This window comes from Equus przewalskii, chromosome 19, assembly GCF_037783145.1.
Source record: "Equus przewalskii isolate Varuska chromosome 19, EquPr2, whole genome shotgun sequence".
In the NCBI taxonomy this organism is placed as follows: Eukaryota; Metazoa; Chordata; class Mammalia; order Perissodactyla; family Equidae; genus Equus; species Equus przewalskii.
Window position 1 is genome coordinate 25,420,168 of NC_091849.1, and position 143,747 is coordinate 25,563,914.

The 143,747-nt window shown below is 40.2% G+C and overlaps 3 protein-coding genes, 3 long non-coding RNA genes and 15 other non-coding genes across 25 annotated transcripts; 16 read left to right on the forward strand and 5 right to left on the reverse strand.

Moving 5' to 3' along the window:
- The first annotated feature begins 7,350 nt into the window (after nt 1-7,350).
- On the forward strand, nt 7,351-7,433 carry TRNAL-CAG (transfer RNA leucine (anticodon CAG)). The gene has a single exon. It is a non-coding gene; the product is annotated as a tRNA-Leu (tRNA).
- Nucleotides 7,434-11,371: 3,938 nt separating this feature from the next.
- TRNAT-AGU (transfer RNA threonine (anticodon AGU)) lies at nt 11,372-11,445 on the reverse strand. The gene has a single exon. It is a non-coding gene; the product is annotated as a tRNA-Thr (tRNA).
- Nucleotides 11,446-12,764: 1,319 nt separating this feature from the next.
- On the forward strand, nt 12,765-20,873 carry LOC139077289 (uncharacterized). The gene is made up of 2 exons (XR_011529672.1): nt 12,765-13,164; nt 19,691-20,873. It is a non-coding gene; the product is annotated as an uncharacterized lncRNA (long non-coding RNA).
- A 2,445-nt stretch (nt 20,874-23,318) lies between these two features.
- TRNAR-ACG (transfer RNA arginine (anticodon ACG)) lies at nt 23,319-23,391 on the forward strand. The gene has a single exon. It is a non-coding gene; the product is annotated as a tRNA-Arg (tRNA).
- A 492-nt stretch (nt 23,392-23,883) lies between these two features.
- Nucleotides 23,884-32,709, forward strand: HMGN4 (high mobility group nucleosomal binding domain 4). Of its 5 annotated transcripts, XR_011529671.1 has the most exons (4): nt 23,884-24,437; nt 24,969-25,128; nt 27,975-28,020; nt 30,964-32,709. XR_011529671.1 is itself a non-coding variant. In XM_008510820.2 (3 exons), the coding sequence occupies exon 3, from the start codon at nt 31,044-31,046 to the stop codon at nt 31,314-31,316; it is 273 nt and encodes a 90-aa protein (XP_008509042.1). In that variant the 5' UTR covers nt 24,300-24,437; nt 27,975-28,020; nt 30,964-31,043; the 3' UTR covers nt 31,317-32,709. The 5 variants fall into 5 exon arrangements, 4 of the variants coding, with proteins under 4 accessions (XP_070440375.1, XP_008509042.1, XP_008509040.1 ...); XM_008510820.2 differs by lacking the exon at nt 24,969-25,128 and having other exon boundaries at nt 24,300-24,437; XM_008510818.2 differs by lacking the exon at nt 23,884-24,437 and having other exon boundaries at nt 24,991-25,128.
- On the forward strand, nt 23,940-24,012 carry TRNAV-CAC (transfer RNA valine (anticodon CAC)). The gene has a single exon. It is a non-coding gene; the product is annotated as a tRNA-Val (tRNA).
- Nucleotides 32,710-39,877: 7,168 nt separating the features above from the next.
- On the reverse strand, nt 39,878-39,950 carry TRNAK-UUU (transfer RNA lysine (anticodon UUU)). Its single transcript has one exon. It is a non-coding gene; the product is annotated as a tRNA-Lys (tRNA).
- Nucleotides 39,951-40,790: 840 nt separating this feature from the next.
- Nucleotides 40,791-40,862, forward strand: TRNAA-CGC (transfer RNA alanine (anticodon CGC)). The gene has a single exon. It is a non-coding gene; the product is annotated as a tRNA-Ala (tRNA).
- A 585-nt stretch (nt 40,863-41,447) lies between these two features.
- On the forward strand, nt 41,448-41,521 carry TRNAI-AAU (transfer RNA isoleucine (anticodon AAU)). Its single transcript has one exon. It is a non-coding gene; the product is annotated as a tRNA-Ile (tRNA).
- Nucleotides 41,522-42,728: 1,207 nt separating this feature from the next.
- On the forward strand, nt 42,729-42,800 carry TRNAP-AGG (transfer RNA proline (anticodon AGG)). The gene has a single exon. It is a non-coding gene; the product is annotated as a tRNA-Pro (tRNA).
- Nucleotides 42,801-44,021: 1,221 nt separating this feature from the next.
- TRNAK-CUU (transfer RNA lysine (anticodon CUU)) lies at nt 44,022-44,094 on the forward strand. The gene has a single exon. It is a non-coding gene; the product is annotated as a tRNA-Lys (tRNA).
- A 10,896-nt stretch (nt 44,095-54,990) lies between these two features.
- On the reverse strand, nt 54,991-55,497 carry LOC139077160 (uncharacterized). Its single transcript, XR_011529498.1, has 2 exons — nt 55,382-55,497; nt 54,991-55,273 (listed from the first exon to the last, which is right to left on the reverse strand). It is a non-coding gene; the product is annotated as an uncharacterized lncRNA (long non-coding RNA).
- Nucleotides 55,498-58,736: 3,239 nt separating this feature from the next.
- On the forward strand, nt 58,737-58,825 carry TRNAY-GUA (transfer RNA tyrosine (anticodon GUA)). The gene is given in 2 exon segments: nt 58,737-58,773; nt 58,790-58,825. It is a non-coding gene; the product is annotated as a tRNA-Tyr (tRNA).
- Nucleotides 58,826-60,658: 1,833 nt separating this feature from the next.
- Nucleotides 60,659-60,731, reverse strand: TRNAA-AGC (transfer RNA alanine (anticodon AGC)). Its single transcript has one exon. It is a non-coding gene; the product is annotated as a tRNA-Ala (tRNA).
- Nucleotides 60,732-64,162: 3,431 nt separating this feature from the next.
- Nucleotides 64,163-64,249, forward strand: TRNAY-GUA (transfer RNA tyrosine (anticodon GUA)). The gene is given in 2 exon segments: nt 64,163-64,199; nt 64,214-64,249. It is a non-coding gene; the product is annotated as a tRNA-Tyr (tRNA).
- A 4,833-nt stretch (nt 64,250-69,082) lies between these two features.
- On the forward strand, nt 69,083-69,172 carry TRNAY-GUA (transfer RNA tyrosine (anticodon GUA)). The gene is given in 2 exon segments: nt 69,083-69,119; nt 69,137-69,172. It is a non-coding gene; the product is annotated as a tRNA-Tyr (tRNA).
- Nucleotides 69,173-71,225: 2,053 nt separating this feature from the next.
- On the forward strand, nt 71,226-73,718 carry ABT1 (activator of basal transcription 1). Its single transcript, XM_070584276.1, has 3 exons — nt 71,226-71,543; nt 72,226-72,431; nt 72,586-73,718. Exons 1-3 carry the CDS (start codon nt 71,303-71,305, stop codon nt 72,964-72,966), a joined length of 828 nt encoding a protein of 275 aa, XP_070440377.1. The 5' UTR covers nt 71,226-71,302; the 3' UTR covers nt 72,967-73,718.
- Nucleotides 73,719-75,481: 1,763 nt separating this feature from the next.
- LOC139077290 (uncharacterized) lies at nt 75,482-79,656 on the forward strand. Its single transcript, XR_011529673.1, has 2 exons — nt 75,482-76,031; nt 79,252-79,656. It is a non-coding gene; the product is annotated as an uncharacterized lncRNA (long non-coding RNA).
- A 626-nt stretch (nt 79,657-80,282) lies between these two features.
- Nucleotides 80,283-80,356, reverse strand: TRNAN-GUU (transfer RNA asparagine (anticodon GUU)). The gene has a single exon. It is a non-coding gene; the product is annotated as a tRNA-Asn (tRNA).
- A 23,411-nt stretch (nt 80,357-103,767) lies between these two features.
- LOC139077546 (U6 spliceosomal RNA) lies at nt 103,768-103,877 on the forward strand. Its single transcript, XR_011530169.1, has one exon. It is a non-coding gene; the product is annotated as a U6 spliceosomal RNA (small nuclear RNA).
- Nucleotides 103,878-104,823: 946 nt separating this feature from the next.
- LOC103541464 (olfactory receptor 2M3-like) lies at nt 104,824-105,777 on the forward strand. Its single transcript, XM_008508293.2, has one exon. It carries the CDS (start codon nt 104,824-104,826, stop codon nt 105,775-105,777), a length of 954 nt encoding a protein of 317 aa, XP_008506515.2.
- The last annotated feature ends 37,970 nt before the right edge of the window (nt 105,778-143,747 follow it).

Below are 143,747 nucleotides of genomic sequence, written 5' to 3' on the forward strand. Positions count from 1 at the left end.
ACAATGTCTACATAATCACATTTCCATGGTGTGTTACTAGATTATTTAAAAATAAATCTGCATACAGGTTTATAAATCAGGAGATTACAGAGGTTTTCATTTGGGAAGGGGTAGGGAAGAAAACGTAATGAGTGAGAAGCGACTGTCAACATTGACTCCAGCTGCCTCCTTTCAGAGATGAGGAAACTGAAACCAAGAGAAGTGAAGTGATTTGATTAAAGGTACATAGTATGTGCCAGGACCTGAAAGCAAGTGTTCTTGCTATCTGTCCAAGACGCCTTCTACTGAGCAAACCGCAGTTGAGTAGGAGGACAGATTAAGTCCATCTGGGGACTGGAGCTTCAGAAAACTGTTTAGAGAAATTACCAAGGTGGAACCCATCGGTTCAGGAGATTCTTAGGCATAAAGAGGGTCAGGAGAAGAAAAAAGAAACTAACCATGCCACCTTCTACTTGGACCAAAGGCCTGCACCCAGAGAACCAGACAGAAAGGGCTCCTTCCTCCATCATTTCATGGATTCCCAGCACCCAATGTCCTCCTTTCCTTCTCCCTTCCTCAAACACTGCTTACCCCACACTGCCCACCCCATGCCTCTTACTCTACACTGTACACCTGGGAGAAGAACATCATTTATTCCTGCTTTAAAAGTATTTATTTGCATTCAATTACACTTTTACAAAGTCAAAAAAAAATAAAGTCCAAATTTCTTTAAAAATACTTGAGAACTTCAGGAAGTTGCTTTGTTAGTTCTATGTATAATGTGTATCCTGAAATGCGTATGTGAAATCTCACCCAGAATAGATGGGGCTGCCACAGGAACTCCTCTCTGAGAGTAGAAAGAAAAACAGTCGCGTGTTTTAATCAGCTCTGTGACTCCCCTCCCCATCCCTTTTCCGCATGATCTTCAAGGAAAATGGTCACCAGGTGCAGTACTGAGCTCGTGGTAGATTCTCAGGAAACATCTGTGTCCTTCCTTTTCTCCCCAGCTCTAGCCTCTTTTCATGAGGCACCCCTGAGGAAGAACTTATCTGATGAGACTTGAGGCTCTCTTTCCAGTTGGTACCAACTACCATTGTCTGGAGGAAATTATCAGTCTTGGCAGTTCTAGCTTTATTTCTGAATCTTCTAAAAGAGAAGAAATGTCACCTTGCTAATGCTGTGCCAAAGTCTGAATCGCCTGAGGCAGAATCAGTCACACTGTGATTTTAGAAGCACCCGGAAAGGCCTCTCTTCCACTACCACAAATAACTAACTGAAGTGCTTCCAAGGCCTGATTTTCCTTTTAAGCCAGAAACAAAAACCTTTCACCCCACAACTAAAGATCAGACTAAAAACGCAAATGCTACTGAAATAATAATAGCAGATTTCATTTCACCTCTCAAATGCTACCTCTGGTCATCACGTGTCTGGAAGTGCCTGCCTCTGTTTAACAGAGGTTCGGTGAGACAATTGAGCCAAGACATTCAGATTAAGAGAAAAATAACCGTACACCTTCTCTCTTCCCCAATCAATTGCAGCTCTCCCATGCCGTCTCTCTGTACATCTCAATTCATCTGTCCCTTCTGCCTCTAGACAGCACTACGTCTCCTCAAATCTCCCTCTTGGAATAGCCTCTGACAGACCAACTACATACACATTTGCTCCCACCTTTCATCTTACTATTGTAAAATGGAAATAACCTATTTTCCTGAATATACATGAAAATTTTTTTAAAAAAGTAAAAATGATCAAAAATCTTATCACTCACAACCAACACCAACATTTGGGTCTATCCTCACCTTTAAAAACAGAATTTATATCTGTATTTGTTTATTTCAATGGACTTAAACTAGTTCCTCTTTGGGGAGTGTTTCACACCAGTTAGAAACTCTTTGTGGTACAGATGTGGTAGCTGTGCTGAACATAACAAGAGATTCGAAAAGACTGTCTGAATTAATGGAAGAAAGAGTGATACATTTGTAGAAAATGAAAGGCAGAACTGGTCTCAGTTTGATGCCTCTTTTTGAGAGTAGGGTCCTTATTTTGATCCCATGTGGCAGAGACTGGTAGTTTTCACTCAAATCTGTTTTTTACCTTTTCCCATAACGTTAGCACTCAAATTTTAGCTGGACGTGTGGCCATCCAGAATGAAAACATTTCTCAACCTCCCTTGCATCTACATGACTACATTCTAGCAAGTGGAATGTGAAAGCAAGTGATCCGTGCAACTTCTGGGTTGCATCTTTAAAGGCAGACACTGGGCCTCCCTCCATGCATCCTGTTGCTTGGACTGTGGATGAGAGGGCCATCTTAGACAGGAGAATGGGGGCAACAACCTAGGATGGATGGTGGAACAGTGCGATGGAAGGAGCCTGGGTCCTGATGATTTCACAGAACACAGCCTCCTTACCAGCTTGATTTTCCATAAGAGAAAAATAAGTTTATTTCTTAATTCTTTATTTAATTCTTTATCTTTTTAAATAATTCTTTATTTATTTCTTGTTCAAGCCACAGTTAGTTTGAAACTTTTTTACACAAAACTGAAGGTATATCCTAGCTAGTACATGCCCTAAATGGCTCTTGGTGCCTTTGTATGAGGCTGAGGATTCCAAGGCTAGACCATTTGAATGATTTTGTTTAAACTGGTATTTCTCATCAACTGATATTCTTACAATGATTTGCCAAGTTTTCCTGTGTTCATAAAAGTGCTTGACTTGGGACCAAGAGCCTCCCAAGGGAAGGTCAGACTTGAGAACTGAGCAACTCTAATTCATCCCAGAGAACTGGCTGACCACTGCAGAGAGCACTGAATATAGATGCCACACACACTTTCGAGCATTGCTACTCATGCTTGTCCTTGGCCAGCTTGTTAGAACCACAAATCTTGAGGCCCATCTAAGACCTCCTGAATCAGAAACTATGTTTTAACAACATCCCCAGGTGATTCATGTGCAGTTTGAAGTTTGACAACAGACTAGATGTCTGCTTCAAAATATTATGTATCTACTTGGGGCAGAAGATCTCAGCTACGGTGCCAAGAATCCTTCAAGAGATGTGCCCTCAAATTTCAATCAATGTGCAAAATGCATTTTTGGGACAACTGAGTATGCATAATTACAGTAGCTAACAGTAACAAAGCATTTATATGCGAGTCCTGTTCCATGTGCTTTACATTTGGTAACTCATGTCATTTTTCATGCCTCTAGGAGCTAGGTAGAGTCCAATCCTGATGTTATAGACAAAGAGACTGAGGTGCAGAGAGATGTGATGGCTTCCAATACCTGTTGGTGAGCAGTAAAGCTGGCTGCCTGGCTCCAGGGTCCATGCTATTGATCACTACACTACAAAGATGTTGTCTAGGTAATGACCTTCAAACAATCCTCTGGGCTGGACAGATCCTTTGTTGGCTTACAGAGCAAGTATAACTTGGAACAAGTAAGAGAATTAACATAACGTCAAGCTAATGCCAAAGGTCTTGTACTGGACTGTACAAGAATTTGGCCTCAAGATCTTCTAAGAGAGTGAGGTCAGGGCAGCTGTGAGTTCCATTCAAATAGCCAAACAGCACTGGAAGATGACGAAGTTCCGGGACAATGGCTCTGGACACTTCAATAACCACTGAGAGACATTGTTATATTATTGTAGCTGTTGAGTTGAAGTTCTAGAGGATTAGTTTATTGTTATTTAGAGACTTTTAATGCTTTGGAGAACCTGACAAAGACTGCATTCTTTCCTCTGTCTACCATGATATTAACTCCCATCTATCTGCTCATGACTCCAGAAGCCATGTCTGTGGCCCCAACATGGCCTCTGCACTGGTCTTACATATCCCACCAACTCTTAAATGTCTCAACTTGGACCATTAATAAGCACCTCACATTTACCAGGCCTAAAGTACAACTTTGGATTCTCTTTGGTGAATTTACTTCTCACTTCATCTTCCCCATCTTGGTTAATGGGTCTAGTATTCACCCATTTTCTCAAGCCATAAAGCATAGATGTAAACCCATCAGCTCTGCCTTTAAACTACATCTTGGATGGGATCATGTCCCTCGTCCTTCACCACTAGCTCCCTGGTCTAAGTCATCAGCATTTCTTACCTGGATTTTTGAAATAGCATCTGCTTCTACTCTTGCCCCTGTGGCCAGCTATCCATACAATGATCAGAGTATTGTTTTTAAAGACAAACCAGATTATATCACTAAAATCCTCCAATGGCTTCCCGGTGCAGTTAGGATAAAACTCAGGCCCTATGTATACCACTTGGCCTTTGTCCGCTTCTGCATCTAAGCTCTTTCCACTCCCTACTTACTCTCCTACAGACACAGAGGGCTTTTGTTGCTCCTTCATTCTCACCTCAAGTCCTTTGCCCTCGCTGTGTCTTCTGCCTGTCCCCTGGATATCCGTATGTCTCATCCCTCATTTTATTTGAGTTTCTACTCAAATGCCTTCCCTCACTACCCTCTGTAAAATAGCACTGCACTCACCCCTGCTCCACTACTTTCTGATCCTTCACTGCTCTATTTTTCTTCAAAGCACTTACCACTACTTGAAACTACAAGCTTATTTGTCTTCTTTATTGTCTGTCTTCTTCATAGAGGCAGGCGCCCGTGAGAGCAGGGATTTTGTTTTGTTGCAAACAAAGACAAGTCCTTGCTACCTAATGGTTGTTCAGTTAATATCAGTTGAGAGATTAAGTTATAAGTATGCTCCAAGCTCAAGAAAGTTTGGGACTGACTTGGAGGTCAGGACAGCTATGGTCAACCTACCACAGAGATATGGGTGTGAGTGTTTTCTAGACACACGTGGGGATAGACCAAACCACACCTAGAAGTTGGGCCTTTACTGTCTCAGCTTCTTTGAAAGTAGGTCAGATCGCCAGATTTAGCAAATAAAATATGTCCATATGGGACATACTTTTTTTTTTTTTGAGGAAGATTAGTCCTGAGCTAACATCTGCTGCCAATCCTCCTCTTTTTGCTGAGGAAGACTGGCCCTGAGCTAACATCCGTGCCAATCTTCCTCTACTTTATATGTGGGACGCCTGCCACAGCATGGCTTGCCAAGCAGTGCCATGTCCGCAGCTGGGATCTGAGCTGGCGAACCCCAGGCCACCAAAGCAGAACGTGCGCACTTAACTGCTGCACCACCAGGCCAGACCCTGGGACATACTTTATAATAATAAATCATTCATTCTTTGTCTGAAATTCTAATTTAACTGGGGGTCCTGTATTTTACCTGGCCTGGGTCCTTTCATCCTCTGGCCAAGGTAAATACCATATGTTCACCAGAAAAGAGCCCATCTTATGAACATTCACTCCCTTTCTCTTATAAACCAAACTCATGTTTTAACCACAATATGTCCTTATTCAAATAAATATGTCCATTTTCATGTAGCTCGAACTCCTCATGATCTCTCTCTCTCATTACTGTTTGGTACATTCATTCATGGACCATCAACTTCATGAATGAAGAGATGAAATAAAAGTACTGTACTTTTTTGTCAATGACCTTATGAAGCTTTCATTTCTTCTTCCTCTGGGGATTTTCACTTTCTCTGTCCTTTAAATTATCTAGATTCATTTTTTGTTTCATCCCATGATGACAGTGGCTGTTGCTAGACTTCTGAAACCCAGAAATGTTACTTGAATCCTTGAGATGATACATATTTGTCTTCACAAAATGCTTACATACAACCTCCTCCCATACCACTCCAATAATCAGATTTTAATATTCTATATATTCTATTTCCACTTTATATCCCAGAAAGGCTGGGTTCCAGCATTTCAGGCACCTGGGAACACCTCCTTTGGTTAGAGTCATCTCTGGCTATCTCCAAAGATTCCCATTCAGACATCCCAGTGCAGGTGGGCACACACACACTCGGCATGCATACGCTTAAAACATCCAGTGCAAACTGTGCTTTGGACAGCTTCTTTCCATGTTTTACAAATATTTTGGTACATAGGCCTGAGCACTTTTTTGAATGTGGCTACACCTCATCCTTAAAAGGAAGATTCAGCCTTTCTCTAAAGCTAAACCCTAAAACAAGGATCTCAAACCCGGGTACACATTAGAACCACCTCGGGGTAGAGGGGAACTGTTAACAAATACAATTCCCAGGTGGAACTCTCCGATATTCTAATTCAATTGGTCTGGGGTAAGGAAGATGTTGGTATATTTAAAAACCTCCGTAGGGAAGAACCACTGCCCTAGTAGAGTATGAGAGGCATTATCTATATGCTTTCACATTTCACCTCCCACTAATGTCAGAGCAGTTTCTCTGTTAAGAATTACAGGGTTATTGCACTTTAAGCCAGTGGTTCTCAAACTTGAGCATGTCTCAATCACACGGAGCACTTGTTAAACACAGATTGCTGGACTCTATCCTCAGGATGTCTGATTCAATAGGTCTGAGCGGGCCTGAGGATTTCCATCTAACTGGTTCCCTGGGGACGGGGATTTGCCGCTTAATTTAAGAGATTAAGCATTTTATTTCATCAAGCGAACTCAGACGAAACTGGAAAGTGCCTAAACTAGCAGTTTCTGAGGTCAACAGAGGCAAAATAACTTGTCTAAAATCCTCCAGGCAGTTAATTAACTAGTTCTAGTTCCGTTTGAAACTTGAACGGTCCGGTTCCCTGGCTTCCAGTCAGTGACATTGCACCACAGACTCCCGACGGCTAATGCTTGCTAACAAAACCGGAAGTAGGTGACGTCTGACCTTCAAGAATGTTTAGAAAAGTAGGTGCAGCAGAGGGCGGGTATCAAGAGCCCTCTCTACCGGGTTTAGTAGATACAGAAACTACTCACCCTTTTTCGCTTTTTAAACTATTTATTGCAGTATAACACCCATACAGAAAAGTCCACAAATCCCCAGTGTACAGCTAGATAAACTCAGAACAAGAAGCAAGACACCCCCCCAGCCCCATTACACCTGTCCCAAGGGGTAACCACGAGTGGGGAGATTTACAAGAGAAAGGAAAGGAGGGGAGGAGTTAGCCAGCACTAAGCTGGAATAGCCTAAAACCTCCTGAGCTAAACTGTAAATTCAAGCAAGGCAAATCTAGCAGCAGGGGTGCCATTACTTTAGAGCGGACAAAAAGTGCCCTGAGATGGCCCGCGCGTGCCCCGCCGCCCGCCAGCAGTCCTTCGGAGCAGCCTGGAATCGAATCCCAGTTCACGCAGAAGACGCTCCTCTGCGGCCCCGGCAACCCCAGCGTTATTCCGCTCTTCCACCCAGGGTCGGCGTTCGGGGAGGTTACTTAAGTGAGGGTTTCGCTTTTTAACTGAAGAATTCCCGCATCTTGAAAGGTGGCTAGTGTTAGCTAGACACAGAAACCAATTCTGAGCAGGCTTAGCTGACAGAGAGTCAGGATGGCCGAGCGGTCTAAGGCGCTGCGTTCAGGTCGCAGTCTCCCCTGGAGGCGTGGGTTCGAATCCCACTCCTGACAGTAATGCTTTTAACAATTAACGATCGTACCACCTACCTTTTCCCATATTCCCACCCTGGAGTGATGAATTTTTTTAAATAAATTATCCGAGCTCTAGAATGAAAGCACTCTGTACCCAAAAGACAGTTTAAGATCTAGTCATTTTAATCTCATCTCCTTTCTCAGTCTCTATGTAGTTTGTCCCTCTCCTTCATATTCAAGGAGTTGAACGAAAGTTACTCGTCAATTATCACACTGATACTGTGTGATAACCTGATGTCCGCAGGGTCCCTCTTTTATTTATTTGTAGATTCCTTTTTAATTCCTTTTCCTCAATCTCATTTCCCATCTCCAATCCCCATAAGATGAAATCACTGAAAAGCTCATTCTTTACTTTCTATACGTTTTTGTAGAACATGTATTTTTTATTTCAGTGCATGAGTTTTAATTTAGATAAATGACACCGTGTCATATATCTTATCCTATTTTTACTTTAGTCTTTTCGAACCACATTTTTGAGATTTATCTGTGTTGCTGTGTGCATATCTAGACCAACTGCTTTTGTCTGCAGTGTGTCCACCTACTCACCCAGAGATGACTCCCAGATTGAGTCCAACACTTTGCCATCACAATGAACATCTTCCTACATATTCCGTTATGAATCTGTGTAAGATTTTCCTTGAGATACAGCAGGAGCGAATTGCAGGTCATGAGAGTCTGACAGTTTTGTGGTTCAGAACAGAATCCAGGACCGAGGGAGGGTGATTTAGACACACGGAAGTTCATCTTTAGTGACATTTCCAGAAATATTCCTCAAATTCAAGTTTCCTGATGTCCAGCCTGCTTATCTTGATCATTAATAGCTAGAGTTACAAATATTAACATACATTTCTATTTTGAACTCAAAACTTGGATAGTGAGTATTATTCTTACATAATTTATTGCAAAGCCCCAATTAAACAAAACCTCAGGTGACTGGAATTTTCTCCTCACCATTCCTTTTTAAAAAAGAAATCCAATCTAATTCCAGGTCACAAAGGCAGAAAATAGGGTAAATCTGTTTTATGATCATCGATATTTAGAATTGTTCTTCCTTCACTCTCTTGCCCAAATTCCTCAAAACTCACAGAAAGATTCATACATACTGAAACAAAAGCGAATTGGTATGTATTAGAAAGACTGTCATCAACAAGGTTAAAAAAGAACAAACAAGTGGAAATTCCCCTATTGCCTAGATGGTCACACATTCAGTCCATTTCTGCCCATTTAGAGTCCCCACTTGGGCTCTGGCAACAGCTGAGAAAAGAAGAAATGGCAAATAGTACATCCCCTAGGATAATAGGGAGAAGCACTTAAAGGTGTCTGGAGGGCCAATAGTTGGTCCAATGGTATTCAGGCTGCCTAGGCTCTGCCACTTATGAGCTGTATGACCTTCTAGGCAAGTGACTTTGTATCCCTGTGCTTTGGTGCTCTCTTTAAAATGGAGGAAATAATTGAACCTTACCTCTTAAGTATGCTGTGAGGAATGCATGACTTGGTATATGTAAAGTGCTTGGCAAATAATAAACTCCTGATAAATGCCTGGCAAAAATAAATGCCTCATAAATTGTATTTTTTGTTAAATTGAGCACCCACTGTTTGCAGGGCCTGTGCTGGACTCTGGAGATCCAGCAGTGAACAGGACTGGTACAGCCCCTCTCCTGAGGAGTAGACAGGCTGGAGCAGAAAAAGATATGAAGCAAGTAGATGAGTGCTGCTATCCAGGATGAAATGGGAAATACAGTCCCTTTTGCTCCATGTCCTCATAGGAAAATAGCAGCAGCCTAGCTACAGGCCCTATTTAATCCACAACCTGTAAATTCAAATGCCATCCACACTGCTTTGGTAATACACTATCTTTTTAAAAGAAAGCATGAGACACTTGATAGTTATTAATTGTCAAGTCAAGTCCATCTGTGGTCTTCATGAGGCCACAAATGATGAGGATGCCTAAGGGCCTATGGGTCATCTCTAGACTAAGAAAAGTTTCAAGATCTGCATACCCCCTCCCCTAATTGCTTCCATTTACCTAAACTGGGTATCCTCTTTCTCACCTCTAGGCACACACCATTCCCTTTGCCTGGAGTACCTCTTCCTCTCCTTCTCCCTGGCCCACTCTCCTGCCTCGATAAGTTCTACATCTCCTTCATGCTCGTTTTAGGTGTTACTTCTTTCATAAAGTCTCTCCCCACCTCCTTCTACCTCTACCCAGTCTGGGTTAATTATTGAAGTGTGGCCAGCAGTACCCTCCACTACCAGTGGATTACATCCCACTGTACTGAGATTGCCGTTGAATTGTTTGCCTCACCCTCCCACCAGCCTCTTTAGGGCAGAACTCACCAGCCATGTGTGATTAGCATGGTACCTGCCACATAATAGGCCTTGGGCAAATAGGCACTGAGTGGTTAAACAAACATTTGATTGCAAACCATTTCCACCTGTACACATAAATCACTTTGATGATTGACGTATAGAGAGTTAGGAAGAATTTTTAGCTTTGGGGAGAGATGGTTAGATTCCTCACTTGGAGTATTCCATAGCTTCAGTAGCCAGTATCACTACCTCGGTGTTACAGCTCATGCAATCTATTGAGTGCCACTTGGCTAAAAGCATCCTTGTAAAGGTGTTCCTAGAGCCTGATTGAGCAGAAAGGTGAAAGTTAAGGCAGATCTCATTACAGGATGAATAGTGGTCTAGCGTTGACCCAGCTGGCCTACCATTTGAGGAAGGTCTGTACTCTGGGACTGGAAAAAAGGCTTTCGTGAAAAGAAGATAAGAGAATGTAGTGAAAGAGTGGATCTGCCTTTCCATTGCTGTTGTTGAACAGACATTCCATCAGCAATGTCTGATGCCCAGAGAGAAAGGTAGGGAATTAAGATGCAGAGTGAGTAGAGAAAGTCTCCATAAAAGTAGAGTTGTTTCCTGAACGAGGCCTCAAAGTATTGGGACATTGTGTTTCCACAAATAGGAGAGGAGATCATATTTCAAGCCTTGACCATCTACCTAAAGTAATGTGCTCTGAAGGCGAGAGCCAGGCTGGTGGAACTTTCTGCGCCATGTGATGGGGTGCTTGGTATTGGGAGATGAGTAAGAGGGCCAGTAACAGTTACAGCAAATTTCTGTTTCTTTGGTCGTGAGTTTCTATGTAAAGAAGCCCAGCTATGAATAAAACTCCGGACTTTTTTCATACTTCCCAGTTTTGCCTCCTCCCTGTTGGAGAATTTGGGAGAATGCACCTCAGCCCTTCCTGCACTTCTTCAAGTCAGCCTGGATGCTGCCTGCTTCAAGTCTGCGCGATCTAGTGGGCTATCCACTTTGATACACAATAAAATGAACACTTCCCCCACACTTTCTTTTCTGAAATCACAGTTACAAATATTTGTTTTCTTTTTGATTTTCCTCCAAAAACCTCTGAGCACAAGGCCACCCTTTTAAATAGATAATTACAACTTGTGTTATACGGTTAGATTTTAGTGGCTGCTATGAACTGAGATGCTGCAGCCTTCTGAACAACACATTTATCAATCATTACAGAGGTTGACTTTTCTGAAAATATAGGCTGCAGATAGAGAGGGCATCGGTTTGGGATTTCCCCAGGTAAGAGAATAGAGTGACCAGAGATTATGATGTTGCTTGGAGTTTAAATTTGGTGACTTTCCCTTCTGTTTTCCCTGGTTCCTGTCATACTTGCTGAGAAAATATTATCTGTGGAATAAAAATCTAAGAACACCAAGAAAGGTAGAAATTCTTTCTTCCAAAAGAAAACGAAATTCGTCTTTGTCTGTTTTTTCGTAAACAAGAAGAGTGTCCACCCACACACCAACATAAAAGACTTCCGTGAAAATCCATAGGGAAAATTAACCATTAAGGCTACATTTCGATCAACCATGACCTTTATCAATGGCAGGAAAACCACAAAAAGGCCCCGCTGGGATTCGAACCCAGGATCTCCTGTTTACTAGACAGGCGCTTTAACCAGCTAAGCCACGGAGCCAACACGTCTGCTACTGCCGAGATCAACAAGGAAAAGGAATGGTGTTTGCTTTTGTTCTGTGCATTTATCTTCCGGCCTTTGCGTGGCAGGAGTACCTCAGATGCTTTCCCAGAGCCCAAAGATGAACCTCCGCTTCGCCCCACAAACACCTAAGGAACGGCGCAGCTATAGGAAAACTGAGTTCCCTTCGCGCGGGGTTGGGGCGAGGAAAACGCAGGCACGAGCCTGAACCCTCGGCGCTCTCCGGGGGAGCCTTCTCCGAGGAACCGCCCGGAAGGGCAAGAGTTCAGCAGCTCCTGCTTCCCAGGGTGAAGCATGACCTAGAGCGCCCGGAGGAGAGGAGCAGGGGAAGCGGAACCGGCCGCATTTACAGGAGAACACTCCTCCGGGTCGTGTAACATATTTACGTCAGAACACTCCCAGCACCAAGAACTGGTCCCTGCAGGAAGCAAGCTATATGTTTCTCATCTCATAAATAAAATTCCAGTCATTCCTTATCCCATTTCTTTCCGTAAAATTAGGTTCCATCTGCCTGCTTCTTGCTTATAATGTTAAACTATTGGAATTCCAGAGTCGCACCTTAAAAATACAAGACTTCATAATTAAAACCTAGTCTTGGAAAGAAAGAAAGGAGCCGTCCCTTCTCCTCTGCAGCTACAGAGGAGAGGAGCTTTCTTGTCCTAAAACTTGTCCAAAGGATCTCTGTTTGTTACAGGCTCTTAACATCAGCCCTGATATCAGTTCCCTCACATTGAACCCAGCGTATACGGGGTTAAAACTAAAACCCACCACCCCCTTTCCTGCTTCTCTAGCTCCACTCATATGTAAATACCTGTTTCTTTAAACTTGGACTCCTTGAGCTTTACAACTAAATGGGAGTTACAAATTGTTAAAAGCCCAGGTGGCCTGGAGTTGGAGGCACTCTGAAGTTTGGCTAATCATGTGTCCTTGAGTTTGCCAGGAAAGCTGCTGTGTCAAGAACATCAAGGAGCGGAGGCTTCCCAGACCTCAACTCCTCACTCCTGGGGCTCGAACCCGCCTCAAACAGGAAGACGAGACAAGAGACAACCGCGAAGGACGCCCACCTGCCATCCTCCTATCTCACCCTCCCCGCGGCCTTGCTGCAGGCAGCCTCTCAAGGCCAAACCAGGCTGGTGGGAAAATGCCAGCCTGCACAGCTACATGCGCCCCCTCCCCTACCCAAAACCCCCAATAAAAATCCCTACCCATTCCTCATCGGGGAGCTAGCAATTTTTGAGGCATGAGCCCTTGCTTTGCTCCCTGTGCCTGGCATAGTAAAAACCTTTCCTCTTCCACTCAAGACTCTGTTCTCGTTATTTGGATTGGCGACGGGTTCAGAGACCGAACTTTCGGTTACAAATTTGGCGACCCAGATGGGACCCGTGGGTGGTCCCCACTGAGACCCCCTTGGCTTGATCGGATGCTCCAGAGTCGTACTCCGAGCCTGCCCCAACAGGGGAAGTGGAGGGTTGGAGGAAGACTCAGGGAGGCCAGATCGCCGAGGGCCGGTGCTTAGGAGCGCCAGGGACAGCTGGAGGGGCCGCTCCAGCAGCTGCCAAAACCCATTTTGCTTTGGGAGTCTTCCCTCCTGCCTCCTCCCAGGGCGACTGTTCGGACCTCTGGTTACCAGGGAAACTATCTTGAGGAAAAGGAAAGTGCATTTGTTTGAAGTCGCCGCGACGCCCCGGCCAAATTTTGGTAAGTCCCCAGGGTGTGCGCAACCAGGTCCCTTGTCCTAGCTCATTTGGGAAGCTCTGCACAGCCGATCTTCATTTGTTGGGCGCCCCCGAGTGTAGGACACGGACTAAGCTGGGACTGGAAGCACTTTGGCTTTGGTTTTGGTTTTTGGCTTCCGTTTGTGGCCGTGGGTTTTTGGGAAAGCACGCTTGTTTGGTATTTTTTGTCTGTCTGTCTATCTGTTCTTTCAAAGTGTCAACATGGGAGGCGCCATATCTGTTCCACCTAAGAGCCCCTTGGGGAAAATATTCGCTGATTGGTCGACCCATAGTTATAAGCCAATGAGGAAAAATCAAATGGTATTCTATTGTAACACTGCCTGGCTGATGTATGTCTTGGAAAGTGAGGAAAGATGGCCATTGAATGGAACTTTAAATTATTACACTATATTGCAGTTGGAGTGGTTTTGTGAAAGGTCTGGGAAGTGGGATGAGATTCCGTACGTGCAGGCTTTTATGCGGTTCCATAATCAGGAAGGTGAACGGCCAGGGACCAAGCTGATGGTCCAAAGAAAAGCTGCCGGGGTCCAGCCTCGGCAGAGTCCAGGTTCCCGCAGGAGAGACAGCGTCGGCGAACTGAGGGAGGGGAAAATAAAGAGGACGTGAGACTTGAGTAGGTGTTAGCAAGTCCACCTTTACTGTGCACAAGTGTCGTTTTTATATTTTTCAGGATTAGTACAGAAATAGCTTTACAAATATTCTCAGAGAGATAAGGAAGTAAAAAACGAGCACAAGAATATTTATTAGCATTCCATTCTATATAGCATAAGGTTAATGATCGTCTTCTCCGCAATTACCTAGTGTTTGTTGTCTCTAAGCTAAAAGAGATAGGTACCTAGACATCTGTTGTAATTCATGGTAAAGTTAAATCAAAGAGAGAAGGTCCAGGCCTCCGGACAGGACAGCATTCCGTCTGGTTACATCCTGGGGGAGCCATCCCTGCCTCCCTCAATCATTTACGCCATTAGTGTAGATGGTTAATGGGAACAAAAGGCAACTCCAGGGTGTCTTATCCCCAGGGCTATCTGCATTCTCAGCCAGCAGTTAAATATCTTTACATTTTCGCACCCTTTAGGGGGTGAAAGCATTCCTTTGTCTTTTAGAGTGTGGAGCTAACAGTCCCTTAAGCACACTGCCAGAGAAAGTATCATTTTGTTAGTAAAGTAAAGGGCTAAAAAGCAAAGCTAAACTATATATCTTCAACAATAAAAAATAGAAATAAGTATAGACATAACCTTGATAGAAAGCATGCATATAATTCAGAAAATATCAGGGGTCTCGGCCGGCCATACTTCACCGAGGGGCATCCCTGCACCCCTCGGCCCTTCTACTCATCAATTATTTATTGCTTTTAGGAGAAGACGTCTATAACATTTTAACAGAAAGCAGAAGGTCAAGAATAATATATATAGATACTTCTTGATCATCCAATTAACCAGCAAACTTAGAAGGACGATGCATGTATATATTTAGACAAAGAACTGGAGGGAGAAGGAAACATTAACCAGATGGAGACCATAAACCTAATTCGACATCTTATCTGGGCAGGATCCCTTTCTGCTTGTCTCAAATGGGACTGTGTGCTCCTCCATTAATTAACTGAAAAATATCTTGAAAGTTACCTGCAGGTGGTCACATTCTCTTACTATATCTAATTTTCCCGGGAGGTAGTGCCTCCCAAGCAGCCACCCAAAGGAGTGAAAACTAGAGGTTAAGAAAGGAAAAGGAATGAAGGGCAATTAGAAGCAGCACAGGTTTCAGAACTATGTGAGGGTCCGGCTGGTTATTCTTCAGCAAGGGGCGACCCTGCACCCCTAGGCATTAATCGGCTGGACCCTGTCAAACAGCCCATCAAATGATGTAGCCACGGCTCCCGGCAAAAAGCCAAGCCTCCGGTAGTCAAAGATGTTCGGACACCAGAAGAAAAACTTAATGAGGACATAACTGCCTTAAGTGTGTTAAATCCTTTTAATGCTAATTTCAATGTGACACAACCACCAATGGCAGGTGCCTTCCGCTCCCCACCGCAACCCCAGGCGGCGGAAAGTGGGAGGGAACCCCCACAGCAACCGCCCCCTTTGTGTCTGCCCATATCAGATGAAGAGGTGGTAGTGGGGGCCGAGTCCCCAACAGATCAGCCTAGGAACGAACCAGGAGCAGGAACTGTCTCCCCCTCGAGAACCCGACAGGGTACTCCTTTTGGCCAGGGGTCTTCTGGAATGGGGGCAGGGCAATTCCCTCTGCGCCAGTTGCCTGTAGGGACAAACGGTCAGGGGCAACTGGCTGCCTACTATTGGACTTATACCCCTTTCTCAACCTCTGATTTGCTAAACTGGAAAAACCAGAACCCGTCCTACTGGGAAGACCCACAAAAGATGACAGATTTGTTTACAACTATTTTTTCTATCCATCGCCTACTTGGGCAGACATTCAATCTTTGTTAAGTATAATGCTTACAGGCGATGAGCGACGCCTTGTAGTAGTAAAAATAAGGGAAGAGGCTCAGCATTTGCATGATGAGGATCCCAATCAAACTCCCACTCCCGACGTGGCCATTCCCCAAGCAGAGCCCAGTTGGGACCCAAACACGGATGCAGGGAATGCGCTATTAAGCCATTACCAAAGGTGTGTCTTGGCTGGACTTCAGAAAGGAGTCCCCAAACAAAGGAGCCTAAACAAAATTCAGGAACTCCAGCAAGAAACAGGAGAAAACCCTGCAGCGTTTTTAGAACGCATAGATCAGGCCTACAGAAAATATACTGATTCAGACCCAGAAGCCCCTGAAAACCTTCGGATGGTCAACATGACCTTTATTGGACAGAGTGCCCCAGACATTAGGAGGAAGCTTAATAAGGTCGAAGGGGCCATAGCCATGAGCCCTGGTCAATTAGTGGAAATTGTCTTTAAGGTTTATAATGCTCGGGAGGAGCATAAAGCCAGGCCAGTCAAAGTGCTCTATGCAGCTTCCCTAAAATGGAGAAATGGGAAGGGGATCCAAGACTGAGGAGGAAAAGACGCCGAAAGTTAGAGAGAAGGCAGTGAGCCTGTGCAGGGAGAAAGGGCACTGGAAAAACGAATGCCCTAAGCTAGAAATAGACACCAAAGGGGAAAGATGTCTTCCCCCAAGAAGGCCCATGGCCCCTCGAGTCCGGAACTTAGAGGAGGAAGATGATGATTGACGGGGTCCGGGGTTCCTTGCCATGCTGGCAGCTCCCATTCCAATAGTCGCCCACGAGCCCCGGGTACAAATGACAGTGGGGGCCCAACTGGTTGATTTTCTAGTGGATACTGGTGCCACTTATTCAGTGTTAAACAGCAAATTGACATCATTAAGTAATTCCTCAATTGCCATTGTTGGAGTCACAGGCGAAACTCAGCACAGACCCATGCTACAACCACTGGAATGCAGCTTGGGAGAACAAAAGTTAAAACATAGCTTTTTATATATACCAGATTGTCCCATTCCTCTCCTTGGACGAGATTTGCTCTGTAAACTGAATGCTCAGATAACTTTTTCACCCAAGAAGCAGCAGCTTCACCTACAGGTGCCACCGGAAAATGCACTCAGACTACAAGCCCTCCTGGAAAGAACAGAAGAAGGAGAGCACCCAATACCACCCGAGATCCACGAACGCGTGAGCACAGCCGTCTGGGCTGACGGAGTGCTCGGACGAGCTCGATCTGCCACCCCAATAAAAATTGAACTTAAAAAAGGAGCCTCTTGTTCAAGAAAGAAATAATATCCCCTGAAGAAAGAGGCCTTAAAAGGTATTCAACCGGTTTTGCAAAGATTTTTGCAGCATGGGCTGATAAGGCCCTGCCAATCACCATACAATACGCCTATTTTACCTGTCAAGAAACCACACTCAGATGAGTACCGGTTTGTGCAGGATTTAAGAGCCATTAATGACATTATACAGGATATACATCCAACAGTACCAAACCCCTGTACACTATTAACTACTGTACCAGGGGAATATGGCTAGTTTTCAGTGTTGGACCTTAAGGATGCTTTCTTTTGCATTCCATTGGAAAGGAAATCTCAACTATTGTTTGCCTTCAAGTGGCAAGACCCAGATACACGGGCCACCAACCAATATTGTTGGACTGTGTTGCCTCAGGGGTTTAAGAACTCCCCTACCCTGTTTAATGAAACTTTGGCAAAAGACTTGAGCAGACTCCAACTCAATCAGGGAACATTACTACAATATGTTGATGATTTGCTGATAGCAAGTCCTAGTTACCAGCACTGCTTGAACAACACCATCATAGTACTAAATCACCTTGCCTGGTGTGGCTACAAGGTATCCCCCACAAAGGCCCAGAACTGTAAACAACAAGTGGCCTATTTGGGTTTTCAAATAAGCCAAGGCACCTGCAACTTAATGTCTGACTGACAACAGGGGATTTTGCAGGTGAGAGCTCCTCAAAATAGAAGACAGTTAAGGGGATTCCTAGGTATGGCAGAGTTTTGCCAGATCTGGATTCCCAATTTTGGATTGATAGCCAAACCATTATATGATGCTTTGAAGGGAAAAGAAACAGATCCCCTCGTATGGTCAGGAGAATGCCAGCAGGCATTTGAGGCTTTAAAGCAAAAGTTGTTGACTGCACCGGCCTTGGTCCTTCCACATCTAAAAAAGGAATTCAAGCTATATGTACATGAGAGACAGGGAATAGCTCTGGGAGTATTGATACAATGTCTGGGAGAGGTGCCCAGACCAGTGGCTTCTTTATCTAAACAATTGGATCACACTGCCAAAGGATGGCCCCCATGTCTGCGGGTTATAGCTGCCATCTGTGATTTACTCCAGGAAGCAGAGAAATTTACCCTGGGACAGCCTATCATGGTATATGTGCCCCACGAAGTGCTTGTCCTCCTTGAACAAAAAGGGGGATATTGGCTAACTGCCGGGAGGATGGGCAGGTACCAAGATATTTTGTTAGATGACCCCAATGTCACTTTAAGGACTGTAACAACCTTAAATCCTGCCACCTTATTACCAACCTCTGAAAATAATATTAACTCTCATAATTGCCTAGAAGTCTTAGAGACTGTGTGTTCCAGCCGATTAGACTTGTTGGATCAGCCCTTGACAAATCCTGATTGGGACCTGTTTACTGATGGCAGCAGCTTCATGGAGGATGGGCAAAAATGAGCAGGCTATGCAGTGGTAACAGAAGGCGAGGTTATCGAGGCACAAGCCTTCTCCCCAGGAACATCGGCACAAAAAGCAGAGTTAATTGCTCTTACGAGGGCTTTGCAACTATCTGTGTATTAGAATATACACAGATTCTAAATATGCATTCATGATAGTCCATGCACACAGGGCCATATGGAAGGAAAGAGGGCTGCTGACTGCGGGGCAATAGGAAATAAAATATGCCCCAGAAATATGAGCTCTACTACAAGCAGTAACCGAACCAAAGGCAGTAGCCATTATGCACTGCCCAGGCCATCAGAAGACTGACTCATATGTGGCTGTTGGAAATCGAATGGCAGACAAGGCTGCCAAGAAAGCTGCCAGAGGGCCTAAATTTTGGGGGGCCCTCATCCCACAATTGGGCTTAAGTCAATGTGACCCCTCCTAGCTGGAGGAGGATTTGAAAAGGGCACAAGAATGGGAGTTTAATAATTGGGATCCTTCTCATAAATGGAAAATAAATCCTCACGGTCTCAATCTACTCCCTGAGGCCCTGGTGTGGCCCTTAATAAAATACTTGCATGAATGCGCTCATTATGGAAGAGATGCCTTAGTGGACCTCTTACGACCTCACCTCAGGGGGCCTAAGCTACATCAACTGGCTCGGAAGGCCTCCTACTCTTGCCCAATCTGTGCCAGACACCACCCAAACACAGAAAGGCAACCCTTGAAAAAGGGAACTCAATATTCTGGGGAGTAACCTTGTGAGGATTGGCAAGTGGACTTTACACAAATGCCTAAGACAACCGGGAATTTCAAATACTTGTTAGTATTTGTAGACACTTTTTCAGAATGGAGAGAAGCATTCACCACCAGAACTGAGAAAGCCACCGAGGTAGCCAAATGTTTGCTGAAAGAGATTGTCCCTAGGTTCGGATTGCCATCTAGCAACCAGAGTGATAACGGACCTGCCTTTGTGGCTGAAGCAACACAACAAGTAAGTAAGGTTCTTGGGATCAAATGGAAGCTGCATGCCTCGTGGAGACCACAATCCATGGGAAAAACGGAAAAGATGAATCATACTCTAAAGAAGACAAGTGCCAAACTCTGTCAAGAAACCCATCTAAAGTGGGACAAAGTGCTACCAATTGCCCTCCTCCGTATCAGAGTGGCCCCTAGAAGTGGACTTGGATTAAGCCCCTATGAAATAATATATGGGAGACCCTTCCTAGCTCCATGGGGAAAAGGGGAGGACCCCCATGCAATTACGGAAATTAGATTAAAGCAATATGTACAGCATCTGGGTCAAATATTAACTACTATGCGTGAGCTTATCTCCTCCAGGTCTCCTCCCTGTCTTGAAACTTCACTACATCCATTCCAGCCGGGAGACAAAGTACTTCTGAAGGCGTGGAAGGAACAAGGGCCAGAACAACAACTTGAAGAAAAATGGAGAGGGCCCTATGATGTGTTGTTAACCACCCATACATCCCTTAAATTGGCAGGTGTAAAACCGTGGGTCCACCACACTCGAGTAAAGAAATGTCCAGATAATTTCCAGCCACAAACGTCTTCTCCTGCTAATTGGGAAAGTAAACCGCTGGAGGGTCTTAAGTTGCTCTTTAGAAAACAATCATGAGATGCTTCATGTTGCTAATTCATTTCTATTCCTTGCATTTTCTAGTTGCAGCCTGGCTGGGATATACATTATGTTTAAATTCCTTTTCTGTTATATTTCCCATATTTGCAGGACTGCAACTGGAACACTAACCACCCACAGAAAAAACTGGCAAAAGCATGTCCAAGCTTTCCATCGCAAGGACCCCCTAGCGTCGCCCCAATACAGCAGGAAGCAGCTAGACGACCACAACGCCCCTTTTCCATAGAAATGGAAAGCAAGAAATGACAGTGGGGAATATGTTACAGGCTCTTAGCATCAACCCTGATATCAGCTCCCCCACATTGAACCCTGCGTATACGGGGTTAAAACTAAAACCCACCACCCCCTTTCCTGCTTCTCTAGCTCCACTCATATGTAAATACCTGTTTCTTTAAACTTGGACTCCTTGAGCTTTACAACTAAATGGGAGTTACAAATTGTTAAAAGCCCAGGTGGCCTGGAGTTGGAGGCACTCTGAAGTCTGGCTAATCATGTGTCCTTGAGTTTGCCAGGAAAGCTGCTGTGTCAAGAACATCAAGGAGCGGAGGCTTCCCAGACCTCAACTCCTCACTCCTGGGGCTCGAACCCGCCTCAAACAGGAAGACGAGACAAGAGACAACCGCAAAGGACGCCCACCTGCCATCCTCCTATCTCACCCTCCCCGCGGCCTTGCTGCAAGCAGCCTCTCAAGGCCAAACCAGGCTGGTGGGAAAATGCCAGCCTGCACAGCTACATGCGCCCCCTCCCCTACCCAAAACCCCCAATAAAAATCCCTACCCATTCCTCATCGGGGAGCTAGCAATTTTTGAGGCATGAGCCCTTGCTTTGCTTCCTGTGCCTGGCATAGTAAAAACCTTTCCTCTTCCACTCATGACTCTGTTCTCGTTATTTGGATTGGCGACGGGTTCAGAGACCGAACTTTCGGTTACATGTTGATAAAATGTCAAATTGAGAGCATTCACAAGAATTTCTATATTGTGGTGGGGGCTTGTGTGAGTATTGTAACTGTTTCCAATTTATTCTATTCTCTGTGAAATGAATTTGTCCTTGGGAATATAATTTGAAGGCTTTAGTGAAACTCTGAAGAATTTATATATTGTTGCCATAGCTGTGAAAGTAATTTCCCAAATGAAATCTGTAATTATGATTGGCTGTCTGGCTTGAAATCTGTTGTCATGGTGATAATGCTGAAATCAACATTTCAGTATTTCTAAATTGCATCAATATTTGAAAGATTTCTCTATCACACAATAAGACAGCCATTGGTACTTCCCTCTGCCCCCATACATGACGGGGGCAGGAGGGGGCAGTAAAAACCCATGACTTTGCTAGATTTCCTATTTTCAGAAAAGGATTGAAAATCCACGAATTCAACATATAGTTTGATTGAGACTCCATGAAATAAGCATCTATTTCTTTAATATTATAAGATTAGCCATCATATTGTTAGTGTGCTTGGAGCCAATATAATCATAAACAGCACTGTCACACCTGATATAGCTTTGACCAAAATGTGGCAGACATTCAGAAAGACAGCAAAGCAAACAGTATTTGGTTTGGGTTTTTCTTTTGACTGGCAGCTGTCAAAATTTGCACAGAAATTCTGGGAAGTCAAAGGAGTTAAAAAGCTAGAAACAAATCTTGGGAGAAAAATGACACTTAGAGCAATCATTCCAGAAATCTGGGTGTGAATCGCATCTTCTACTCAATATCCACTGTCACCAGCAAGGACCATGGAAAGGCCCCTCACACTGGTTCTGTTTCACACATCTGAAATTGGAGAATGCACAGATCACTCTGTCATAGACTGCTGACAATAATGTGAAGAAATGTGGGAGTGGCAGACAGGGCCATTTTCCCTATGCTTAGGAGAGAAACTGGAAGAATAGTGCACTGAGACAGAGGAGGAGGAGTCCACCACTGTGATGGTTAGTTTTATGTGTCAACTTAGCTAGGCTGTAGTACCCAGTTATTTAATTAAACACTAATCTAGATGTTGCTGTGAAGGTATTGAAATCTCAGGCCCTCCAGGACGGCTTCAATTGACCCCATCTCTTATCAGCAGAGTGATTAAGAATTGTCTTTCAGAAAAAACTCAAAGTCACATAGCCAGAGCATGCATAAAAGAAGAAATCGTGACCTGAAATGACCTCTGAACTAAAGATTCTCCTCCCCCGGGAACCCAAAGACCAGGACATGACCAGAACTTGAAAATCGGACTCATATCAGAAGCAAGGGGTCTCTCATTCAGGAAAATCCGGTGTTAAAATTCCTTCCCCACCCTGTCATAAATGTTTAAAACCTTACCATAACTGCTTGAAGCCCACCAATCAAAACCTGTCCCACCAGCATTTTGATGTGCCAGCCTGTTCTCCCTAACCCCTTAAATTTTGCCCTAAATCCTGAATCAGGGAGACAGATCTGCGGGCACATGCCCCTTGTCTCCCTGCAGATGGATCTCGCAGAATAAAAGCTGATTTCTCTCTCAAAGGCTGATGCCATAATTAATTGGCTTGTTTATGTGCATCGGGCAGAGAATCCCAATTTTGTGAGGTATCAGTATTTTGTAAATGTGGTTAACATCTACAATTACAAATTTTTAACGACCCAAGGAGAACAAGAAAGAATATCAGATCATCCTACCCTACAGCGGCTTCCAATTTCCTACAGAGTAACAGCCAAAGTCCTTACAAGGGCCTGCAAGCCCAGAGGTCAACTCCCCAGGTCTCCTGGCCATCTCTGCTCAGCACTGGCCTCCTCGACATTACTGGAACATCCCAGGCGCACTCCCACCTTCAGGCCTTTGCCCTGGAGATTTCCTCTGTTCCAGATCGCTCTTCTTCCTGATATCCGCATTTCTCTGTCGTTCATCACCTTCCCTGCTGGGCTTTCCTATTCTCTTTCTCCTGTTTTTTTTTTCTTCCATGTGCTTATCACCATTTTACTTACTAAGTGTTTTATTATCGTCTCCCCTACGGCGATGTAAGCTTCCTGAGGGCAGGGATCACATCTGTTTTCTTCAAGGTTGTATTTCCAGTGCCTTAAACAGTAATATTGGTTGAATGAATGGAGAGATAATATTGTTGCACCAGAGATGCCGGGCTCGCCTCCCACCGCCACTTTTCGGTCGGCAGAGGCAGACCGAGAAAGGAGGACAGACATGGGGACGCCTGCAGAAGTGGCTGCCGGGGAGTCCACACGCTGCGAGCCAGGACAACGCAGCTTTCAGGCCCAAGCACAGACCCCACAGGGTGGACCGGTGCTGTCTGGTTTCTACTGAACACAGGTCGGCCAGCAGCCCACCTACGTGCGGGGCCAGTGGCGCAATGGATAACGCGTCTGACTACGGATCAGAAGATTCCAGGTTCGACTCCTGGCTGGCTCGGTATGCACAGCCCTATTTTACTCCTTTTCTCTGCCGACCACTGAAGAATTCAGTGCACTCAGTAAATTTGCAAAGTTTGCCTAGAAGTCTCAGGAGCCAGAGAGCGCCGCTTTTGACCACAGCCGACGTCATCACTCCTTCGTGAAGCAAATTCCGCATCCGGCCATGCGGTGGCGCTAACCAAAGCTTTGCGAGAGAAATATGCCTCGCCCAGTGCACTCCGGCTGAAGGAACAGTTTGAAGTAACCTATTAAACAAAAGGGAAGAAATTAAAAACGGGAGATTCAGAATGAGAAATAATAGTGAAAGGTCATTCCTAATGACTAAGTCTCTCTTTTGTTCTCCCCCATCCGCTCATTTCCAGAAGAAATTATTAATAATTTGGCTTTACATGTATATGCTGCAGGGGCTTGGTCTACGCTTCTGTGGTTTGAGGCAGCAGTACACAGACGCATGCACACATTAAAGATGCATATTTGCACCCACGAAACAGGAGAGGCATGTTTTGTAGGGCGAACAGCTGACCCGGGTAAGCTAGTTCTCGTCCTGTTTCCGTAGTGTAGTGGTTATCACGTTCGCCTCACACGCGAAAGGTCCCCGGTTCGAAACCGGGCGGAAACATGAGTTTTTTTTCCCCCCATTATGTCCCTTAAAATTTTATTTTTAAAAATTTTCACGCCTTCATAAATACATTCTTCTCTTTTCCTTATGTTGCTCGCCCAGGGCCGTGGTGCTGAGGCGACGCTGCTCAAGGTGGATCCGGAGCCCCGCGGCTTCGGAAGCTGAGACACCTATCGCGAGGGGAGAACCTGGCGCTCCCCCGCTCCGACGCAAGGCGACCCGCCGCCGCAGCCCCGGAAGCGCATCCTCGGCTTCGCTGGCCTTCCTGTTCCCAGCAGCGCCCGGCTCCGGGCGTTTCTTCGCTCTCCCACGGTCCGCGCCCGCCCTGCCCCAGCCGAGGGCACCCGCGCGGCCAGGGCCGCAGCTGGGAGCCCCGCGCCTCTCGGACGGCCGCGCGACTCGGTGACCACCTCGGAGGCCTCAGTGTGAGTCTCCGGAAAATGCGGGTAGTCCCGCCGCCCTCCGTGTACTTGGGACCCTCGTGCAGTCCGGCCTTGGCCGTGATTAGGGACCTCGGCCCCCGACAGCCCCGCCTTGCCTTCCCGTCTCCAGAGTCACTGCAGTCTCTGTCTCTGGGCTCCGAGTGGGAACCTCTGAGAAAGGCGGAATCCGGGAGGTGGGGTCACAGATCGCAGGCCCTTCTAGGATGAGAAGCCCCCAGTGGGAATCCAGGGCTGCAAAAAGGGAGGCGAGGAGGGGATCTGAAAGGATTGGACCAGCAGGGCTGTGGCCTGGAAGAGGTCGTGGCGGGCGGGTGGGGCTGGCCTGGCTTGGGCTCTTTCTTCCTCCCTTCCTCCCCAGTTTACGAGGCCTCACCTTCGGGAAACTCCCATTAAGGGGACGTCGAAGGGCTGAGTCTTCCAACACTTTGGCCTTTTGTTCTACCTGTCAAAAGGAAAAAAAGACCCCGAAGTTAAGAAATGGACCAACTGTGGATTCTGCCTATTGCCTTGTAGCTCGAGAAAAGTCACTGGAAGCACCAGTTTAAAATCAAGCCTTGCGCCCTGGTGTGTGGCCTATAACCTCCATCTGACATATAACCTGCTTCCATGTTAAGTGGATCAATCACACGCTTTTCTGGGAAAGCAGTCTCGATATTCCACCTAACATCCTCAGGTAGATCCTTAGGATTTCCTTCTTAGGTGTATTATTATTATTACTATTTTTAAGGGTTAGCCCAGCCTAGTCTCTCAGATCACATTGCTCCAGGTTCCTTCAAATGACTGATATGAATGTGATGTTTTTATGGCCTTAAGAAAAGAAAGAGCAACCCTTACCTAATGAACTGTTTTCTTTTCTTTCTTGTTTTTTTTTTTTTTAAAACAGGCCACTTGTATAGGCATTTGCTTTCCCAGCCCTGTTACTCCTCCATTTTCATACCTTCGCTAGAAGAACCATGGTTTTATCATCTTGTAGGTTCCCTTGTTAGCAAGATAATAAGCTTGGGCATGTGCTCAATAGAAATTTGTCTGAGACATTTTTATTTATAGTCCCCTCTATACCACTCAGAAATACAAGTGAGTTAGTGTGGTGCCCTGAAAGGAGACAGGAGTCTTGGGGCCCAGGAGATGACAGGGATTTGTCCTCTCCATCTTTCTCTAATGCCAATGGGCAGGAGTACTCTAGCTGGGAAGCTGAATGTGCCCCAAGCCAACTGCTTGCAGATGAGTGACAGTGTTTGGAAGCCTATGGCTCTCGCCTTCTCTTCAAACCAGGTGCATTCTGCAAGATGCAGCAGCTGCCTACCCTTTTAGACACTCTGCCCTTTCTCACCGTCCTCCACTACCCCTCCCTCACTTAACCCCAAATGGAAGCTCAGGCTGTCTGCCTTGTCTGATATTTCCTTTGGAAGATGGAGAACAAATACGCCCTGGGCAGTGACTGGCACTGTGTGACGTCTTGCTCCTGTAGCACACTGCACCTTGCATATGATCTTTTATTTTATTTTTTTACTATAGCCTTTATTCTCTCTTTCCTAAGCTTGATGTTAGTAACCTTCCAGGTCTTCCCTCCAACCCTGAGGCACTATCTCACCATAAGTAAGCAGAGGGTGGCCTTCTGACTTTGGGGTGGGATTGAGACTAGAACCAAGTTAGAACTATCTGCCAGAAACCCAGTTCAGTAACAGTCAAAGGAGCGAAAGGATGCTGCTAAAATGTGCCTTAGAGGGTGGGGGTGTATTGGATGAGTTTGGATTTGGTTCATGGACACTGGAGATAGACTCACAATGAAAGAGAAAGAAACATGGGAAAAAGATTATGAGAGCTGGGGAAAACCTCAAAATTAATTTAATCCACGGTGTGTCGTAGGTCACTAAGATTTTTACACTCTTCCCTCCTGTATGAGTCTGCTAGGGCTGCCATAACAGAATACCACAGACTGCATATCTTAAACGACAGAAATTTATTTTCTCACAGTTCTGGAGGCTAGAAGTTCAAGATCAAGGTGTCGGCAGGTTTGCTTTCTTCCGAGGCCTTTCTCCTTGGCTTTCAGGTGGCCACCTTCCTGCTGTGTCCTCACATGATTCTCCCTCAGTTTGTGTTGTCTGTGTCCTAATCTCCTCTTCTTCTAAGGACACAAGAAATATTGAATTAGGATCCACCCATATGACTTCATTTTACTTTAATTATCTCTTTAAAGGCCCTACCTCCAAATACAGTCACAGACTGAGGTACTGGGCATTAGGACTTCAACCTGTGAATCCAGCAGGGGGACTAAAATTCAGCTTATTTCTGAGGACAGAGATCAATGTATTATGTACATTATTGACACAGTTTGGGGAATTCCCAGAAGTTAACCCCACAGAATATTTTGGCACATCTCCCCATCTACTCAGTATTTGCATATTTCTATTGCAGAAGAGACATTTGGTTTTTATTTCACTGTTTTTTGTAAACTATTTCTGCCAGTTAATTTAACTTCATAGGTCTTTTTCAAATGAAAAATATGCAAGTCTTCATTAGCTGACAACAGCATTTTAAGAAAAGGATGGAGCAGGTATTTCCTCTCCCCTGAGGCTGCTGAAGGAGAGATACCTTTCCACATTCTAAAACAAGCAGTCTGGTTAAATGAAGAGTTAAACTGAGAACTTTCACAAGAATTTCAGTCCAGTTCTTTGCAATAAGAAGATGAGTGATTCAGAACTTTCGCTAACTTGTTCTCTTCTCTGTTTAATATAATTTTGTCCTTGGAAGTGTTATTTTTAACAAAGGGGAATTGTTAGATTCCTAAAAGCTTTAAAAATTGTTGCCGTGTCTTGGCAGTATCTGTATCTGTACCTCAGTATCTGTCTTGATAATTTCTTGTCCTGGTGATACCATGGAAAGTCCTATCTCTGTATTCCCAAAAGTTATAAAATTACTTAGAAGATTTATCTGCCAGTTAATAATTTTCTTTCACATGCATGATTTAATATGTGTGATCCTATGACTTCTATATTTTATTAGCTAACAAATTCTTTCTTTTTTTATTCTTAAAATATCTTTTTTTACATTAATAGACTTTACTTTTTAGAGCACTTTTAAATTTATAGAAGAGTTGAGTGGAAAGTACAGAGAGTTCCTGTATGCTTCTTCTTCCTCTACTTCCATTTCTTCTATTATTAACAACTTGCATTGTTATGGTACATTTGTTAGAATTGCTCAGCCAATATTTACACATTATTATTAACTAAAGTCCGTAGTTTGCATTAGGGTTCACTCTGTATACAGTTCTGTGAGTTTTGCTAAATGCATAATGTCATGTAACCACATATGTATTGCATACATAGAGCATACAGAATAGTTTCATTGCCCTAAGCAATCCCCTATACTCAACCTCAAATAATTTCTTTTACATTAACACCACTGTGTGGTAAGAGCCCCTCCCTCGCCAACCCTCCTTGAGCTTGATGGAAACAAAATGACCTTTTATCCCAACAGCCCTTTTTCATTATTTGTGTATGTGTCTCCTACATTTGTAAGGTCTCTGGAGAGTCAGCCACCTGGTGTCCTGATAAACTTCCTAAAGGTGAGTCTCAAGGAACTAACCCATATTCATAGACTCAGATACAGCATCCAGCTAGTGGCCTATTTTCCTTGAATTTATCTTTATTGTCACCTGCTGTGTTTTGGCCTTTGACATGTGGCACTCATGGCTCCCTGCTTGGGATGGACTGCAAGGGATCTAACAGGAAGAACGACTGAGTCTAGGAAACAGACTGTGAGCCTTCCCATACTGGGACGTGGGCTAAGAAACACAGTTTTGGAGTGGAATGGAAGGAGAGTGGTATGAAGTATCCATTCTTTAGGGAAGTGTGTCCTAGAGCAAAGGCTCACCTTTCGGTTTCCTTTTTCACTCTCTGGTAACAAAAAGCCCTCTGAGAATATATGCAGAATATTTAGGATGACCTTATCATTTATTGTCCAAATCGGCATACTTTGAGAGGGAAAGGGAGCATTATTACTAATTATACTGGGGCGACAGGTGCCAACCAAGTCATGCTAATGCTAGGCCAAGTGATTTTCATGCCATAACATCTCTCTCAACATTTCTTCCTTCATTGTAAGAACAGCTGTCTTTGCCTCCCTCTTCCTTTCTGGGCACACCATTACCATACCCCAAATTGACCTGTGTGATCTCTGGCATCCTTCTCCTTCATTTTATTTAAAAATTATTTTTCTTTATTATGTCCAACTTTGGATTTTTTTTTTAATTTTGTTGTCTAAGAATTGTTCAAGCATTTCTTTAGTGGTGCATTGGGGAGGGAGGAAAAGGGGACTGCAGTTAGGCCTAAATGCATGTGATGTCCAGGGAAAGATGTCTTCAGGAGCGAGCGGGTCGGGTCTAGCTGGATCAGTAGAACTGCAGTGTGTCTCCCTGACAACAGGGACTTTTTGGCCCATCACTGATTTAGAATACGGTATTTAGAGGCAAGGGGAGAGCACAGTAAGGGAAGAGAAGTGTCCAGCTAATTTCACATTAGCTTTTCAGTGAATCGCTGTTCAACATGAGAATGGAACGGTTTGTTCTCAGTTTAATCCCTGGTCCCAAAGTTGCTTATAAGGTACCAAGGGACATAATGACTGATTCAAGGCACACTCCCACTTTGATTCTTCCTTCTTCTTTTCATTTCTCCCTCTCTTCCACAAGAATGAAGGAAAAGTACAAAATTTCCAGAAATTCTAGTCATAGTGAAAAAATAGGGAGAAAAATGGATAATTTGGTGTTTTAGCACCATTTATAGGTGGTCACTTTTGTTAGCCAAGGAACATAAAAATCAAATCTAAGTTTGCTCAAAGATCATGTTTGTCCACTATATCTAGATGGTGAGGTCTAGCAAAAAAACAACTCTGGAGCAATTTAGAGACAAGATAATAATTTTTTTTTCTTAAAATAAAACATTATGGAGTAGGGCAGGGCATAGGGTTACATAAATCCCCAGGAAATGTTTTCAAAGGTGGAACAGAGTAGCTAGTCTTGGTCTAAAGCTTTAAAAAAGTCATACAGTGCTTGTGAATGCTGGCCATTAGGTCCGGGACCTAATTACCCAAACTCAAAATAAATAACTTTCTCTTCTATGTGGCCCTGAATCTGTGCTTTGTGCTACCCACTTTTTAAAAATAGTTTTTGTTAATTCTTGAGTAGACACATAAAATTTCTCTGTGTAAAATATAGAGAATAATGGTACGCCAGCCATGTGCCTCTCCCTCTGCACCCCCTCTATCCTCAGTTTAAGGAAGAAAATGCCACCCCCACTCCCTTGTCTCTGGACTAACCCTCATGTCCTCTCCAACCTCCGTCCCCCTCTCAACCTCCTCTGGGGTGACTGCTGTCCTGATTTTTATATTTAGGCTTTTTTTAGTTTTACTACATGCTTGTGGCCTAAGCATGTCATTTAGTTTTACACTTATAAATGGATCTATACATATTTTGCAACTTGCTTTTTTTGCTCAACATTATGTTCTTGAGATTCATCCATGTTTTTGCCTGTACGTAGCTGTAATCTGTTTATTTCTGCTATTGAATAGTATCCCTTTGCATAGATTTCACCAAAATGTATTTATCTATTTTATTACTGAAGGACACTGGGTGGTTTCCAGTTTCAGTTTTTTGAAATTACAGAGTTTTTCTATAAACATTTTTGTAGGGGGTCTCCTGTGTACACCTCTAAGAATTCCTCTAGCTAAACACCTACAAGTGAAATTGGTTTAGATAATGCCACATTGTTTTCCAAAGTGAACACACTAATTTACACACATAAACACACACCCCAGCAGTGTATAAACGTTTTAATTGTTTCACATCTGCTTAGCCCTTGATATTGTCAGACAATTTAGTTTTCACCAATTTGATGGGTGTGAAATGTTATATTCTGTGACTTTAATATGGATTTCCCATATTACTAATGAGGTTGAGCATATTTTTATGTGCCTATTCACCATTCATGCTTCTTCTAAGAAGTACTTGTTAATGCTTTTGTCCATTGTTTTTGAATTTTTATTTTGTAGGAATTCTTTACATATTCTAGATTCTAATCGTTTGTCAGTTATATGCATTATGAAAATCTTTGCTTAGCTTATGACTTTTTACTTTTTTATGCTATCTTCTTGTTTTTTTTAAAGATGGGCACCTGACCTAACAACTGTTGCCAATCTTCTTTTTTTTTTCTCCCCAAATCCTCCCAGTACATACTTGTATATTTTAGTCGTGGGTCCTTCTAGTTGTGGCATGTGGGATGCTGCCTCAGTGTGGCCTCAGCAGTGCCATGTCCACACCCAGGATCCGAACCAGTGAAACCCTGGGCTGCCGAACCAGAGTGCGCAAACTTAACCACTCGGCCATGGGGCTGGACCCTATGCTGTCTTTTTGATATACACAAATTATTGATTTTAATATAGTTAAATTTGAATTTTAATGTAGTTAAATTTGTCATTTCCCTTTATGGTTTATACTTTTTGTGTCTTGTTAAAGAAATCTTTCTAGGAGCAGTGTGAGGAGGACAGACGAGCCCTCTGGACTGGCAAGGCCACCGGCCAAGTACTGCTGCCACCATGCCCAAGAGAAAGGCAAAAGGAGATGCTAAAGGTGACAAAGCAAAGGTGAAGGATGAGCCACAGAGGAGATCAGCACGGTTGTCCGCTAAACCTGCCCCCCCAAAACCAGAGCCCAGGCCTAAAAAGGCCCCTGCAAAGAAGGGAGAGAAGCTACCCAAAGGGAGAAAGGGGAAAGCAGATAGTGGCAAGGATGGGAACAACCCTGCGAAAAACCGAGATGCCACCACAGTCCAGTCACAGAAAGCGGAAGGCAGCGGGGATGCCAAGTGAAGTGTGCTATTTTGATAGCTCTGTACTTGTAGTGACTCTGCTGTTTGAAATACTGTTTTTTTTTAAATCAACTTTTATAAAAATGTAGAATTTTGTTTTTCTTTTTAAGTTATATTGTTAGCACACAGGACACTTTGTTGTCTTTTGTGGAAAGGGCAAATACCACTAACAGAGTGTTTCAGAAGCTGGATTAAAATGGAGGAAAATAGTATTTTCTGTCCTCATTTTTGAAGATTATTCTTGGTCCCTGGGAGAGATTCTCTGACATTCACACACGAGTCAGTCACTTTGGCTCAGACGCCTTACAGTGTGTGGAAGCAAAACTTCATGTCTTTGCCTTTCCTGATACCATCAGCATATATTTGACTTTCTGAACCCAAGAGTTATGGTTTCAGAAAACCAGCATCCCTAAAATCAGCTGTGTTGGGTAATAATCCTCAGGCCTTCTGATGAAGACATCGACATGGTGTTGCTCAAAAGAGCCAAGATTCCTGTTTGCAATTTGTGGATCATCCCATTGATAATCCTGGAGTTTGTAGTTTTCTCCAAGTCAGAAATGACCTGTGAAAAGCTCTTACATGCCTCATGTGAAATATCCACCCCTTCTGACAACTTTGCCTGTTCAAAGCAGGAACAGAAGACTTTGTTGACTTTTTGGGGAGGGGTGTTTGGAAGTTGTAAAATGTTATGGATTGTCACCTATGTCCTGCTGGAAATAACTGTTTTTGAAAAGTATCTTATGGAGCTGTATACAAGTTGGCTTGGTGGTAGGGGGGTATCATTTCCTACCCAAAGTCATAAAGATATTCTTTACTGCCTTGTAAAAGTTTTACAGTTTTGCTTTTCATACGTCTTTAGTCTTTAGAACTGGTTTTTGTGAAAAGTATGAGATAGAAGTTCAATATAATATATTTTCCATATAGATAAGTGGTTGTTGCAGCACCATTTTCTGAAAAGTTCATCCTTTCCTCACTGACCTGTAACACTGTCTCTTTCATAAATCAAGTTTGTGTGTTTGTGTGGGTCTCTTGATGGTTTCTGTTCTGACTCACTGGTCAATTTGTCTAACCTGTGGCAGTACTATACAATCGTGAGTATGACAACTTTAGAAAAAGGTCTTGATATCTCAGGACAAATCCCACCTCCACCTCCAACATCATCACCAAATTTTTCTTCCTTGAGAGTATCTTGGCTATTTTTAGCCATTTGCTTTTCCATACAATTTCTAGAATTAGATTGAGAAGTTCTAAATCAAACAAAAAAAAATGTTGGAATTTTTATTAGATTTATGGATTAATTACAGTGTTGAATCTTCCAATCCATGAACATGGTATAGCATTTATTTAGGCTTTTTAAATGTCTTTCAATAAAGTTTTATAATTTTCTCCATAAATGTCTTCTTTTGTTAATATTTCCTGGGGACTTTATACCTTTTGATGCTCTTTTATGTGGTATATTTTAGTTACTACATTTTCTGGTTTTAGCTAAAGTTGATTTTTGTATCCAGCAACCTTGCTAAATTCTCAATTCTTATATGTCTGTATACTTCTTTGGGTTTTCTGCCTAGATAACCATATATTCTGTGTATGCAAACAATTTTTTTTCCTCACAGTCCTTATGTGTCCTTTTCCTTTTTCTAAAGTGAGGCATTGTCCAAGTGCTGAGGGTACAGCAGTGAACAAAACAGTCTCTGTTTTCACAAAGCTTATCTTCTAGTTGGGGGAGGGTAGAAAACACACAAGTTTATGTGACAAGGGGCCTTAAGTAAACAAGTGTAAGTGAGTGCTATTTAAATAGGGTAGTTAAGAAAGTCCTCTCTGATGAGATTTGAGCAGAACACTTAATGAAGTAAAAGAAAAAGAGATGTGAATATGAGAGGAAAGCATTCCAGCAAAGGGAATAGCAAATGCAAAGAGATGAGGTGAAAATGTGTTTGGCACTCAGAGGAAGAATGAGCAGATGTGGCTGAATTGGAGTGATGGTAAGTAAGAGTGATAGCTGATAGCTCCAGGCTGTAATTTTTCTCTGAAAGTGATGGGATACCATTAGAGTTTTGAACAGAGAAATGATGCAATCTAAGTTAGTGTATGTGTTTGGCTGATGAAATGAGCAACACGCTGAAAGTGGAGAAGAATTGAAGGAGGAAGACCAGTCAGATGGCTGTCACAACTGAATGCTGGAAATTCTTACTTTATCAAGCTGTATGATAATCCTTCCTGTGCTCAACTATTCCTACCTCATTTTATTCAGTAAACAACAAACATTTATTTGTGCTTTCTGTTTACTAAACAGATCAGGGTCAAAGATAAACATTCCCTGTTCTCAGAGTCCAAAGTCAAATGCAATAAAGTCAGCACGTAGTAGTGTGCTCAGTGTTGCGATGCTGCAGGAGACTAACCCTGATGCCAGAGCATGCAGGGGTATTAGAGAGGACCGCCTGGGCCATTTAACACCTAAGCAGCAATATGAAAACATAGGGATTGGTCAAGCAACAAGTGGGGAAAAAGCTTCTAGTAAGAGTAATAACATTTGCAAAGATATTAAGAGAATATGGTACATAGTAGATGTTCAGTAAATTGTTGATTCAAAAAAGTAAATGCATAACCAAATACTAGGTTTTTTACAATAAGATATTTCTTAAGTGCTTATTGTTTGCCACACACTGTGTATGCCCATTGATTTACGTGCATAATTTTATTTCCATGACTATGAGTTGAATCATATATCCTCATTTTAATTTACATTTAATGAAACTGAGGCAAAATAATGTGCCCTGAGGTCATACAGTGAGTAGTAAAATCCAGATTAAGACCCACGTTATAACTCCAGGGTTTAGAAGCCTCCTTATTGTTGAAAAGATCACTGGTATAAATCTCAAATGTAATCCACCCAAAAAAGTAATTTGGTGTTTCTGAAAAAGTTAAGGAATTTCCGAAGATACCATTAGGAAACAATGAAATGCAAGTAATAATATTCTACAAGCTAAAGAGCTGTAATTGCCAATGAACAATGGCAGTAATGAAAGGACAATAAATTCCAGGGGGAAAGTGGTCATATAGAATTCAGAATTTTAGTGCATTTCTGGCAACATAAAGCTAGAAGGGATATTGTTTCTGCACAACGATGCTAACTTTTTAGACAAATATTCTTGAAGTGGGGAAGAGCAAAATAAGAAATCATAAACTAGCCTTTAAATCTCCTTGCCCACTTTTCGGATCCATTTGGCACTTACATTGCTATATTTAAATTATAAATTAACATCCTGCTTTACAAATATTTTGAGAATTTGGGTGTCTGACATGAAACAGCCAGAGTGATCCAGAGTTTTCAGTAATCAAAGTTGTGACCCTCAAAACGAAGGCACTGCTCCTGGAAGAGCTGGAAAGAAGAGGGAGGGAAACCTTTTCCCATAACCGCCCGTGCCCCTCTTCGTTCTACTCTCAACAGTAGTCACAATGACCCTTGTGAAACGTACGCCATTCCTCTCCAAAACGCTCCAATGGCTTCCACCCTGGGTCAGAAAAGATGACCTACAAACGCCCTAGTTGAACCGCCCGAGGACGCGGCCAGGCGGGCGCCCTGATGTCCCGCCCCTGCGGCCACCCGCGCTCGGCGGCGCTTCCCGCCCCTCTGGGCCGCCCCGAGCTCCGCGCTGCTGCCTGTGCCCTCGCGCAGCCGGCCCTGGACTGTGTCATTACGCAGGCGGGTACGGCGGCTGGGACCGTGAAGCTGCTTCTCTGTATTGCTCTTCAGACCCTTCGCAGACCCTGCTCGGGCTCCGCGTCCCGGGCTCTAAGCCCAAGTGCCCTCTAGTGAAGTCCCGGCCGAAGGGGATGGCCAGCGCCCGGAGGTCATCTCGGGACAGGTGGCTTTTAGGTGCCTGGGAGCCCTGTGGCCGCGTGAGGAAGCCCATGGGGCCCTTCTCAAACTATTTTAAAAATCATTAAAAAATACACAGAATAACAAAGAAAATCAATTATACTACAGTTAGCAAACAAAATAATTTATGATATATTAATACGTCTGTTTCTTCGTTAATATGTGAAATATTAGGCACGAAGACTCGTCTTATGACTACTATAATTTCGAAATAGTTAAGTGTGAGATATTTGTAACATACTTCATATCTCAAGTATGAGATGTGAGAATTTCTGTGATTTTTCTTGGCGACAAAGCCATAGGTACTTCTCTTCTGACTGTAGTTTGTTGCCTACATTTACATGTGAAGGATATGCTAATTTTCTGTTAGAGATTTTAAAGATGTAAAAAAATTTTTTCCCATTAAGTTCCCCAGTTCCCAAGTTAAGAAACCCTGCAGAAGTACTTAAGTGCCTGGCACACTGCCGGTCCCTCCATAAATGTAGATATTAGTAATTTTATTATTACTTTTCTTGCACTTGTTCAAATTCCTTTTTGGTGACCATGATGAAGTTAATCACATGAAGTCTTGAGGGAGCACAAAGATGAATCAGAGTTCAGCTTATTAATTCAGTCACTTATTTTTTTTATTGAGGTATGATTGACATATTACTTTCAGGTGTAGAATGTAATGATTCAACTTTTTGTATACATTGCTGAAAGATCACTAAAATAAGTCTAGTTAACATCCATCACCGTAAATAGCTACAAAAAAATTTTGTTTCTTGTGATGAGAACTTCTAAGATTTATTCTCCTAGCAACTTTGAAATATGCAATACAGTGTTATTAACCATATTAATTTTAGCTAAGAATATATATAAATATATAACTAATACATATATTTAATTACAATATGTATATGTAAATTCAGTCATTTAGATATAAGTGATAAAAGAGTGCTGTCCACACACTCGAGCTGTGGTATAAAGGAAGGGAAAATTTGGTGGGTGTAGGGTGTGGGGGTGGCAAAGTGAGGAGAAGGGGGAGGCTTCAGGGAGGATGACATGCTTTTAAGGATTAATTCTTTGATTTATTCAGCAAACATTTATACAGCTTTGATTGAGTGCCAAGGCTACAAGGCAGGCCCAAGGGCCTTGTCCTCACCAGAGAGCACAGGCATCCATTTCCCAGAGATGGAGAAAAAGTTCCCCTATCTGAGGAAAGTGTAGAAAAAAGCAAAAGTGAAAAGCTCCAAGGTTTGACTCCATGGTTTCTAAGCAGTCCATCCTTGCAATGAAAGACTCGAAGGCAACTTTGCAGAAAGGCTTTAGCCATGAACAAAGCATGAACTTTGATGTGAAGAATTTCCAGACAGTGCTCATCTCTCTCCACAGCTCTGGCAGCCACAGATTAAGTTGAGCTTAGATGAAGCATAAGAACAAAGAAAGGGGATAAGGGGAGAAATACATCAGAGGCAAGGCAGTTCAGAAAGGATCTTTCTCTTGCAAAGGATTTTAGTTTTTTTTCCTCTATGTCTTGAAAGTTTAACTCTGGGGAAAAGCCTGATCAGATTTGCATTTCACAAAAAACTGTGTCAGTTGGCCTTTGTATGGTTGAATTAGAAGGAGGATATTGGAAGTGGAGGTTTCCTGACTTTAAAGTATACTGCTTTGTTCAGGCCTCGTAATGAGGACTTTCAAGAGGATGTAACAGAACAGTTGTACACTTTGCTGAAAAAGATAGTTATAATTGCCATAGTCCCCGCAAGAGATGGCAAGAGCCTAAATTTGGATGGTAGGATGGGAGCAGAAAAGGAAATGAGATTTTCACAAAATTCCCTGCACCTTTCCCTCTTAAGTATTTAAAAGGTGGACTTGGTGATGGATTGGATATGGAGGAGTACGGTGAGGAAAAGGAAGGAGTCTGAGAAGGCACTTAAATTTCTAGCTTTGGAATTTATGTGGATGGCTGTGTAACTAATCAACATAAGGAATACAGGAGAAGGAAGAAGAGATGAGGTCTGCTGAGTGTCAAGAAATGTGAAGAGTCTGAGATTTTACCCAACTCGCAAGCTAAACTTCTTATGTTAGCCTGTCACACACAGTTTCATGAATACTGGTACGATTCAGAAGACTCCTGGGTCAGAGACAGTGAACAGTTTATTATTCCACCAATAACGATAGCCAATTCTCTGGTTGTCTGGCTCAAATTCCCAGAGGGCAACACCATGACATTTGTACATGCAGTAGGTTGTGATATAAGAGAGAAACCCTAACCCTAGGGATCCTTTATAATGGGCAGGAAGCATGCCTGCCGGTTGCTCTGGAGAGAAACGTTATCTCTATTTTCCAAGGGTGTTTGCTATGCTGTATAAGCATCCTTGAAAAGAATCCAGAACAAAGGGCAGTTAGTGCCTTCCAAGCAATACATGCAAAAATGTGAGAGATCCTTGAAGAATTATCTCCCAACAATGAGTTGTTTTCACTAGTTGAGTTTCTTTCTTTCTTTTTTAATCAAGTCTTCAGAGACTGGATGAGTTAGGTGGAAGGCACATGAGATTTCAAAAGTGGAGAAGAGGGGGGCCAGTTCGACTTGACAGACCAGAAGATTCAAAGAACCTCTGCAGAGCTATTGAGGTCTGCATTAGTCCTTTGTATACTTTTTCTGTGTTTTATATTTTAATAAATGGTAGAAAAGAAGTGTAGCTTGGGAAATTTACATCTGAAGGTTTGTCTAAACTCAGCCTGCCCAGTAGAAGGGTAAATGAGCCATGGAAACTTTTACTAGCTTTTTCCTCTACACCAACCTTGAAGTAGCTGGGTTTCTTGAATGGAGAGTGCCAGCCACACATTTGGTTTTGACTGGAAGAGCAAATGATTAGAACTAGTTGACTTTTAGGTGTTTGAAGATATCCAGGCTAATGGAGACAGGTTTAGAGATTGGGGAATAGTGTGGAGTGGTAATATAATTTTCTGTTAACTTGATCCAGTGCCATTTTATAACTATCTAATATACGAATTACGTGGCTCCTGGAATTGGAGTAACACTTTTGGCAACTCTGTTAGTCCACCAATTGCAGCCAGCTGGATCCTTGTTGAAGCATAGATAACAATCAACATAATGAGGCTGATGTTTCAGTCCACTAAGATCCAAGAGGCAAAATGTAAAAGTTCAAGTGATTGTCTTCTCTTTCTATCCCCCAAAGACTATGAAAAGAAAGGGAGTTTTTTGACCCTCTTCTAAACATAAATACTGATGTATCGGTAAGTCCTTCATCTTCTCAAGCAGTGTGACAGCTTAACATTTATTATTTTACCGCTTGGCACACTCTCTGAGGCCAAGCCAGAATCATTTTGGAACTAATATTCAATTTTGTGACCCTCTCCCACCGCTTATTTTAACAAGGTTGCAAGAGACAGTTGCCTTGTTGTGTTTAATTAAAGTTAATGCAAGTTCCTTTTCTTTTGAAAAAGCTCTGAGCATTGTAAAGAAACTGTGGGGTCACAACCCAAATGGACTTGCTTACAGACAGGAAAAACTGTCATCTATAGCTGTGTGGCCTCACCAAAGTATGAAGATATTTTTTGTGTGACTGTAATGGCAATAATAATGAGCGCCCTGGGTTGCTTCTTCGGCCGTGTTTTTCTTGCTACAAAATGCTACAGTTTTCTGAGGACTGAGCTCAAGGCCCTCACATTATGAGGTTGACATGCTGCCTACTCTACCAACAAGGCAGCTGAGAAGAAGCATTGTTATTTTTCTCTAGAGGTTTTGTAGCTCATTTGATGATTTTTAATAGTAAGGTAAAATCTAATTTCTCTGCTATCTTCTGGATCCATTAGGATGAAATTTCTGCTTTGGCAGTTACCACACGAAGTCTGAGGCAGGGGCTGCTAAGTTCTTTCTTCACTGGTTTCTCGCAGGGCAGAAATGGTGTTGGTGCCCGTTTGCTCAGGCGACTTGAGGCTTTGGGTCACTGTAGGAGAGGGGACTTGGGTTTACGGGGAGGGGCGGATCAGGCAGGTTACTCAGCACAGCACCCATTGCCTTGTATTATATGTTATGTGTCATCTTTATGATTATCCTACAACCCAGTGTTTCTCAATGAAGTGGATGTGAAATCAATTTGATGGCGGGTAGCCTCCAGCATTGTCAAGAATAAAATAGAATCTGAAATATCAGAATGTAGTGCATGTGGTAAGAATAAGTGGTAATTCAGGCAACTTTTGTTCCTATTACATGTATGTGTGTGTGTTCAGATGTACACTAAACTTTAGTCATGGCCAAGAACGTTTGGAAAGCGCTCCCACTAGGCCCTGGGTTCTGAGCGCCAGCACCACCACCTGTGTACCTGGGCATCCCCAGCGCTGAGCAAAGCAGAGGATCAAAAGGAGCACACCAGTGTAGGAAAGAGGGAGCAGTTCTGTGCTTTTGTTGCCTTTAAGAGCGAGCTTGACCTTTGATAACCTACGACCACTGTTAATGAAACTTTTGCTGCACTCTAGATGAAATGCTTTGTGTGGCGCTGTGGCTTCCAGCCGCTTTGCTAAAACGCCCTTCTATCATCCGGACAGGTCCTAGATTATGATGTCTATGCCATGGTCAGGATTTCCTCTCATCTTTTAGCGATATCAGCCTGTTAGTTGCGTTTTTGTTTCTATTTATTAGGATAAAAATGCAGACCTGAGAAAGAAAAGGTGAACGCCCGAACAGGGACTTGAACCCTGGACCCTCAGATTAAAAGTCTGATGCTCTACCGACTGAGCTATCCGGGCTCACGTGCAAGTCGTTTCCCATATCAACTGTAGTCACTTTAACTATGTACTTGAAAGTGATTTTAGAAGCGGCACCTGTGATTCCAGTTCAGAGCCAGCCATTCAGGAATTGCTTGTGAACGCCATAATTAGCGTAGAAACTCAGCCACAACGAGGGTCTTCTTTAAGACCGAGATATAACCATGTTACGTTAATTATAAGATCCCTCAAATTCTTTCTATTTATACAGTATAGATATACATTATATTATTTGTATAGATAAATACTGTAAATCTACACAGTATATGTACTATATAGAACTCAGTGCAGTCACAAGAACTACAGAATGCTGGCCTTCAGTTCCTAGGCGTCCCACAGAAATATCTCAAATATTCTACGTTTGGACCCAAACAGAACGCTTTCAAAAGGAAGCCGACCCGGTGCTGATGCTTTTAAGGAGTAATTGAATCACCTTTTTGGCGGCACTTTGGGGTCGAGGGACAGAAGGGTGGTTTGATTTTGCGCTGAGTCTCAGCTGTCTTTGGAGAAAAAGAAAAAAGGAAAGAAAGAAGTTTTTAAAGGAGAGTTCCACTCTCCTTTTTCTCCTCAGATTTCGAGGTGGTTAGTTCCACCCTTCCGTCTCTAGGTTAAGCGCTTGACAAGGGTCCGATGGCTGGAAGGTTTCCTCCACTTGGAATGTGGATGAATGCTGCCCCGTTAACCGTTTCAAGATCTTGCGGAATACATAAAGACGAATTTAGTTCAGCCTTCAGAAAATCTTAGAACTGCGGGGCAGGGGGCGGGGGGAGAAATCAGATTCAAAGAGTTGGGGAGAGATATAAACGCCCGCGTGGCAAGGGCGGGGATGTAGCTCAGTGGTAGAGCGCATGCTTCGCATGTATGAGGCCCCGGGTTCGATCCCCGGCATCTCCAGGCCTTTAGAATATTTTCCTCTTTTTCTGAGGAATATCGCCCTGAGTTAACATCTGTGCCAATCTTCCTCTATAGAAATTATATTTTTAAAATAACGAATCATTATACTTTGTATCCTCCTCTTCATTAATTCCTTACAGTGTTCTTTTAACCACTGCATATAGAACTGTATATGTCGAGAAGGAAATAGGATAACTTTAAGGTATTTGGGGATATCTTTATCTGTAATGAATGAAATTTGAAACGTAGAAAAACACACCCAATGAAAAGATGGCTGAAGAGGAGCAACCTGGAAATTTGCCCAGAACCAATGAATGAACGGCTATCTGTGGTATCTGGCTGCTGCAAAAGGCAGAAATCATCTTGGCCTGAAAACACAGAAAGGGGAGGAGGAGGTATTGTTAGTCCCTCGTTGCTACGTCATGGCACGAAAAAATAGGACAAATATTGGAAAAAGGACGAAGCCTAGCTTAGTGTAGGAGAATTCAACAGCTCGGGCGCACCGTACTCTTTGCCATTAAAAACACACTATCAAGAACGAGAATAACTACTGATTAAGGCTTTCCAAGCCGCTTCACAGCAGGTGGCCGGTTAGCTCAGTTGGTTAGAGCGTGGTGCTAATAACGCCAAGGTCGCGGGTTCGATCCCCGTACGGGCCAAAGCCTACTTTTCTGGAATTTACACTGCCTTTATGTGATAAGATAGTGTTGGCTGCTCCCCTAGAGGGAGGGGAAAAAACACGTTCCGCGAATGCAGAACAGGCACACCCTGGGGCTTACTCCAGAAGCGACGTTTCGCCACAAGCCCTAACCATCTTAGGGAAGTCCAGATCACCCACCTTTGCAATTCAGGGTGCCCCAAAAGTTTGCCCTAGAGAAACAAGAAAGCCGCAGGACAACTTAGACTCCTATTAAATTCCTTAGAAGGAGAAACGGCGTCACCTGTGTGTTTAGTTGCCAAATACTGCCCTCGAAAGAGTCTGAAAACATGGATGTTTTCAAATAAATGAAATGCGGGGCCAGTGTGAGAAGGCAGTGCTCATTATCTCCGATGGCTCAGTTGCGGATTCCCAGTCTAGTAGATCCTTACTCACACATCAACGGAGGAATTTCATCCTGAGAGTATTCTCTTGTTACTTTGATTTCTTACGTAAGAAAAGACTAAGCCTTTTTCCTGAATCTACCTTGCCCTCTGTCATAAATCTGTTGGTTCAGGTTGGACAACGCCAGCAGTCCCTCAGTTCTGTCTGTATCTTGATGGTAAGTCCCTTGAATCAGCCTCGTTTCCCACCAAAACCCACTTTCAGCAACTAAGTTATGTATCCCCTTGTTCTTTGTACAGCTAATTTCCTTTATTCACGATCTCACAGCTTTGTATGCTGTTGAGCGAATTTACTCCAGTTTTCACTATTGTCCGTGGAAAATACTGAGATCAAGCCAAAAGCTCCACATGGGTTTTGGGAACGCCCAAGGGGACCTCTGGCAGCCTCACGCTTACAGCTGTAGATGAGTTAGGGAGCTTGTCAAAAATGCGGCTTATTGGGCCTCTCTCCAGAGACTTTGACTCAATAAATTTGAGAAAGAGCACAGGTTTCTGCGTTTTTAACAAACGCCATGGTTGTTTCTTAGAAAGGATGAGCCAGAGACCTTTGAGAAACAACGTTTTAAAACAGTCCTCAAAAAGATTGGGTTGCGGGAAAATCCGGGGAAGTTCTAAGAGCCATGTAGAGCTGCTTTCAAAAATAGGGGTGAAAGGGGGAAAGAGAGAGAGAGAAAGAAAACGTCGGTTATTATAGCGTCTTACATGAAAGGAAGCAGAGAAACTTACTAAACATTTAACATATTCAGAAAAAGGGGAAAGACGTGTGGCTCGTTGGTCTAGGGGTATGATTCTCGCTTAGGGTGCGAGAGGTCCCGGGTTCAAATCCCGGACGAGCCCAGTTTTTGTCTCCCGGCTGCTGAACTTTTTCTAATTCGACGTGACATTTCTCACACAACAGAAATTGGTACAGCTGCCATTAAATTAAACTGCTATACCTTCATGTAGAAATGTGTAGGCTGGATATGCTTGATCCCAATAAGTAACTTGATAATTCTAATTAAAAGAGAGACAAGTACTTTTCAATTTTGGCTTTTCTTCAGTTTTCCACCAGTGACTCTTGCAAAGGCAAATGTTTCTGGTTCTTTTATGAGTTCCGACTACACAGTTGTGATCATATGAAAAGTATAACAAGACTCTGGTCACATATCAATTATGTGTCATCCATCATTCATTCATCACCTCACACAGATTTAAATGGAAGCATCAAACACGGAACTAGAGTTGGGGTGTTGGAAACCTTTGTACAAGTTATTTCGGCTTTCCTCTTCAGTATATAGTTGAGTATTCCCCCCTAATTCAGGAGTTCGGCACTTTTCTCTCTCCTCCTGGAGAATATCGTTGGTACGCTCATTAAGCAGATATTTGCTTAGCATCTATTATATTCAATGAACTTTTGCGGTTAGTGGTAAACAAAACATACAAAAATCGCTAGATCCTATATTCCAGTGGTTGTCAAATATTTTATATTAAAATAAAATTGCAACACCCCTCCCCACCTTTTCTGTGTGTGTAAACCTTGACTGTGAAGAAGGACAACAAATGAACAAGAATAAAGGGCCTGAAATTATCTTCAGGGCCACAGATTATCTTCAGGGCCACATCCACATAGTGTGACAAGAAGAGCGAGAGTTGACAGGTGAGGCAAACAGGAGAGGAATGCCTCAACGGGTTACAGGGAAGGCCCAGTACATACAGAGTCTGGGCTTGACGATCTGGGCCCTTTGGGGCTGTGCTTGGAGGCACGCTGGTAACCAGGTCAGGAGCTCTGGAAGTGCCAGAATTGAGGTCACTCATGCAGCATGCGGAGATTCTGACTCCTGGATCCCAGAAACCTTTTGTGGTCTATCAATACAGGTTGGTGAGAATGGGGCGAAGAGGGAAGATAGAGGCAAAGTGGGTGGAACGCACGCTAATAGTTTCAGATAATGCTTACATTGAGTTTCCTGTGATTTTACTTACAAAACAAAAACAAATAAAATCTAGAATCTTGTATTGCATGCCAGGCCAAGAAGAATTTGTATATTCTCATATTGCATTGGGGAAGGCTGGGTCACACGTGCCCGGCTAGCTCAGTCGGTAGAGCATGAGACTCTTAATCTCAGGGTCGTGGGTTCGAGCCCCACGTTGGGCGGGGAAATATTTTGCCAATGCTTACCTCTCGATTTGATCTGTGTATACTCGTGTAATCTCCAAAACGAGGTCCCTCACCACGATCAAACAGAGTTTTAGAGCCTAACACAAGTATGGCATATATGGGATACCGGTGAGCGGCTGGCTATGTTTTACTGGGTCTATGGAGCTACTCCCGCCCGCTGTATAAATCTCGCCCCCTAGCGGGAATACATTTTTCTGATATATTAGAGATTGTATTTGTATACTAGAAATACATGGTCTGTGGTAAGGCACGGGCTTTGTATATTTAAGGTCCTCAAATGATTTTGAAGCACTACCTCCACCAAAAAAGGTTTAGGATGCAGGGAAAAGGATGGCACAGATGTTGGAAAGGGTAAAGTGTGAAGGTGGAGAAAACAATCCAAACAAAGGTAACAGTTTGATGGGCAGACGCTCAGAGGCAGCAGTGACCGTGGAGAGTTTTGAGGATGGTGACTTCATTTTCTAGTCTAAGCAAGTGTCGTTATGGTCAAATGGGAGAAGAATTTTCTATTATCACTACCTCACAAACACTTTCAGTTCCTGACTACCCACATCTGGATAGCACATGGATCACCTAACTGATAATGCTATTTTCAACCTGTTCCCCGTTCATATGGCAAGTAAAAGAAACAACCAACCCACAACAGGTTGCAGTTGTCTACAAAATAAAATCTAAAGAGTTAAGTCTGTTTTTCAAAGTCCAAACTGCGTTTCTACTTCCTACTCCTCTGAACTTTCTACCCTCTAGAAAAAATCTGTCCTGTCCAGCCACTCATGTTTATTCGCTTCGTTCCTACAAATCATACAAATCGATGCTGGTTGTGGAGTAGGTCTATTAAGCCCTGTGCTTCAGAAATATTATCCCAGATAGGAGTGGATTTTGCTATTATTTGGATGACTTGAAAATCAGTCCCTTGGTCAAATTGATCAAGATTTTTTATAAGAGATTTCCCTGTCTCTGTGTGAAAATTCCACCAGGCATGTCATCCTTTATCAATCCTTTGAAGCTTTCACAGGTTCATTGGTATGTGTTCATCACCAAAACAACCATGACTGTGAGTAGAGAAAGCTCACACATATCCCTCTTCATTGATTCTAAAAGCCACATACCTATGTCTCACTTCACTAACATTGTTCCAATGTTCTCTTCAGGCCTCAGGAATGCTCTAGCTTGGGCATCCAAGTCTGTCTGTACATGTGAGTCACCTGGGGAGCTTCTAAAATTTCAGATTCCTAGGCCCCATCTCAGACCTAGTGAATCTGAATCTCTGATGGTTCAGAAACCATTGCTTTTGAGGATGTTCTTTTCTATTTTAACCTGATGCATATAGCAAGTTGGCTGCCTATTCAGGCTAGAACGCCATGGAGAGTCAACACCTTATGTGAAACATTATGTTTCTAGGTGTAAATCATTAGCCTTTTGGTTTAGAAACCTGTTGTTATGTATTTTTCTGCCAATCTCTCTTCCTCTTCTCAGTTCAGGGAGACTCTGGAGGGTTGAGGTTCTGATTCACCTGAAAAGAAATTTTTATCTATCAAGGTATATGGGGAAACCATTCTGGTTTATACCTGATTTGGCCTGAACTTTATGTGAACTAAAGAAGCCTGACTTACGGCCTGTTAGACATAAACTGTACATCTGCTTTAACCATTAAAGTAAAGGTTGCATTTGATCACTACCCTACAGCCAAAGAATGTGTTCTTTGAAGATAAAAATTGATGCCTCCCTTCTTGTGATGCCAGATGAACTCCCCTCCCACGGCACCAGGGTCATGTTGACCCACTGTGTACATGCTACTCTTTAAACAAAATACCTCCTGAAACCTTGAGGAAAAAAAAGTAGTACCCCTGTTATGTGTGATGTATGTTTTTTGTTCTGACATGGTGTAAACTGTGCTGAAAACCACACTTCTCCAGAGTGCTTTCTTCCTTGGTGAAGACTGCACTTCTGGGCTAGTCCTTAGCTTGGCTCCAACAACTGCATTGACACACCAAATGAAACATATTCATCCATTCATTCATTCCACACATTTATTGAGCACTATTATGTGTCAGGCATTGTTTTGGGCGTTTGGGATTTATCAGTGAACAAAACAAAGATCCCTGCTCCTTAGATTCTATGGAAGGAGGCAGATAATAAGTAATAAATATAAAAACAAACTATAGAGGATGTTAGAATGTGATCAGAAGTGCTAAGAATAGGTGTGAGGCATGTTGCAGTATTAAATCGAGTTGTCACGTTAGGCCTCATGAAGGTGACATTTGAGCAAAGACAAGCCACAAAGATACTTTCGAGAAGAGTTTCTAAATAGAGCAATCAGGTAGAGCCTAAGGCAGGAGCATGTCTGGTGTGTTGTAGGAACAACAGGGGTCAGTGTGGCTGGAGCAGAATGTTTGAGGGGAGATGAGTAAGGGGAGGAGGTCAAAAAGGTGTGAGGCCTTACAGGCTTTGTAAGGACTTGGGACTTACCTCTGAGTGAGGTGGGAAGTCTCTGGTTTCTGTACAGAAAAGTCACAGGATCTAACTTACCTTTTAAAAGGATCTCTAGCTTTTGTGTTGAGAATAAATCTTAAGGCGACAATGGTACAAACAAGGAAACCAGTTAGGAGGCTCCTGGCGACAAAGTGGCAGCAGGGGAGGAAGGGAGAAGTGACACAATGTCTGGGTATATCTGGAAGGCTGTCAAAGGGATTTCCTGGTGGATTCGAATGGGGGTGTGAATGATAGTCAAGAATAACTTTAAAGTCAGAATGCCAGCTTTATAAATTTATACCAAGAAACAAAACTGTCAAGTGACCCAGTGTTTTCTCTTTTTGATTGCCCTCAAATTTTGGAAGGCAAAATTGATATGAAAGGTTGCCTAGTATATACTCAGAGGTAAAGGAGTTAGATGATAACAATATTTATGTCACTGTGAAAACCTGATACTGCTGTCTGCACCCCACTGAGACTGCCAAGAGCCCTGGAATATGGATATTGCATTGAAAGAATGTCCACTTCTGAGCATGCTGGAGACACGAAAATTACCACTCTCCATCCTCCCCCATCCAAACCTTCCTTTTTTCTTTACCCAGGAACCTGAATATTGTCATTAATACATCAACTCGCTACAGGTGATGTTATATTCAGATCTAAAACTATTCTATATTTTGCCTATCTAGATCAACAACATCTATAGTTGGGCACAGGGAATCACATGTTTTAAACTAGGTGGACTCCCTAGAATTCAGAGGTGCTGTCAGAACACACACAATGAAACCGAGAATCATGAGTCAACGGAAAATGCATGAACAAGAAGTAACTTTCCTAGAAGAGTACACTGAGCCTTGACACTTTTCCAACTCTCTTTTAAACAAGGCAAGGAGTCTTTCAAATCAATTGATGAAGACATCTTTATTAAGCATCTTTTTTGTGTTGGATACTTAAAATGAAAACATGCAGACAATATGGTCCGTGCCTTCAAGAAGGCTGTTGTCTTCCTACTGGGTGAATGTAATTGACTCAACGAAAATTAAATCCTCAGCTGTATTTTAATGTCTCACATTAGGAAATGAAGGCACTGGGAGTGACTGATTTAAAAAATAGGTGATGGTGATGGAATTGGATAGTTAAGAAATTACCAGTGCTTATCCAGTGAAATCAAAGGAACAAAGATTCTTTTTCTGATTCATACGAATATTCTACTTACTAGAGAGACTAATCATTGAGGATTTACACACCAGATGGTGTGGATACTAACAAGCTGTAAGTCTTATTGTAAAGCCTGAACTCCCTTTACTCACCCAGAAGCCTCTGCTTAATGTTTTGGTTTCCTGGGTCCTATGAGAACTATAAAGGGATATCCTCGATAGGAAAACAAGCATTGCTAATAATACACAACATATCCTATCATCAATGAACTTACTGGGTCTCTGGATTCTAAACATCTTCTGAGTTGCTTGGAACAGACTGCTTTTTCCTATTCTTATAGCCCCTTAGTTATATTGTTCAAACTGAGTTTATATTCTTAAAAATTTAATTTCTGAACCCAAGACCTGTGGCATCATCTCCAAGGCCAAGGTTATCCCTGAGCTTGGTCCTGAGCACCAGCTAACCTAACTGCTTTGATAGAACACTTGAACTGCAAAGGAGTCCTTGATTAAAGGAGGTTAAAAAGGGCAAGGGGGGGTGTCTTCATCTTCTAGGGGTGCCGGAACAAAATACCACAGACTGGGTGGCTTAAACAGCAGAAATTTATTTTCTCACAGTTCTGGAGATTGAGATGTCCAAGATGAAGGTGCCAGCCGTTTCAGTTTCTGGTGAGGGCTCTCTTCCTGGCTTGTTTTCAGAGGGCTGCCTTCGTGCTGTGTCCTCACATGGCAGAGAGATGGAGTGAGCCCTTTGGCATCTCTTCTGGTAAGGACACTAATCCTATTGGATCAGGGCTCCACCCTTATGACCTCATTTAACCTTAATGACTTCCTACTGTAAGTACAGCCACACTGGGTGTTCAGTGTAGACTACAGTAAAGCTTCAACATATGAATTTTGGGGGGGATGCAATTCAGTCCACAGCAGGTGGATAAAAAAAAAAAAAACAACCAAAACATACTTTGACATTTTGTAATTCAGAAACTTGTCTGGCACATGGTAGGCACTCAAATATTTGTTGAATGAATGATTTAGCTGCATTGCTTTTATGACAATGCAATCTTTTATACATATGAATTGTTTAGTAAATGCTATTGAATTAATGAAAACATATCCTACAGTGGCTTTTCCTCAGGACAGATAATCTGAAAGCAGAATCCACGGACTCTCTGTTCCTAACCGGAGCTTGATTGATACTGGATTGAACCAGATATGGAAAAAAAAGCCTAAAGTCAGTAATTTGAGGGGCTGCATAAGGAACACGTAAGCCTAGAGATAGGTATGACCTTGAGAGGTCAGTCTCTGGAAAAAAAGCCAAGGTAGACACAACCAAAATTTTGTGAATATAAGGTTCTAGTTTAGCCCATTCTGGGAAGGTGATCAACAGTAATCTGTGCAGTTAAGTTGCTTCAGGAAGCCTTGGTAGTTGAGAGGAGTAAACAGGAATTGGAATTCTGGGGCTTAATCCTGTTTCCAGGGCCGACTTGGAAAACTGTAGAAGCCAGGCCATAAGTAAAGGAAAAAGGGAATATGCTACTCAAGAGCGGTGATCTGCTCCAGCAGCCCAAGAGGACAACAGCCTAGGCATTCCAGAAACAAAAGACAGTATTATTTTTCTGAACATGAAATAAAAAGGAAAATGTAATGACATGACCTCAGCCATTTTCAGAGATTATAGCTCAAGAGATCTTTTGTACACACGACTGGATTTGAGTCATGCCATGTCAAACACCTGTGCTTAATTAAGAATCAAATCAAAATTCTTTTTTCAAGTCATGTGTGTCATGTTTTTTTCAAACAACAGTTGTTAGGACAAATTCTTATTAACTTGTCTGAACCTAACTACTTAATGAACTGAATTAAGTATTTCTCTTGGCCGAAGGGCACTGTAAAAAAATGACAAGACGTTAAAGGTGCCATGAACTGAGAAATTCTGGGAACGTTGTACTAATCTCTTCACTCAAATGTCACTTCTTACAAGCAGTGCCCTGGGGTTCCCCAGAACCTTGTGGATTCCATATTCCCTTACAATGAAGGAAAGAAGGAATTCTAGATGTCAAGGCTTTGTAACTCTTTAAATATTCATTTAAAAAAATCTGTAAAAAGATTTAATAGTTAAATTAGCTTTGTGAATAAATACTGCATGCATACTGGAACATGCTCCTTAAAATATTCTTTTAATCTCTCTTTTCCAAAGCATGGTGTTTTTCAAACAAAATAAAACAGTAACTTCTCTTAAAAGAATTTTTAGTTTATGGCATATAAATACAATTCTAAGCAATTACAAATGATCAAAGGGAATATGCAGATGACTACTGAATATTGCATTTTAATAATTAAAACATTTGATCAATGCAATTCATGTTCATAAAAATTGCTTGCGCGGCTGGCTCCGTGGCCGAGTGGTTAAGTTCACGCGCTCCGCTGCGGCGGCCCAGGGTTCGGATCCTGGGCTTGGACGTGGCGCCGCTCGTCAGCCCACATTGAGGCAGCGTCCCACATCCCACAACTAGAAGGACCTGCAACTAAGATATACAACTATGTACAGGGGGGTTTGGTGAGATAAAGCAGAAAAAAAAAGAAAAAGAAGATTGGCAACAGTTGTTAGCTCAGGTGCCAATCTTTAAAAAAGAAAAAATTGCTTGCTCCTTCTCTTAAAAATTCAGTTTATTTAATTCTTTATGTAAGTAACAGTCACAATGCTTATATATAAAAAAGTATAAACTGAAAAACCCTGTTTCCAATCAATTTAGTTCCTGCTTCTTCAAAAACAAAAACAAAACAAACAAAACCCCAAAACCTAACTCTCATTGCTATTAATTTTGTGTGTATCTCTCCAGGATTTCTTTATGTATACACAAGTCAATACAAATAGGTGTTTTTATTTTCTCCCTTTTTATAGAAAGATAACACACACTGTTCTGCACAGTGTGCACAATAATAGATTTTTCCCTATCAGTACATAGAACCTCTTCCTCCATTTTCAGAACTCTATAGTATTCCATTATATGGATATGCCATAATTTATTTCCTTAACCTTGCACTGGTGGTCATCACGGTGTCCATGCTATGAAAACACCACGGCAACGATTAACCTCCTGCAGTTATTTTGTGCATGTGCAAGCCATTGGTTAGTGAAAAATACTTAGATGTACAGGATCAAAGGTAATGCACTTTTGTAATTTTGATAGATATTGTCAAACCGTGCTCCATAAAAATGATATCAACTTATTTTCCATAAGCAATATTTGAAAATGACTGTTTCTTCCCACTTTCACCAACAGTGTTTTGTGAAACATTATTTGGTCAATCTGACAGGTGAACAGTAGTATCTCAGTATAGGTTTATCTTTTTCTTACTAGGAGTGAGGTTGAACATTTTTCACATTTTGTAAGTCATCTCTATATCCTTTGATTGAACATGTTAACAATATGTTCTTCATAAGTAAGCTCAGAAAGTACAAAGCACACACCTCAGGAGCTTACCTCTGTTTCCATGTCTATTACAGCTCTGTGTGTGTCTCATATTGTATTTTTTATATTTTTTATTTTCTGTATACGTATTACCTTTTGACATCTTAAAAACCTTTCTGTCTGGGGAGAGAATGCCCCTCCTGGGGCTGGCCAATTCTTAGAGATAGCTAAGGGCTAAGAGATGATGCCCTGGAACATGCCAGAAGCATGCTTTTGATATACAAACTAACCAATCCAGATCCCTCCTCTATCTGTCTCTTAACACCACAGGAAGCAAGATTCCTCAACCTCAGTCATCCCAGAGCATCCCAGATACAGGTAACTAGGGACCACCCTCCAGTCTGGTCCAGCCTTTCCCTACTCCCGCTTTCTGCCTCCTGACCACTCTGAGGCTTCCCCATGTGACCCTTCGTTGTGTGTGCTGTGCCTCGTGTCTCTAGGACCTGTTAGTATAATAAATTTTTGTTTTCCTGAGCCTCTCCTGTGTCTTTTCTTGTGTCCATACCTGACAGACCATCACATAAAAGAACACAGAACACATGTCCTATTGTAACTGGATTCCAATTAGACTTTCTCAAGGTGCTCACACATGGATCAATGACAGCCACGCCCTAGTACTTTTCCATAAGCTGTACCCAATTTAGTGTTGCTGCCACTGTCAGGGTACCCACTGATCTTAGCCACTAGACCATAAAACTCACTTTGATTTTCTATTGCGGAAAAGTAAAAATAGTGATGAACTTGATTAGCAGTGTAAACCTATTATACAAAAAAGAATGGCACACCATACCTTATAATCTTGTTTCTGTGCTGGTTGGTATAAAAGCAGATATGAGTGGGGAGAGAGCATGAAAAAAACACTGAGCTAAGAGTGAAGATTATAGGTTTTAGACACAGCTTTTGTCACTTTAAACGTTTTTTGGTGTTAGACAAATCAATTAAATTATCAGAATCTCAGTCTCCTAGTAAAGGGGTGTAATGCTTGTTCTGTGTACTTATAGGGCTTTTATGAGAATCAGGATAATATGAGTGAGTACTTTCAACGCACACAAATCACCTTTTGGACATAATACCTGAATCCCATCAATATGCACCTTTCTAGGGACGTATATTATCATTTGAAATATATCAATGTTAAATGCACAAATAGTGGACACCAGACAGGCTTCAGAAAGGGAAAACAGTAAAATAAAAAGAGGTCAGAAAAAGGACAGCTCTCCTTAACACCTATAAGAATCCAAGTATGGGACTGGAAATTGCCTTCCCCAGATCTTGGCTAATAACTAAGTAGGTGTAAAAAAAAAGAGAAATGTCAGGGCTGGCTTGGTGGCGCGGTAGTTATGTTCACACATTCTGCTTTGCTGGCCTGGGGTTCACCAGACCGGATCCTGGGTGCAGACCTATGCACCACTTGTCAAGCCATGCTGTGTCAGACATCCCACATATAAAGTAAAGGAAGATGGGCACAGATGTTAGCTCAGGGTCAGTCTTCCTCAGCAAAAAGAGGAGGATTGGCAGCAGATATTAGCTTAGGGCTAAGATTCCTCAAAAAAAAAAAAAAAAAAAAAAGAAGAAAACTAAAACAAAACAAAAAAAGGAACATTCCAGCCAGCAATCTTACCCAGTCTCAAAAGGCTACACCCTGAAGAAGGACCAGGAGTCAGGATAGGCCTGGAACAGCCATGTTGTAATAAGGTCTCTCCAGGGAAAAGTCCCCACATTATTTTGGAGGACTGTATGAAAGACAATGCAGCCAAGAGGATTGGAGATAATCAGAAAATGGGCTCTCTCATTCAAGTTTGATGCACGTTATCTTTCACCAAATTCTTCTGCAACTCAAATTCCTCTAACAGTTCTCTACATTGTACCCTTTCTCCAGAAGAGCCAACCAAGCTACCTGACTCTCTTCACTGCATGCATTTGCTGTGTTCAGCATCAGCAGGTGAAGGCATCAGACGGCTGCCTCTGAAGTCTGAACAGATTGTGATGCTGCCTCTTAGTAGTAATAAAATCTTGGACAAGTTACCTCTCTGACAATATTAATTCCCACCTCACATAGTGTCAAGAGAACTACATATGATCATTCTTTTATTCACTAAAATTTCTTTATTATGCATTAATAACAACAGTTATCATTTATTAAGACCTTACCACACACAAGGCACTATGCTATCTGCTTGAGAGCTAACTACGAACACAACAGAACAGAAGGCTCCTGACCTCAGTCAGTAAAGTGTATGTAATGCTCAGTACATTTCAGGTACTTGGAAATGTTAGATATTTTTTCCTGATGGTTATCTAATGTCTAGCTAAGTTTTATGGACTTAACCTGTCTTACATTCCTAGCTTCTTTGGCTTTTTCTTTTCTTATCTTACACTTCTAGTATAGAATATCTTTTCAAAAGTCATAGAGGAATGAGAAGCCACAAATCAATTAAAAAAAAAAAACACAAGGAAAAACATGCTAAATTTTACTTTGAAAAACTCCTGGAAATCCCATGTCTGTTGGTATGCACAATGTGCATTTTAACCGTCTTATGATAGTCTTCGTCTTAGATATTTGCAATCAATCTAAAGATCATATCAGAGAAGGAATGAAGGAATGACCTACCTTACGGCAGGGCATTTGTTGGCAAGTATGATTAATTTAGCTTTGCCTTGTCTAGTCATTTTCACCATCTGTGTTCCAGCACATATTTTTATAATCAGCTGAAGTCTGGAGTTCAAATAATCCCAGGACTTTTTATAAAAAAACAAATGTTTACATTAGCAGCATACACTTTTCTTAAAGTATGGACTAAATTACCAACTAGAGAGGTTTCATTAACTTAAATACCAAGAATTCTGAGCCAAAACTTCCAAGCTGAAAACCATTACTCCATGACCGACTCAAACTTATTCTTTGAGCTTTTAAATTCTGACAGCTTTTAGGGAGACTGTATTGTTTCTGTACATTCCCACACTTAGCATAGTGCCTGGAATAGTGCTCAGAACGCGTTTTTTAATATGAAGGTCACTGTTGTGTACATATTACTTCTTTTCATTAATTTTCGTTACAAAACTCGAACAGTTGAAGTTTTCATTCAATTATGACTATTGAGCCCAATGTAAAAAAAAATATATCAAGTAACCTTTTGACCTTGCTCACATATACATGATCCTGGAATCAATTAAAAATATCTCTATTTTGTCTAATTTGATTGTGATCAATCACTTCCTTCAAAATTCCTCTCTAAAAATTTTCACGAGATCTAGGAGGCCCTCCTTAATGAATCTCACCCAAATCTGATCACTCAGGTAGTCTAAATTCCATCTACTTAACTGTGGCATTGTTTGCTATCTGTTGTTTTAAGGATTAAATTGTTACTCTTATGCTTCATATGGTGTATTCTCGAAATTTCCACTCTAACTTACCCAAAGATGGGGTCCAGATGAAAGCCTTTCAAAACACTGTGTGGGTTCTCCTGTTTGAGCCTGTAGGGATGACCCGTGCACCGTGCTTTACAAATGCTATTTCATTTGATATTCTCAATAATACCCCATAGGATCTTTATTATCTTTATTATCATCATCCCCATTTGGCACAAGGAAGTTAGAGAGATCACACAACTAGTAAGAGACAGTATTCAAAAGTGGCCTAAGTGGCTCCACAGCCTGGTTCTTTTCATTACATCATATACACTACTACTAAGTAACCTGTCGTGGTCCTGTATAATCTACCACGGAAATTCATTACTCACTTCTAAATTGTATTCAACGGGGTCTGTGTATACGAGTCGTTCAATACATATTTATTCTTTTTTTGAAGTATCACAATACAGTAACTATTCAAATACAATTCACAGAAAATTGTTCTGCACTCACTCCCGCACTACACAAGCAGTCTCCACTTGGGGTTCTTCTGGCCTCATCCCGCGCTGCTGCAATAATTACCAAGTCCTGCCGGACACGTGGAGGTCAGTACTCCGATTTCCTCACCCTCAGGAACCACCAGATCACAAAGAACGCAGAGCTTCCGCCCCCAGCCCGCAGCAAGCGCAAAGTAAACCTTTGCTGAATGAACAGATCAGTGAATGAATGGAAGTCAGTGAATAAACGATCTGTTGCTTTGCACCCTGGGCCGCGTTTAAAACAAAAGGACACTTATTGACTGATAATTACTCGGATGCACAGAGCGTGTTACTAAATCCTCTCTTCGCGCCATCAACGGGGTTTCAGTCCCGCCAGGCTGAGTTCAGCAGCGGCCCGACCCCTCCGCGGCACCGCAAACAGGCCCCGCCCCCTCCGCCACGTGACCGCCCTCCGCCACGTGACCCGCCGGCCCGGCCGTGGGGCACGCTCGGCGTGGGCTTCCTGGACGCCAGCTTCCTCTCCACCCTTCGGGAAAGCAACTGCGCTGCCCGACGCAGGGGAAAAGAAAGCGGGGCGGGGCGGGCGAAGAAGCTGAGGAAAAGCGGAAGAGAGGGAGAGTGCCTCCGGGTCCGGAGCCCAAAACGGGGCGCGGCGATACGGAGGCTCTTCCCGCCGAGGTGCACGGGGGACCTGGCGAAGCTTTTCTTGTGTGTGTCTAAACCGCACCTGCGTCTCTAAAGTTCTTGTCGTCTGCCGAAGTATTAAATCAGGGAGCTCCGAGCGCCCACACTCACCTGCGGCCTCGGCTTCCGGCACCGCCGCTGTGTTCAGAACCCGCAAGGCTGATTCTCTTTTCTCTCGCCGGGTTGGGAGAGGGGTAGGGAGGAGGACTCGAAATTCATCTCCTACCTGCATCTGGGAATGCTTTTGAAGCAGATAAAGATAGGGACATAAAAACTTCCTTGCTTCTTCCCGTTTTCACAGAGTTATAATTTATTTTGAAAATACATAGAATTCTAGCTATATGTGGAAGAATCAGATATGATTCCTGACCTACAAGGATACAGGTGATTCACAAACACCCTCAGAATCCCTGCAATCTACCGCCTGTCCCCACTCCTCCCCTTCTCAAGGCTCCCTAGGCATGTCTGTCTGTCTCTATCTGAATCTTTCATACTGTGGAGCCAGAGAAAATGAAGGAAGTCATGGATCTTGTCTCTTAAGGCGGGTGTAGGATTACACATAAAGTCATGTACGTATGAACCCCAATCCACTATCACAAAGACTTGTGCTTGCCAGACTTCATGAAATCAAATTCGTCGTAAACTGGATGGTTCTGGTGGTAGATCAGACTTTTGATAAGAGGGTTCAAATTCCTTCCTGTGAATGAATTTTCATTTCGGAGGGGACCCAATTATTTTCTTTCACACTAAAGGGCCTGTAGGGAGAGTGGCAGGAAGCAAGGACTTCTTTTAGTGGTGGTAATCTCGTGGGCCTCACACTCCTCTCAGTAAGACCTTTCGACGCTTGTGTGGAGAACAGAACAGAAAGGACAAATCTGGACAAGGGGATCCGTTACAAGGTGATTGCAGCAGTGCAGTCAGAAGATGGGGAGGGTCCAAATGAGGTGGTAGCTGTAGAAACTGAGAAGAGAGATTAAGAAAATGTTAAGGGAAAGAACTCGGAACTTTAGAAAAGTGACTATGCATGATTAGGGAAAGGTACAGATTGAGTGACGGGGTATGTATCACTAATATTAAAAAAAACCCCAAAAATAAATGAATGGAATTAATTTTTCAAAAAAACTTCATACTGACTTCAAAATATACATTTATTGTATTTTCCAGGCCTTCTCCAGCCTTTAGATTAAAAAAACACACAAAAACTTGGAAATAGGCAATAAAATAGAAAAATAAACAGAAGGCTGCATAACTTTTCAATATCATCTTAGATCTAGAGCATTTTCTAATAGGTCTGCCTAAGAATTATTTTCATTCTCTAGGGCATGGTTTCTCAGCCTCAACACTAGTGCCATTTTGACTGGATAATTCTTCGTTGTAGGGGCTGTCCTGTGCCTTGTAGGATCCTTGATAGCATTCTTGGCCTTTACCCACTATATGCCAGGAGCTCCTCCTGAATCATGACAATCAAACATGTCTCCTCACATTGCCAAATGTCCCCTGGTGCGGGGCAAAATTGCCCCCCTGGAGAAGTGCTGCTCTGTCAGCAAGTAACTTTGTTTTGACAAGGTGGGAGGGGACCCAATGATTTTCTTTCACAAGAAAGGGCCTCTGGGGAGAGTGGCAGGCCCTTTTGATTAGACTATTTTCACCTCTGTAAGGGTAAATGTTAGTTTGTAGATAACTGATAGTGGTGCAAATGAACTTTGGTAAAGATGTAGTTGTTTTCTGCCCTGTAGAAAAAGTAACAGTTTTAGCCCTGTAGGGCATTTTCCATTTCTGTATCTAATTTAGAATGTTAACCATAGCATTGTTTCTTTCATTGAATGTAAATAATTTCTTTGAACGTTTTACCATCTTGATGGTTCTCTCATTAATTAATGAAATAAATCTTTTGACAAGCTTTTTTTTTACATTTGTATGAGCCATGCATTTTTTTTGAAAAGTGTTTACTTTGACAAAATGGATAATACTGAATATATCTATAAAATGGGATAACTTAGTCAATTGGAGCTGAGGAGGAGGTAAAATTTTATATTTAATTCATTTAGGCTGGCCCCTCCCAAAAACGGTTTCGGGAAGATTTGAGGAAGTTAATGGCCAAATTAAGTAATTAGCAACTTGCTTTTACTTCTTATTCAGAAAAAACAAAATCTTTCTTTGTGCCATAGAGGAGTGAAGATTGGTCTTAATGTTCTACTTAAGGGAGATCATTGGCCCTTTGTGTATGGCTCTATTGTATGACAATGTAACGATATTTAATGGAACGTGAAGAACAAAACAGATCCTGATGTGGGAGGCCACCTCAAGTAGATTTGATTAACAGGAGACTGTAATAGCCATTTTGAGCTATTCAAACATTCAACAAAACTAGACTAGAAACTTACACTTTGCAAAATTAACTAGCATTTGACTATTACTTTCTATAGTGTGTTACGATAGAAAATTTACAAATATATTGTTTTAGCTCCTCATCGACAGATTTTTGCTGAGTTTAGAATTAGTGTGATAGTCTGATTTATCTGTAGGGACTAATGTCCATTAAAGAACATTTTAGTATGGTTTCGAAGAGTCTAACCCTATGCTTGCTTTCTTCTTCCTCCTCCTTCTCCTTTGTTAATTATCCTCTTAAAATTGCAGATTAAAGTTCTTCAAAGCCTGTTTATAAGTCCAGTCAAAATTGGTTATTTAAATTCACTCATCACAATAAAAGACATTCATCGCCAAGTCGTTATCACTTCTTGTGTCTCCTTATCATTTTATTTTCCGTTTTTGCAAATCAGTGCGTGCTCCCGTTTTCTTCTTGGTCCAGGGCAGGGGACCTTTGAGTGTTAGTTCCAAAGGGGTGCTGGCTTACAACAAAAACACGGAAGCGGCTAGAGCAAACTCGTCAGCAACGCTAGCAAATGAAGCAGCAAACGCCTACGGTCTCCCAACCTTATGCAGAGATGGCATCCTCGGCGGGTAAGCAAAAGAGTGTGATTCCTTCGATAGCTCAGTTGGTAGAGCGGAGGACTGTAGTGTGAAGCTCCCAGGCATCCTTAGGTCGCTGGTTCGAGTCCGGCTCGAAGGAGTTCACTTTTTGTGTTGTTTTTCATGCCCACCCTCAAAAAGTCATCTCAGTTATACATTTCCTCGGTGTGCATCTATTTAACATTATTCTTGTTGCGCAGCAAGTCTAATTTTTCAAATTATTATTCTCCGCAACAATTATTAATACACGCGATCAGACTTCAGCCCCATAGTTCACATACAGCTGTGGCCGCAGAGAAGTCCTGAGCCCAGAAGAGGCGGATCAGAGGCGGGCCCCCTGGGCTAGGGGTCCAGAGATGAGTCTTCGCCCCACCACTAGGGAATCCGGACCCAGGGAGAGGGGCGGGCTGGTAGGAATGAAGCGGACCTGGGGGTAATTGGTGGGGCACGCGCGCCCCCTGGTGGGCTTAGTCTCCTTATCTTTGGGAAGGTTCTTTTTCAAGGGATGCAGCTGCCCACCACCTGGGGGGCGAGATAAAATTCAGCGGCACTGCTCGTGATTCTCCGTTTAATTAATTAACAGTGGCTCTCAACCCTGGCTGAGAAAAGTTGGTGGTTATCCGAATCACCTGGAAAGATTTTACAAGGCAGTTACGTTTGGGCCACTTTGGATGGGACCCAGGCATTGGTAGATTTAAAAGCTCCCAGGTGATTTTAACGTGCTGCAAGTTTTGAGAATCACCGCTAGAAGAGAAACAAAAATTTGAGGAGAAAACATAAAACAAAGGAAAAAGTGGATAGGATTTTCTATTCATGTTGGGAATTAGCTCAAAAGGTAGAGCTCTCTTAACAATAGAAAACATTTGCTAATTTTGTGCCACTCTCATTGAAATATATTAATCCCACTTGTACCGTGTCTCAAAAATGTGATCCCGAATACCTAAGGAAGAGTCCTCGACTCGAAGATATTAAATCAAAGTAGGGAAGAATTGTCTGTGGACTTTGTGCCCGGCAATTTCTTGTGTCTTCCTTCCCGTGATTCAGAACTGTTATTCTTTAAGTAAATAATTCCGAAATTTTGGTATGTATCAGAACCACCTGGAGAGCTAATACAGAACACAGAAACCCAGGTTTGTTGAATTAGTGTAGTGTTTTTAGAAGCCCGGCCTAACAAACATTGGAAAATACCCATATTGAGGGGTAGAGACTGGTCTAAACTGGTAGCTCCCCATTAACTCCTTGCTTTTTGAAAGCGAATTGGGGGCAAAATGGCCCAATTTTCTTTTCAACGATGACTTTTGGGCCTTGGATGCCAAGTTTATTAGATAGTCGTGGTTCTTGCCGCGGCACCATAGATTCCGATCCAGATAGGTTTTGCGGCGCAATTTCCCTCCCATATTTGGGCCATATTCTGCCATATTCCAGTATTAATAGCAGCAACAACACCACCACCTCCGAATATACAGCCAAATGACTCCTGAAGAGGAAGAGTGAATGTTAAACCTCAAACATACCTACATATTCTTTGGCTCTTCACTATCTCTTGAAGAAATGGAAATTATTCCAGTTGTAAGAACTTGAGGTGGCCCCCAATAGGTCGGACATGTGGGAAATAGATTCCGAAAATTGAAAATGTAATATTAACGCATAAATAGTTGAAACGTAAATTTGTAAATCTACCTGGCGAGACCAATATTCAAATCTGCAAAACGTGAGAAAAATCCCAAAGAGTTCAATCTTGCCTATCCTAGTACGGTCACAAGCCGAAGTATCTTCACAGTACGTGGGTCCTCAAGGAAGGTGAGGTAACCTTGAGTAGGTGGCTCTTGAAGGAAAGGTCTTCTGTGTAATGATTTGCCATTAACTGGTAATGCTAACTGGCAAGGTATTTATAGGAGCACGAGAATAAAGACCAAAGGGGGAAACATAAAACTGGAGAATGCGGGCATCGATCCCGCTACCTCTCGCATGCTAAGCGAGCGCTCTACCATTTGAGCTAATTCCCCACCTCGACGTAGCCCCATTACTCCCTTGCACACTTTAATATCTGGAAGTAATTCAAAATTGGCTGCCACCTGTTTGTAGTCCGCGTTAGCCAAGGAGATGAAGTGCGAGACTGCGAATCAATGGTGATCAAACAGCCCCATGACGAATGCCGCCCCTCGGGGCCACCTATAACCTGTTCTATGGTGCTGCATCCTGTCGGGAGAAGATTGAAGAGTGCAGGTGGACCAGGGCGTGGAGTCCACAGAAACGCCTGTCTTTGAAATTAGGCAAGACGTGGCCACTGGAATCTTATCTACGGAAACAGGAAACCGGCAGGAAATTGCAGAAACATCCAGGAGGGAAAATCAAGTTTCTCAAGCAATGAGGCTCAGCTTTGGCCTTCCTAATAGTTCCTGCCAATCCGTGCACCCCTAAATTTTCCATCAATTGACTCCGCCTGCGCAGGGAACAGATTCTCCAGAGTCCCTATGAATGTCCCCTAAGATCCGCTTTTTTTTTTGGCTTTTTTTCTTAAATTACTGTCCATGGACACATGGCCTCCAGGAGGCTTGCGCCCCAGTTAATTTCTTCCTTCATTCTGGCTGCTGTAGTCCCAATTTTGATCAAGTGGTGTACAAGTTATTTTTCTAAGGTAAGCATTAATGGGAAAAGCGAATATAATTATGGCTGCAGGCTTAGACCCAGAGTCCTTGCAAAAAGACAAAGGCAGCAGTTGCTTCTTTTTCTTCTGGGCCTATGGCGGACTAGGTACCAGGTACTGTGCTGGGTGCTGGGTACTGTTCAGAGCTAGTTCTGAAAAGGAGGATTCTCAGGCATTGCCAGAGTCCCATCACTTGCGGGAAAGACATACGAAGGCCCTCACCTGACAGCTACACCTTCAATTGCTTCTTTGCCTGAAATTCCATCGTTAGAGACTTCTCTCTCTCTTTTTTTTTGGTTTAACGTTATTTTCTAGTTTCAATCATATTGCGGTAAGGTGATCAAAACTGAAATGGAGAAGGTGGAACATCTTATTTAAGAAAGTGACTCTATGCCACCATGCTATGCAGGGCATGCCAAGCAGGCCTTTCCAAGGCCCTTATGATGCCTTTAGTGCTTGTTCTTCTCTTTTGCTTTTGCATTGCAATCAAGGCTGACAAAAAAGTGGATAACTTTCTGTGGGAGGAAACCCTCCACCTTCCTGTCCCACCTCCCATCTTAGATAAGAGAGTTCAAAACTCAGGTGTTCCAAGAGAGTGTAGAAAACTACCATTCACTTCAAAGCTTGACTCAAGGTCAGCCTTACCTTGTTTCTCACCATAGGCTGAGTGCTTTCTCCTTACTCTTCTCTGGACACAATTTACGCAGCTACAGAAGTCAATTTGGCCTCCACTCACTCTTCTCTCTATTTATTTTCCATGATTCTATTAAGGGTGCGGGTGTGGAACTGGAGTGAAAGAAAGTAGCCCAATTCCATAGCTCTGATCTCTGAACTGAGCTTTAGGATGACTGGCTGTGAACTGGAAGTGATTGTTTCGTCTGGGGGCTTTTAACCATGAGCTGGGAGTTCTAGTTTCCAATAATATTGAATTAGGTGTTAAATTCTCTAACCACTTAGTTTCCACAGAGGTAAAATGAAGATCAAGAATATTATCTTAAAATTCACATGGAAGGTTTACTAGTTGTTAAACTATTGACTCAACTCTAAGCTCACTGCTCTGGACTGAATTGTATTCCTCCAAAATTCATACCTTGAAGCTCTAACCCCAGTGTAACTGTATTTGGAATGCGGAAGTAATTGAGATTAATGAGGTCGTAAGGATGGGGTCTGGATCCCATAGGATTAGTGTCCTTATAAGGTGGGACACCAGACAGCTCGCTTTCTCCTTCTCTCTTTGCTGTGTGAGAGTCAGATGTGGATGTCTGCAAGCCAGGAAGAGAGCTCTCACGAGGAACAGGATGGCTGTCATCTTGATCTTGGACTTCCCAGCCTCCAGAACTATGAGAAAATAAATGTCTGTTTTTTAAGCCACCCAGTCTGTGGTATTTTGTCATAGCAGCCTGAGCAGACTAAGACACTCATCCTTCTTCAATCTGCCTTGTGAAAAAGGAGGTGGTACTCTGTAAACAACTCTGCTGATTTACTACTTGGCTCCACGTTAGCTTTTGCTAAAAAGGGAAGCTAGAGGGAGAATGCAAGGCTCGTGGAGGAGGAGGAAAGTGGATTTGTCTTCCCTGTTTCCTTGTTGGGGGCTTTCTCTCCCTCTACGTGTCACCCCAGTAATGCTTCTGCATCCCAACAGAGACAACAATTCTTTAGCAGCTATTGAACCCAGCACCATCCTGAAATTTCACCACCTGTTGCCATCTCTGCTGTTCTCTATTTGGTATTCAAGGCACAGATAGGACACAACAATGTCAAGAGAAACTGTCCACTTTTTAGGATCCTTCCTCTCTAGCTGCTGATTCCCTTTTTGGTTAGGAACATTGAGATTTACTAGATGCTATTTTCTTAGTTTCTCATGTAAAAAGATTTAATTACTGAGTTCAATATCAACTATGTGCTCTCGATATTCCTACTAGGAGGCATTGGTAATTGCCATTTGAAGAAAAATTTGGAATGTTTTCAATAACATGGTTTTGTAGAAATTGTATTTTAATAAGCACAGGTATTTGACAGAGAAATTCAGTTAATCTTTTCCTTAAATATATTACCAAGGAAAAACTTGTCTCTCCTGGTAATTTAACATATTCTCCATTTGTGTCTATTTCTGCCTTAGGTACAAGGAAACCGAGCATGCAGCAATCTCTGCTGAACCTCTCAATGTTTGACGATTTGCTTTGGAAAAGGAATATTTACATTTCCATTGAAAATTTTTAGGGGTTTTTGTTTCACTTTAATTGCTCCACTATATTATGCAATATAATATGAACCATCCAAATTGTTTATCAACTAAGAAAATTTCACACACACACACACACACACACACACAATGCACAAAACACTCCACATGTTTCATCATTAGAGTTATGAATATAGTGTGTGTCCCACTAGATTTTCAGAAAGGAGAATCACTATTGTGCCAAATGCCTTGGACATTGCTCTGTTCACAACTTTGGGATCCTCATCAACCCAGTTGTCTGTATTTAGGGCAACCGTATCATTCATCGAGCAAACCTAGACACTTTTGATAGAAAAAGGAGGAGGTAATCAGACCGGACGGATACACATAGAGTAACATCTGAACGTCTTAAATGTACAATCCATTGAACTTCACATATTTATAAACCCATGAAACCAACTTTCTAGATCATTACATAGAACACATTCAGTGTTTAAGACGACTGCTTAAAATTGACTGTACTTTAAAAAAATGAATATCAATTATTATCAAAACAGAATTAGGATAGACATTATTTTAAGGATTCTGTAAGATTTCTCATAGATAGCCCTTCGATAGCTCAGTTGGTAGAGCGGAGGACTGTAGGTGTGTTAATAGACATCCTTAGGTCGCTGGTTCGAATCCGGCTCGAAGGACGAGAGTTTTGAAACTCGTAGACGCAAACAATCATGAACCCACCATAAAATTTAGATGCTTATCAACATTAAGGAATAATCTCTTTCCCCCTGCAAAAGAACGTCGCCAGAAGACACCACCAATTAGGGTACCGTTTCTGTTCAAATATGAACTCGTTGACCTCTCTTATTTACATGCATAAAAGATGTCCGGAATGGACTAGTAGCCTGCTTCTTCTAGGGAAGGGCAGCTAGGTCACTGAAAGACATTTCCAGGAAGTCTTAGCTCTCAGGGTGAAATTCACACCTCTCAACTCCCCGCCTCCCCAGTCTCCGGCCGGCTCCCGGCTTCTCCAGGTCACTATTGCTTCCCACTGCTAATCATCCAACGCAGCTTTTATTCACTTCCCTCCCCCTCGCCCACCCGAGTTAAAGGTTAGGCTCCTGCCGCGTCTACACTGCACCAACAAACCAGAGGCAGCCTCCACGACGGAGTTCAGTCGAGGAGGTGCGTGAGAAGTGTGGGGAATGGGACGGGCGCCCTGCCCCCAAGGTTTTCACTTTGGAGATCTGAACATGCGTTGGGCTTTGGGGTCTTCCGTTATCTTAGCGATTTCTGAAGAAGTCTTTTATTAGAGACAATTTCAAACATACCCAAAAGTAGAAAATAGTATAATGCACCTCGTCGTAGCCATCTCCCAGATACAATCACCATTTTTACACCAACTGCCCCAAATACACACCCCGCCCCAGCCTCTGATCTTTTTGCACAAACCCAGGATGTGTTCTCATTTCGCCCTGCGTTGTATTTAGAAGAGGTCGGCGTTAAGGATGAAAAAGGGACAGAATCAGCTCATCCCCTCTCCCTCCTCACACACACACCGGGAGTGGAGGACGATTAACAAAAAGTCATCTCCCTTAAAATGAACAAGGAGCGCGCGAGTGGGACCGCGAGGAAAGCGTGGCAGCCGCGAGGTGAGGAGGCGGCCTGGGCCGTCCGTATGTTAGGAATGTAACTGGGACGCGTCCTGAGAAAAATTGTCAAGCCCGCATTCTAACTGGGTTCAGTCCTTCTCCGTAGCTTAGAGCAGATTCGCGTGGGGGTGAAAAAAATGTATCGGGGTGCCAGCAAGGGCGATATATATTAATAAATAATAGAAACATGAATAATAAGTAATAAAAGCCCTGGGTTCGAGGTGAGGCCCAGTCGCCAGCCTGACTTAGGAGCCGAGAGTTGCATGAGAAGGAGCCTTCGAAGGTAGTTTCCCAAGGTTCTGCCGATTCAGAAGGACAAGCAGGGCGTGAGCAGGAAGTCTCAGCACAGATGGGAACTTTGCTGCAAGGGTCCAGCGTTCAGTGACGTCCCTCGTTAACTCTGGGTCGACGCCGTGAGGAAACGAGGTCCTGCGGTGCGAACCACAGTGGGAATTGAACTTGCAGGGGATGCTTGTGTGCTCCGTTGTTTCTCTTGTTTTCCAAGACAGATTTTCTTTTTCTTAAACTTTGATGAAGTCCAGTTTATCATTTTTTTCTTTATGGTTTATGCTTTTTGTGTCCTATTTAAGAGTTTTTTGCTTAACCTGAAGTTACAAAGATTTTCTCCTATGTTTTCTTCTGGAAGTTTTATAATTTTAGTCCTTACATTTAGGTCTTGATCCATTTTGAGTTAATTTTTGTATATTACGTTATATAAGGGTCTAAGTTCATGTATCAGCAAGTGAATACTCAAATTGTCCAGCACCGTTTGTTAAAGACTGTCTTTTCCACATTGAATTATCTTGGCATCTTTGTCAAAATCAAATGACCATGTATATATGTGGGTATGTTTTTCTGGACTCTATAACTTTATAGTAAATCTTCAAATCAGGTAGTGTTAAGTCCTCCAACTTTGTTCTTAAAATCTGTTTGGGATATTTGGCATCTTCTGCATGTCTATACAAAGTTTAGGATCAGCTTGTCAACTTCTGCAAAAACCCTCACTGAGACGGTACATTAAATGTATAAGTCAATTTGGAAGAATCGACATCTAAAAAATATTGTTTTCCATAATGAAAATGGTCTTCAAATGTATTTTCATTGTATTTTGTTAAATTTATTTCCAAATATTTCACACTTTTTATACCATTCCAAATGGTATTTTCTATTTCAAGTTCCAGCTATTCATCGTTTATAAGTAGGAACACTTACTAATAAACAGAATTATAATCTATTATATCTGTGCCCTGCAGCTTTGGTAAACTCATATGTAGTAGCTTTATAGTAGATTCTTCAGGATTTTCTTCATAGATATATTGTGTCATATACAAATACAGTTTTACCTTTTCCTTTCAAATTCACAGGATTTTATTTCTCTTTCTTGTCTCATTGCCCTAGCTAGAAGCTCTAGGACAATGTTGAATAGAACTCATGAGAATGGACATCCTTGCTCTAGACCTGATCTTAGAGCCAAAGCATTCAGTCTTTCACCATTAAATATAATTTTAATTGTAGGATTTTTAAATATGTCTTTATAGCTTGAGGAAATTCTCTTATATCATTAGTTTGCAGAAATTTCGTCATGAATATATCTTAATTTTGTCATATGTTTTTCTGCATCTATTATCATCTAGTTTTTCTTTTTCGGTCTTATAAGATGATTACATTGATTTTTTAATAAGTTATAACCTACACTTTAATTTTTTGAAAGTTTATTTTCCCATTTTTAAAATTAGGTTAAAATTTACATACAGCAAGGTGACCCTTTTTAGTGCAGTGAATTTTGACAAATGTATGCAGTCATGTAACCACTATTACAATCAAGATATAAAATAGTTACACCACTTCTCAAAATTTCCTCATGATCCTTTTGTAAATTCCTCCTCCTACATTCTACTCTGGTAACTATTGATATTTTCTGTCCCTATAGGTTTCGTTCTTGTAAGAATGTCATATGAATGGAATAATACAGTTATGTGACCTTTTGTATCTGGCCTCTTTTATTCAGCACAATGCATGTGAGATTTTCCTTGTTGTTACATTTATCAATAGTTTGTTCCTTTTTTCTTGCTGGCTAGTATTCCATTGGACTGTTAGGGTTGTCCGTAAATTTTAGGAGAAGAGGGCAAGATTGAGTCAGAACCATCTAGGTCTCAATTAGTAAGATGAGAAGGTGCTAAAACAGTAGGAAATGTACAGAGTGAGTGTAGATTACAATCAAGTGATGATGATGTGTTTCCAGACATGATTCAGGAGAGTCAGATTTACCCATAAGCCAGTTCTCAGCTTGGGTTTGAAGCAAGAGGGAAGAGAAGGGTAGCTCTGACACCAAATTCTGAAAGGAGAGGAAGAAGGAAGTCTTCCCAGAAGATGACCTGTAAATCTAGTGTGAAGAGATGTGGATTACTTGCCCTTGTATCTCCAGGGGACTACCAGGGGAAAGAGCATTCCAGGCAGATGGAATTGTAACTTTAGAGTCCCTGAAGGGGGAATCTTGTACTCACATTAGTTTATGGGTAAAAGAAATAATTGGCGAGATCAGCTATTAGAGTTTTTCAGACTAAAATCAACTCTGCAATACCATGTGACTGTGAGACATGAGGCTTTGGGATCACAAATGAGCACTTGTACGTTAGCATTAGTTGATGAGAAAAACACTGAATCTTTTTTTCTGGCCCCATTGCTGCTTTCTGTGGAAATTGGTGAAGCTTTTATTTGAGTGACAATGTGACCTGAGATCCTGAGGTTTTTCTGCTTTCATACCTGGTGTCCAAGGCTCAGATAGGACAGTTGATATCGTGAAAGAGACCTTCTCACACAGAAACTGTCCCTCTCTCTGGACTTTCTCTACTCTGGCTTCTCCCATTTTCCTCAGATTACGTGAGATTATTGGAAAGAAATGTACTAGAACATATATTCTTAGTTTCTCATGGAAAGAAACTGAGTAACTGAATTAAATATTAATTATGTGTCACAGATGTTTCTCATGGAAATCATTGGACAGGACCTTTTGAGGAAAAATTTATTTTTTCAAGACTAGAGTTATGGAGAACTTTGATTTTAATAAGCAATGATCTTTCATAGACAAATTCATCAGAAATCTTTTCCGTAAATACATCATTGGGAAAAGTGTGACCAAATGGCTTCCTCTTTTTTCCATTGGTGTTCATTTCTGTCTCAGGTGCCAGGAAGCTGAATGCCACTAAAGGTGCTCATTAGCAATGCATTGCCATAAATGGAATGTCTACATCTCTTTTTTTAAATTTGGGGAAGCGTGTGTTTCATTTGTTTGCCCCACTATCACTGTGCAATATAATATGAGCCACTCAATTCCTAAACACCCCCCCCCCCACACACACACAGGTCTCTCATGTTTTGTCTAGTACATTTGTGTCTACACATTATTTTCTTTGTCCTTTAAAAAGGAGAGTTGCAGTGTTTCCAAAATGAACTGGGAGTAACTCTGCTTCCAGATAGTAGGTCCCTCTTCAACCCAATTGTTTATATTTAGGATAACCTTATCATCTATCACTCACTTTTCATAGACAAAGCGACCTGGTAGTGGGACAGCAGGAATAATTAGTGCAATGTTCCTATCTACACCTATCTATACTATACCTAAAAGAGCAGGACAACGAACATTGGTGGTGGCTTTTTTTAAGACCTAAAACACAGTAAAAAGCACAAATCTTAAGTGTTCAAGGGCTTTAATTTTTTAATATACTTTTATAATCACTACCCATATCGATTTCAGAATATTTCCAGCAGCCCACAAAACTCGTTCAGTTTGCTTGTTTTTGAAACAAACATGTAGTAGTCAAAACCAAAACCATTAGTAGACACACTGTTTAAAGTATTCTAAGAAGATATCCTCTAGATCCTTCGATAGCTCAGTTGGTAGAGCGGAGGACTGTAGGTAGCTTGCTCGTGGTCATCCTTAGGTCGCTGGTTCGAATCCGGCTCGAAGGACTCAACCTTTTGAAAGGTTGTCATTGAGACTCTGCACGCTTGGACCCTTAACCCATAACAGAAAACTTGAACGCAGTGAGCAGTTGATTGTAACTTGTGCTCATAGGTGAACTGGTAGGATAAGCAATCGATAAATAAATGATCCTCAGGTACATATACAGGAAACTACTAACAAAGGTTGCTTCACGGGGGGTCAACCGGGTCGTTTAAGTAAGACGGAGTCTCCAGCGAGACTGATTTAACCGAGTTGAGAAGGGGTCATGCAGAGCGTGGAGAATGGGAAGGACGCCCTGCGCCAACCTTTTCATTTTAATTTTTTGGGGAAGAAGTTCTTTAGGGCTCTCTGTTATGTTGACACTTACGTGAATAAATATTTTATTAAGGACAATTCTAAATATAAACAAGGTAGAGGAAATAGCATAAATTACTATCCTAGCCATCAGACTGGCAAAACGGACTCCCCAACATGCCCCTCTCTCCGCCCCTGATCTTTGGAAGCAATCCCAAAATGTGCTCTCATTTCATTCACTGTAGCTCAGTGTTTTAAAGACGTAGAGGTTAAGAATTAAAAGCGGGACCAAGTCTGTTCTTTCTCTCTGTCCTCTCCTCTCCCAAAAAAGGAGCAGAAAGCAACTGACAGTTCTCTTCAATAAAATTAAAGAAGCAGGTGTGTGAGAACTCGAGGAGTCTAGTTTATGAGATCTTTAGACCACTCCAAGGAAGAGCGTGGCGCTGCGATCCTTTAGAAATACACTTAGAGGCCCGCCCGGCAATTCTGTCATCTCGGATTGTAACTGCGGACACATCTGCCCCTCTGCTTAGGTCCTCTGGGTTACTTTGCGCCCCCGTTAGAACGGGACGGGAGATTTTTTCTGGCTGCAGCAAGGGCGGATTTATGTTATGCTCCAACTCGTCCCGGGCCCCTTCCGGAAAGCCGGTGGGATTATTTGTGTGTGTTCCTGGGCGAGACCCTTTGCAGTCGGCCCCGCCGCAGATGCGAGTGGGAGGAACCGCGGCGCTCGAAGCACGCGGACGAAGCCCCCTGGTGGGCGCGTCCTCAGTCCACCAGAAGGCGCCGAGCCCCAGCGCCCGCGCGGGGAAAGCGGCCTCTGGTTTGGCGTAGGGATCGCCCCCAGGCCGCCAGGGGCGGCGGAACCGCTGGGACCTGGTCTGTTCCCGCGGTTGTTGAGCGCTTAGACGGAAAGGCAATTTGTGACGAGGCCAAATCTGTGAAGACAGGTCCCCGGAGGCCAGAACTAAGCGCACCACCCCGGGGTCGCCTAAATCCGGGCAGTGTATACATTTGACAGCATGTATTTGTAATATAAATATAAATATGAATAATGTATCAATGCAAATATATAATAGACGCCAAATAAGTTTTTAAAATAAAATAGTTACTCATTTAAATTTTCTAGACATCTTATACACAAAGCCAAATTTAAAACGAATATTTTAAACCAAAAATTCACGACTAAAATTTTCAAACCTTAAACTAATTAAATTTCCCTAAGCTGTATTTGCAAAGTTAAATTAGGTTTTCAAAACTTAAGCTTAAAAATACACAAAGCTCTAACTTAAATTTTGAAAAATAATTAAAATTTCATAACTCAATTAATTTAAAAATGGAAATTTAAATAAACTTGAAAAGGGTGAGCACTCTCCCAACCAGAGTCGCACCCGGGTCCCTTGGGTAAAATGCTCTTTTGATTGCTAGAACAAGAAAACACCCCTACTCCCAAAACAGTTCTTCAAGATTTCTGGAATGGCCTGCCTCATCCCGCCTTTTTGCGTCTCATTAGGCGCCTGTCATACTTGGGGATCTGCGTCTCATCAAGGGTATGTTATACTTGGGGATCTGCCTCTTCAGGTCCTGCCTCTCCGGCTCAGGAGTCAGGTGGTTTTGACCCTCCCGAGCCTTGGATCCCGCGCCACGCTTTGAATCTCCCGGCTGACCTGGGACCCCACTTCCGCCCTCTCCGCTCGGCCCGGATCCGCCTGCAGGCCAGTCTCGTTCTTTCATTTGTCCTCACCCGCATCGGCCCCGCCCCCTCGCGGCTGGACGTCGCACAGGATGCGCGTCTGACGGCGCGGCGCTTTACGGCTGTCAGGCCTCACGGATCCGCAAGCATGGAGGCAGAGGAATCGGAGCAGGAGGCCGCGGAGCAGGAGCCTCTGGAAGGGAGAGACCAGAAACCAGAGGCGGAGGAGGAGCAGGAGGAATCCGAAGAGGCAGCTTGCGGCGGCAAGAAGCGGGTGGTGCCGGGTATTGTGTACCTGGGCCACATCCCGCCCCGCTTTCGGCCTCTGCACGTACGGAACCTTCTCAGCGCCTATGGCGAGGTCGGGCGCGTTTTTTTCCAGCCAGAGGGTAAGCGCGCTGGCCTTTGCGGTGAGGGCAGGAGGCTGGCTGTCGCAGCGGGTCAGCACGCATGTGCGGTTGCCTCGGCTGCGTGGGTCTGAGGCGGTGAGGCGCCCGGGCCGGACGCCGTACCCCTTTGGTAAATCTGTAGTGCGCGTGTCTGCTAGGAGGCTCGGGTAGGATGTGGGTGGCGCAGTCAGGGTAGCTGAGCCTTAGTTCTCGGACACTTAACTTTTGGATTGTCTTACCTCTGCCCACCCCTTTCCTGATCTGATTTTACCAGTTTGTTAAATGAGTACAGCCTGAGTAGAAACCTCGGTGGTTTTTTCACTACACTGAACGGATCCCTTTGCCATCCTGGCCCAGGTCAGGAGACAGTATATAAATGTGCCGCCCTTGGCTCTCCTACAGGCGCTGTTTGGATTTGGGTTTGGGGGTCTGTGCGGCTTTTAAATAGAATATTCAGGGCAGACCTGATTTCCTGAAGTTGACGCTTGAGGAAAGGATCGAGCTAGACATGGGGGAAGGGTGCAGGGGGGAAGGGGTGGACCTGTAGTTCTTCTCTTCTGGGCAAAGACTTTGAGTGGGGTCCTGGCCCGCGGGCAGTATTGCAGAACTCGGGGAGTCGAAGATGCAGTTGAGTGGTTGCTGCGTCGGCCTCCTTGACCACTGCTGTGTCTTTGATGCGTAGATGGGTTCGTGAGGCGCAAGAAGAAGGCAGCGGCAGCTTCGACCACGGGAGGAAAAAAGCGGTCCAAGTACAGCAAGGACTACACCGAGGGCTGGGTGGAGTTCCGGGACAAGCGAGTAGCCAAGCGAGTGGCGGCCAGTCTGCACAACACGCCTATGGGCGCCCGCAGGCGCAGCCCCTTCCGCTACGACCTGTGGAACCTCAAGGTGAGGGGTAGGCTTGCTGCTGCACCTCTCATTCTCCCACCTTCCCAACCCCAGCCCAGACACCTCTGTGACCTCTTGTTGGCCCCACTTCTGTCGACTCCTTTCCATCCGTGACGTACTCTACCCAGATATTTTCTTGTTTTCCTGTCCGCAGTACCTGCACCGTTTCACCTGGTCCCATCTCAGCGAGCATCTTGCCTTTGAGCGTCAGGTGCGCAGGCAACGCCTGAGGGCCGAGGTTGCCCAGGCCAAGCGTGAGACTGACTTCTATCTTCAAAGTGTGGAGCGGGGACAGCGCTTCCTTGCCGCTGATGGGGACTCTGCCCGCCCGGATAGCTCTTGGGCCTTTGCCCAGCGTCCTACTGAGCAGGAGCTGAGGGCCCGGAAGGCAGCTCGGCCAGGGGGACGTGAACGGGCTCGCCTGGCTAACGTGCAGGACCAGGCCCGCTCCAACCGAGGGCTCCTTGCTAGGATCTTTGGAGCCCCACCACCCTCAGAGAGCATGGAGGAACCCTCTCTGGTCAAGGACTCTTGAAGAGGAGAGAGGCCCCTTCCACCTCCTAGCCCATCCCTGCTTCCTGATACTGCCTCTCCTGACAGACATTTTCTTGTATTTCTCAGACCAGGAGTCTCTGATGAGAGCCCAGACATAGAAGTGTAGGCCTCTCCATCTGGCTCCAACTCTTGTACATGTCTGGCTGAAGAACCTAATTCATACTTATGACTACTGCAGATGCCTGTTTTGTCTTGTTTGATTCTTGCCTGCCTGCCTCCTGCCTAGGGGGCCCCTGTAAAAATCCTTCCTGCCTCCAGAAAGAGCGTGTACTTCAAGCTAGGGTGATAATGGCTGATCTTGGCAGCTGTTTACTAACCACAGGTAAAGGCAGCAGCAACATCCTTTTTGTTTAGAAAAGATTAACAGAGACTGGGGAAATGGGGTAGGACTGGGTTGGGAGCCACCTTCCAAATGTATTTATAGAAAAGAAAAACATGTATTTTTTTTTATATGCCTTTGGTAGTTTATGGGGGAGTGGTCATTGGATAAGTTCCAGCTTCCATCTCCTTGTGTCCCATTGACTCACCTTTGTTCTATCTCCTGGTCTCAGAGCTCCCCCATTCAACCTGGACCCTTTTCTATCTATCTAATTAATTTCTTAGCCCATTTTATCAATCAGTTATCTAATTAAGCATTTACTAAGTTACTAAATGGGGACATACAGTCTTATAGACTACTAGAAAGAGGCAGATATTTATAAATGTGTAGAAAAATAAATGTATAGAAATAAATGTACAGGCATCACGGTAGATGTGTATTAGGGGTAGAGTGGGAGCCATGGGAGGGCATGGTTGACTCTGGGAAGGTAAGCAGTGCCCTCGGTGTGGACCTGATTGCTGCCCAGTCTTTAGAGGTGGGTCACTTTTCACCCAGTTTTCCAGATCATTCCTGAAAAGCAAACAGAAGTCCAAAAGAGCCTATTGTGTTCCTGTAATTGGAAACAAAGCTCCGTGGATGGAATGTTGGGTTCAAACCATTGTAAAGGTGGGCAGAACCTTGGCGGTAGTTGGGTTCACATGGTTCCTCTCAGGTGCACTTCTGCGTGTTGGAGCTTAGACAAGGGAAGGTTCACAAACAACATGCAGAGCAGCCCTGGAGGCTACAGTGAGTGAGTGTGAGCCACTCAGGAACTGAAAACTGAGGTCACAATAAACTAAGAAAGAAATCTATACACAGCCTTGTATAGATTAAAACTGATCTGTATCTAGGCTGTTAAACTTAACAGGAAGTGGTAGAGTGATGATAATAATTTGATTTTGCTTGTGCTGTTTATTTTTTTTTTCATTGTCATCAATATAAGTATCCATGTGTTCTTTGGGTGAAGTGGGTTCATCCACTTGTTTGGCTCTAAAATAACCTACCCATATTAAGATCTTAATTTGATAGGTACATTTTATTTGGGAGCATAAAAATGACCATACATTAAAAAATTACTGCCTGCTTGGTGTAACATTTCTCACAATCCATATACCTCTGCTACCCAGCACACAAACACATCTCCTGTGTAATGTTGTACTCTTATTTTAGAAACTTGATATCCTTGTTTCTGTGTTCATTTCTTGTGAGTTTGTTTCATGTGGATTGTTTCCTCAGGTCATGATGTCTTCCAAGATTACCAGGAAAATCCAGTGTCAGAATTTGACAAGCTGTCGTATTCATTTATTCAAAACTCTGAGTGCCCATTGCTGTCTTTGCTAGATAAAGAGAATATAAGATGAAGAAGAAACTTTTCTTCCCCTCAAGTTGCTAACAGCTTAGAAAGTAAAACACATATAGGGCTTAATAATTTCTTGAAAGAATGAAATTATGTTCCCAGACTGGTTGACATTAGGTATCAGTATATTCAAGGTGAGCATCTCAGGTTCCAGTTCAAATGGTTCTGCACAAAGAGCTCACACCTGTAGCCAGGTAAGCTGGGTAAATCACAGGTGGAGTGAGGAATGAAAATAAGAATGAGTAGAATAAAATTTCCCAGAAACTGTCATCTTGATTCCCTCTAGACTTAAGTCCTTTGAGGGCTGGAAAATACAGTTTTTACACTTATAATTTTGTTCCCACTTAAACAGCACTCAGTTTTTTTATATGAATTACTTCATACACAACCATAAATACTGTATTATCCCCGCATTTCCACCATTAAAGACAGGCTCAGATAGGACACAATTTGCCACTTAGTATTTTTTATTCCCAGCATCTTTCCTGGATGCTTTCCCAGTGTGCATATGATAAATGATTGTTGCATGAATCTCAGGGGACATGGGCTTGTAAAGAGTGAAGAGTAGCTGTAAAAATGAATGGATTTATTTTATCTAATATCCAGAGTTGCTAACTGGATAATTTAACTCCCAACTATCTTGTATACAATTAGACTCAATTATGAACCTGTTGTTATAATTAATACTGTGAATCAACTTAGTTCCACTCACAACTGAGAAACTGGGACTATGCATTTGTTGGAAATAGACTAAATCAGTAAAAAGAGTATGACGGCTTTAATATGGGGTGTTCGAGTCAGTGATATTATTCCTAAAAATGTTCTAAAGTCACAATTAGAGTACTCTTCCTCAATTTACTTTTCCATGATTTCTCATATCTCTGGAAATTGTCTTGCTGTTATTACAGTAGAGTTGGGAAGGGAAAGACTTGTGTAAGCCTCAGTGCCCAGTTCCTCCAACAGAGTTAATGTTTTAGCAAGTTGTTTGAGGTCCAGTATTAGATTTCCTGCCCGTTTTGAGGGAGTCCTGTGTCCAACTCCCAGCCGAAGAGGCAGTTCCTCTTTGGTCAGTTACATCTGCTATCCCCACGCCCACACAAAACTGCATCTGAGATGCTGAGTAATAACTCAGCCAGAGGAATGGAATGGAAAGAAATGGTTAAATCGTGTGCTTTTCTAGTCTCTAATTTTTTACAATACAAAAACATCCTAAATAGCTTTGACACTTGAAGCAAGCTCCTGTGAAGATTAATGTAAAGTGTTCCGCCTGTCAGCCTCCCTTTTAGGCGTGAAGACAGGAGGATGCGGAAGAATTTAGAGCCCTGAGCAGGTAAGGACACCAACCAGTCTTGTCCGGGAGCCTTTCCTACAGGATTGAGGAGGGCGGGGCTGGGATTAGCGTGAGCACCACCCAGAAAGGGTAAAAAGGGTGGGAGAGACAGAAAGATGTATTTGAGAAGGCTGTCTTCTAACAGGCAAAGAGCAGCTTCAATGGATTGAGGCTTCCCGGGAGCTCAGTGTGAATGAGGGTGAGGGCGAGGCCGCTGCGTTCCAGGACTGGCCCTAAAGTGCCTGAGAAATACCTGAACTCCACGCCAGTTTCCACCCACTCGCCTCCATCGAGGGACTACTGTGGCTTTACACAAACCACGGTACTCCAGGTCTGAAACCTGAGCCTGCCCCTCGGCCTCGCTCTGGCTTGGAATTTCAAAAGGATTGTGTGATTCTGTCTGCTTTAAACTCAATCCGTTTAGGAATAAATAATTCCATCATAAAGGCTCTTAGCCAGGGAAAACTGACTATTCCAGAACAGTTTGCGAAAACACGTTTCTTGGAGTAAATGAAAAAATGTGTACCCTGGGATATTTTTTATTCATATAGAAATAGGAAGGTAGATAGTAGAGTTGTAATACGCTTTTTGGTGAGCACAGTAGTACAATTTCATGCTCCATAATCTTTTTAACCACCATATATAATTGTATGATTGTAACAAAGTTTTAGCCATTTGCTAACCTGAGTATTTAGGTTGCCTCCAGTTATTTACTATCATAGAAATGCTGTGATGAACATATTTGTACTTATATTGATGTGTATGGTATGAGTATGTCTGCAAGATAGAATTAAGGAAAATGAAAATTACAGGCTAACCACTTTGATGTTAGATGCAAAACTACTAAGCAAAATATTAGCAAACTGAATCCAGAAAAATATAGAAGAGATAACATAATATGAGCAAGTTGGGTTTATTTCAGAAGTTCAAAGTTGGCTTAACACTTGAAAATCGATATATTAATCATATCAATAGAACAAAGGGAAATCATATAATAATCTCCATATTTGCAGAAAAAATCACGATAATATTCAACATCCATTCACTGTGCTGCAGGTTGATTTTTGCCATAAATTTGATTCTATTTTGCTCCATTAGTTCTATTTGTCTATCTTTGCCCCAATACTGCAATGTCTTATTATTATGACTTTATGATGGATCTGGACGTATGGAAATAGAAGTCCAGTTGTTACTTCTTCAGATTGATTTGGTTATCTTTGACCCTTTGTATTTTCTTAGAATCAATTTTCAGTTTACACAATCTTGCTATAGTTTTGATTGGGATTATATTTACTGTGTAGATCACTTTGGGGAGAATCGGCATTTATGATATATTGAATCTTCCATTTAATGAACTTGGAGTATTCTATTTATTTAAGCTTTCTTTAATTTTTCTCAGAAATAACTTGTTTTCAGTGTAGAGAACTCAAGTATTTTTTACATGTAATTCCCAGAACCTGTAAACGTTACTTTATGTAGGACTTCACACGTGTGATTGAGTTAAGGCTCTTGAGATGGGGAGATTATTCTGGATTATCTGGATGGGCTCTAAATTTAGTTACAAGTGTTCTTATAAGAGGGAGGCAGAGGAGATTTGATGTGGAAGAAAAGTCCATGTGATGGAAGGAGAGGGGAGCAGAGTCAGAGAAAGGCTACACTGCCGGGGTCCAGCCTCGGCAGAGTCCAGGTTCCCGCGGGAGAGACGGCGTCGGCGAAAGTGTAAGTGCTAGACGTGAGACTCGAAGCAGTTGCAAGCAAGTCCAATTTATTTCGGAGACAGGGTACACTTCTATAGGAAAAAATCACACGAGGTGGTCTAACTATTGTCGTCATGGGAACAATAGGTGAGGGGCAGTGCGTGACTAAAGGTAATAATCAAAGGTGGTCATCTACATACCAGATGTGCAGCAGACATATCGATTGTTTAGGAAGAGGTTACATAGTTTCAGGGTCTTCAAAGAAGTTAGGAGGACAGCGAGTATATAAATTAACGCAATATAGACCCCCTCATCCTTGGGGGCTGCTGTTTGTTCTTTGAGATATGTTTATTGCTAGTTCTGCCTGTTTTTACAAGGATTCCAGGACAGAGGGAAGACGTTAATCAGTAATAGGCTTTAGAAAGGAGGACAAAGGACTCTGCTTAAAGAATTATGTTCCCTGGAGAAGTGCCTTGCACAATTCTCCTTCCATTGCCAGACCTTGTCACAATACAATGGCAGCTAGATTGGGGGAATGCTTCCCACCTACACCACTGGCTTTTAAGATGGAGGAATGGCCCATGAGCTGAAGAATGTAAAGAATGATCTCTAGAAACCGGAAAAGGTAAGGAAAGAGACTCCTCCTTAGAGCCTCTGGAAGGAGAACTGTCCTACCAACATCTTGATTTTGGCTCAGTGAAACTGATTTCAGACTTTTGACCTCCGGACCTGTAAGAGAATAAATGTCTTATTTTAAGTTACCAAGTTTGTGGTAATTGATTATAGCAGCCACTGGAAACTAATGCAAAAATCTATGACGGTAACTATTTCAACAAAATGGAGATACACTTCCACCGCAAACCTTTAAAAATGCATGGGGGGAAAGCCCAAACCTATTTAGAAAGATGTTGTTTAGAGCCCAAATACATTAATTGAGCAGTAAATTTTGGTTCTGAGATTTCTAAAAAGAGAGTAAGTGAACATGAAGGGTAAAATGATGTCTTGCTATCTGATAGAGCAAGTTAATGAAAATTGAAGGGAAGGCAAAAATTATGAGAGTCATATAGATACAGAAATGCATATTGTTAAATGCAATAGGGTAAGGAAAATAAGACATGAGGATGGGAAAGAAAGAAAATACCCATTTTTCCACAACAAAAAAAGCTTTTTCTTGGAAATCAACAGAACAGGAATTTATGGTATAATGTCTTAAAAAAAGAGCAAATAATCTAATGGAAAATGTCTTGCATTTCCGGGTGTACATTTCACTATGGCACCGTTTGAAAATCTAGGGCAGAATTTTAAAAGGAAGCACTAATTACCATGGAGTAAAGAATAAGACAACAGAGTCCAGTTATAGCTTTCACTTAATTTAATGTGAGAGTGCCTGACAATAGAAGTTTACTCACCTAAAGGGATAGAAGATAGAAAACAAGTCCTTTTCAAGGAACAATTTGCTTTGATTGGCTTTCATAATGGTCATTTGTTTTCTCTCAACTCCTTTTCCAAATTTCTGTTACCAGGGCCTGCAAACCACATCTTTGGACCTCTTGTCAGCTGGCTTGCAGGCAAGTTTGGTCCATAGGCGACCTTGGAGACAAGAAGGCGGGCTGAGGGGAGAGACCATCACAAACCTCCTGACGCCTCCTGCAACGGTGGGGCGCACGCCCAGCCCCTTTCAACCGGTCTGGTAGCCGGCAGGCTGTGGCTGCCTGAGGCTGCCTGGGTTAGTGCAGCCCAGGGAGGTTCTCAGTACATCCGCTGCACGTCAATACAGAGTTCCTTTTTGGTTTCCCCTTTGCCTCCACTTCCAATGTGTGATGTATCATTTAACCAGGCCCTAATGGATGGACCTGTAGCTTCTTGTCATTATTTTTCTTTTAAATGTGATGAATAAATCTGACACTGGTCAATTTTAGTTGCACAAATACAGTAATTGTATAAATTTTCAGAAGTAGAATTGCTGAGTAATTTTGGTAGATAATGTCAAAATACCTTTTATGAAAAGTATAAGAGATCATCTTTGGTATTCATTTTATAAGCGAAGAAACTCGGATGATTTCGGAAAAGACCAAAGTTACTGGAAACCCAGGTGTATCCCAGATGGGGGCCTCCAGCACTCTCCTTCGCCGTCTCTTACTGCGTCCAAAGCCCGAAGCAAAGAGCTGATTCAGGTAGAGCCTCGCCAGCTCGGTGTGGTGGGCAAGCTTCGCGGGGTCTTGGCCAAGTGACCGCTGTTGCTCTTCGCGGTGTGGACTCTACTGGATGGATCAACACAGATGAGGGAGATGGAGTCTGGAAACAAAATGAGAAGTTACGTCCAAAATGACGGATTGCACTCATATCTGATAGTATATCGAAGGGGTTCGGTAAATTTTAATCAATGAGTTTGTCCCAAAGAGTACTTGGGGAGGCACGTTAGTTTGATTTTCATTTAACCTGTGAAAACTGTCAGAATCTGATATTTGTCAGACACAATCTCGGCAGTAAAACTAGCAGTTCTCAGACGTAAAACTCGTAGACAAAGCCCCTAAGGAACCCTACGTGCCGACACCGTCCCTGGGTGGGATCGAACCACCAACCTTTCGGTTAACAGCCGAACGCGCTAACCGGTTGCGCCACAGAGACGATGGTGCTGGCTGTTTTATTTTCCAACAAGATTATTTTTCTTTCAGTCTAAACCGCATGCTCTATTTTAGAAATGAACCTTTTGCTGAGTATATATATTAGAAAAATGTTCCCTCGCTTCTTGACCTTCATTATCACTATGTTAATGGTGTGTTTTAAAAACAGAAGTTTTAATCATATAGATATTATTCTTAGAGAGGAACATCAGTGTCGAGTGGGTGGGGAGCAGGACGCGAGCTGGTGACTGTTCACCCAAATAAGCGTGAATGAGTGTGAGTATAATCAAAGGAAAGACAGCTGGGCAGCATTTATTTTCAGTTCAACGAGAGAGTTTTCACTCATAATTCGGTTGATGGAGAATCCCCTGGAAGGATTCCATATAGAGGAAGCTAGCACTAGTAAGAGCAACGAAGAGGGGAAAACCATTTTAGGGAAAATCTTTTGCAAGGTTTATCAATGAACCCTAAAACTATCAGGTAAAAAAGGATACTTCCTAGGAAACATGGTGTTCTCATGGTACCAAAGAAGCATCACAGAGATCACTTGTCAACTCAAAGAGAAAAACAAATCTTTACAAAGAGACCTATGTCTCCGCTTACACTAGGGATCAAATTTAGCATCATTAACCACGGGACAAGTTAACATTATGTGCTTACTGACGAAGTCACAGAAAGTATACAGCATCACTTACATGATCTCCTTGCCAAAAAGATTGAACTTGGATCTAATTAGGACTTTACACATAACTTCTAGCCTTTAGTTGCTTCATTTAGCTTTTGCTGTGTAACAAGACACTAAAAAATGTCAGTGGCTGTATCAGTCGGGGTTATCCAGAGAAGCAGAATATATATAATAAATCCTTCTCTCTCTCTCAATATCTATCTCTATCATCTATCTGTCTGTCTGTCTATCTATGTATCTGTCTATCAGTTGGCTTGTGTGTAGAGTGGGCAAGCAGGCTGGAAACTCAGGCAGGATTCCTAGGTCAGTCTTGGGACAGAATTTCTTCTTCAGGAAACCTCAATTTTTGCTTTTAGGAGGCTTCAACTGATTGGCTGAGGTTCATCCACAGTATCCAGGGAATCTGATTTACTTAAATTCAACTGATTTAAATGTTAATCACATCTACAAAATACCTTCAGAGAGGCATCTAGACTAGTGTTTGACCAAACAGCTGGACACCATAGCCTAGCCGAGTAGATACATAAAATTAACCACCACAGCATCTTAAACACAAGCATTTATTATCATGTTCACCGGCCTGCAGGTTGACTAGGGTGACTCTGCATTTATCAGCAAAAATGATGAATGTCGTTTTCTCTTTTCAACTAATTAAGTTATTCTCTTGTGTGCGTTATTTCACTCCACTTTCTGCAAGTGGAATTATTTTTATAATTACTATAGCTCAGTATTGCGCACTCCGATTTTCATTTTTTCCCAAATTATTGCTTTAGAGTTGTGTGGTAGAATTTTATTTATCTTTATCATACCTATCATGTTAATGAACATGTATGATTCTTTAGTGTAATTGCACTATCCGCACAATCAGATGTGTGTGTACACCCACACGCACGCGCGCGTGCAAATACACAAACAAAGCAGGCGGGTCACCTCTTGGTTAAGGATCCTGCGGTCATTGAACAATCCAGCCTCCTTCAGCCCCAGGGATGCTAGTTGGAATCCAGGCACCACTTGCCCTTACACTGGGCAAGTCCTTGGGCATCCATGGGGAGCTCAGCAGGGTTCTGTGGAAGTGGAACCTGAGTGAGTTGAAACCTGCTTCCAGATTGTATTACCCCCCAATTCTGCTTTTCACTTGACTACCAAGTGGGAGGAGTGTGTGTGTCTTGACTGTGAAGGTATATATTTAAGTGATAATGTACAGTCTGTAGGTTGTTAGCAAGTTGGAGCCAGAGAGCGTGTGTGTGTGTGGATGAGAAGGTCAGATGTGTGTTTATGTGTTTTGGGGATCAGTGTGAGGTCAGGATGGGTCAGTTTGTTCAAAGTGTGAATGTGATCCATGTGTACGTTCAGTGTTCGTGGTGAAGCATCAGAGTGTCTGTGTGTCTGTTTGTATATGCCTGTGTTAATATGTTGTCAGCCTGTGTGTGGTCCATGAGTGGTCAGCATGGGATGGACAGCTGAGTATTTCTGTGAGCCCAGTGTTTCTGGAAGTATCAGAGTGTGAGCGTGTGAATGTGTGTGTTTCCTAGGGAGTACATTTATGTTGAGGATGGGCAGCAGCGTTGTCTATATTCCTTCATGTTAAAGAGGAACATCCCCGGGACACCTCCAGAGTCAATACACGTGAAAATGGAGCACAATATGGCATGAGAGGGTGGCGGGAGCAGTAGGGACAGGCCTGTGTGATAACTGAGAGGTAGAGTTGGGGAGAATGGCCCCTGATTTATGGAATTCAGGGATTGTTTTTGGGGCCAATGACTGAAGTTTTGTGGGATTTAATGATTGAGAGCTCTCTTCAGTCGGAGAACAGGGGTCTTTAGGGTCAGAGGAGAGCTGTCTGCAAAAGTCAATAATTAAGACCTAAAAAGTGAAGATTTGGGAGGTCTCAGGAAGTCTCTAATTTAAGGGCATCTGCAGGTGCACGAGGAAACACTGTGGAGACACACAAATGCTTTCATGCCCCTCTGCTCCTTATGCAGCAACAAGAGTAAGATTGATGGGGATCTTAGTGAGGGAGTTTAGAGATATGGAGACATAAGGACACATTATGAATGACAGACATGGAGACAGAGGGAGGAGGGAGGCAGTGAGATAGATGAAAGAGAGTCATGCAGAGATACTGGGAGACACCTTTAGAGACATAGAGAGATAGAAATTCAGAGACATAGGAAGCAGGGGCTCAGAGGCAAAAAGAGAGAGACAATTTGAAACCGAGAGAGGCAGAGACTCCCTCTTTAAAAGACTTTGTGGCTGTCCATTGCCCTAGGAATAAGTTCCATCTCCTGATCATAACCCTCCTTTCCCCGAACAGGGGTCTGGCCCTGGCAGCCTCTTTAATGTTTGGTTATAGCAGGATTTCCCTGCTTCCCACCTTCCAGCCACAGTGGTGTATCCTTCTCTGTGTCATTTCCACTCAGGATTAAAAGTCCGTTAAAAAGCAATTGGCTTCATCTATATTGTGTTACAAACTGACAGCCGTGCTTAGGGCCATGGGGTTCCATGATTGAAAACAATCAGAATCACATCTAGTGGGGAAAGAGTTATTTCTCTAAAGGATAAATTCTGTGGAGGCAAAAACATCAGAATATTTGATTAGCCAGAACACCCTATTTACTGTCTCTGCAAGAAAAATAGTTTGTCGTGTGTGCCCATTTGCTGACAATGGAGCAATGACAGCTCTGTGTGACATGTCCAGAAAGAGACTGAGAAGTATTACTATACTGAACATGTTAAGCACCTGCCCCGCCCCACGGCTTCATAGATGGTCTGTTCTGGTTGCCAGCACTGCTCAGATTCTGAAGGCAATGCTCAGCTTTGTGCTGTGTATAGTCTGCTGTTGCCCAGTGGTGCTGTGGTAAACACGGAGAGCCTGTGGTTTGGCGAGCAGCTTACTCTGGGCAAGCTCTGAAGAAGACGTGGGAAGTTGTGACAGCATTACCTAAGGATGTGAGGTCAGTGGGGGTTGGTGATTTGTGTAGCTGTAATTTTTTTTAGCAGCTTAAAGCCTATTTAGGTACGTTTAAAAAATCAGCTTTCTATGATATTTTCTGCTCTAGATGAGCAAAATTTGTAAAAATCTTAAGGAGTTCTGTCTTATTAGAAGGGAGTATGAAGGTGTGGAGCTCTTTACTGAAGTTGAAATAAAAAAAAATGAAAGAAGAGAAATCTAAATGTCCAGAATAAGGTGATTTGATGGCTATCTTCACAAGAACAGAGAATTAGGTGATGAATTGACAACTTTCCAATACCAAGTGGCTAAAGCCTTCAAAAATATATCAGAAATATAAAGAACAACTTCTGATTGTTAAAAACACTGGTCTAGATAGAAAGACCCACTTTCAGAAAAGTCTCAATCTGCTTTCACAAGAAGCAGAACAGAATGAAAAATTGAGTGTTTGAAACTCTGTAATATGGATGACGTTTTACTCATAGGGAATGTCGGATCAGTTCTTTAAGCGTGACAGATCTGGCTGCTGTACCTGGAGAAGATAACATGGATGATGTAAATTGGAATTGTATATAAAGAATAATTCAGAAAATGGATTTCCTTCAATAATTCATTAAAAGGATCACTGAAGAAGCTGATTTATGTGCATCAAATGCTTCTTGAAAAACTTAAAGAAATCAAATATACTAAATTCGCTGAAAAAAGACAATATGAAAAAAGTACTTTTGGATTGTGTTAAATATGTCCATACTTGGGAAGAATCTATGCAGATAGAAAATGCTCAGTTTGAAAGTGAGTTTCAAAGTCTTCAGTCTTTGGACAGAATTTCTTCTTCAGGAAACCTCAATTTTTGCTTTTAGGAGCCTTCAACTGATTGGATGAGGTTCATCCGCATTATCCAGGGAATCTGATTTACTTAAATTCAACTGATTTAAATGTTAATCACATCTACAAAATACCTTCACAGTGACATTCAAGAAAATGAAATGAAATTCCAGGGAATAATTGCCCTAAAGAGAATTCACTGCTTAATACGAAGGAAAAGCTTTCCAAAGTATATGAGGATAGCCATGAATATGAACAGGTGCGTCCTACAGAAAATAAGCCAAAGGTCTTGCAGAAAATCTGGAAAGTGTCATTTGTTCTTTCCAAAGCCAGAGGAAAGCTCATGATAACTGGATGTCAGCTCTGTGTGCTGAGGAAAAATTGTCAACTTAAGAAAATAAAATGCAGACAGCAAACAAGACTATATTGAAGTCAGAGAGGATCCACATGCTCCTGTTCTAAAGGGGGAACTTCGGAAAGGCCTGAGATGATAGGGTTCCCCTGGAATATCAGATCATCAAGAAAGGAGGAAGGTTAAAGTGAGTTGGCTCAGAAATCCAGGATCCAAAGTTGCCCTGTGAGATCCTGAAGAAACCTAGACTTAGAAGCAAATGATCCCCCAGGACAACTCTGTCCTGATCCAGCTTTTCCTCCCAACAGACTCCTGACTCTGGCAGACTTTCTGAATCTGCAGACTTTAGAAGTATTAATACACCTTAAACGGATAAAATACGTGGTCCATCATCTTCAGAAATAGAATCTAATTAGAAATGCTATAAAGACATTCTTGATGACTTAAGAATGTCTCCCCCACCTGAAACCAGAATAGCTGGCTCAAGCATTGTTCCGCGATTTCACAACTAGAGTCCCAAACATTTTTAAGAATTCCAGGGGCATTTCATGGTCCAAAGACTTCCATCTGTTCCTCTTTCTTTGGAAAGCATATACTGACATTCCCCAAAAGTTTGTTCCCTTACATGATTTCCTGGACCCAACACATTCTCCATTTACAAGGAGAAATTATTCGCCCCATTGCTGGATTACTGCCCCTATTTGCAAACCTTGAAAGTAGATGTGATCACTCTCAGGATTAGTTGAGCCTTAAAGTAAATTTCATTCCAAAGATCTGGAACCATAGCAAGGAGTTGCTTGGTCCCTCATGTAAAGTAATTCTGAATACCTCTTGTTTAGTACAAATACTTAGTTAAGTGGTTATAAAATTGGATCAAATGGAAGATAGAAATTCAAATCTTAGTGTTTTGTACAAAGATGTGTCTGAACATTAATCCCATAGTACATTATGTCCATTCCATCCCAGTAGAGATAGTGTTAGTATAGTACTTATTGTTAACTAGTCTTCTATAAAGAAAATTTCAGGGGAGTCTGACATGAACAGACCAGCAATGGAGAAATTTAGAAGTGCAAAGGTCATTTTTCTATTTCACATATTGTATTTACTATAATTCTTAGACACATATGAAAGTAGCTTGATGTTTACCTAATACATTTTATTGGTTTTAAAAGTCATTGTGCATTGCCAAAAACAGCCTGATAAATTAGGATGTGGGAAGAAATCCTGAGTATTATGGTGTAAAAGCAAAGTTTTGTTGGTTTTAGGGTTATGGAGGGAATAAGAGGGAAATCACTAAATGCCTCAGTAACTGAGGCAGATCTTGACTCTCAGATTTAGATTTGAAGCCCAGGGGGAAAAAAGCATAGGAAACATTTGAAATAATTTCCATTCAATTTACTTCACAAAAAATATATACAGATATAATACCCATGCAGTAAAGGCTGAAAACAATAACACCTTTTAAAATCTTTGCCGTGGGGTAACTTATAGTAGGAAACCTCACGTATGCACAAGAGTTAATATAAAATATATGATATTATTTCATATGTACTGATTACTACACGATTGCTTCCTGGTTGTGCACTGGGCTTTGGGATGCTTGGGCTGAGACTCTGCCAAACACATTACTCCTTTGCTGACTGGTTTTCTGTTAGGGTCGGACACTAGAGGACCCTAGAAGACTGTCGGTTCTCTGATACTTTCTGCATTACAGGGCAACAGCCCTCCACTCTGCATTGAGAGAACAATTTGTTCCATTCTCCAAATTTTATAGAACACCTGCACATCCAGGCTTATTGCACCCTCAGAGGTACTGGCATCATACAGGAACTGTCCCCTCCTCAGCTGTCTGATTCTTAGCTGCACAAGATCCCATCCTAGGAGCTCCTAAGGTACTAACCCCAGCCAACAAGCACCTCCTCTTTGTGGTCCAGCTTTCCGAGACCTCTTCTCTAACCTTCTAGTTTCCTGTTACACCAACATCTTTCCTTCACTCCCCCCACCCCAATCATAGTGGGCAGGAGCTGCTTCCTGCAGTTTTCAACCCTGAGTAACCTCAATATTTCCTTTTTGCTTCATTAGACTTCTAACACTGACCAAGCAATTCCCTGTATGAACTTCATGTTGAAATACCTTGTGTGGTTCCTGATTTGCTGACTGATGTACTTCTCTTTGATGTCTATCAAATCCTACCCACATTTTAGGCACAAGACCCTCCCCACAGAAAGTTTCCCTCCCTCCAGACTTCACAGGTCTCCGGCTGCTCCAAATGACTACATTATCTCATGCATACCTTCTTTATAGACCTCTGGGTAGTCATTTCATCATGCACGTTTTATTACAGACTTCTCGGCTGCTCATAGTCATGTTGAAGACCCAAATACTGTTTTATCAACTAGGGTGTATGCTCTTTTGGCACAGGGAACAAATTTTGATGTTCTTGGGGTGTCTTTTTACAATCAGAATGGTAAAAAGTCCAAACAAATATGCCCCATTCATGAGGACAAGAACAATGTGTTGTTGCATCTATATACTCTGTGGGGTTTGTCAGAATGAGAATAAACTAACAAAAATGCCCCATTCAAAATTGGAATTTTCACTGTTACAGAGCTTGACCTTGTTACAGAGAATGACCTTAGGCATCTGCTTCCTGCCATTTCTCCTTTCTTTCCTAAACCACCCAGCTGACAAGCTTGTCCCTTTTGGAAGAAAAATGAGCATGAGGAATAATTATAAATTAGACGAAAAGATTCAAAGCATGAAAAAGATGAATATTCAAAAGTATGTTCATGAATTCAGGATTCTTAATATATACTAGAGATAACATAGGCTGCACTGAGGTCAGAAAGGCGGATGACAACCAGCAGAGGGAAGAAGTAAGGGTCAGTCATGCCATCTGTCCCTTGCCTTGTCTCCTTAGTCTCCATTGCCTCCTAAGCCCTCATTCATGAAAATCAATGCATTGTTTGACAATCCAGGAATCAGCACTTAGGGACAAAAGTGGTGCTGCTTTCTTCATCCCCAAAACTCAGCCCCAGAATATGTCAAGCAATAAAGTCCAGTTCTTACTAACAGCATGGCCTCCCCCAGATGTCTATGTCTTAATCCTTGGAACTCATGAATATGTTGCATTACATAGCAAAAGGGACATTACAGATATAATTAAGGTTTCTGTGTGGGCCCAATCTAGTCACATGAGCCATTACAAGCAGAGAAATTTCTCTGGCTGGATTCAGAGAAATGCAAAAGGAGAAATCAGGGATTTGAAACAAGAGAAGCACTTGATATCTCTTGTTGGCTTGAAAACGAAGGGCCTACAAGTCAAGGATAGGGAACTGAGTCCTACAAGTGTGAGGAAGTATAAAATGCAAGTAACCTGAATGAGCTTGGAAGCATAATCTCTCCAAAGCCTCCAGATAAGAGCCCAGCCCAGTGAACGCCTTGATTTTGGCCATATGAAGCCCTGAGCAGGGGACTCAACTGGGACATCTTGTGCTGGACTCCTGGCTCACAGCCCTGTGAGATAATAAATGAGTGTTTTTTTAAGCCACTAAGCTAATGGTGATTTATTATGGAGGCAATATAAAACTAATATATCATCTCTCATACAAATCAATTCTTCCTCCAACTCAAAGAACAAATGCACACAAACATCTGACAAAGTCACAAGAACAAGGCCTTTCATAAACCAGGGGAGACAGAGATGGGTCTATTGAAGCAAATAGGGGAGGAGGGGGAGGTAACAGCTGTAAGCAGCCATGGGCATTAGGCCCCCTCAAACACTGGAAGAAAACTGTCTGAGAGATTCTCTCTCAAGGAGCAAGGAATCTGACCACTGGTGCCTGCCAAGCTAATAGTCTTAAACCGTTAGGTGTTTAGGGGCTAAATGGGCAGAGAGAAGGTGGGGATGGCTTACTGTCTCTCAAAGGGACAGTGCAGACCTGGAGGAAGTGGTTCAGCAGGAGCAGCATCCATGGATGTCTCTCAGGGATGACTAGTGTTTGCCAAAGAAAAGCTAGATTCAAGGTTATTTTAGAAAAAGCTCCTCCAAGGAGTATGTATGGACAACTAACAGCATGGGCAAATAGGTTCCCTAAAAAGCTGAAGGAAGGAAATCCCATTTTACAGGCTGCCTAAGGAAGGGAAAGATTAAGGGAGAATCTAGTTCCCAGTCCCCAAGATGCAAGTGAGGAACGGCTATATTCCCCACCCTTCAGGCCAGAGTGCTCCAAGGAAAAGCAGGAAGGTAAGAGCCCACCTGAGCTTCCACTTGAAAATGAGACACGCCAATTGCTGAGTAGAACTGTTGTGGAAGCTATTCTTGTGAGGTTCTACCTTTGGGTGCCTGCAGTTGGGACTGACCTCCTGTTGTCTTGGATCCTAAACTGATGGAAAATGAAGGTGCTGATGCTCTGACAGGTCCTCCTCCCACAGAGATCCGGGCAGGGGCATTAGTGCCCTAGGGATACCTCTGCTGCCTACCAGCCCCCTCCAAGCACAGGATGTTCTGACTGAGGCAGCAGTGAGGGTGTTCCCAAATCAAGCTTGCTCCCTCGGGGACTGGCTCCGTAGAAGGCATAGGTTGGGCTCTGAGTAGAGGGGCCCTGGTTACTCTGGGCCAAGCATCCCTCAAAAGGGCTGATGGAACAGTGGTCCAACTAGGACCTTCTACAAAGCTGAATGATCCAGAGGTAGAGCACCTAACTGGGCCAGACACACATATCTCAGAGTACCCACTGCCCTTAGGATCAGCTGTTCCCCCAAACAGCCATGCTGATGGGGCTGTGCTACCAAACCCTGAGCCACTGGCCACACTGTCAGGTGAGTGGGTGGCAGCTCCCAAGGGGCCGCCATTCTTGCTTTTTGATTGGGCCTCCAACACTGGCCTAAAATGGGTAGATCAGAAGACCCAACAGGATCTGTATATGCAGGAGAGTTAGGAGTCAGGGTACTCAGAAGAACTGGCTTGAGGAATGGACCTGAAGCAGGTGTGGTTGGGAGCTTGGCTTGGCAACCTAAAGTGTCAGAAATGGCTTTGTTGGTGTCCGAGATGGGTAATCTGTTAGAAGCAGGAGTCAACAGGGAGCAAGCGACTATTGGCCTCACGTCTGAAGAGCTTTCTGGAAGCGTCTCTGGCTGTGAGGATGTGAGAGGGACCAGTAGGTTGGGTGTCTTCTGAGATGAAGCAGCCACCTAGGGTACCCCTCTAGCAGATTGTGGGAAGGCCAATGGGCCTGAGGTGTTCTGCTTCATCTTCAAGCTCTCTAGCAGTGGATTAGTGCTCACAAATGGAGGGGTAGTTGGAAATGGAGCACTCCTAGCAGCAGAAAGGACCAGCTTAGTGGCAGGTGCAGTCTCAGGGACATAGTCTGATGGTCTCAGTCTGCTCCTCCATGACGTTGTTGATCCACTGGAGCACAGCTTTTTAAATTAAATTTAATTTTTTATTGAGTTCATAATAGTTTGCATCATTGTGAAATTTCACTTGTGCATTATTTCTTTCTGTCACCACATAGGTGCTCCCCTTCACACCCTCTGCCAACCCCCCACCCCCATACCCCTGGTAACCACTGAGCTGTTTTTTGAGTCCATGTGCTGGTTTATATTCCACGTATGAGTGAAATCATCTGGTGTTTGTCTTTCTCAGTCTGGCTTATTTTGCTAAGCATAATTCCCTCCAGGTCTTTCCATGTTGTTGCAAATGGGATGAATTTGTCTTTTTTATGGCTGAGTAGTGTTCCATCGTATATATACACCACAGCTTCTTTATCCAATCATCATTCAGTGGGCACTTGTATAGTTTCTATGTCTTGGCTGTTGTGAATAGCGCTGTGATGAATATGGGAGTGCATATGTTACTTTGGATTTTTGATTTCAAGTTGTTTGGGTAGATACCAAGTAGTGGGACAGTTGGGTCATATGGTAGTTCTAGTTTTAGATTTTTGAGTAATCTCCATACTGTTTTCCATAGTGGCTGCACCAATTTGCATTCCTACCAGCGGCGTATGAGGGTTCCCTTCTCTCCACACCCTCTCCAACATTTGTTATGTTTAGTCTTAGTGATATAGCCATTTTAACAGGCGTAAGGTGGTATCTTAGCGTAGTTTTGATTTGCATTTCCCTGATGATTAGTGATGTTGAACATCTTTTCATGTGTTTATGGCCGTCTGTATATCTTCTTTGGAATATGTCTGTTCAAATCCTCTGCCTATTTTTCGATCAGGCTGCTTGTTTTATTGTTGTTTAGTTGTGCGAGTTCCTTATTTTTATGGAGATTAACCTCTTATGGGATATATGATTTGCAAAAATTTTTTCCCGATTGGTAGGTTGTCTTTTGGTTTTGATCCTAGTTTCTTTTGCCTTGCAGAAGCTCATTAGTCTGATGAAGTCCCACTTGTTTATTTTTTCCTTTGCATCCCTTGTCTGAGAAGACATGGTACTCAAAATGATCCTTTTAAGTTCGATGTCAAAGAGTGTACTACCTACCTATATTATCTTCCAGGAATTTTATGGTTTCAGGACTTATTTTCAAGATTTGATACATTTTGAGTTTATTTTTGTTTATGGCATGAGATAATGGTCTGCTTTCATTCTTTTGCATGTGGCTGTCCAGTTTTCCCAATACCATATCAGCTACAAAGTGTTATGATGTTCTGGGTTTCACTCAATACTGTTGTAAAGTGGTTGAAGTAAAGGAGTTGACATTTCTAGAGGTGTAGTTGTCTGAGGAAACCAGGTAAATCCTCAGAAAACTTAAAGACATGTTGCTATGTTTTACACTCCTTAACACCACAAAAGAAGCCTCATAATAATGAGTGTTTTGAATTTAAAAAACAATATCACATTTTAATATACAGACCACTGCAATTTTGAACATGTTATCTCCCACAGTCTAGCATGCATATGTCTTACTAAGGCATATTAAGTATTTGCTACTTTTTGTTTACCAGGTCTAATGTGCGTGATGTTAACAAATTAGAAAACTGGTGTAAATTGCTGTGGGAATCCATTCAGCATTCTTGAGGACTAGATTATGACAGAGAGTGGGACAGCTGATAGCAAGACATTGTGGAAGTGTATTGTGGTTGCTGTCAAATGAAAGCAGATTGCTTGTATTGGTCTGTGCTAAAATCGTCAGAGACGAAAAAAAAATGCTAGTAAATGGTGTAGGAAGACTTGGAGGAAGATTTACTGTCTCTATATTTGTGGCAGTGTTGCAAAGTCTTTCTTCAAAGGGAACTGGCTTCTTTTTTGAAGGGGTTCCAAGTTTTTGGCTGTCCACGTCTGGAAACCAGGTGAGAGGCCATGACTCTCCAACTTGGTGAACCAAATAAACTTTCTGTTTACCAGACCAAGAGTTTTTCCAACTATAGAGTTTAAGTAAAACCATAGTGTTTTGGTAAGTTTAATTCTAAAGTCACTATGAGTAATTAGCCACAGCTATATAACCCTCCATACCAATACATTATACTTATTACTCCAGGAATTATGCCTATTACAGAAATGGCAACCATATATTCTCTGGTGGATAAGTGCTACCCTCTTTCTCACTGCCACTCCACATTCCCACCACCCCTCATTGAAATCAGTGGTGTCTTTTCAGGGATAACATCTCCCCATCATCCCTGGCCTGCTCATGTGTGCCACTACAGAGCTTCTCCAACATGCTGGTGCTATATCGTCAATGCAAGTCTCAATGACTTCGGGAAGGGAAAATTCCTTGGATCCTTCTGAAATACAAAATGCAGAGTAATTGGGAATTTTGATCAGTTGTTCAGGTACCACTTGTAGAAAAGACAACAAATTGTTTGTATTACTTTTCTGTTGCCACATAGACATTGACCACAAACCTACACATATTTCTTATCTCACAGTTCCGTAAGTCAGAAGTCTGGCATGGAGTGGCTTGGTTCTCTTCTTAGAGTCTCAGGGCTAAAATCAAGGTGCCAGTGAGGCCAAGTTTTTATCTGGAGGGCCTGGGGAAAAAATCCATTCCAAGGCTCACTCTCATTGTTGGCATAATTTAGTTCTTTGTTGTTGTAAAACTTGGGTCCATGTTTCCTTTCTGACTGTCAGCCAAGGGCTGCTCTCAGATCCTAGAGGCAATCCACATCCATTAGCCCACTCCATCTTCCAGCCAACAGTGGCAGGTCAAATCCTTACCTTGCTTTAAATCTTTGACTTTCTTTTCTAGGACCCCAGGTGAAAGCTCTCTGGTCTCAGAGAGCTCATGTGATTCAGTCAGGCTCACCTTGATAATCTTCCTATCTTAAATACAATGAATTTTGGATCTTAATTACATTAAAATCCCTTGACAGCAATACCTAGATTAGTATCTGATTGAATAACTGGGTGAAAGTGTGTGTAAGCTAAGCCAGGAATCTTGGCGACCATTTTAGAAGTCTGCCTACCACACACTTAAATTGCCTTGAGGCCATATACATTGGGTCAATTTCTGGCTCTCTGTCTGTAACATTGATTTGCTTGATTTTCCTTTGATGCCACCATCTTCATTTATAGGAATTTTTTAAATCCAATAATGTAATTCCTTCAGCATTGTGGTTCTTTCTATGTAAATCTTAGAATCAACTTCTCAGTATTTGCAAAGAGAACCTTATACAATTTTCATCTTCATCTTTTTGCTTTGTATTCAATTATATATACATATATATTCAATAATTGGAATTGCATTGGATCAGGTGGTGAGAACTGACATTATGATATTATTTCTTCAATATAAGCACATGGTATATCGCTGCATTTATATATGACCTTTAAAAATTCTGTCAGTAATGGTTCTACATTTTTTACAAAAAATTGTCCTATGTGTCTTCTGGCTTTTATATTATTTTATATGGCTATTTAAAATTTTGTCTTCCAAATGTTTGCTGCTAGTATATATAAATCCAGTTGACTTTAGTGTATTTTTTTTGTAGATTGCTTAGTATTTTCCAAGAATAAATTATGTCATCTTGGAATAAAGAATGCTTTTTTTCTCCTTTCTAAACTTTACATCCATTACTACATTTTCTAACTCATTATATCAGCTAGGACCTCTAGTCTCATGTTGAACAGAAGTGGGATGGGAATAAAACCTTGACTTTTTCCTAATGTTAGGGGAAGTGAATTTAATATTTCCTAATTAAATCTGGTGGTATGTAGGTTTTTATTGTACACGTCCTTGGTAAAATTGGAGAAATTCCTTCAATTCTTAGTGTGCAGAGAGCTTTTATTCATGAATGGGTGTTAGATTTTATCTGATGTTCTTTCAGCATTTATGGAATATGGTCTATTGTATTTCTGGTTTATTCTTTTAATATGGTGAATTACACTGATTGACTTTACCAAGGTAAATAAAGTTGGTTTGCTTTCCTCAGATTAATCTGACTGGGTCACAATTTATTATCCTTTTTCTATATGGCTCAATTCAGTTCTCCAATAGTGTTTAAGAATTTGCATCTGTTCATGAAGGACATTCTTTTCTTGTGATTTATTTGACAAGTTCTGGCAAAAAACTTACGTGGGTCTTATGAAGTGAAATTGGAAATGTACAATTCTCCACTATGTTCTGATAGATTTTGACTAAAATTGGTATTACTTGTACCTTAAATATTTGTTATAATGTACCAGTGACAACATCTGGAACTGGGGTTTTCATTAAGGGAAGTTTTCTGATTATGAATTCAATTTCTTTAGTAAGTATAAGACTATTCTGAATTCAAACTCTTATTGTGTCAATTTTGATAATTTGTCTTCTCAACCTATTGTTGCTCTTTTGAAAGGAATATATCTTATCTCTCGCTGATTTTTAAGATTTTCTCAATTTATTTGTGTTTTTCAGCAGTTTGACTACACTGGTGTTAGGTTGAATTTTCCTCTAGCTGAGGTTTTCAGAATATCTTCATTCTGTGGATTTTTACCTTTCATCAATTTTGGAAAATTCTCTACTCTGGTCTCTTCAATATTTCTTTTTCTCTTTGGTCTCCCCTCATTCTGGTATTCCAATTGAATGTACATTAGAATTTTTAACTATGATCTATGGATCTCTTATGCTCTTTTTTCCCAGTGTTTTTTTCTCTGAGCTTCAGTTTGTATAGTTAATATCAACCTGATTTCCAGTACACTAATGATCTCTTGTGCTGTGTCTAGCGTACTATCAAATCCATCTATTGAGTTCTTAAGTTTGATTATTATATTTTTCATTACTGCATTGTTTGATTTTTTTTATCATAGACTGCAATCACTGGTGAGTGCTATACACTTTCATCTAATTTTTCCATCATGTCTCTCTTTTTCCTGACACGTTTAAAATAATTTTATTTAGTCCTTGACTCCTAATTCTATTCCATTGGATTACCCATAAGTCTTGTCTATTATCCTTTCTTCATCTTTTTGCTTTGTATTCAATTATATGATCCTGTCTTTTTCCATGCCTAGTTGTTTTGATTGAATGTGAGACATCTTGTATAAAAAAGAAGAGGCCCCCTCATTAATGTTATTCCAGAGTAAGTTCCATCTTTCCTCTGTTCACCCAATAAAGTCATGATGTAACACATTAATTCACTCAAAAACTGAGATGAAGCAAGTTAAGTATAATTTTGGTGAGGCTCCATCTATCCCTCATTTGTCACTTATTTAAAATAACTCTCAAGCTCTTCTATCTCATAGAGTTACTGGGCTTCTGAGTGTTTACCTGGGTTCATCCCTCAAGGGTCATCTTATGGACTTGAGAAGATTCCACATTTCTCAGTGACCATAGAAACTAACACATCATCTCCTCAAACTGTCTAATTGATGATAAGTAACAGATATTTGCATCTGAGCTTTTAAAGCCTCCAAAGTAGGGCTGGAGAGGAAGCACCTTGGGGAGTCATTACAGAGAGAACTAAGAATGTAATGACTAAGAGTAAAGGCCCAATATTTGAGCCACTACTGTCATAAGGAAAAAAGAGAGTAATATTGTCTAGTAATCTCTACTTGAAGACAATGTGTGACAATTTCTGAATAGTGGAAATAATCCTCCAAAAATGTTAAAAAAAATTGGTACCAAAAGGAAAATCTCTCGTTATCTCAGTAATCACCTCTGGCTTTTTGTTGATGAGGTAGCATCTAATTATTTTTCTTTTCCCAGCCTTGGTAAAGTAAAATGTCTCTGGCAGCAAGCCTATGCATTATATGGATGCTCTTTAATGAATAATAGGATAGTTTGGCCTTATTAGTAGCTTAATGTAAAAGTACCAACTGACAAAGAAAGTATGAGGGACAAAAACACCTGATTTAATAAGTTTTATCATGGAATAGAAGACAATAGTATCTGAGGACCAAGATGGCATTGTTAACTTTGGAAAGAACAGAATCAACAGTAGAATCAACTGGGAATATTTTAAAAACAGCACTGCCTGGACTATTTCCAAGACACTTTGATGCAGTGATCTCAGAAATGTCTGGCCTGGAAAACATTTCTGAAGGTTCTTAAAAGGTTCTCATGAGTATTCCAGCCTGAGAACCATTGGGACAGGAGGCATGAGAAATTATTAATATTTTTAAACATCAGAATTAGAGAGGTGAAACATTTCGGGCAGTTTATATTATTAATGAATGAAAGACACAGGTAATCTCTACTACCTGGTGTAAAAAATAAATAGTGTTTATGGTGAAATAATAACAATTACCTTGGTCACTTAGGCAAAAATTGGAGGACAATTTCACCATTGTAATTAAAGGCAAGGGACTGAATCTCTGTGGACTAAGAAATTTAACTAGGAAAACAATCTCTATGAATTTAAGCCCTTTTAATTTACTCAGTCAGTATTATTATATCTTCTTGGGAAACATCAGACGGTAAGATTGGAAAAAGAAATTTAAATTACAAAAATTCTAGGAACTTCTTGATTTCAATGAGGCAGAAATGGGTGAAAACCTGTACATTTTTTAGATACTTCCAAAGCAATAGATACATTTTCATATTAACTTGGCATGCATTAGTTCATCCCATATTTAAAACTTGAGTTTTGGGGTTTTTAAAATTTTGAGTTCTGTGGTTTTTAAAAGGATACTACAAAAATGTAATGCTTCATTATGATTTAGTTGTCCTCCAATGTATGCTACTTGAAAAATCACTCGGAGAATCTCTTCATGGACCTAGCCTTATAGCTGAAGACATTTTTTCCCCTAACGTCCACGTGGTCAACTCTGTGTGTAGTTCTGTTTGACTAAAATATTATTTTAATAATGTAAGCCATATACTGTACCTTCCAGGGGCCTATACTCTAGTTGAGTGTAAGTTATTACACAAAATAATAGGTGGTAAGTAAAGATGGAAATCAATATATGTGGTATGGGTTGAACTGTATCCTCTCAAAATTTATATAGGGAAGTCCTAAACTCCAGTACCTTGGAATGTGATCTTAGTTGGCGATATGGACCTTACAGAGGTAATTAATTTAAAATGAGGTCATTGGAGGGGGAAGCCCTAGTCCAAAAGACTGGTGTCCTTATAAAAATAGGAAATTTGGAGACAGATACAAACACAAGGATACTGCCATGTGAAGATGAAGAAAGAGAGTATGGTTATGCTTCTACAAGCCAAAGAATACCAAAGATTACCAGCAAACCACCAGAATTGGGTGAGAGGCATAGAATTCATTCTTTCTCACACCCTCAGAAGGAACCAACCTTGCTGGCACCTTGATCTGAGTCTTCTAGCCTCCAGCACTGTGAGATAATAAGGTTTTTTGTTTACTCCACCTAATTTGTGGCATCTTATTATGGCAGCACTTTCAAAGCAATACAATATGATTACATGCCAAAATCATGATAATGGTAATGATTAAAATAGTTGAAACATATTTCCTGAGAAATATATACTTGGTATATTTTAAACATATACTTTGGGTTATGCTTTGTGCTGAGTGATGCACAAAAATTATCTTTTGTAATATTTACAATAATTCTGAGAGAGATGTATTAGTCTCACTATAGAAGTTAAAAAAAAAAAGGAAGTCTGATGATACCACATTTGGCAGTAGAATGATTTTTGAAACTCAGACATGTCTGATCCCCAAACCCATATCCCTGTTCAAGACTCTGCACCACTTTTGGTAAAGAGCACTAGAAGACACCAAATGACTGAGATTAGTGAATGGGGAGAATGTTATCTATTAAAATGAAACAGAGCTCATGAGGATCATGAACTTGTTCTAGAGCTTGAATGAAGGAATCAACTGAAAATGTCGTTGAGGAACAAAGTGTATTCCGCATGAGGGAAGTAACTTGAGCCAAGACTTCCCAGCAGAAAATTATAGTGATATGTTTGGGACGAAAGAGTAGGATTGTCAGGGTTTGTGTTGAAACACAATGAGGAGAAACCTCGTGAGATGGTGGATATAACCTCCTGTGCAGTGTCCTGAACCACAAAATAAGTACTTACCATTTGTTTTTCTGACATTTTGGAACCTGTGGGGGCTTTTGAGGAGAGTGACATAACTCAATGGTACTAAAAAAATGAATCAGAGAATATTGTATCCAGAGGATGGAAAGTAAAGGATTTACTTTAACTGGAAACCGGATGAGGTTACAAGGAAAGACAGAGGAAATTTTCAGAAGTAGCGGTATGTCTTTCCAAGAGGTACTAACTTTTTTCTATTTGGGATACTGTGAGAAAGTCCTCTTTGAAGGCAGGAAGATGGACTACATCAGTGGTTCTCAAACATTAGCCAGCATCCAAATCACCCGGAGGCTTGTGAAAACATATTTCTGGGTCCAACCTCCACAGTTTCTGATTCAATAGGCCTGGAGTGGTGCCTGGGAATTCACATTTCCAATGAGTTCCCAGGTGTTGGTGTTGCCAGGTTGGGGGATCATACTGTGAGAACCACTGGACTAAATGAGTACTTTCTAACCATCTTAGATGTCATGCTTGTGTGCCATGGTAATCCAGCTGACCTGCTGCAGGCTTTTTACTGTGCTCTGCAGGAGGATGGTGTTGCTGGGTTTGTAACTGAGGGAGAATGCAAATTAGAAAACACTATGGTATCCACACATGAATTGACCTTTCATGTTTGATATGCTCCAACTGTGTTCAAGTTTTTATCTCTCCTTTCCATATGGTCTCTCCTATTTTATTTTATTTTTTTGAGGAAGATTAGCCCTGAGCTAACATCTGCTGCCAATCCTCCTCTTTTTGCTGAGGAAGACTGTCCCTGAACTAATATCCATGCCCATCTTCCTCTACTTTACATGTGGGACACCTGCCACAGCATGGCTTGCCAAGCCGTGCCATGTCTGCTTCCGGGATCCGAAATGGTGAACCCTGGGCTGCTGAAGCAAATGTGAGCACTTAACCGCTGTGCCACTGAGTCGGCCCCTCTCTCCTATATTTTTATTCCTCTTAAGTCTCTATTTTTCTTAAAATTTATGCTTATTTAATCAGCTTCATCAGCACATTTGTCCTTTTTTTCCTCCTTTCTCCCATTTTCCTTTAACATATACGTATATTTAATATATATTTGGAATGGGCCTTCTTGTAAGTAGGAATGAAGGTAATCTCAGTATAATTCTGTACTCTAAAAATTAAGTATAGCTTTATAGTGCTTTATGATGCAGTGTTTTAAACAACCAGTGACACTAGTGAAACTCAAGCCTTTGATTCATAATTATATAGTGTGAAACATTTTGTGAGAATTTGGATGTGGATTTTCTTTTATGAGGAAGAATTTACAATACTTTACAAAAGGTTGAACTAATGAAATTTAAGTTTTGAGTGTATTAATGCATATAAGCCCTTTGTATTATTATTTCCATAACTAAAGGCAGCCTAAGGTGTTTTTAAAAATTATTTAATCACAATCTTATTGGCCACTAATATTTTGCAAAATATAGTTTTGCAGGTGATAATACTGAGATTTTTTAATCTGCTATTTCTTTAAACTCTCTAGTAAATTTAAAGATAACTTTTTAATCACAAATTCTCATTACAATTGGGAGGAATTCAGACACACTACTTGTTCTCAGGGATAGAGACACACACACACACAAATACAGGTACATTCCCTGAATTAAATAATCCTTGGAAGAGTCTGTTAAATAATCTCTTTGTATGATTTTGTAAAGGCACGTCAACTGCCTTTTTGCCTTATTTCAGTGTTTTCAATACTGTTACCTAACAAAATATTTCAAGGTCAGTAAATATGCCAGCTTGAGTTAGGTACAAGTTTCCCATGGATAATTAAACTGTATTTAGTAAGCAGAGTACATCCTTGAACATGTTGAACGTTAAGTTGGAGTTTCTGGAGTTTTTGAAGTACAATGATGGTCATTAATATATACTTGTAGGATTGTAGCCGCCCCTGACACAGGAAGGGTTAATAATCACTGGAAAAAGCTTGCCAACAAACTGTGACCCGGAGGTGAGAAGGCCGGCTAGCCAATGACGGGTAAGACCCCCTGGAGGGGCAACCTAAGCCAGGTGGCGGCCGCCCGGGGGCACAGATGGAGAAACGATATCGATATCAGGAGCAGGAGGGACCGTTGCCTAAGAGACCTTGCCTGCTCCGAGATAAAAATATAGGAGCACAGCAATAACATGATAATATCAAAACAGAGGCCAAGGGAGGGCTCCTTGAGAAATCACTAAGAATTCTTGGCATTCGCTAATTACTTCATCCAGAACACCTGTGTATGTTTAACAGATGTAAGCTATATATGTATTGAAACACTGGTTATAATAAACTCAGAGTGGCCATCAGCCCTCTCCACATCTATCCTGATGTGTACATTGGATTGTGACACCGACAAGGATGAGCTGAAAATTTAAGAAACTTTAGAAATAAAGCTTAATTAGCTGGTATAATATGTAGCAATATATGGAGATTAGGTTGTTATTATGGAAATAAGAACAGACATATTTGTATGATGACAGAGTTAGTTTTAAGAAGAAATTTGTATGACTGTGTGACTGGATCTTTGGGAGTAAAAAAAGAAGTGCTTTATGATTACTGAGATGTACAGCTAAAGAATTGAGAAAGACTGTGGATATAAGTATTTTGGAAATACAGAATGAGCAAATGGGTGAGGACATCTTCAAGGAAGTATTTATTTTCTCATGGAGATGAGAGCATATGTGTGCGTATACCTATGCCTAACACATATACATATGTAATAATTATTACAATGCAATTTGATGAGTGCTATTGTAGAGGTATGTTTAAAAAGTTATGGGAGTGCTTCCAACTCAAGAATATTGAGGAGTATATGTAGCAATAAATAAGGACAATGATTATAGGAGAAGAGATGATCAGTAAACTAAATATTACACGGGATACGTGGAAAGATCAAAACACATGGATATCTGCTGAATAAACAAACCAGAGATTTATGCAGTCATGAATTACACACAAAGGCCCTATGTGAAAAAACATTAACTGAAGATCTGTTCAAAAAATGCTGTTCCAGTAATCCCCACCACTATTGTCTCTGGTTCTCACTCCCCATGCAGAGTAATTGGCGGCAAGGTGCATACCTGGAAGCAAAACAAATGAGAGTACTGCTCTCTGGGGACAGCAACCAAATTGACTGAGAGGATAAAGGCTTTTCCTGGTGTGTTGGTCCCCCCACATACACCTCTTATTTTGGTATTCAGAAAGTCCCATTTGAAGAGTGAGCTCTTAAAACTCCCAAATCCAACTCTCTCATTTTAAGCGTTTACATTTCAGCTACCCCTTCAGGGTAGAGGCCTGTAGAGGAATCAGTCCTATCTCTACCAAAAAAAGAGGAATTTGTGCTCCTAATATTTGTATGCTCTTAAAATTACAAAATTGCATTGGTGTTAAAATATTTAAATCAATAGACAAGCATGATATGATCTTTCAAAAAGACGTTTTAATAAATACTATCAACAGGGACAATATTTGGTTATGGAAGGGATGGTGAAGGAACACAGTGAGAGATATGGGGACTCATAGTTCTCCCTTATGAATGCAATAAAAAAGCAATCGAATTTTAATGATATTTTACAAATTTCTAAAGAGAGATAATAGAAGAAACGGACATGAAAAATACTATAATTATTCAAAATTTATGAAGAAAATGGTATAAGATATAGAGAGCTATTTCAAGGCATAAATTCTTAACTTTCATGTCAGATATGGTCTTCACAAAATAGAGGAAAAAAACATATTATTATGACTGTAACCAGCAGGTAAAATAATAAATTATTAAAAACTAGTTGCCTCTGGGGAATAAGATAGAAGTGAAGATTTCACATTTTAATATGCATATTTTATTATAATTATAGACTTTAAAATTTAAAACAAGTAATGTGGGGAAAAGCAAAAAACCACTACAAGATTGCTGAATTAGCCTGATTAAAAAAAGAATTTCAAATTTGCATTCTAACTGATGGTTTTAATATGAGAAGTCCTTATATTTTGATAACACTTTGCCAAATAAACATGCTTATTTCTCTAACCATTTACTTAGAAAATAATTTTGCATAGATATATAAAAGTAAAATTCTTGTCAGCTAATGCTATCATTAGTAAATAGGGATGTTGACTATTGGCTGCTTCCAAATAATCCTCTAAACAGGAGAAAAGTTTTATTTAAGTATTGGCTGAATGAAGGAATTTAGTTAAGAGTGGTCTTAATTTGTCTATTTTATTGCAATTATCTGCATAGTTAGTTTCATTTGAATTTTATTAAGCATGACATACTATTATAAAATTGAGGTATTATTAGGCTACAAGTAAATGTACTGTTATGTTATTATTATAGAGGGTCTGTCTCTAAAACCCAATGTATTCCAGAAAAAATAAAAGACTAAATGTGGATGTTATTAGTCTTCTAAATTAGTTTTGCCTAAATAGACTGGACCACAGCATATGATAGGCCTTCTTAGTCTCCTACTACAATCCACACACCCAAATCACTAATTTCACCACAAATTTTTGAGGGAAGGGCAATCTAGTGTGGAGAAGCAATCTCCAGAGGGGGAAAAATGAGAGTAGGAGAAAACAGGATAGATACTGTTTGCATACGATTTGTAGAGTGCAATCATGGGTCACCTGCCACAGCCCACCTTCACAGCAGGAGAAGCAGGTACCTCTGGAATGATAGAGTTGTATAAGCCTTCTGCCAAGGGAGGGATGGGAGCTAGGGCAGCTCCAGTCCTGGTTGGGCTTCAAACTTGTACACCTTTGAGGGCACTTTTAAGAAAAAAAAACCAAACACACAATTATGAATACAGAACTGCTAAGTCCTGGTAATGGACTTTAGCTTCAGGTAAATCCTCCGTTGGATGGGGATGAAAAAACAGAGAGATGTGAAAATAAGGGGATTTAAAAACATACTACCTCTTTCCCAGAAAATTTTGTCATAATGGGGCTGCAGTATAGAAGCTAGAGACCACAGGAGCAGTGAAAGCTGGCTTCAACAGCATTTGGGAGTAAAAGCATGAAACCTGTTCAATCTTTAAACACAGTTGGATTGAGTCAGTGGTGGGCAGAATGAAAGAATATGCTTCCTTTAACGACAAAAGAAATTATGTCATGCAGTTGGCTGGGTTCCTCTTCATTGATGTTTCAACAACATAAAAAGGCGTCTCTGGTGCTCGCTTTGGCAGCACATATACTAAAAATTGGAACGATAAAGAGAAGATTAGCATGGCCCCCGCGCAAGGATGACACGCGCAAGTTCGTGAAGCATTCCATAAAAAAAAAAGTCTCTGTCCAGTTCGCTTGTGTCTAATCCTCTGTATAGTAACTACATTTTCCCCTAAGTACTAAAAGCTGGCCCTGGCTCACTCTTACACTGATAGAGATATACCAAGATGTTTATTTTGCTCCATTTGGTGCTGATGAACGAAATTCAGCAGAAGCACAGGGTATATGGCATGTCGATACGTTCCTATACCTTCTTAAAGGTTCTTCATTTTTGTGGGTGTGAAAAGAAAGAAATCTTAAAATACTGCCCTTCTCAAGCTGAGACATAAATGATAATTTTATTGTTTTACTTCTTCATCCATGATTGAATCATCTAGTCATAATGTATGAATTACTTGCAATTATTTCACACTTATTCTGAACTGGAGGTTCATCATCTATGTAACTGTATAACCAGTAACCATGTTTGGTCTTTAAGTTTGGTGCACAAATGAATTATATAAATGTCTATGTTAATGTATCTTGGAAACAGCAGATTATTAATCATAGTTATTTTATTTTACTATATAGGCAATGACATTCAAAACGCTCTGTTCCTCTGTTACAGAATTTGTTACATACTGACGTATGATAAATTTATTTATGGTTATATTCTTAGCTAATACTAGGTAATATGGTCTTTGAGGACTCAGATGATCAGTCCAGATGCTGTGATATCTTGTTTAACAACCACAACAACTCAGTTAAAATGTTATTTCTCCTTTGTAAAGGAAGTAAGTTAAGCACATAGAAATAATTTGTCAGGGGATATGCAAGTTTGTAGTGATGGAGCTTGAATGTGATTAATGCTACCTGACTGCACAGTCTCTGTTCATTCCTTTACACAGTCCTGGCCATATCATGCATGTTGGTACCAGAGCACCATACATAGAATAGACAGTAAATAGATACCAAACACTACCAAGATGTTTAACTTTATAACTTCTTGTGGTTCTAGATAATGAAACTATTCATCATGGAATGGGAGAATCAGACATCTGGCTCTGACTTCATCCTGATGGGAATCTTCAGTCACACTCCCACTCATATCTTCCTCTTCTCTTTGGTCCTGGGCATCTTCACAGTGGCACTTTTGGCAAACACTGTCATGATTCTCCTCATCTACCTGGATACCCGACTCCACACCCCAATGTACTTCCTCCTCAGCCAACTCTCCCTCATGGATCTCATGCTCATCTGCACCACTGTACCCAAAATGGCCTGCAACTACTTGTCTGGCAGGCAGTCCATTTCTGTAGCAGGATGTGAAGCCCAGATATTCTTCTATGTGTCTCTCTTTGGTGCTGAATGCTTCCTACTGGCTGTCATGGCCTATGACCGCTATGTTGCCATTTGCTACCCTCTTCAGTACCACAATCTCATGAACCAAAAAGTCTGTGGACTCATGGTTGCTTCTTCATGGATCCTTGGTTCCTTTGATGGGATTGTTGATGTAACCACTACCTTGTCCTTTTCATATTGTGGCTCTCGAAAAATACCCCAGTTTTTCTGTGATGTGTCTGCGCTCCTAAGTCTCTCATGCACTGACACTTTCACATTTGAAACACTTGTTTTTATCTGTTGTGTTTTAATGCTTCTCTTCCCTTTGTTACTCATTGTTATCTCCTATGCTCGTGTAATCATGGCTGTCATTTGCATGAGTTCTGAGGAGGGTCGGCACAAGGCTTTCACGACCTGTACTTCACACCTTCTTGTTGTCGGGATGTATTACGGAGCAGGTATTTTCATATATATGCGGCCCACTTCTAATCGTTCCCCAACCCAGGACAAGATGGTGTCGTCCTTCTACACTATTCTCACCCCTATGCTGAATCCCCTTATCTACAGCTTCCGCAACAAAGACGTGGCCAAAGCATTCAGTAAGGTCCTAGGGAAGGGGAAATCTAGGGAATAAATTGGATAATGGTCAACAAGGGTCTTTTTCCTCTCATAACTCCTCTCTCTCAATCTGACACACTCATTTATTTAGAAACATGTTTTAGCTACACATGTATAGACCATTTTCCTAAGATATTTATATGCGTCAGAGTTGATAGACTCTTGGTTGATAGACTCTGGGTACACATCCAGTCTATTGATATATTTTGAATTTATTGTATTTGTTTTGGTTTTAAGTATAAATCAATTAAATTTCTTAAAGAGTGAAAAATTAAATCAATAAGCAAGTATACCCTGGTTACAGAACTAAGTAGCAAATAAAACTGTATTAAATGCTTTCCCTTATTTTGAAAGCCCAGAGTCTTATTGAACTGCTTATATTGTGTCTTATGTCCTAATACTACACCTGCCTAATTCCTTTTGTTATTGGTTCACTCAAAATAAATATCCAAACCAGAGTCACAGATACTTTCTCATTTACCAAAATGTTTATTCTATATTGAATGCTTCTTATATTGACAGAGGAAGGAGTTTTGCTCTTTTTTTTTTTTCTGCAAAGTGACTCCCTTGATGTGCTGAGTGTGTTTATATACTTGCAGATTCTCTTTTGGTGTCAAATCCAAAAATTCATTGCCATGGCTGATGTTTAGTAGCTTTGGCCTATGTTTTCTTCTAAGAGTTTTACGGTTTCAGGTCTTACGTTCAAGTCGAATCCATTTTGAATCAATTTTTGCTTGTGGTGTAAGATGGTGATCGTTTCATTCTTTTGCATGTGGCTGTCCAGTTTTCCCAACACCTTTTATTGAAGAGTCTGTCCTTTCCCTATTGTATAGTCTTGGTTTCTCTGTTGTAAATTAATTGAACATATATGTATGGGTTTATTTCTGGGCTCTGTATTCTGTTCCATTGATCTATGTGTCTGTTTTTATGCCATGCCATACTGTTTTGATTACTATAGCTTTCTAATATACTTTAAAATCATCACACCAAAACAGTATGGTGTAATGCCTTGGGCTTTGTTCTTCTTTCTCAAGATTGCTTTGACCATTCAGGTTCTTTTGTGGTTCCAAGGAAATTTTAGGAATTTTTAAAAATTTTATTGTGGTCATATGGTTTATAAAATTGTGTAATTTCAGGTGTACATGATTATATATCATTTTCTTTATAGGCTGCATTATGCTCACCACCAATAGTCTAGTTTTTATCTGTCACCGTACATATGTGCCCTTTTACCCCTTTAGCCCAGCCCCCCCAACATCTTCCTTTCTGATAAGCACTAATCTGTTCTCTTTATCTATGTGTTTGTTTATCTTCCACTTATGAGTGAAATCATACTGTGTTTATCTTTCTCTGTCTGGCTTATTTCACTTAATATAATACCTTCAAGCTCCATCCATGTTACTGCAAATGGGATGATTTTGTCTTTTTTTATGGCTGAGTAGTATTTCACTGTATATACATACCAAGTCTTCTTTATCCATTTATCAGTTGGTGGGCACTTTGGTTGCTTCCACATCTTGGCTGTTGTGAATGATGCTGCAATGTACTTAAGGGTGCATTAATCTCTTTGTATTGTTGATTTCATGTTCTTTGGGTAAATAGCCAGTAGTGGGATAGTGGGATTGTAGGATATTTTTATTTCTAATCTTTTGAGAAATCTCCATACTGTTTTCCATAGTGGTTGCACCAGATTGTGCTCCCACCAGCAATGTATGAGGGTTCCCTTTTCTCCAATCCACTCCAACATTTATTTCTTGTCTTGTTAATTATAGCCATTCTGAGAGGAGTAAGGTGATATCTCATTGTAGTTTTGGTTTGCATTTCTCTAATAATTAGTATGCTGAGCACTTTTTCATGTGCCTCTTGGTCATCTGTATATCTTCTTTGGAAAAATATTTATTCATATCCTCTTCGCATTTTTTGATCAGGTTGTTAGTTTTTTTGGTGTTGAGTTGTATGAGTTCTTTATATACTTTGGAAATTAGCCCCTTGTCAGATATATGATTTGAAAATATTTTGTGCCAGTTAATGGGCTGTTTTTTTGTTTTGTTCATGGTTTCCTTTGCCTTGCATATGTTTTTTGACATAGTCCCATTCATTTATTTTTTCTTTTGTTTCCCTTGCCTGAGGAGACATAATATTCAAAGTGATACTACTAAAACCTACATCAAAGAGCATACTGGCTACGTTTTGCTCCAGCAGTTTTATGGCCACGGGTCTTACATTCAAGTCTTTAATCCACTTTGAGTTAATTATTGTCTATTGTGTAAGATAATGGTCTACTTTCAATCTTTCACAGAAATTTTTTTTATATTTCTGTGAAACATGCTATTGGAATTTAAACAGGGATTGCATTGAATCTGTAGATTGCTTTGTATAGTATCGACATTTAACCAATATTAATTCTTCCAATCCATGAGCACAGAAAATCTTTCTATTCATTTGTGTCTTCTTCAATTTCTTTCATCAATGTCTTATAGTTTTTAATGAAGGGATCTTTCACTTTGGTTAAATTTATTCCTAGTCATGTTATTCTTTTTGATGCAATTGTAAATAGAATCTTCTTTATTTCTCTTTCTGATAGTTTGTTATTAGTGTACAGAAATACAACAACTTTCTGTATATTGGTTTTGTATTCTTCAACTTTTCTGAATTCATTTATTAGCTCTAACAGTTTTTTAGTGAAGTCTTTAAGATTTTCTGCATATAATATAATGTTACTGCAAATAGCGACAATTTTACTTCTTCCTTTCCAAATTGGATGCCTTTTATTTCTTTTTCTTGCCTCATTTCTATGGCTAAAACTTCCAATACTCTGCCAAATATAGTGGAAAGAGTGGGCATCCTAGTCTTGTTCCTGATCTTAGAGGAAAAGTTTTCAGCTTTTTATTGTTGAATATGTTGTTAGCTGTGGGCTTCTCATATACGGCTTTTTATTGTGTTGAGTTACTTTCCCTCTATACCAACTCTGTTGAGAGTTTTTATCAGATGTTGAATTTTGTCAAATGTTTTTTCTACATCTATTGAGTTTTTACCCTTCATTTTGTTAATGTGGTGTTTCACTTTGACTGACTTGAAGATGTTAAACCATCCTTGAATCCCTGGAATAAAACCCACTAGATCATGGTATATGATTCTTTCAAAGTATTCTTGAATTCAGTCTGCAAATATTTTGTTGACCAAAAAATAGTTCTTTCCAGAGAGCTTTTCTAATTTGATTTTTTAAGTTCAAAAGTGATCAGATTATGTTTTTTAAAACTTTCTTATTTTTGTTTTTCTCTCTCTTTTTCTCTTGGTACATCTTACTGACATATAATATGCTATCAATGGAAATATAGCATTGTTTTAGATTGTTATATTCAGATCATGGGAGTTTGCTTTTGCTTAAGAAAAAATATCATAAAGAATTAATTACAGCTTATATGTTAATTGGTTGCTACAGCCTGTAGATTTTCTTGGTGTTATTATAGTCTTAGTTATTCTGAAGATCATAAGAATATTTGGAACTTTGGATACATGTAAGCAAAAGTTTCAATTGTGTACCTCTGAGGTGCTAAAGGAACCATGTATGTTTGAATGGAAGATTGCCTGGCTGCGTATGCTGAAGAAACTCAGTGCTCTGAAAGCTATTGGGATTCCATTTCTTAAGAAGGATAAGGAAAGTGGGGAAGAGGATGGTGGCACTATTCATCTCACATCTAATCTGATATCATAGTATCTACCATTATTTGAGTGAAACTGTATCTTGTACATATTAAATGTTGAGTCATGAACTGTATAAACTCACTGAACACACTTCATGATGAGATAAGGCAATAGGCCTCAGGGAAACTTCATTAAGTGTGTCCCAATCAGTTTCAGGACCTACTGCTTCATCCTCATCAAAGAAACATTCTTAATGACACTGAAGGTCCTAAATGCACATCTAATTTGTTTCACAACGTGTGGGTATTCTGCCAAGTGTGAGCAATTGAACCCATAAAGAATAATCAGAGGGTCACCAATGTTCCACTGATAACCTGTGTGGAGTCCAGTATCCTTGTTCACAGACCCAGATGTTAAACACATCCAGGTTTACAAAGGAAAAGGAAGAAACTTGGGAGAATATTGGTGTCTAGAGTAGTTCAATTCTGCTCAACTACACTTTTCCCTGCTCTTCTTCCTGGGTAGGAGTGCTGGTACCAATGGATCAAGAATAGGAATATGAAACGCATATGGTGAGAGTATAGAGATCTTTAGGTGTGAATGAGGAAAGGGTTAAATATCTCTTTTTCAATATAAGTAGTGAAGGACAATAGGTCATGCCAAGAACAGTTCCTCTAGAGAAGATATTAGGTGGACAGGTTAGTCCAGGCATAGCTCTAAATTATCAGGGGACACTTTGCCTTTCCTCTCATTCTGGTTTATTGGGCTTCTGTGCCACGAAAATTAACTATATAGAGTTGAGATTTGTGCAGGAAAGGGCAGAGAGAACCCTCAGCCAACATTTTGTGTTATGTGACAGTTATACGATCATGCTGTCTAACCCATCTCTACAAGAATGAAATTGAAATGGAGGAGGGGGCCTGGAATATAAAAATCATAAACGAGTATTTACCTGAGAATGGTTTAAATACATTTTTTTCAAGCCTCTCTGGTTTGAGGAAGGGGTGTCCCATTCATTTGTGATCTTTAGTGTCAGGATAAATATCATCTCCACTAAGATAAAACAAATGTGCAAAATATTAGAATCCTCAGAATCCGTTCAGCTAACTTACAATTTTAAAGTAGAATATTCCACTATGTTTACTATGCTACTATAACATATTAAAACTGAAAAAGACCTCCATACCCACCTGGAACCCAGTGTAGTTATTGGTGTCCAGAGATAAGAAAAGATTTTATCATCGTCGCAGATTTTTGCATTGTACAGACTCATCAAAGAGAGCTTAAAAATTTTAGGAAACTAACACAATAAATGTGCAAGGCTGGGGAGGACCAAATACACAATGAAATTTGATTGTTACTACAGTGATCACTTTTTTTCTAGTCCAATATAGTATTTCTTATAGATTTATATTTGAACTTGCAAATTTTACCAGTTCTTTGAAAAAGGTTCTGCATTGCCATCTCTAAATATATCACGAGATTGGTAACATATATGATAAGTCTTTTAGATTTCAACATGTCTGGAAGTCAAGTTACAATTTAAAATTGATTCTGAGTTTTTTTATTCTAATGTTCTCTAACATCAGTTGGGGTGATCATCATCTCAGATCGCTGGAAACTTGGAGCACTTTGTTCCACGCTCAGTGGTACTATCAGAAAAACAGTGTTGAGGGACTCATTAAATGAGGTATCTCATGGGAGCTGAAAACTTTTAATAAGCATGGCAAAGTTGAAGACCCAGGGAGTCTAGTTAAAAACTACCTAGTTGGAAAAGTATAAAACTTTATGTGGTTTTAGGGACATAGGGCAATGTACCAACTAGGGGAAAGTGGAAATTTTCATGATTAGCAAACTCAAAAGGCCAAAGCTGTTTGGTGACCTTGGTGACAGCTGACAGATAATTAGGTCTAATAGTGGTAAATAGGCATCCATCAAAATGATATGAAAAACCTGTTAACATATAACCATTTCATGCTAATTAATACAATTAGTAGAGCATGTGCTAGGCTTGTTATGACATAAATGTCTCCTATAGGCCAAATCTGTTTAAAGTTAAAATAATATCTCTACAAATTTATGTACATCTGGAATTAAAAACACTTTTTCTGATGAATCCAGGATGTTTTACATAGAAAATAATCTAGTAATCAGCTTTATAGTTAGATCATAAGAGATCATTTATTCTGTCAACTGATTTTATGTTAGACTCTATTGTATTCAATATTTAGACTACTCACTGTATTCAAACTAGGATTTTTCTCTTTTTAAAAGCCAAGTAACCAACTCTACATGATTTCGGTAGTCAATTGAACCATCAAATCAAGTTTTATTGAGGCACTAAGTAAATAAAATAATAAATAAAAATAAAATAGAATTTTATTCCTGGAATTAATTTATTTTATTGTTTTTATTACTGTATAATATTTTAATGATACATGGTACAAAGTGAGTGATAGAATAAATATGCAGATATCCAATTTAAAAGTTTATTGCATCTTAACTTTATGACTTTATTTCTTTTCCTGTTTTTAATGAAAATAAATTCTACCTAGAGTTGATTCCCTCTGTGTAACTTCCCACAATCATACCACTCACTTCTTATTTTTCTTTTCTTAATCAGACAGTTGAATTTGTGATTATTATTCCTGGGTATGCTATTACAGTAGTCCCCACGTTAAATGCAGGGGATACATTCTAAGACCTCCAGTGGATGCCTGAAACTGAAAATAGTACTTAACTCTACATATACTATGTTTTTTCCTATACATACATACCTATGATAAAGTTTAATTTATAAATTAGACACAGTAGGAGATTAACACAATAACGACTAATAAAATACAGTCATGCTCTGAATAATGACATTTCGGTCAATGATGGTCGTCTCATAAGATTAGCACCATATAGCACAGATGTGTAGTAGGGTATACCATCCAAATTTGTGTAAGAACACTGTGATATTCCCACAATGACAAAATTGCCTAGTTATGCATTTCTCAGATCATATCCATGTCATTAAGTGATGCATGACAGTAGAACAATTATAGCAATATACTGTAATAACAGTTATGTGAATGTGGTCTCTCTCTCTCAGAATATCTTATTGTACTGTGCTCACTCTTCTTCTTGTGGTGATGTGAGATGAGACAACACCTATGTGATGAGATGAAGTGAGGTGAATGATTTAGTGTTAGGCTACTATGGTCCTTCTGAAGACAGGTTAGAAGGAGAATCATTGAGTCAAGACAAGGTAGATGGCTGGATGTCAGGAGCAGATGATGTCGACAGTTATTTGGATACTAGCACTGTGATATTGTAACAGTCAATCTGATAACTGAGATGGCTACTAAGTGACTAACGAGCCAGGTAGTGTATACAGCATGGATATGCTGGACAAAGGGATGATTCATGCTCCAGGTGGGACAAAGTGGGACAGTGTGAGATTTCATCACACTACGCAGAAAGGTGCACAATTTAAAACTTCAGAATTGTTTATCTCTGGGGAAACCAAGGATAAGAGGAAATAATGTATATTTTTCTGAATATGTATGCATTCATAAAACTTATATAATGTCATTAGGAAGATATTTATACTCGATACATGAGATATTCTACTCTTCAAATAATTCTTCAATTTGCATCTTTCATACACTGTTTTTTGAAATTAACCTATGTCGATATAAGTCAAGTTATTCATGTGAACTTTTAAACATTTGTAGAATATTTCCCTGTATAAATATAACATCAACTTATTTATCCATGCCCCTATTGATAGAAATTTGGGCTGATATATGTTATATATCAATGGGTAAATAAGCATTGCAATGAATACTTACCCATCTCTAGCTGACTGTTGTTTTAATAGTGAGGTTGAACATCTAAGTTTATTACCCCCTCGTGTTTCTCTTTTAGCACATTGCTTTTATATTTCTGGCATCTTTGTCTGGTGTATCAGAATGCTATTTACTTTTATGTACAGATTATGCTCACATCCAGCAACAACAATGATTTTCTGAAGACATTATGTTGAAATTGTATTACCTGAAAATAATGTCAATTTTATCTCTTCATTTTTAATCATTTTGATTTTTAATTTGTCTTTGTTTTTGTCTCTTTGCATCACCAGAATTTCTAGGACAATGTATGAATAGTAGTGGTAATAGTTATTATCTTTGCTCATTCCTGATTTTGAGTAAAATATTTAAAATGTCTCACAATGAATTTTGAGGTTTGTAATGAGATCTTCCTGGATGCCCCTCATTAAGACAATTTTCTTATTCTTGGATTGCTAAAGGTTTTTATCATTGTACAGTGTTAAATTTAGTTGAACTTTTTGATAATGCTGGTTTTTTCAATTGAATTTGATAGTACAGCCCAATATACTTATTGGTATGTTCCTATTTATGAGATTAACCCCATTCAATCATGAAATTGGATATATGTATGTGAATATTGCTATACTAAACTGGATAATAATTTATTTAGGATTTTTTCAAATTTATACATAATGAGGTCTTCCATACTTTTATTTCTACTACTACATTTGCCCAGCTTTGATATCTCAACTTTCCTAGATTATAAATGAGTTGGGTAAAAGACTCTAGATCATTGTTGGTTGTGGTTGGTTGATATCTCATTCTCTGAAACAGTTTGGTGTAACAGGAATTATCTGTTAAAGATTTGTAATAACTCACCCATATAATCTTATGTGCCTCGAGTGTATTATACTTGAATACCTGGATTAATTGATTTCTGTAATAATTATTTGTTTATTCATGATTTTATTTATTCTCAAGTTGATGTTTCTAATCTTTACTGTCTAGAAAATTCTTTTCTTTCCCTAAAATTCCAAACTTATTGGAAACATTTGTTTTCTTGTTATTTTTCTCTTATGAAATAATTTTAAAGCCGTTCCAAGGATCATAATTATTTCCCACATGTTGAAATGTACTTGCATTGTTCCCTTCTACAATTCTTACTTCTTTTAACTCATGAGTTTCCTAGAAGTACATTCTAAAATTCCAGACACATGTGGTTTTATTACTTACGTTTACCATTACTATTTAATGTGATTTTAACTGCCAAGATTCACAGCAAATAGGAGCTTTCCACTCAGGTGAGTAAAATGAAAACTTAGGCTTTGAAAAAAAAGGGCCAAGAATAAAAATTAATTAAGGCAGCAAAGAAAAGTGCTCAAGAAGCTTTTAGAAAGTACTATTTGAGCACTGGAGGGAATTAATTCAGGAAGTATCAGAACTCATGAGTGAGAATAAAAGTTTGAAGATAATCCACATGTGGGATGATGGCTGAAGGGGAGACTAAGCTTCCTTGAGTGTGACTGCAAAGGTTTTTTGTCCATTGGTGCTGTTTTGGTGCTGCTCCAATAAATGCTTACTCCATAGAAGCTGCTGGGAATGAGCTTTTAAAAATGTAAAATCACATGTGTGAATGGGAATTAACATCATGGATCTGGAGGCTGACTCCTTGGGTGCAAATCCTTGTTCTGTCATCTACTAGTTTTATAAATTTAGGCAATGTATTAACTTCACTGTATCTCAGTTTCTTTTTCTATAAAGTTGAAATAGTAATCATACCTGCCTCATAGTGTTGTTCTAAGGATTGAATATTTATTATTCAATTTTCCCACTAGCCTCATTATAGTTCTGATGACTTGGGTGAGTTTTTTTTCTCCTGTTTGTTCATAAGGAGAAGTATTTTCTCATCTTTTTTATGGGATATGATCAAAAGAGAATAAAGAATGTGGACAATAAACCCATATCACTCTTTGGAAGGACCTTACAAGACTAGGTGGGATGCCACCTCCCTAGTGGGTGGAAAAATATGAGGTTTACATTTGAAAAATTGAACCACTCAGAATTTTTAAATATTCTCAAAATCACACTTGTAGTTTCCTAGTAGGCTTTTACCAATTTCCTTATTTAAACTATCTCATATTTATTTTGAAAATTTCAGTTGTATTTCTCAATATAAAATCAATGCATAGTTGACCCTAAATTTGTCAAACTCTAAATGAATAAAGAAATAGAAAAAAAGGCAAAAGCAGTCATCCTTGAACAGAGAATATGAACACCCATTCATAATATTTAGGTGAATTTTCTTGTCATTTTTGATAAAGAATTTTACTGATTTAAAATAACAAGAATAGTTTACATCCTTGTTTTAAATTTATATAAATACCTAAACATATTTTTCAAACACTTTAAAAATACCTTTTTAAAATAATCACAGAGCCAAGAAAGAAAATAAAAGTCCCATAATGTTAAACTTTAATTATCTAAGTAATTAAAGTTACAAACTCACGCACACACACTTCCTTCTAATCCTTCTTCTTAAGGATTAACCAGTATTCTTTGCTGGGACTGAGAAATACATATCACTCCTCATTCCAAGAGTGTTGCTATATAGGCCCACAAGAAACTATAAGTCCTGGGTCTAGCCAAAGTCAATGCTTAGCACAACTTCCAGGAAATGAAAATAGAGTTTCCATTGAAATAAATTATGTAAGCCTGACAGTGTATCTCCTCTTTCAGATACAGATGGTCCCTGACTTAGATGGCTCTATTTTAGGACTTTTTGACTTTATCATGGTGCAAAAGTAATATATATTCAGTAGAAACTATACTTTGAATTTTGGTCTTTTCCTGGACTAGTAATATGCTGTACTGTTACTCTCTCATGATACTGGGCAGTGGCAGTGATCAGCAGCTCTCAGCCAGCCATGAGGTCAGGAGGGTAAGCAGCCAATACATTTACGACCATTCTGAACCCGTATGATCATTCTGTTTTTCACTTTCAGTACAGTATTCAATAAATTACATGAGATATTCAACACTTTGTTATAAAATAGGCTTTTGTTAGATGATTTTGTACAACTATAGGCTAAAATAAGTGTTCTGAGCACACTTAAGGTAGGACAGGCTAAACTATGATTTTGGGTAGGTTAGATTTATTAAATGCATTTTTTGACTTACAGTATTTTCAATTTACAATACATTTATTAGAAGGTAACCCCATTATAAAATCGAGGAAGATGGGTAATGTGGTATACAGCAAGGGATAATTGAAGTGAAAGTACTGGAAATATGCCCAGAAGCTATGCTTTGAAGTTGTCCCATTAGCACAGGAAAGATCAGGAGTAAAGGACAGAGAAGATGGTATGATGCAGAGAAAAATCTTGTCAGCATTTAAAAGAGGAACCAGAGAAATAATGCATGAGGATAAGCATTATTGCCTGTGTGAGGGCACAGCTATTGATTTGTTATTGCACTTTTCCAAAAATACATGACTACACATCTATTCCTTTCACAACCATACCCACACAGGCACACACAGGACGTCTGCACACAGAACATATTCATAGCACTGCAGGCTAGAGTTGGAATGATTTTTATTTCATATTTGTTTTGACAAAGGGTAAATCACTTACAGAAAAGGTAATGAGCATATGTATAGACAGTATATACCTTATCAGAATGTGAGATATGGGGTATGTATGTGAATGCGTGTTCGTGTGTAAATAACCCTCTGGGAAACTTTCTTAGGAGAACACAGTATCAGTTAAGTTTCAATGGGTTGCTGATGCTTCATAGGTACATTTGAAAATGAATAGGATTTCAAGAGGTAGAGATGGGCAGAAGATACTCCAGAAACAGAGAAAGTTGAGGAGTGTTACACAAACTAAAGAGTTCAGAGTGTGTCTAGTAAACATGGGAAATGTAGCATATCTGGAGTATCAGAAATACACTTATATGAGGGAACAAGAATGGAAATATGTCTTGGGACCAGACTTTAAATTCCAGTGTGGGTCACCAGCCTTAGACAAGAAGCCTCCACCAGATTATATTCTATTAAAAATTCAGAGCTGTAAGAGAAATGATTCAAATCACCAACATCCAAATATTTGGATATTCATCTTAGAATTAACTGGGATGGGTTGAGTATATCTAAATATGTTACTAACCAAAGAAATGCAACATATTTCTGCCAGAGTTTGTGAGAAAAAGTGTGCAGACAAGGAGCATAACAAGGGTGAATTTTACCAACAGAATACAATGAATTCTTATTGAGGGTACATTAGGGTAACTATACTCAAAACAACAAATGAGAAGAATCTCTTTTTTCTGAAGAATGCGGCTATGAGAAGGAGGGATAACATATATGTGAAACAGCTAAAAAAGGACGAAATTTTGTAAATAAAATCAGTTCAGTTAGTCAGTTGGATGCAATCCTAGTCTTCAAGCAGCGCTGACACCTTTGAATAAGAAAATTAAAAAAAATGTTTGGATAGACTAACTCTCCTTAGAGTGTAGACTTCATTCTGAGAAAAGTTATTTGAAAAAAATCATGGAATTTAATACTTATTGGCTAACTAAGCATTGCTTTGAAATACTTTGGACCATGGGGAGCATCATCTGTAAGAAATGAGGAAGCAGCTTAAGAATTAAGTCCGTTCAGATTTTTCTTATTTCCTTAAGAAAACGACTTGACTTATTGCTAACTAGGAGTCTTCAGTCTGAGTCATAGATAATTACATTTACTTATAATGTAGAAATGATGAGTTTTGTAGAGTCATTATGAATAGTGCCAGAAGAATTTTCAACATTAAGATAATTTTTATGGTACTTATTTTAATTTGTTTCCTAAAACATACACAACAAAACTCATCACTGTAACATCAAGAAAGGATGTTTTATAAAATATCTTTTTTTTTTTTTAAAAGATGGGCACCTGAGCTAACATCTGTTTCCAATTCTTTGTTTTCTTCTTCTTCTCCTCAAAGCCTCCCAGTACATAGTTGTATATTCTAGTTGTAGGTCCCCTTGGTTGTGCTGTGTAGGATGCAGCCTCAGCATGGCCTGATGAGCAGTGATGCCATGTCTGTGCCCAGGATCCAAACCCGTGAAACCCCAGACTGTCAAAGCAGAGTGCACAAACTTAACCACTTGGTCACTGGGCTGGCCTCTATAAAATATCTGGATTTCTTTGTTATGCTAATGTAAATTAATATCACCTTTAGAGATTACTAACTCAGTGTCTCAGAGAAATATGGATGTGCAGGTAACATAAATGTGAACAGAATAAGCCAAAACACGAAAACAAAACTGTGGGTCCAATCAGGCTTGTGGACCAGCAGTTTGAAATATTTAAATTGCTGCCTGGATTTTACATCTTTACAAATGGTTCAGCTAAACTGAAAATTGCTTTAATCACATATAGCCCTTTCAAATGATTCCTTTTGAAGTTTATAGATGATCCTAAAGCAACAAGACTTAACAATGTTTAATTATTTTGAAATGCTGAATTCTCATGTAATGTAGGATGGTTTGAATTACACAGTGTTATTTTAAACAGTGAATTATACATCAATGAAATTATGCTGGAACATATTTTGATCTTTAAAGGTTTCTTTCTCAATCTAAAGCAATATACTCACAAACATTTAAATCTTCAAGCTTTCTGTAACATATGGATTAGTTTATTAAATAACAAGATGTTCAACTGTGGGAAGTGGTTGCTTCAAATGCAGATGCCCCAAACCCTGAGTCCACTTCCTTAAATTTATTGACTTACAAAACAGTACTTTATCTTCCTAAATAGATTGCTATGCCTTTACCAGTAACCCGGTGGTACAAAATGGAGAGAAAAATCCTTGAACATCGTGATTGCAAATCACTAAGGACAAAGGAGGAACGTGCTAGGGGGCCGGTTCTCTCATTTCAGTCTCCTGGACTTGCCTTGTTAAAAACAATATTTTAAAATTTTTAATTTTATTTAGGTCATACTGGTTTATAACATTATATAAATTTCAGGTGTACATCATTATATTTTGACTTCTGGATAGACAGCATTGTGTTCACCTCCAGACGTGTAGTTTCCATCCATCACCAAACCTATGTGCCCCTTCATCCCTTTTGCCCTCCCCCAACCCCTTTTCCTTCTGGTAACAACCAATCTGTTCTCTGTATCTGTTTGTTTATCTTCCACATATGAGTGATGTCGTATGGTAATTGTCCTTCTGGGTCTGACTGATTTCACTTAGCATAATACCCTCAAGGTCCACCTATGTTGTCACAAATGGCACAACTTCATCTTTTATTATGGATGAGTAGTATTCCATAATATATGTGTTATATATATATAATGTTATCCATATATAAAGAAAATATATTTTCTTTATCCATTCATCCGTTGATGGGTGCTGATGTTGCTTCGAAGCCTTAACTATTGTGAACAATGCTGCAATGAACATAGGGGTGCATATAACTTTTAAAATCAATGTTTTCATGTTCTTTGGATAAACACTCAGAAGTGGAATAGCTGGATCATATGGTCTTTCTATTTTTAGTGTTTTGAGAAATCTTCATACTGCTTTCCATAGTGACTGTATCAGTTTGCATGCCCACTATCAGCGTGTAAGGGTTCCCCTGTCTCCACATCCTTTCCAACACTTATTTCTTGTCTTTTTAATAATAGCCATTCTGAGAGAAGTAAGGTTATTTCTCATTGTAGTTTTAATTTGCATTTCTCTAATAATTAGTTATGCTGAACACCTTTTCATGTACCTATTGGCCATGTGTATATCTTCTTTGGAAAAATGTCTGTTCATATCCTCTGCCCATTTTTTGGTTGGGTTGTTCATTTTTTTTGTTGTTGAGTTGTATAAGCTCTTTATATATTGGGATATTAACTCCTTATTGGATATGTGATTTGCAAATATCTTCTCTCAGTTGGTAAGTTATCTTTTCATTTTATTGATGATTTCCTTTTTCATGCAGAAACTTTTTAGTTTGATGTAGTCCCATTTGTTTATTTTTTCTTTTGTTTCCCTTGCCTAAGGAGACATGATATTCAAAGTGATACTACTAAGACCCACATCAAAGAGCATACTGCCTACGTTTTGTTCCATCTGTTTCATGGCTTCAGGTCTTACAGTCAAGTTTTTAATCCATTTTGAGTTAATCTTTGTGTATGGTCTATTTTCATTCTTTCGCATGTGGCTGTCCAGTTTTCCCAACGCCCTTTATTAAAGAGACTTTCCCTTTTCCATCGTATGTTCTTGGTTGCTTTGTCAAAGATTAGCTGTCCATATATGTGTGGGTTGATTTCTGGGCTCTCAATTCTGTTGCATTGATTTCACGTCTGCTTTTGTGCCAGTCCCATGCTCTTTCGATTACTATAGGTTTGTAGCATATCTTTAAATCAGGGTGATATCTCTAGCTTTGTTCTTTTTTTCTCAGGATTGCTCCAGCTATTTAGGGTCTTTTGTTGCTCCATACAACTTTTAGGATTTTTCCTCTATTTCTGTGAGAAATGTGATTGGTTCTGATTGGGATCCCACTGACTCTGTAGACTACTTTAGGTAGCATGGACATTTTAACTATGTTTATTCTTTCAATCCATGAGCATGGGATATCTTTCCATTTCTTTAGGTCTTCTTCAATTTCTCTCAATAATGTCTTACAGTTTTCAGTGTATAGGTCTTAAACCTCCTTGATTAAATTTATTCCTAGTTATTTTATTCTTCTTATTGCAATTGTAAGTGTGATTGTTTTCTTGATTTCTCTTTCTGCTAGTTTGTTGTTAGTATATAGAAATATGACCGATTTTTGTAGGTTGATTCTGTACCCTGCAACTTTATTGTATTTATTAATTGTTTCTAATTGTTTTGTGGTGGATTCTTAAAGGTTTTCTATATATAGAATCATGTCTTATGCAAATAGTGACAGTTTTACTCCGTCCTTCCAATTTGGATCACTTTTATTTCTTTTTCTTGCCTAATTGGTCTGGCTAAGACTTCCAATACTACGTTGAATAAGAATGGTGAGAGTGGGCATTCTAGTCTTGTTCCTGTTCTTAGAGAAATAGCCTTCAGTCTTTCACCGCTGAGTATGATGTTGGCTGTGGGTTTGTTATATATGGCTTTTATTATGTTGAAGTACTTTCCTTCTATACCCATTTTATTGAGAGGTTTTTTTTTTTTATCATAAACGGATGTTGAATCTTGTAAAATGCTCTCTCTGCATCTATTGAGATGATTGTGTGATTTTTATGCTTCATTTTGTTAATATGATGTATTACATTGATTGATTTGCAAATATTGAAACATCCCTGTGTCCCTGGTATAAATCTCACTTGATCATGATGTATGATCCTTTTAATGTATTGCTGTATTTGATTTGCTAATATTTTGTTGAGGATTTTTGCATCTGTGTTCCTCAGCAATGTTAGTTTATAATTTTCCTTTTTTGTATTGTCCTTGTCTAGTTTTGGTATCAGGATAATGTTAGCCTCATAAAATGAATTAGGAAGCATGTCATCCTCTTCAATTTTTTGGAAGAATTTGAGAAAGAACGATATTAAATCTTCTTTGAATGTTTGGTAGAATTCACCAGAGAAGCTGTCTGGTCCTGGACTTTTGTTTTTTTGGATATTTTGATTACTTTTTCAGTCTCTACTCACGATTTGTTTCTTCAGAGTCTCTATTTCTTCTTGATTCAATTTTAAGAGGCTGTATGATTTTAAGAATTTGTTCATTTCTTCTAGGTGATTCAACTTCTTGGTGTATAGCTTTTCATGCTATTCTTTTATAATCCCTCGTATTTCTGTTGGATCTGTTGTAATTTCTCCTCTTTCATTTCTGATTTTATTTACTTTTGAGTCTTCTCTTTTTTCCCTTAGTGAGTCTAGCTAAAAGTTTGTCAATTTTGTTCATCTTTTCAAAGAACCACCTCTCAGTTTCATTGATCATTTCTATTGTCTTTTAGTCTCTATTTCATTTATTTCCACTCTGATTTTTCTTATTTCCATCCTTCTACTGACTTTGGGCTTTGTTCTATTTCTGGTTCTTTTATGTGTAGTGGTCAATTGTTTATTTGAGACTTTCCTTGTTTCTTGCGGTAGGCTTGCATTGCTATATGGTTTCCTCTTCATACCCCTTTTGCTGCATCCTATAAGTTTTGTCATATTGTGTTTTTATTTGCATTTGTATTCAGGTATTTTTTTGATTTATCCTTTGATTTCTTCATTGATTCAATAGTTGTTCAGTGGAGTGTTGTTTAGTCTCCACATATCTGTGACTTTTCCAGCTTTTTTCTTGTAGTTGATTTCTAGTTTCATACCATTGTGGTTGGAAAAGTTTCTTGACATGATTTCTATCTTCTTAAATTATTTAGGCTTGCTTTTTCCCCCAACATATGGTGTATCTTCTAGAATGTTCCATGAGCACTTGAAAACAATGTGTATTCTGTTTTTGGATGGAATGTTCTATATATATCTATTAAGTCCACCTGTTCTAGTTTTTCATTTAAGGCCACTGTTTCCTTGTCGACGTTCTGTCTGAGTGATCTATTCATTGACTTAAGCGGGGTGTTAAAGTCCCCTAGTATTATTGTGTTGCTGTCAATTTCTCCCTTTAAGACTGTTAATAGTTGTTTTATATACTTTGGTGCTTCTATGTTAGATGAATATATATTAATAAGTGTTACGTCTTCTTGGTGGAATGTCCCTTTTATCGTAATATAATGTCCCTACCCACTTTCTTTTGGTTGCCATTTTCTTGGAGTATCATTTTCTATCCCTTCAATCTGAGCCTATGTTTGTCTCTAGAACTGAGATGCTTCTCCTGGAGGCAGCATATTGTTGGTTCTTGTTTTTTAACCCATCCAGTCACTCGGTGTATTTTGATTGGTGAATTAAATTCATTTACATTTAGAGTGATTATTGATATATGAAGGCTTAATACTGTCATTTTGTCTTTTGTTTTCTGGTTGTTCTATATTTCCATTGTTTCTTTCTCCTTGCATTTCTGTCTGCCATTTCAGTTTGGTGGTTTTCTGCAATAGTTTTCTCTTTATTTATGATTTGTGACTCTGTTGTGAATTTCTGTGTAGTGGTTACCATGAGGTTTGTATAAAAGATCGCCATATATGAGATAGTCCTTTTTCTGATAGCCTCTTACCTCCATTAGCCTATGCAGTTTCCTTTGTTTTCCTCTTCTCCTTTTACATATTTGTTGTCACAAATTATTCTTATCTGTGTTGTGAGTTTATGACCAAGTTTATGTTGTTATCATTACTTTTGATGCTTTCTTTCCCTTTAGGCTTTATGTTATAATTGTTTACTAACCTATTCTGTTATAGAGTTGCAATTTTCTGATTCTTTCTGTTTATTTATCACCCTTCTCAAAGCTTTATATACCTTTGCCTTTTTGTTTTATGTAGGAGGGCTCCTTTCAACATTTCTTGTAAGGTAAGTGGCAATGAACTATCTCAGTTTGGTCTTGGAAAGCTTTTATTTCTCCATCATATCTGAAGGATAGTTTTACTGGACAGAGTATTCTTGGCTGATAATTTCTATCTTTCAGTATTTTGTATTTATCATTCCACTCCCTCCTGTCCTGTATGGTTTCTATTGAGCAATGTGTTGAAAACCTGATGGAAGTTCCTTTGTAGGTTATTATCTTCTCTCTGGCTGCCCTTAATATTCTTTCTTTGTCTTTGACTTTTGACAGTTTTAATATAATGTGTCTTGGAGAAGATATTTTTGGGTTGAGATAATTAGAGTTATATTAGCTTCATGTACTTGTATATCCAGTTCCTTCCCAAGATTTGTGAAGTTCTCAGCTATTATTTCTTTGAATAAGTTCTCTGCTCCTTTCTCCCTCTCTTGTCCTTCTGGGATACCCCTTATCCTTAAGTTGCCTTTCCTAACTCAATCAAATATTTATTGTAGAATGTCTTCATTTTTTAAAAATCTTAGTTTTCTCTCCTCTCCCATCTGAATCATTTATAGATTTCTATCTTTTAGCTCACAAATTCTCTCTTTTATATTGTCTGCTCTATTTCCAATGTTTTATACTTTATTTTTCACCTCATTAATTGTGTTCTTCATCTCCAGAATTTCCGTTTGGTCTCTGTTTAGAGTTTCAATTTCTTTGGTGAAGTTCAACTTCTGTTCATTAATTTTCTTGAACAGCCTTTCTGAGTTTTCTTGTAACTCACTGAGTTTCTTCATGACAACTATTTTGAATTCTCTGTCAGTCAGATAGCAATCTTCTGTGAGTTCAAGTTTTGTTTCTGGAGAGTTGTCATTTTCTTTCTCTTCTGCTGTGTTACTGTAGTTCTTCATGTTTCTTCATGAACTGATCCTCTTCTGGTGCATTTGTGGTAGTAAACACCTTTCTTATTTAGGTAAGGCTTTGGTTACTTTGATTCTGAGCTGCTTCTCGTTGTATTTGAGAGCCTTCACTTTTCATCCTCTACTTCCTCTGCTAAAGGCATCATCAGTGTTCTTCTTCTGCTGCTTGTGCCTCCAAGGTTGCTGGTGACTTGCTGCTTATGATGTCACTGCAGTGATATGTGTCACGACCAGAGCTGTCAGGTTGCAAGTACCTCTGATGCCTCCAGGGTGGCCTGGATCTTTTATTCCCTCACTGGCTCTCTGAAAGCTCTCTGAAAGCTCTCCATAGGCTCAGATGCTGCTACCCCATGCTCCACCTGTGCTGCTGCTCCTGGATTATCTGGGAGTGCTGGCAGAACCACTGCTAGGGTGCTGCATTCACAAGTGTCACTGCCACTCTCAGGGGTCTTGGGTCTTGTATGCAGTCCCTGCAGCTAGTAGAGCCAGTGTCAAGGATGCTGCCAATGGAGACTGTCATGGGTTATGCTGTGGCTCCTGAAGCCTCAGGTCACATTGCCAACTACCACTCCTGGGGGAGTGGAAGGGGCTGAGCTGTGAGCAGCATTACTGCTCTTTCAGCTTCTAGTCACCAGTGCGCACTGGTGTGCTTTTTGAAATCTCAGGTTAGGGCACCACTGCCCCTGCCAGGGGTATCTGTGTTTTGGATTTCCACTGGGGGAGGTGGAGAGGGCTACTTCCCTCCTTCCACTGCCTCCTGGAGATCCAGCCCACCCACTTTCAGATGTATAGATACATAGATCTCTCAGGCATTCTGGTGTGCTCTGCAGGGAGTCCTTTGTTGGTCAATGGATGTCCTACTGGTTGTTACTTAGAGGGGAGAGACAAAGGGAACAACTCATCCTGCTGTGATACTGATGTGACCCTCTTCAACTTGCTCTTCTATTTTTCCTTTCTTCCTTTCCCACTATATTTTGATGGGTTTTAATTTCCCTTTTGATAGATTTTTCAATGCTATAGTGTTTTTCTTCCAAATTTCACTTTTGCTATTGTCCTTTTATTGTTTCCCTTGCATTCCCCACTCTCCCTCCTCACTCTTCCCTCTTTCTCTTTTCTGTGATGCTTCACTTTCCTTTATTTTTCTCTTCTACAGTCTCCATCTCTTTCTCTTTACATCTTTTTTCTCCCATACTTACTATACATCTTCTAATGCCTCATGATACATGTTCATATACATCCATCTCCTTTTTGCTCACTACCTCATTTCCTGTTTCCTCACTTTTTCACATGTCTCTTTATATGACATCCCTTTTAAATAAAGCCTTGTTAAATAAAGCCAATGCTGACATTTTTTAGATATCTTGTCTGATATCATGAAAAATCATGTATGTTGAAAGAATAAAGTTTCTTAAACAACAGTGGTGGAAATTTTAACACATAAATCCAGATGGGGAGACTAAAATAGGACAAAACAGCAACAGCATTTTTGTAACAAGAAACCATAAGAATCAGAGGTGCCCAACTTAACAGACTCTAGACAGTTGAATCTCACCCAACAATGCAGAAATACAAGAATCACACCAATGAAAACCAGAGAATTTCAAAAATTCCCAAATTATCAAGAATTCAAAATTATCACGTAATTCTTGAAGCGGTTTTGAAAGGACATATCATAAAAATAAGGTGCTGAAAGCTGGAAATCTTCTCCATTCCTTCCATATACCAGCCATTTTTTTGCAACTCAGGCATAAAACTAGAAGCTTACCATGGGGAGAGAATAAAAAAAGGGTCTCTGTAATGGGAGACACGAGGCACACTAGAAGCAGAGATAGTGCGTGGAATACAAGGGAAATTCAACTAATCCATTAGGTACAGCGGGCATAGAAGGCCCAGTGCCTAGCGAGCATGATGCTTTTTGTGAGAATGTTTTAAATTTAATTCCTATTAAGATCCTAAGAAAAAACAGTATGACAATAATAAATATATAATAATGATTCTAGCCTGGATTATGTTAATTTTTATACCAACACAGTCATAAACTATAGTTTTTAATATTATAAAGGTGCCATGAAAATAATACTGTGGTCTTCAGTCCCAGGACGTTGGGAAACAGGCATTCAGCATGTATACAGGACAACTGGAAGAATTTTTTTGATGAACATGACAAAAAGAAAGAGTCAATATACTGAGCTGAAGATTTGCCAACAAAATATCTTAGATAATCCTAGATTGAGACTCTCAGTTGCTGTTCCCAAACATGTACTTGGAGCTTCCAAACAGCTATAGGAGAATCAATATGTAATAACTTGTTAGGCACTTAATTTTTGAGCCAGACTTCTTGATTTGAATCCTGTGTGACCCTTTTATTAAATAAGTGGGAATAATAATGGTGCCTATGTAATAGATTGCTGTGAGTTACAAATATATGGAAATCAGTTTCTACATGCTCACAATCCTTTATCTAAAATCTTTGAGGCCAATTGTGTTTCAGAGATAAGTAGTTTTTTCAGAATTTAGAAATATAATACAATGTATGTACTGAATATTACACAGAACACGCAACAAGGCCTAGGGCTGCACACATAACTAATCACATTGATATTTTTGCTACAAAATGCATGGATATCCATGCTAGATGACATCAACATAAATCTCACATAATTTCAGGCTAGCTTTTAGTGGGGAGGAAATGCAACGTGTGCAGCAAGTCAGGTCAGATTTTGTTGCTTAACGAATGTTTAAAAAAAACTTTCAGTTTTAGAGATTGTCTGATTTTGGAACTGATAATGAGAGATTGCATACTTGGTACCAGAATCTCAACAGGAAAAAGATGGCATACAAATCAGGATGGATCAAGAAGTGTTACTTGCAAAGTGACTGACGACAAAGATGTGAGTGAAGTAAACAGGATCTACAACGGATACAGCAGGAACTTGGTGTTAATATTAGTAGAACTGAAAAGCTAAGGAGAGAGAGTGTTGGCTAGAACCCAGAGGAATGAGATCCATGCTCAGCAGTATGCAATGAAGTGAGCAGTGCCCTTATTTTGAAGGATAGTTGAGGATAAAAACCAGCAACTCATGAAAGGAAAAACAAAAAGACAATGCAGAGGACCAATAAACCCAAAACTTTATTTTTCTTAGAAAGAACTGATAAAAGGGATGGTCCTCTAGATAGGGAAGTTATCAGTAAAAAGAAGGAAAAATAAATGATTTAAGATTTTTAAATGGTGACGTTTACATAGTTAAGGCATCAGTGCAAAAATTTAGATGAACAATGAAGAATGGAGTAAGTATTGAACTGTATGACTGTTCCAAAAGAATGCTGACCCTGGCTTGCCCTTTCCATATCTGTTTTGTGCTAAAAAAAACCACCATTTATTCTACTTCCTGTTATTACCTTCCTTCTCAGAGCCAACAACATGGAGGAATCTTGGAGCATGACAAATGGGCTTAGGAAATGGAGTTGCAAATCTTGCTGAATATTACTAATATATCATCACACAACACACAGTTAGCTATAGTCAAGCATTCTCAGATGCAAAACACTCTAAAGTGATTATAGCAACATTCTCCACCAAATAAAACCCTAGAAGGCAACCCTAGAGCATGGTTAATCTTTTCAATGCCTCTTTGAGACCACAGGTAATAACTGCTAAAATTAGGAATTTAAAAAACAAGTACTAGAAGTTCATCCTGTAATTCTGCAGTCCATGAAGTGTCAGAATGATTTCAGTGGGTGGCATCCTGGGAATTGCTTTTCTCTTTCAAACTGGACTTGGTATCATGGGGAATGTCATTCTCTTTGTAGGCTATGCTTATATTTTCATTGTGAGAATCAAACAAAGGCCCATATGCTTAATAATAATACACTTATCCTTGGTTCACATGTTACTAGTTTGTACTATAGGAATCCCTGAGGAAGCAGCAGCTTTGGGCTTTAGAACTTTCATGGATGATGCTGTATGTAAGACAAATGCTTATCTACACAGAGTGTCGCGTGGTCTTTCCATCTGTTTGACAAGTCTTTTAAGCACTCTGCAAGCCTTCACCATTTGTCCTGGTAGCTCTTGTTGGGCAGCATTCAAAATCAGAAACCCATTGTACATCCTTTACTCTGTTTTCTTCAGCTGGATACTTAATCTACTCATTTGTTCTAACTGAATTATCTCAGTGTCAACCTTAAGGAATGGGTCTCTATCCAGAGTCATTGTCAAATCTTGTTTTATTTTAGGAATGGATGACCTAATTAGGTGGTTCTTTCTCACATTCATGGCCTTCGAGATGTCTCCTTCCTGGGTTCTATGTGCTGGACTAGTGTGTATATGATGCTTCGCCTCTACAGACATCATAAGCAAATACAGCACCTTCACAGATCAAGCACGAATTTCAAAAGGAGCCCTGAGATGAGAGCAATGGAAAAGATCATCATTTTGACTCTGTGTTTCATCTCTTTCTATGGGTTTGATGCGGTTTTTTCCTTCAGTCTAGGTTATTTTTCAAAAAATGAACCCATGTTTCTGAATGCTAAGAAATTCATTGGGGTGGGCTTTGCTTTATTAGAGCCCCGTGATTCTTATCAGTAAAGACAACCACCTCCACAGATTTTGGACACATGTCTTTAAGAAAAGTAGGAACTGATGACTAAAAGATGAAGTTCATTAGTCAAAATCATACTACAAAGGAATCATTGCCATTCCAATGATGAGATACTGGTCAGTCAGTTAATTCAATGAAAATTATAATTATACCAATTAATAAACAATGAAACTTGATAGCGTTTTCACACTTTCTTGTTTTTAGGAAAATAAATTTTAATTCCTCAACCAGAAAAATAATATAATCTGGTGCAGGCTCAGCGAGCCAAGGAGTCAAAAGAAAGATCTTTTGGACTCTCAAGGTCTGGTGGTAGTGCTCTTTTATTCAGAGAATAGCATGGAGTAGCATGGGGACAGGACCCATGGGCAGGGAAGAGCTGCAATGGGTTGAGGGTAGGCTAAATTTATAAGGCATGGGTATGTGAGTTATTTCTTTACTAAACAAAGCACAGATCATGTAAAAAAGTCGTTAAAATGGTATCAGTGCAGGTGGGGTCTGGTTATTGCGTGGTCATATAACTTTGGAAATGAATCAGGTCAAATCAGGTCAGGACATTATATACTTCCTGGAGGATGATATAGATTGGCATGTAGGCCAGGATGCCTTGGGCTTCTCTCAGTGGGGCAGCTTTGATCCTCATCAGGATCCACTTAATAAAAATAAAATATTGAAATACTTGCTCGGAGTGAAAAAAGCCATTCCCAAAGGTTACAACCTGTGTGATTCCATTTACATAGCATTTTTAAAATGACAAAATTATACAAATGTAGAATAGCTTAGGGTTTTCCAGGGGTGAAGATGGAGGAATGAGGTGGGTGTGACTATAAAAAGGCAACATGAAAGATCCTTGAGGTTATAAAGATGTTCTGTATTTTCACTGTATCAATGTCAATATTCTGGTTGTATTATTGTACTATAGTTTTATAAGATGTTACTTACCACTGTGAGAAACTGGTATCTCTCTGTAATGTTTTTTACAAATCCATGTGAATCTACAATTCTCTCAAGATGAAAAAGTTAATTTAAAAAATTGAAATATTACATGACACTGTAATATACAAAAAATAATATCCTCTTGATCATGCCTAAGCCTAGTCATTTCCTTCCTCTCCAAAGATAGACAATGTTACCATTTTTTCATGTATTGTGTACACACATTTGATATATATGAACATAAAAATATTATTATTTTGCAAAGATATATAAATACAGCCAGAGTATTTACTTTCATAGTCATATTTTTATTTCCAAGAGGAAAATATTACATGCATAAACGGTGAGGAGAGATGATATTACTAAATATGTGGGTAAATTAATACATTGTATGAAACAATAATGGTATTATGATTATATAAAGCAAACAGATTACTGAATAATAAAATCATGAACTTTGGGAGGGAAGTCATAAGATATAAGTGTTCTAAGGCCATTGTATTGTTTGGATAATTGTAAATATGTTGATTAATTTTAAATATTGTTAAATTAATTATAAGTGCTAAATTTTCAAGACAATGCAAAAAAGTATATTTATAGGATATATGACTTTAAAACAAATGGGGCACAAAAACTGATTTTTGGAAAAAAACGTACAGCCATAAAGGCCAAGAACAAATGGACCAGAGTCAACTTACCTAGATGAAAAGAGAAAATTTAATTCTACCTTTGTAGTGGGGAAAACTAAAAACCAACCTAAGTTGCCCTACAGAATTTTCTAAAGGCTCAGGAATTCATCACCATAGGTACTTCTGGAACTGAGAGGGAATTGGTGAAGGGTTAAAATAAGGAAGAATGTCTTTCCAATCCTGGCATAAACAAGATGAAACAGATAGCGTATTGAAGGAGGGACACAAGGCCCCAGGTATCACCCAGGTAAGGTGATAGATATCATGGGTGGGGAAATAGAATTATCACACAAATTTATACATGCTGGCTGCTAAATCTCAGCCCTCTTCCCCAACTCTCATACCAGAATTCAGAGTAGGCAGTCTTTAACTTCCAGGTATGTCATTGAAAGAGATCTTTCTGGTGAATCTGGGCACATCAGAGAGAAGATGTGAGGCAAGCACTGTGGTTGAGAGGTTAAGTTTGTGTGCTCTGCTTCAGTGGCCCAGGGTTTTGCTGGTTGGGATCATGGGCGTGGACATGGCACCACTGGTCAGATCATGCTGAGGCTAAAATCCAGAACACCAAATGCTGATGAGGATGTAGAGTGAGAACTGTCATTCATTGCTGATAGGAATGCAAATTGGTACAGGCACTTTAGAAGACAGTTTAGCAGTTCTTTACAGAAGTGAACATAATGTTAGCATGTGACGTAGCTATTCCGCTCCTCAGTATTTATCCAAATGAGTTAACAATGTTTGTCCACATAAAAACCACACAAATGTTTACAGCAGCTTTACTCACGATTTGCACAACTTGAAAGCAGCTAAGATGTCCTTCATTAGGTGAATGGATAAATGAACCATGGTACATCCAGACAATGGAATATCATCCAGTACTAAAAGAAATGAGGTATCAAACCATGAAAGACATGAAGGAAATTTAAATGCATATTACTAAAAAGGCTACATACTGTATGATCAAATTATGTGACATTTTGGAAAAGGCAAAATGATAGAGACAATAAAAAGATCAATCATTACCAGGGAGTCAGACGGCAGATGGGAGGTAGGGAAGCATGAGTAGGGGATTTTTAGGTCAGCGAAAATTTTTAGGATACTGTAATGGTGGATATATTACATTATGCATTTGTCCATACCCATGGGACTGTGTAACACAAAGGGATTTAGTTTATAACACTGTAGCATTTAGTTTAATAATCATGTGTGAATGTTGGTTCATCAATTATAACAAATGTATCCTACTAATGCAAGATGTTGGTAAGAGGAGAAACTGTAGGGTGGTGAGGGGGCATATAGGATCTCTGTGTGCTTTCCGCTCATTTTTTCTGTAAAACTGCTCTAAAAAATGAAGTCTATTAATTAAAACTTTACAATTTTAAAAAAGATAAATTCAAAAAATATATTAATGATATGTTTTAATGGTTGTTGAAATACAATTGTGTCCTTTTTATATTAAAATAAAAATATTGATGTTCACTTACAAAGACTGACATGATTGAATGTCAACAAATTCATTGCCAAAAAGATTTTGTCTCTAGCTTTAAACACCTTTGTCAATAAGTGATATTTAGATTATACTTTATGGGAGGAACGAAAGGCCCTGAAGATGTTATGTCTTTGTTCTTTATTTCCTCTTTATTATCCACTATCCATTTTTTAAAATTTCCTTAAAGATGAAGGAAATTAATTTTCAGATGAAGGAGAATCATACATTTTTTTTAAAACGTTTGTTATAGCTCTCTTGGAAACGCCTTCAGATAACTCTTATCAATTTATTTGTACAAGGTTCATATCTAAAAATAAAACTGAAAACTATCAAGCACACTAAGCCATAACTAACCCACATTCACTGTTGGTACTTGAGCCTCTTCCAGAAGTTAAATTAGCCAATGGGTAAACCAATGTCTTCCACTGGAGCTATACACAGCCAGTACAAGGTCAAACACTAGATATATATAAAACAAACAGACAAACAACCCTCCCCTATCTTCCTTACTGAAATGTTCTCAAGTGTCCTCTGGGGTGCATCCTCAGTTGCCACAGAAAACCAAAAAATCTAACTTTGTTTAACTATATGTGAGTCCCTGCTGGCCTTGGCTGGTGGACTTTTGTATTGAGTGTAATATTCTATAAGTAGAATTGCAAAACTTTTTGGAAAATAAACATAGAAGAACATCTTTGTGACCTAGGTCCAGGCTAAGAGTTCTTAAACTTGACACCAAAAGTGCCACGCACAAAAGGAGGTTCTCTGCCTGATGCACATAAAAAAAAGCCAATTATTACGACATCAGCTTTTGAGAAAAGAAAAGGCTTTATTGTGAGGTTGACCTGCAAGGAGACAGGAGGCAGAAGCTCTTAAATCTGTCTCCTTGATTCAAGGTTTGGGGTGAAATTTAAGAGGTTAAGGAGAACAGGCTGGTATGCAGAAACACCAATGGGCAGGTTTTGATTGGTGGGCCTTAAACATTTATGGGGCGATTTTAAACTTTTATGGTGCTATTTTAAACATTTATGGGAAGGTACAGAAGAGGCTTTAACACCAGATCTTCCTGGACAATGGACCCCTCGCTTTTAACAAGAGTCCAGCTTTCAAGTTCTGGTCATGTCCTGGTCTTTTGGTTCTGTCGGGGGAGAATCTTTGGTTCCCATGTCATTTCAGGTCAAGATTTTCTCCTCTGCATGTACTCTGGCAACATGACTTGGCAAAAGGTTTTTTGCTTACTGGTTCTGAAAAACAACTGTTAATCACTCTGTTGATAAGATCGGGTCAGTTGGAACTGGTTCTAGTGGGCCTGTGGTTACAAAAGCATGATCCATAAAAGTAAAAATTGATAAATTTATGCCCCCTTCCTGGCAACCACTGATCTTTTTACTGTCTCCATCCTTTTGCCTTTCCAGAATGTCAGTTAGTTGGACTCATACAGAAGCCTTTTCAGATTAGCTTCTTTCATTTAGTAATATGCATTTAAGATTCCTCCATATCTTTTCATAACTTGATAGCTCATTTTCTTTTAGCACTGAATAATATTCCATTGTCTGGATGTGCCACCTTTTATTTATCTATTTACCCACTAAAGGAAATCTTCCTTCCAGGTTGCTTCCAAGTTTTGGCAATTATGAATAAAGCTGCTAAAAACATTTGCGTGCAGTTTTTTGTGTGGACACAAGTTTCAACTATTTGAGTAAATAACAAGGAGCATGACTGCTGGATTGTATGGTAAGAGTATGTAGTGTAAGTGCCTGACATTAAGCTTTTGATTGCTGAGGTGTCCATTTCAAAAGACAGCCACCTTGAATTAACATATTCCCTGCGTATGACACAGCTACTAGCAAAACAACTAGATAAGGAATTAGGCCACCCCCACCCACCAAAGAATCATCAAAGACCAGGGAAGAGGCCTGGAACCGCAACTGAGTCCTCAGAGTTTTCCGTTAGGTCCTTCCTACCTGGGATCGTTGACCAGAAGAAGTTTGCAGGGAAAGCCAGAACCCTGAGACTGGAGAATGAAGATGGCGTCCTCCTTGCCACCTGTTTGCTCTGTCGCGAGTCCATTTCCACCCTCAGTGCTCAGGTCTCAGGCGCCAAGGGAGGGGGCGCGACAGGACCCGAAGATGTGAAAGAGGCTGGGGGCCTGTTTCCTCTCTTACTCTTCTTTCAAGGGAGGCAGCTCCCATGGAGGCCACCACAGCTCGGTCATGTGGCGCTGACTGCCTCAAACTCTCTGTGTCTCCCAAACGGCGCACCCAACCTTCTACCTGGAGAGGGGCGCACGGGGTTCAGGAAAGATAGGATCCGCTGCAGGCAAAGACGAAGAAAGAGCAGTGGAAGGGAGTCCTGCGCTCCCACGAAACTTGCCCCTTCTCCCAGCAAATACTCCCAAATTCTTCGATTCATACTGGGGCGGGGGTGGGTGACCACAGGTGCTGACTTCAGAAGCTGGGGTCAGGAACTGCGCGCCCCCTGGCTCACGATCTTTTCGCCCAGAGGAATCAAGACCCACAGTCCTCGACAGCGTGGTGCTTCTGGGCTGTGACCCTGCGATTCCCAATAAGCCTAGGAGTGTAACTCTCAACTTCCAGAAGAGCCACTGGAGTTTAGTCCTCCAACTAGCGAGGAAAAAAAAATCAATGTCAATTAAACAGACCGCCTGGTGGTCTACAAGTCGCAAGTGAGGCAGGCAGGATGTGCAATTCGAACCACTTTCGAAAGGCGAAGTCCCGCAAGGATGCCCTAATAAAAGAGGAGGTTCTAAGGCAGGAAACGCCACTGAAGAGAAACTCCCATCTGGTAGTTTGGGGCCCTGTGAAGGCAAGAGTTCGCTGCCACTATCTAGGCCACAAGTAGAACTGATCCTGCCCCCACCTACCCAGCTTGGTTAGGCAGTCATAGCAGAAACTGTGTGAATCAGCAAGGTCATGGAGGCGCAAACCGGCAGCACCACAAATTTTAAAAACCAGTTTGTATCTATTGCATGTATCATGTAAACAGCAAGCTATTTCCACATTTGTCTAAGAATTATGGTAAATACAATTTATGACATAGAAAAATGACATTTGCACTTCCAAACTTGTCCAAGTACTGAACTAATCATGTCAGACTCCCACCGAAGTTTCTGTTATAGAAAACTGGTTAACAACAAATACTATACTTACACTATTTCTACTGGGGTGTAATGGACATAATGTACCATGGGATTAGCATTTAGACATATCGTCATATAAAACACCAAGATTTAAATTTCTGTCAAGCTTCTATTTGATCCAATTTTATAACTACTTAGCTAGGAGTATTTGAGGTAAACAAAAGGTAATTCAGAATTACGTTACATGAGGGACCAAACAACTCCTTGCTAGGTTCTAGATCTTTAGAATGAGTTTTATTTTAACACTCAAATAAACCTAAGGGTGGATCACATGTCTGTTCAGGGTTTGCAAATAGGGAGAAAAATGTGGTGATTAAGGGAAAATAATTCCTCATTATAAATGGAAAATGTGTTGGGACTCAAGAAATCACTTGGAACAAAAATTTTGGGAACATCAGTATATAGTTTCCACAGAAAGGGGAGTCTTTGGACCATGAAATGCCCCTAGGGTTCCTGAGAAAGTTTGGAACTCTGTCGTGAAATGGTAAAACTATTCTTGAGGCTGCTGTTTTTAAAATTGTAGCCATCATCATAGAAGTGAATTGGTATCTCATTGTGGTTTTGGTTTGCATTTCCCTAATGACTAATGATGTTGAGCATCTTTTCATGAGCTTATTGGCCATTTGTCTATCTTCCTTGGAGAAATTACTGTTTAAATCCGCGACCGCTTATTCATTCATTTATTTATTTTTTAGCTTTATTAAGGTATGATTGGTAAATAAAAATTATATGTATTTAATGTATACAACATGATGTTCTGATATATGTATACAAAATGAAATGATTTCCACAATCAAGCTAATTAACATATCCATCACCTCACATATTTATTGTTTTGGGTTTTTCAGGGGGAGAGTGAGAACACATAAGATCTATTCCCTTAGCAAATTTCAAGTTTACAATACATTATTAACTACAGTCACCATGTTGTACATTAGATCTCTAGAACTTTCTCATTTTATAACTGATTGTTTCTACTCTTTGATCATCTCTCCATTTCTCCTGCCCTCCAGCCTCTAGTAATCAGCCCTTCTATTCTCTGTTTCTATGAGTTTAATTTTTTTAGATTCTACATATAAGTGAGATCATGCAGTATTTATATTTCTGTGTCTGGCTTATGTCACTTATTATGATGTCCTCCAGGTTCATCTGTGTTGTCACAAATGAAAGAATTTCTGTCCTTTTAAAAGGCTGAATAACCAAATTTTTTTATCCATTCACTGTCCACTGACACTTAGGCTATTTCCATAGCTTGGCTATTGTGTATAATGATGCAATGAATATGGGAGGGCCTACCTCTTCCAGACGCTGATTTTATTTCCATTGGATATATATCCAGAAGTAGGATTACTAGATAATACGGTACGTTTATTTTTAATTTTTTGAGGAATTTCCATACTGTTTTCCATAATGGCTGTACCAATTTACATTCCCACTAACGGTATATATGGATTCCCCTTTCCCCATATCCTTGCCAGCATTTGTTATCTCTTGTCTTTTTGATGATAATCATTATAACAGATGTGAGGCTATAGCTCATTGTGATTTTGATTTGTGTTTTACTGACAATTGTTGATGTTTAACACTTTCTCGTATACCTATTGACCATTTATATGTCTTCTTTAGAAAAATGTATATTCAGTTCCTTTGCTCACTTTTTAATCAGGTTACTTGTTTTTTTGCTATTGAGTTCTTTGAGTTCCTTTGTATTTTGGATAGTAACCCCTTACCAAATGTATGGTTTGTAAATACTTTCTCCCATTCCGTAGATTGTCTCTTCACTCTGTTTGTTGTTTCCTTTTCTCTGCAGAAACTTTCTAGTTTGATGTAGTCCCACTCGTTCATTTTTGACTTTGTTGTCTTTGCTTTTGGTGTCATATGCAGAACATCATTGCCAAGACAAATGCCAAAGAGCTAGTCCCCTATATTTTATTCTAGGAGTTTTACAATTTCAGGTGTTACATTTAATTCTTTAATCTATTTTTAGTTGATTTTTGTATATGATATAAGATAAAGGTACAATTTCAGTCTTTTGCACGTGGATATCCAGTATTCACAACACCATTTATAGAGGAGACTAACTTTACCCTCTTGTATCTTCTTGGTGCCCTGGTTGAAGATTTATCTCTGGACTCTTGATTCTGTTCAGTTGGTCTCTGTGTCTATTTTTTTTTTTTGAGGAAGATTAGCCCTGAGCTAACTACTGCCAGTCCTCTTCTTTTTTCTGAGGAAGCCGGGCCCTGAGCTAACATCGTGCCCACCTTCCTCTACTTTATACGTGGGACGCCTACCACAGCATGGCGTGCCAAGCAGTGCCATGTCTGCACCTGGGATCTGAACCTGCAAACCCCAGTCCACTGAGTAGTGGAACGTGGGAACTTAACCACCGCACCACCGGGGCGGCCCTCTGTGTCTGTTTTTACATCAGTACCATACTGTTTTTCTTACTATAGCTTTGTAAATTAATTTGAAATCAGGAAATGATATAGTCTAGCTACAATCTGCTTGCTCAAGATAGCTTTAGCTATTTGAGGTCTTTCGTAGTTCCAAACGAATTTTAAGGTTTTTTTCTACTTCTGTGAAAATGCCGTTGGAATTTTGGTAGAGATTGCATTGAATCTATAGATCACTTTGAGTAATATCGATATTTAAACAATATTAATTCTACCAACCCATGAACACAGGATCTTTTTCCATTTATTTTTGTCTTTTTCAATTTCTTTCATCAATGTTCTATAGTTTTAGAGTACACATTTTTTATCTCCTTAATTAAATTTATTCCTAAGTATTTTATTCTTTTTGATGCTATTGTAAATAGAATTGTTTTCTTAATATCTTTTTCGTATAGTTCATTTTTAGTGTTTAGAAATGAAAGTGATTTTATATTTGATTTTGTATGCTGTAACTTCACTGAATTTGTGTATTACTTCCAAGAGGTTTTTGGTGGAGTCTTAAGGGCTTTCTATAAAGGCATCCTCATCTTATTCTGCTTTTCCTTATTGTGCTTCACAGATTTTGCATTTTTTTACAAGAGCCTCCGCTAACAAAAAGATTATAACTCGCTAAAGTTTCAGATGATGGTTAGCATTTTTTAGCAATAAGGTTTTTTTTTTTTTTTTGAGGAAGATTAGCCCTGAGCTAACTGCTGCCAATCCTCCTCTTTTCGCTGTGGAAGTCTGGCCCTGAGCTAACATCTGTATCCATCTTCCTCGACTTTATATGTGGGATGCCTACCACAGCATGGTGTGCCAAGCAGTGCCATGTCTGCACCTGGGATTCGACCCGGCAAACCCTGGCCGGCAAAGCAGGACGTGTGCACTTAATCGCTCCGCCACTGGCCGGCCCCAGCAATAAAGTATTTTTTAATTAAAGTACATACATTTTTTTTTTTAGCCATAATGCTATTGCACGCTTAATAGACTATCATGTAGTGTAAACATAGCTTTTATATTCACTGGGAAATAAAAAAATTTGTGTGACTCGCTTTATTGCGGTGGTCTGGAATGGAACCCACGATATCTCCGAGGTATGTCTGTACATAATATCACGTCATCTGCAAACAAAGGCAATTTTACTTCTTCCTTTCTTATTTGAGTGCCTTTTATTTCTTTCTTGCCTAATTGTTCTGGGTAGGATTTCCAATACCATGTTGAATAGAAGTTGTGAGAGTGGCATTTTTGTCTTGTTTCTCTTCTTAGAGAAAAAGCTTTCAGCCTTCCCCCATTGAGTATGATGTTAGCTGTGGGCTTTGCATATGTGGCCTTTATTAGTTATGTTGATGTACAGTTCTTCTAGACCGAATTTGTTGAGAGCTTTTATTATGAGAGGATGTTGTATTGTGGCAAATGCTTTTTCTGCTTTTATTGAGATGGTCATATGATTTTTATCTTTCATTCTGTTAGTATGGTGTATAACATTCATTAATTTGTATATATTGAATAATCTTTGCATCCCAGGAATAAATCCCACTTAGTGATGGTGTATGATCTTTGAAATTTGCTCTTGATTTTGGTTTGCTATAATTTTGTTGAGGATTTGCATCTACAGTCACCAGGAATACTGGCATGTAATTTTCGCTTCTTGTGGTATCCTTGTCTGGTTTTGGTATCAGGGTAATAATGACCTTGTTAAATGAGTTTGGAAGTGTTCCCTACTCTTCAATTTTTTGGAAGAGTTGGAGAAGGTTTGGTTCTATTTCTTCTTTAAATATTGGGCAGAGTTCATCAATGAAGCAATCTAGTCCTGAGCTTTTCTTTATTGGGAGATTTTTGATTACTGATTCAATCTCTTTCCTTATTTTTGGTTGGTTCAGATTTTCTATTTCTTCATGATTCAGTCTTGGTATGTTGTATGTTTCTAGGAATTTCTCTAATTTTTCTGGGTTATCCAATTTATTCTCATATAAATGTTCATAGTAGTCTTTATGGTCGTTTGTATTTCTGTGCTATCAGTTGAAATGTGTCCTCTTTTATTTCTAATTTCATTTATTTGAGTCTTTTCTTCTTTTTCTTAGTCTAGATAAAAGTTGGTCAATTTTGTTTATCTTTTTAAAAAGCCATCACTTAGTTTCATTAATGTTTTTCTACTGTGTTTCTTGTCTATAATTCATTTATTTCTTCCCTAATCTTTATTTCTTTCCTTCTAATAACTTTGGGCTTAGTTTGTTCTTATTCTATTTCCTTGAGGTATAAACTTTGGCTTATTACTTGAGATCTTTCCTATTTCTTATTGAAGGTGTTATCACTATAAAATTTCCATCTTACACCTACTTTTGCTGCATCCTATGACTTTTGGTATGTTGTGTTTCCATTTTTTGTTTGTCTCAAGACATTTTTTATTTTACTTTTGACTTCTTCTTTTACCCATTTGTTATTTAGGATTGTGTTGAGTAATTTCTACATAATGGTGAATTTTCCAGTTTTCCTCATGTTGTTGGTTTCTTGTTTCACACCATTGTGTTTGAAAAAGATATTTGATACAATTCCAATCTTCTTAAATTCGTTAAGACTTTTTTTAATGGCCTAGCATATGGTCTATCCTGGAGAAAGTTCCTTGTGCACCTGAGAAGAATTTGTATTCTGCTTCTGTTGGATGGGGTGTTCTATATAACTCTGTTAAGTCCATATAGTCTAATGCTTGGTTCAATTCCAAGGTTTCCTTGTTGATTTTTTATTGGATGATCTATATATTGTTGAAAGTTGAGTATTGAAGTCCCCCACTATTGTTGCATTGTTGTGTATTTGTCCCTCCTGATCTGTTAATATTTGTTTTATAAATTTAGGTGCTGAAAAGTTGGATGTATTTACAGTTGTTTTATCCTTTGGTGAATTAACTCCTTTATCATTGTACAATGACCTTCTTTATCTCTTATGATAGATTTTGACTTAAAGTTTGTTTTCTTTGATATAAGCATGGCTACATCTGCTACTTCTTGGTTTCTATTTGCATGAAATTTCTTTTTCCATCCTTTCACTTTCAACTTATGTGTGTATTTAATTCTGAAGTGTGTCTCAGAGGTAACATATATGAATTTGACCATATTATTTATAATCTACATAAATTTGTAGCAATATGACTTTAAACAGTTAGATTTGGCATATAGGAGATATTTATGTCACAACAGGTCCAGCACATGATCCACTAATTGTATTAATTAGCATGAAATGGTTATACGTTAACTGGCTTTCACATCATTTTGATGGATGCCTATTTACCATTATTAGATTTCTTTCTCTGTCAGCCATCACCAAAGTAACCAAACAGCTTTGTCCTTTTGAGTTTGCTAATCATGACAATTTCCATCTTTCCCTAGTTGGTACTTTGTCTATATATCCCTAAAACCACATTAGGTTTTATACTTTTCCAATTGGGCAGTTTTTAACTAGACTCCCTGGGTCTTCAACTTTGCCATGCTCATTCAAGCTTTTCAACACAACATACCTCATAAAATGAATCCCTGAACACTACTTTTCTAATAATACTTCTCTACTGAGCTTAGAGCAAAGAGACTCTAGTTTCCAGAAATCACTAGTGTGAGATGGTAATCACTCCAACAAATGTCAAAGAACAATAGAGTCAAAAAACTCAGAGTAAATTTTAGATTATAACTTGACTTCCAGATATGTTGAGATTTAGAAGACTTATCATATATGTTACCAATCTCATTGTGAACAATATATTTAGAGATGACACCACAAAGTCTTTTTGAAAAGACTGGTAAAATTTACAAGTTCAAATATAAACCTATAAGAACTATTACATTGGACTAGAAATGAAGTGAACATGATAGTTACCATCAAATTTATTTATGTTAGAGTGTGTTAGAATATTTGCTGTCTTAAGTTTTCTAAAATTTTTAAACTCTCTTTGGTGAGTCTGTACAATGCAAAAATTTGTGACCTTGATAAAATCATTTCATATCTCTGGACCTCAATAACTACTCTGGATTCCTGGTTGGGTATAGAGGTCCTTTTCAGCTTTACTATGTTAAAGTAACATAGTGAAATATTTTACTTTAAGATTATAAGTTAGCTGAATGCAGTCTGAGAATCCGAAAATTTTGCATCTTTGTTTAACCTCAGTGGAGACATTTATCCCAATACTAAAGATCATAAATGAACAGAGCAAGGCCTACCACCACCACTTTCTCAAAAAAGAGAGGCTCAGAAGAAAGGTATTCAGATCCATTCTCAAGTAAATACTGATTTATGATTTTCATTTTCCAGACCCCCCTCCCCATCTCAATTTAATTCTTGTAGAGACGGGCTAGACAGTATGACTATAGAACTGTCATACAACACAATAGTTGGCTGAGGGGTCTTTCTGCAATTTCCTGCGTATGTTCACATACAAACTTCAACCCTATACATTTACCTCCCATGGTGAAGAACCCCGCCAAACCAGAATGGAAGGAAAGCAAAAGTGTTCCCTGATAATTTAGAGCCATGACTGGACTAACCTGTCCAACTAACATCTTTTCTAGAGGCAACTATTTCTTGGCTTCACCTGTTGTCATTCACTAATTATATTGAAAAGCAGATATTTAACCCTTTGTTCATTCATACCTAAAGATCTGTATCCTCTCCCAATAGCATTGTTTGTATTTTTATACTTGATCCATTAGTACTAGCATTCCTGTCCAGGGAGTGAAGCAGGGAAAGGTATAGCTGAGCAGAACCGAGCTACTATAGATGCCAATATTCTCCCAACTTTCTTCCTTTCTCTTGTAAACCTGGATGTGTTTAATACCTGAGTCTGTGATCAACAAGAGTATTGGACTCCACACAGGTTATCAGTGGAACATTGGTAACCCTCAGCTTATTCCTTATAGCTTCAATTGCCCAAATCTGGCAGAGTATCCACATGTTGTGAGATAAATTAGATGTGCAATTAGGACCTTCAGTGTCATTAAGTGTGGTTCTTTGATGAGGATGAAGCAGTAGGTCCTGAAACTGATTAGGACACACTTAATGACATTTCCTTGAGGCCCGTTGTCTTTTCTCATAATGAAGTGTGCTCAATGACTTTGTACAGTTCATCACTCACCACTGTAATATGTACCAGATACACTCAAATAATGTTAGATACTATGATATCAGATTAGATGTGAGATGAATAGGGCCACCATCCTCTTATGCCACTTTTCTTATCTTTCTTAAGGAACGGAATCCAATAGGTCTTTCACAGTACTAGGTTACTTCAGCATATGCAGCCTGGCCATCTTCCATTCAAACACACATAGCTCACTCAGCACCTTGGAGGCACAAAATTCCCACCTTTGCTTATGTGGATACAAAGTTCCCAATATTTCTATGATCTTCAAAATACCTAAGAACATGATAATACCATGGTCACATCAACTAAATCTACAGGCTGTAGTAGCCAATTAACATATAAGCAGTAATTAATTATTTATGATATTGTTTCCTAAGCAAAGATAACTTCCATGAACTCAACATAAGAAACTAAAATTATGGTACTTTTTCCGTTGATTGCATATCAGCATATATCAGCATTAATACATATCAGCATATATGAGAAATATGTACTAAAAAAGCGAGAGAGAATGGCAGAAGTAAGAAGGAAGAAAGTTTTAAAAATTTAATCACCTGTGAACTACAAAGTCATTTAAAAAAACCTCTCTGGTCAAGAATTATATTTTTGTCAAAAAAAATTGGTAACAGAATTCAACAATACATTAAAAGATCATACACCAAGATCAAGCGAGATTTATTCCAGCTATGTAAGCATCATTCAACACCTTCAGACCAAACAATGTGATATGCCACATTAACAAAATGAAGGATATAATCATAT

Bases quoted from the DNA above. Each gene is read 5' to 3' on its own strand.
- HMGN4 (XM_070584274.1), top strand. From the start codon at position 31,044: ATGCCCAAGAGAAAGGCAAAAGGAGATGCTAAAGGTGACAAAGCAAAG.
- ABT1 (XM_070584276.1), top strand. From the start codon at position 71,303: ATGGAGGCAGAGGAATCGGAGCAGGAGGCCGCGGAGCAGGAGCCTCTG. The intron at 71,544-72,225 runs GTAAGCGCGCTG...TTTGATGCGTAG, and splicing joins CGTTTTTTTCCAGCCAGAGG to ATGGGTTCGTGAGGCGCAAG. The intron at 72,432-72,585 runs GTGAGGGGTAGG...TCCTGTCCGCAG, and splicing joins ACGACCTGTGGAACCTCAAG to TACCTGCACCGTTTCACCTG.
- LOC103541464 (XM_008508293.2), top strand. From the start codon at position 104,824: ATGAAACTATTCATCATGGAATGGGAGAATCAGACATCTGGCTCTGAC.